Source organism: Rhinopithecus roxellana, chromosome 19 (genome assembly GCF_007565055.1).
Source record: "Rhinopithecus roxellana isolate Shanxi Qingling chromosome 19, ASM756505v1, whole genome shotgun sequence".
NCBI lineage: Eukaryota > Metazoa > Chordata > Mammalia > Primates > Cercopithecidae > Rhinopithecus > Rhinopithecus roxellana.
In genome coordinates, this window is record NC_044567.1 from 44638016 (window position 1) to 44782194 (window position 144179).

A 144179-nucleotide genomic window follows, 5' to 3' on the forward strand; every position below is an offset into this window, starting at 1 on the left:
TTGCAGAGGCTAGAGGTTCCATTTCCAAGTCACTCACACGCATCCAATCCAGCTGGACATCCCGTGGTGGCGGTAAATTGCTCTGTTCAAGTCACCTGTAGAGATTTCCCACTCAGACATGGCCCACTGGGATTGGTCTTCCTGCCTGAGACCACCACACAATTTTTAACTTGTCACTTTACAATCACTAGTCACTGAGTCACTAAAGGAATGCCCAAATGCTTGGTGAGATGTGAAGATACTTGAGTACTGAGGAGAAAAAAGGCAGAGAAGGGTGATGGGTTAATCAGGGCAATAGTGATTAATTAGGAGCCAGAAGACCCGGGTCCTACTTAGTAAATCAGTGGGCACTGCCCGTGTGCCAGTGAGAAGAACGCTCTCAGCAGGGGTCTAGGGGGATAGTAAGGTGGGTGGTTCTGGAGTTAGATAACTGGTCACCTGCTCACCAACTGACTGACTGACTCTGAGCTCTGCCTCTTCACATGGACAGGTTGCCTGATGCACACCGGTGATCAATGAGTGCTGGCTACTATTATTGGAGCATTATTATGCCTACAATAACCCAGTTCCTAGCTCAGGCCCTGTGTCATGTGTATTCCAGAAATTATCTTACTAACTGTCCCAGCACCTCTCAGGATTCAACTTCCATTCCCACCATCATCGCCCATGGCCTCACCATGGCTGCCACGTCCACAGCCACAGGGACGTGGGTCAATTTACATCTTTCAGAGTGTGGGTATAGATGCAGGTAAGTCAGAAGATTTGAGGAGGGAGAAGGGATGATCCAGGCTTGTCTGGTGGCTTCTGTTTTCTCTGTGAATTAGAAAACAAGGTTGTCAGCCCAGAGAGGGCCTGAGAATTTGTGCTGGACGAAGATCAGAGACAAAGAGAATCCCTCTGTCTGGGGTGTCATTTCTGCATAAGGAGCCTCTAAGGCGAGGCCCAGGCCAACAGCTTCATAAATGCCACATTGGAAAAGTCCTCTGAGCAGCCCACCTTTTGGAGCTGGGCTTGCAAAGTGCTTAGAATAGCACCTGGTTCCCTGTGGTTGCTGCTGCCGTGGCTGCTGTAGTGGCTCTCACCCCGACCACTCCTCTTTGCATCCTTCAGCCAGGAGGTGGGGATATTGTGAGGTGTAGTGCACAGGCCATGTCTAGAAGGTCTGCAGCAATGGCAGTGGGGTTCTGCTGGGAGTCACCGACCGAACTCGGCCCCAGCATCAGCCTGGACAACCCGATCGGAGTCTCATCTGCAGGCTGGTGGTGCCAGGAGTGTCCAGAAGTCCTCCATACAACCTGAGGTTCAGCACAGGGATACTGAGACCCAGTGAGAAAAAGTGACTCGTCCTATATACTACAAAGAGCCTGGAAGAATTGAGACGAAAACCCAGATCACCTGACTCCCCTGACTGGGGCTCTTTCTACCGCTCTTCATTGCCTTTTCTTCTATGTGTATATACAAGCCGTCTTGGTGGAGCTCCCCTGACATTTAGCTTCTCCTTTGATTGATATCTTATTTGTGGGCATGCTGGTCTGGGCTCCAGCAGCCTCCATAGAAGTTTGAGCCGTAACATTCCTTGAAGATATAATACAAGTTAAGAACCAGGCTCTGTGTTAAGTGTGGGATATTGCCAATGAATGAGGCCATTCAGCCTCTATCCCAGAGAAGCCCAACGAGCAGTAGGTGAGGCAGACAATGTTAGACAAGGCAAAAAAAAAAAAAAAAAAAAAAAAAAACAAGTGAATTGCAATACCCAGAAATGAGGGCAGCAGCAGAAGCATGGATGAGGCACGGTGAGAGCCCCATGGGGTGAGTGAGGACACTGCCCTTGGAGAATCCGTGAAGTCTTGCCCAGGAGGTGACCCCTGAGTCATCCATGAAGGAGAGACCAACCTTGCTAGATGTGTGACCTTGCTTTGAACACATGACTTAAGTCCACAATGCCTCAGTTTCCCTGGCTATAAAATAGGGAATAAGAACAGCATCCTCCTCCCAGTGTCATCCTAAGGATTAAAAAGCACCTAGGACATGCTAAGCAGGGGCTGGCACGTAGTAAACACTCCACAAGTTCTGATTGTCAGTGCTACTGTTATCACGGAGACTCTTAACGGTCCACGACCAGGGGATGTTTTCAGAGGCCAAGGGAGCCATTGGAAGGGCTAGAGCACGCAGCACTGGGCATATTGAAGAGAAAGGGAGCTCAACAAGCCTGAAATATGAAGCCGGGGTCAGTGGAGGCAAAATCCATTCTCAGTAGGAGCAGAATCCATCTCATAATCTTAGCTGGCCAGAGAGAGAACTGGATCTCTCCTAGAGTGGTGAGCTCCCCGTGACTGAAGGCATGCAAGTAGATGATGAGTCACTTGGTAGAGATGTGGAATGTGAGTGTGAGTACAGGAATGCATTCTTGTGTATGTTTGTGTGTGGGGGGGATTTTCTTCCCCAGAAATTGTGCCTTTTCTTCCCCTGAATCTCAGTGCAATTCAGGACGCTTACATGCGTGAGATTGTATTGTTCTATTTCTAAACCCCTGAGGTCCAGCACCAAGCAGCCAGGTTAAGCTGGGCTTCTGACTTTACTGCAGCCTCACACAATAGCCATGCTCCTGCCAGCTTCACTGGGGAGGGGACTGAAAACCTTTGTGGGTAATGCACAGCTTTAGCCAACTGAGGGGCAGGTATTAATTAAAGTGCAGATTAACTGTAGGTCACGGGTATCAGCACTGGGACTTAGAATTGCTTAATAAGAGAGTTTGTTACACCGTTTTGCCGTGAGAAGGCAATATTGATCAAGAATCCCTGGCCTGGAACTAATTGAATATTCACCCCCAAATTGCAATGGCTGATTACGTAGAAGGTCATCTCTTTTACTGTTACTTGGGAAATTACAGAGGGGTTGGCACACAGTGAAAGAGGAGAGGAGGCTGAAGAGAGAGGGAGAGGAGACAGAGAGAGACAGAGAGAGAGAGAGAGAGAGAGAGAGAGAGAGAGAGAGAGAGAGACGTGATGGGGGAGGGGAGAAAAAGAATGAGAATGAGACAGGAGATTATCATTTTCTTTTTTGGCCTGAGAAATCAGATATGACAAGCTGGATAACACCTTCATCTTGAAACAACTTCTTACCCCTTGGAGAGGAGCTTCCTTGTTGTCCAAGTTAACCAGGAAGTGTCTGCAGTGCTGTAATTTTAATGAAGGAAGCTTTCACTATGTTAATCGTGGGAATACACGAATATGAATTCATGACTCTCTGAGCCATCTCCCGCCCCGTGGTAGTGTGAGGAACTAGGATAACATGCTTGTAATGGTGTTTTGGGACTCCTGCAGCTTCTGGGAAAGGGGAGGATCCTGGAAACGTCTGTAGGAGCGGAGACAGGAGGAAATGGGTCTTGCCGGGGGTCTCAGGGCTCCAGAGTCCTCAGCTGTCTCCAGGTGGCCGAAACAGGACCCTGAGAGTCTAGAAGGGTGGTGTTCCCCATCGGCTGACTTCTGACTGCAAGCCAATGGCCTGGCCGCCTTCCCACCTGCAGCACAGATGCAGCTGGGTGCACGCACCCCAGACTTTGGTGCACTCACATCTTACGTCCCGGCTCATGGTCTGGTCAGAGATTGAGGAAAGCGATGGCGAACACACAAAGCAAGGTGACTCAGGCTGCAGAAAAACTGTTCCATTTGACCCGTGGTGAGGGCTGCAAGCTCCATCCCGTTTGAGAGTGGGCTCCAAAGCTGGGCGTGAAGTCAACATCAACTGGCAGAGAAGGGTGAAGCTGTTCCCAGGAAAAGGTGCACAGTCAGAGGCACAAGAAACAATGTGCTGTGTTCCGAAGACATCAAGGGTCTTGATGGAGTGAAGGTGGGTGTGGCTCAGCATGGGGCTGGGGGCTGGACCGCAAAGAGCCTCCACATTTAGACGTTGCCCTGAGCGCCATGAGAAATCACTCGAGGGTTTGCTGCAGGGAAGTGATAGGGGCAAGCTTGTAGGAAGACTGTGGATTTGGAGGTGGAGGAAGGAGTTGGAAGGAAACTTGAGCCAGGGAGACCATGGAGGAGGTAATTACAATATCCAGGGGCAAGCTGATGAAGATCCGAACCAGGGAAGTCACTTGGGGTGGAGAGAAGAGGGCTGTTGATGGAAGAGGGAGTGGCTCTGATTGGATGGGAGAATAAGAGGATGGGAGAAGCCCAGGATGACGTCAGCGACTTAATAGGTGAATGAATGATGGCACTGATGAGATGGGAACACAGGATCAGATGCAAGTTTGGGGAGAAAGTGGAACATGGAATCTCGGCTGTGCCAAGTCCGAGAACTTAGGAGGTGCCCAGGGCAGCTAGATCTACAGGCCTGGTATTCAGGGGACAGTCACAGGCATAGGGTTCATAGAGACAGATTTAGCAATTGAGGCCAAGTGAGAGGAAGCTATATGATGAGCCAGGGGAGTGTGAGAGTGGGAATGCCAACCCCGAAAAAACAGCACCCCTTCAGGTAAGGAAAAAGTGCCCAGGGACTGAGGAGTCACCATCCACTCTCCAGGCCATATCCCAAGGAGTGAGCTTAATGGAAGGCAACTCACTATTTTAACAAATTCTTGATTCTACAGACTTAACAGGAGAGGGGAGGCCTGGATTTTAATGGTAATTTATCTCAATGTAGGCTTTTAAACCTCCATTTATCATTGTCGCTGACAACACTTGGATTAATCTGTTGCTCCGTGTCTTTCTCACTGCTGTGAATCCCAGAAGGATGAAAGGGAATTGATACACATAAGTAACTAAATTTCAATTAATGCAAGCCTGTGCTAATTTTCCAACACGTAACCCAGAAACATTCTCATTCATTACAATTTTATCGTGGCAGATCCTCGAGGCGAAACACACCCACAGATTTATTTATTTTTTCCGGCGTCGAATTTATCATCCAAGGCATTTTGGGGGTGGGCGGCGGCCAGCTAACTGGACTCCTTGCAGCTCCCCAGCAGTCCACATTTTGCTGAGGGATGGGGAGCAGTTCCCAAAATCTACCTGAAGTTTCTCAAGCAACATTCACCAGTTCTTCAACAGCTGGAAGTCTGGGTCCTGTGTGGTTAACCCATGGAAAGGGAGCAAAGGGCCCTGGAGACAGAGGCAGACTCTGTTATTCTGAAACAGACTCGGTGCCTGCCTATCCCTTAGGCAGGGGCAATTTCCTGCTCCTAGGAGTGGGAAACCTCCCTGGGGGTAGGGGTCTGGGGTCAGCTGTCCTTCTCTACCCATTCTGCTCAACAAGCTAGGCTGCAGGAGGGGATGCAGTTTTCTCTGCCCTAAAGCACCTTGGCAAACATTGCCCCCAAGAGGCTGTGTCTGCAGCTTTTTCTAATCTGTCCCCCAAGTGAGGGTCCTCATTCTAGATGACACAGAGGCACACTGTGTCCACCTGCCCTAAACTGTCCCAGCCAAGAACATTCCTCACCTTGACCCTAGAAGTGTTTCTGGATGCAGGTGGCACTCTCTGGGACCAGGGCCTCTCTGCCACGCCCAGACTCAGCATCCTCCCAAACTCATTAGAATTCCCTGTTCTACCCGGACTTCCCCCAGTCTATGTGACTGGTAGGAGTAGAGCCCTGTTGGAGTTGCCTTGGCCCAAACACAGGGAAGAGTCAGAAACGTAAGTCCCATGGCCCTCAACTTGGCCCCCTTGTGCATACAGAAGCCCCCTTCTTAGCTCAGGCATGGCCCTGGATCTAGGCCTGGGATGCCAGCCCAGACACCGGAATGCCTCCGCCAGGAATCGTGGATACATATGTTCTGCTCTTCCTCTGAGTTCCTCTGTCCCCCACCCGTGCCCCACCGTAGCCAGGAGGCCACTATTCACCCCCTTTTCCTCTTGGGGCTATTTGTCCCTTTGCAGAAGAGCGATCCCTCATGTTTTCCTTCTGAATAATTAAAGGGGCCTGGTGACCGAGGGACAACATGGAGAGTTCAACTCCATTGGGAGAAAGGTTTAATGTTCCTCCCAGTTCCCAAGGCACAGTGTGCCACACGGAGCTACAGGGGCAAACACCAGGGCTGGTCAGGAGGCAAAAGCGGGAGCGAGGGAAGGCATGGGCCACAGCCTTGACTAGGGTTTCCCTGGGAAAAGAAAGGCAGGGCCAGGTAAGTCGCTTCGAGCAGGCTAGTTTGAATAATTCTCGTGGGCTCTGGGCTCAAGGGAGTTCCCAAGTTGCCTGAGACCTCGCCTTTGGATGATTTAGGACAAAGGAAGTATGACCCTGTGTGTGAGGGTAGGCAAGGTGATGGCGGGGGGCTCAGACTCTGGATTCGTTGGTTTGTAGATGAAAGACGTGCTCCCAGCTCTGCCCTTTGCTTTCTCTAAGAGTTGGAGAGTCCTTAGAAGGGAAATATCTTCTTGGGCCTGTAAGATCCTCAAATGCCAGAGCATCGATACAGAAAATAGGAAAATGTAGTTACATCGGCCCTGTGATGAATGGATGCTGTATTAGTCCGTTCTCATGCTGCTAATAAAGACATACCCAAGACTGGGTAATTTATAAAGGAAAGAGGTTTAACGGACTCACAGTTCCACATGGCTGGGGAGGCCTCACAATCATGGTGGAAGGCAAGGAGGAGCACGTCACATCTTACATGGATGGCAGCAGGTGAAGAGAGAGCTTGTGCAGGGGAACTCTCCTTGGCAAAGCCATCAGATCTCATGAGAATTATTCACTAACAAGAGAATAGCACGGGAAAGACCCACCCCCAAGATTCAGTTACCTCCCATTGGGTTCCTCCCACAACATGTGGGAATTGTGGGAGCTACAATTCAAGGTGAGATTTGGGTGGAGACACAGTCAAACCATATCAGATGCCAAATAGACAAATACAGAACCTCCCCCTCCACTTCACTGCACTGGGCTTCTCACTGTTCTTCAGCTCAACAAGCAGGCACCTGCCAGATCCTTTGTAGTCAGTGCCATTTCTTTTTGGCATCTCTTTCTCCAAACAGCCCCGTGGCTCGCTTGCTCCATTCTTTCGGGTCTCAGCTCAAACTTCCTCGCTCAGACAGGCCTTCCCCAGCCAGCTGCCCCATATGATGCTGCCCCCTACACTCTCCTCCTCCCCTTGCCTCGGTTGTTCTCAATCTCTTTACTACTTGGTTTGATTTCTTTTCTTTTTTTGAGATGGACTCTCACTCTGTCACCCAGGCTGGACTGTGGTGGTGCCATCTCGGCTCACTGTGACCTCTGCCTCCCGGGTTCAAGCGAGTCTCCTGCCTTGGCTTCCTGAGTAGCAAGGACTACAGGTGCCCACCACCACACCCGGCTAATCTTTTGTATTTTTAGTAGAGATGGCATTTCACCATGTTAGCCAGGATGGTCTCAATCTCCTGAACTTGCAATCCACCCGCCTCAGCCTCCCAAAGTGCTGGGATTACAGGTGTGAGCCACCGTGCCCGGCTGGCTGATGTATTCATTGTTTATGTCCACTAGAAGTAGGACGGGACAGGGCCAGGTTGGGTTTTCTTACTGCTTTACTCCCAGACCCTTTAAGAGTAACTGGCATGTAGCAGGTGCTCAGAATATATGTGTTGGATGAATTATAACACTGCAGCTCAGCTTCAGGTTTCTTGCCTGCAAAATGGACATAGCAACATTCACATCTCAAGACTATTGGGAGAATAAATGAGGCAACAAGTGGGAAAACTGTCCCCCACTGGTCCTGGGAAGACTAACAGGGCAGATCCCACCCCACTCACTGGCCTCTTCAGAGAACCAAGGCTTTGGTGTCTGGCTCCGTGGAGTGTGGCTCTGCCGCTGTGAGTGCTTGCAGATAGCTCGAGCCGCGCACTGCCAGCCATGACATTTCACAGGTGCTGCCTCTGTTTGCCTTAAACATTTCAGGGTGCAGCAGCAACACACCACGACGCAGGAACGCATTGTCTGCCATCTGAAGCCAAGCGTGAGCCGGGGCTTCTGAACACATCCCAAGGCGGAGAGTGCAGTCATTAGTATAATTATTAGAGGGGGTAAATGAAGCTGAGAACAGCACATTGAGTATACACTTAAACAGAACCTTTAAAAAAAGTGGGTGGAAAAGTTTGCCTGCTCGACTTTCTCCTTTTTTTAGAACTGGGATTTCAGGGTTTGAACTTACATGTTGAAAAATGTACTTCCTACCTTTCCCCCAACTCACCCCGACTCTTAGTCTCCAGATGGCTGATAGTGGCATCCCCATACTAGGGTGAAACCCAGAGTTTCTGAGATTCTCTTGCCATCCGTACCTGGCTGGTGACCAAGGCTGCTAATTTCACACCCTTAGTATTTCCCGGCTTGGTCTTCTGTGCCCATCCACTACCACCATCCCAGGCAAAGCTATCTACATCCTTCTGGATGACAGCATTACCGCCTAACTGCCTCCCCAAGCCCATATCTTCCTGGTTGCCTTTTCCTTAGGCTGGGTTATCCAGAAGCAGGTCCTGTTATGAAGATTCCCGTGAAAGACATGCATTAGGAAATGTTCCCAAGATAAACGAGGAGGTGAGTAGAGAAGTGAGATGGGGAAGGGAAGGGGGCCCAGGAATAGTAGCACACGGCCCACACAGGGGAACTCGGTTTAGCCCAACAGTAGACAGAGTCCATCATGCCTCAGAACTGGCCCCATCAGGGTGAGGGAGCTGGAGTATTTATACTTGATGACCTCAAGTATGGGTTAGGCCATGATTCTCAAAGTGCGTGCCAAGGTTCCCCAGGTGCCGTGGGATATTTTAAGTTTTCAAGGAAAACACAGCAACAGCTGCCAAACACCACTCCTGAGACAGTTCACAGTTTCAACATCAGACTGCCCTGCGTTTCCTTGGCTGACGTTACATCTTTGTGAAGCTGAGTGTTAAGCAGAAGCTGTGATAAAAAGGAAGTCCTGAATGGAAATCAGTGTAGAGCCGGCAATGAGGGTGGTGGCATGCAACATGATTCTGAGAATTGAAAAGTTATGCAGTGCCCAACAGGCACACACATCCCATGAATAAGTAATTGTGGTTATTTATGAGTGAAATCAACACATTCCTTTCTGTTTTAATTTTTAGGTATCATATTTGTAAACAGCTGCTAAGTTGTTAGGCTGTAAATACTAGTTAAGCTGTTTGCACCTTACTATATAATAGTTGGAACTGTTAGGTTTGTTTTTTCTTTTTCTTTTTCTTTTTTTTTTTTTTTTTTTTGAGACGGAGTCTCGGTCTGTCGCCTGGGCTGGAGTGCAGTGGCGTGATCTTGGCTCACTGCAAGCTCCGCCTCCCGGGTTCACGCCATTCTCCTGCCTCAGCCTCCCGAGTAGCTGGGACTACAGGCACCCGCCACCTCGCCCGGCTAGTTTTTTGTATTTTTTAGTAGAGAAGGGGTTTCACCGTGTGAGCCAGGATGGTCTCGATCTCCTGACCTCATGATTCGCCCGTCTCGGCCTCCCAAAGTGCTGGGATTACAGGCTTGAGCCACCGCGCCCGGCCAGGTTTGTTTCTTCTTTTCTTTTTTTTCTTTTTCTTTTCTTTTCTTTTTTTCTTTTTTTTGCCTAGGAATGAGTGCTGTGAGAAATTACTGAGTTTCCAAGGGCTTCATGAAATATGAAAGTTCTGGAACCTCTGGGTTAAGGGCTGCCCCTGGGTGGATGTAAATTTCCAAACCCTCTGGCTCTTGGTGCTACAGGCAAAGGGGTCTCCAGCAGCCTGAGGGCAGCCTCTGGCAGATAATCGCAGGTGTGAACTGCTGGGAGTGAAGGCGCCCCAGGAGTGAGTGCGCAGGGGAAATGGCAAAGGCGAGGGAGTCAGGGTAGATACCGGCATCTGCTATGCCAGTGCTTCTCAAACTGCAAGGTGCACACCACTCACCTGGGGACCTTGTTCAGTGCTGATTTAAGGGCGCTAGGAGGGGCCTGAGAGTCTGCTTTTTTTTTGAGACAGAGTCTCCCTCTGTTGCCAGGCTGGAGTTCAGTGGCATGGCCTGGGCTCACAGCAACCTCTGCCTCCCAGGTTCAAGTGGTTCTCCTGCCTCAGCCTCCTGAGTAGCTGGGATTACAGACACCTGCCACCACACCCAGCAAATTTTTTTTTTTTTTTTTTTTTTTTTTTTTTCTTGTATTTTTAGTAGAGACAGGGTTTCACCGTGTTAGCCAGGCTGGTCTCGAACTCCTGACCTCAAATGATCCACCCACCTCAGCCTCCCAAAGTGCTGGGATTACAGGCGTGAGCCACTGCTCCCGGCCAAGAGTCTGCATTCTTAACATGTTCCCAGGTGAGGCTCCTGCCGCTGGTCTATGGCTCCCACTTGAAGTAGCCAGAGCTATATCCCTTGTTCTGCCTCCTGGGCTCACACATCCACTGGTGTCCCTCACTGGCTCTGCAATCCAAGCCTGATGTGGGCTTTGTGGGGAAGCCCCAGACCCCACTCCAGCTCTGAAACCCATGGAGACTGAGTAATCCAGGTTCAGCCCTGCTTGCAGCCTGAGGAGACTGAGTAACAAGACCCCTGCCCGCAGTCATCCAACCTCCTAATTACCTTATTTTCTTCCAGAAGTCTAAGGGCTCTGGACTGTTTGTGACAAGGATAGGTGAAATTGGGGAGACAAGAGGCACCACACAGATGAACACTGAGTCTAGAACGCCCCAGCAGTACGCTGGCCTCCTGGGACCGGAAGCTGCTGGGCTGGGAAAGGTTCTGGACACAGGCTATAACCTAGCCCCATTTTAGCAGCAGGGAAGTCGAGGCCCAGAGATGAGCTTCAGAGCTGAGACTGGAAGTCAGGGCCTCGGATCCTACACCCAGGACACTGGCTATTCCCTGTGACTGCCAAGTCCAGTTTAGGGTATCTTGAGCTCCAGATGTTGGAAGTAAACTGCCCCCCAGATATTAATAGTGCTATCCCCCACTAATGTTCCAAGAGTTGATGTTCGCTGATAAGATCTTGGGGGTTCACTGCGTGAACTATTGTGGGAAATGCTGTCCCAAAATGCAGAAGCCACCCTGTCTTAGACGTTGGGGCACCCTCATGCCAGAAGCTGGAGATGAATGAACAGTTTCATGGGCCTCGAGTGGGCAGGGAGAAAGCACTGCTGCTGAATCTGGTTCCAATGGAGGAGAGCAGTTTCTCTCCTTGGCTCCTCACCCAGTCTTCAAAGGTTCACAGCTGTCATCTCTGAGAGTAACTACCACCGCAGCAAATGCACCAAGCAAGCGTCGTAGGCCCGATTTTCTCCTGAGGTCTGCTAAGCCTTCCGGGGTTCTTTATCCATGCTACCTATATCTTGAGACTTGAGCTCAGTGTGTCACTCACAGAGGGGACAGAGGAAGGGATGTGGTGTGACTGAAAGTGGGTGTTAGCATTGCAAGGATCTCAGTGTGAACCTGGCTTCACCTCTCCACTAGCTATGTCTACAAATGGTATCTCAGCTTCCATTTCTTGACTCCTGGTGTCAGAATGACGCATCCATACCCTGTGCAATGCGACCTTACAAGATCTCTCAATAGAAGAGGGGAAATATCTTTCCCTATCCCACAGATGTGGGTTTTGGCCAACAAACTGTTCCATATTTGCATGTCTTGGCTTGGAATCTGGCTCTTCTGCCATCTGCCACGAGAGGAATGGAGTGGGTAACCACTGGTCCCAGGAGAATGAGATCCTTGAAACAGCCCAACCCACAGCCTGGAGTCCAGCCCATGAGAGCCACAGCTGTCAGTGGGAAGTAAGTGCTTGTTACCATCTCCTCAGTCTGCAGACAGTGTGTGTTGCATAGCGTTATTGCCACAATAGCTGACTAATGGACTGTGGGACCCTTGGCTAGTTACTTATGTTCATTGCTGTGAGATGCAGTTTCCTCATCTATAAAAAAATAAGCAATAACACTTTACCTTGCAGCCCTAGTGTGATGGTTTAATGGGCTATGACATAAGTAAAGCACATGGCATGGTGCCCACTCCACAGAAGGCTCTCGATGAATGGTGGTTTTAAAGAGAGGGAAGAGTGATTCCGTAAGAGCTTGATTTGACAAAAGGGTGTTGAGTGCCCACAGCGGCTGGCTCAGTGCCAGGCACCATGGGGAATGGATTTAAAATCCTCTTCCTATTACATGATTCATATTGGCCTCAAACAGGTCTTTGGGCAGAAATCCAGGCCAGATTGGGGGTGGGGCAGCACGGGAGTCTGAAACCTCTTCTCCTAAATCTCGAGCCTCACTACTCGTAAATGAACCTACATGTTCTCTTCTTGAGCATGAGTTGACTTTCATGAGTTTCTTGGCAACAAAAGCAACTTTACCCATCTCCCGTCCCTTCACCAAGAGAGCAGTGGTGACACATCAATCAAAACAAACACTGTATCAGTAGCGATACAGGATGCATCTGTTGAAGGGGGTGGTGTTGGAAGTGATCCCCAGGCCTCCTGGATACTCCTCCTCCCTCCAGCTCTGCACCCCTTCTCCAGAGGCCAAGGCTCTGTTCACAAGGTGATGTAGGATGTTGAGCCCTGCTCCTGGTAATTCCAGTGAATCCTATGTGTGGCTCACTTCGTTCAATCATTTCTGCAAAAATGGGCAGGGGAAGGGTGCTCTCAAAATAGCCCAGGCCTCACTGGCTCTCTGCACCCTTGCCATGGTTGCTCTCCTAATGGCTGTGAGCAGAGTGTGTGGGAAGTCAGTTTCTGCTGGACTCCTGGGAGGTCTGGGAGGGCTGCCTGCCAGCCTCTGTGGCACCACAGCTGGGACAGGTGGGAGGGTGCTGAGAGAGTTGGAGCAAGGGTCGGAAGTGACAGATGGGAGGGTGCTGAGAGAGTCAGAGCAGGGCCTGGGCAGTGACTGACTGAGGTGTGGGCATCAAAGGGATGTGCTCGTGGACTACGTGGGGGAAGAGGGGGAACTTGAGTGGGCTTCTGCGTCGCAGAGGATATTGTCTTCCCCCAAAATTGCTTCCTCTGCTCCCTGCTCAGACTGGGAAGCTAACGTATGCTCATTTTAGAAAATTCAAATAATACAAAAATATATAAAGAAATATATGATACAAAAATACAATTTTAGGCAAAAAATTACCCCAAATATCATTACTCAGAAATAACCGCTGTTAACGTTTTGGTGAACACAATTCCAGACTGATGTGTGTGTGTGTGTGTGTGGTACGTTGCTATTTACAACCCCAACAACTCTCTAATGAGGGCAAGTTCTGCTTGGTGCAGAGCCGGTTGGAAGCTGACCCTGAGCCCCTCCACAGGTTTCCATACCTGCAAGAGTGGCCTAGATCCAAATGTGGGGGTGAGGCAGAAAAGGAACTGAATTGCTCTGCTTCATAAAGTGAGAGGAGCTTGGCGCTCCCAGGGCCAATCGAGCGCTAGCGGGAGAGCAATAGAGCTGAAAATAGAAAGAAAAATAAAGGACCAAAGCGCATCCCAGCAGGAGGCTGGGGCCCTGGGCATGCGAGTGGTCAGGGGACATTTGAAAAGCAGGGGCACCTAATGACTGAATTTCAAGGTGCTTGCTTTGTTGCTGTGAAAAGCCTTCAACGGGCTTCCCCAAGCCTTCAAGAATGCTTCCGACACACACAGACCCAGTATGAGTGTTCTGCGGGGAGACATTAAGGAAAGGTCTGGATCTCTATGTGGGCAGTCGTGGTGTGGAAGGAAAATTGGAACACGAGACAGTCACACAATCCTAACCTTGAGCTAATTCAGCAGAATGGGGGTGGGGTGGGGAGGGTAGCCAGGTGCTAGAGAATCCAGATGTGACCCTGTCAAGAAAATTCCTTCAGGAATTCCCAAACATATGGGGATCAGGGGGCTCCCCAATTTGTGGATGGGAGTTACAAGCCAACCTTTTCTAGATCTAAAACTACAGGCTGGCCCTAGACACCTGGGCTATATATTTATGTTTATAGGTTTGATTTAAACGACATTTTATAGCACTTGCTGTTTTACATCTCTTTTTACTCGGTCCTGGGTCTTACGCATCTAGGTTTGTCAGTAAGTATATGTCTCGCTCACTCTTCATGTCTACGTGGTAAATTATTGGAAAGGAATTAGCAGTGTATACAGCCACTCCTCTCTTAGTGGGCATTTAGGTGATTTCCAATGCTTCTGTGATAACATCCTCCCTCTATTCATATCTTTACACATCTGTTGAGGTGGTCACTTTAAAAACCGGTTTCAGTTTAGAATACAAAAAAATAACCATACTAACATTCCGTTGCTGATCTTTCTTCATTCTACCGAGAATCAGTTGTTTGAAGCAATGCCAGCAAGCCCCAACAAGCCCTTCAAGTTGCAGATGGTGGAGGTCATTTCAGCAAAAGTTGCCCGATATGCCAGGCACATTGGTGCCACATCACACCCTCCTCCTAGCCTGGGAGAGTTGAAGGAAGCAGAACTCATCCTTCCCCTGACTTTGAAATCAGGACCGGACCTGTTTGAGTCTTTCTTTCCTACTTTTTTTTTCTTGAACACGGAGTCTCGCTCTGTTGCCCAGGCTGGAGTGCAGTGGCACGATCTCGGCTCACTGCAACCTCCGCCTCCCAGGTTCAAGCGATTCTCCTGCCTCAGCCTCCGGCGTAGCTGGGACTACAGGCACCCACCACCACGCCCGGCTAATTTTTTGTATTTTAGTAGAGATGGGGTTTCACTGTGTTGCCCAGGCTGGTTCTCGAACTCCTGAGTTCAGGCAGTCTGCCCGCCTCGGCCTCTCAAAGTGCTAGGATTACAGGTGTGAGCCACCGCGCCTGGCTGCCTGTTTGAGTCTTTAACACACACTCACTTTACAACCATGACCTGTGACCCCCCTATTGGGAAGAAGACAACGTCTACTGGAGAAAATGGATTCTGTGTCCCTGAGAAACTTCAGAATTCAGGCAGGACAATGCCATTTGGCTTCATTGTCAATGGCAGGCGGTATCAGAGCTGGAGGCTTCCTTAGGGATTATCTGGTCAGTTGACTTCATTGTACAGATGGGGAAAACTGAGGCCATAATCACATACTTGGTATAAATAAATAAATAAATAAATAAATAAATACCAACATTACTATTTGTGTTTTAGATATTTTTGAGTCTCAGATGTAATAACAACCCGGAGAGGTGGGTACCTTCCTATTCCCACTTTCCAGTGGAGGAAATAGAAGAGGGAGAGAGGAGACTTGAACCCAGGCAATCTGGAGCCAGAGTGTGCACACTAAATCCCTGTAGAGCCACTGCCCCCCGAACAAAGACAGGGAGGCGATTCAGGGTCTCAGACTCAAAGTTCTCCGCTCTGCCCCTGTCAGGAGGCAGCTCTTGGGAGAGATGCGGACGTGCAGAGGGGCCCTTGGCCACACCTCTCTCTGTCCAAGTGTCTGTCTGTCACAGCTGTGAGCCTGAGGGGACATTCTAGGTGGACGCCGCAAATGAATAATTCAATAAAAGTGAATAATTTCCATGGCAACCCTGCCAGCACGTGACCTGCTCTGCTGCCTCCCGGGGCTGGGTTCACCCTAATAAAGAAACGCATTTGTCAGACTACACAGAGCGGACTGGGATAAGATTTTCTTTCAAGGAAACTGAAATCAAACTAGGTCGGCTGATGGCACCAGGGCCAAGGCTGTTGCAGGAGCCTTGTTCAAACATCCTGTCGGCAGGCCGGGGATTCGCGGAAGGCCTAGCATACCTGCAGTGTTGGGAAAAGAGCTGCCCTTTCTGGCAGGGGAGAGACAGAAAGCCCAGTCCCCAAGTACCCCTGGATGTGAAGCCCTGCAGTATCCCACAGTGTACACAGGACTCCCAGGCGTGGGGTTACAGAACCCTTGTCACAGCCGTTTGTGGTAAGAAAAGGCCACTGGGGCCCAGAAGGTGCCTCTTGGAACTTAGCCTAAGGTGGCGTCGCTGGTAAGTGAAAAAACTTGGACTCAGGCCCAAGAGAGGTGGTCTTTTTACTGCGTGGCCCCGACGGTCTCAATACATCGGCCCACCGAGGCACATGGTATGGGAGCTGAGCTGCTCAAGTGGGAGGGCTGAGCTACACCTTTCACTTTCAGTAAAGGGCCATTTCTGGCCAGATTAGATTGAGGGACAATCTGGGATTATTTGGGCCTCAGCCTGGGACAGGGGCTGGAACTGTCTGGGGTAAATGCACCTTTGGGGCAGAGTTGAGGGATGAGGCTGATGGGAGCATTGGGCTAAGTCTGGGACAGGACTGAGACTCAAAGGTCAAGGTCAAGGCCAGGGTCAGGTTGGGCCATGTGACTGGTAGGGTCAGGCTCAGCCTGTCTGGAACATCAGAATCTTCTCTATGTAGAACCTGCTGGAAATGCCTGAATCACCTCATTGTAGAGTGAGATACAGGATGAAGACCTGAAGGGCTCGCCAGGGAGACGTGCCACCAGGTGCAAGGGATAGAACAAAGACATGCTGGAGTCCTGGAGGGAGCTTCCGAGAGTCAGGGGAGAGCAGAAATACACTCCATGCCCGGAACTGCAAGACGGAGGTGGTCATAAGCTAAGACGGAGTCGGGAATAAGGGCGGCAGGAGCCGCATGGGAATGAGGACAGAAGTTCATATGAATGTATCCAAATGGCTTCAAGAGACGGGCGTGCAGGGGCAGGTGAGTCATAAAGACCTGGCCTGGAGACCTCTTTAGGCCTGAACTTTACCCTGGTCCCATAGGGTCAGAGGGAAAGAACTTCAGAAGCCATTGCCCTGGGCTTCCCATCTCTGAGGCTAGGAGCACTTACCTCTCTCGAAATGGTACTCACTGAGCTCAGTTCCTTTTGGGGTTTCCCAAACCTTCCCCACTCACTCAAACCCACACCCCGGCACCACCCAGCTCCCTGATGCTGCCCACGATGCCAGTTCTACCAGTTCTGCTCTTTTCCATGAAGCACCCACTCCTCTCCAAGAGTCTTCATTTTATTCCTGGGGCTTCTCTCCTCTTGGCCAGACATGTTGACGTGTGGACGTGCAGGACCCTGATCAGAGAATGAGGCAGACCTTCCCCTGTTCCCCTTGGCTCCTTAGGAACTGTAAGGGAGTGGTGGAGTTTGTCGTTTCCTTTGGGTTTTGCAATGAACAGATCTGGATTTAGGATTTGATTCCACCTCCCAAATGCTGCAGGGCTGTTGCCTGGGGGGACACGGAGGCAGATTACAAACAAAAACAAAACAGGACGTCAACAACTTTTCTTCAAGGTAAAAGAAACTGGGAATGGGGTAAAACTATTTATTTATTTAGAGACAGGGTTTTTGCTCTTGTCCCCCAGGCTGGAGTGCAGTGGTGCGATCTCAACTCACTGCAACCTCCACCTCCAGGGTTCAAGCGAATCTCCTGCCTCAGCTTTCCAAATAGCTGGGATTACAGGCGTGTGCCACCATATCCGGCTACTTTTGTATTTTTTAGGACAGACAAGGTTTCACCATGTTGGCCAGGCTGGTCTTGAACTCCTGACCTCAGGAGGGTGATCAAGGAGGGTGATCCACCCTCCTTGACCTCCCAAAGTGCTGGGAGTACAGGCGTGAACCACCTTGCCTGGCCAGGGTAAAACAACTTAAAGCACACCCAGAAGCGCATTATGTGGCAGGGAAGGGGGATGAGAGAGGTGGCCTTGCTGGTTGTGTTAGATAACTGACCACAGATGGCCCCACAAGATGCCCCCACCTGTGTAAAGGACAGGGAGGCAACAGGAAGCCGGGGGGGGGGGGGAAGGGGGCTGGAGCGAGGCCCCTGGGACCTGGGGTTTGATTAGTAGCATCCCACTTAAATGCACATGAACTATGCATGGTCCCTTAATTCAGACTTGTTTTTGTACCTGTAGACAGAGCACAGGCACCTGTGTTGGACACCTCTTTTGCACCCCTTTCAGGCCCTCTGGGCCTTACTTATCTGTACTTATTCCAGCCTCTGCTCTGATGGGCAGCTCCATGGGGGCCCTGGCCGGTGGTGCAGCCTAGTGGCACCCACTGGTCTCATTTCCTCCTCCAGGTGGGAGACCCCAAGCATCCACTTGGGCACAATCCACAGCTGTGGGAGTATGGATGCCCCAGAGGGTGAACCTTTAATCAACAGGGGGTAGAAACCGTGGAAAGATACCTCCTCCTTTCCCACTGCCTACTGTTCCCCAGAGGCAGTTCTGAGATGAAAACATTTCATACAGCTTCTTGGTGGCCCCAGAGAATCAAGCAACCAGTCTCCTGTAAGAGCAGCCAAGCAGAAAATGCGTCCTTATCTTGGCTCTCCTCTCCCTCCCCTCTTCACTCCATGGTAGGCTGAATAATGGCCCCCAAAGAGAACCAGGTCCTAATTCCTGGTACTGTGATTGTTACCTACTGGCAAGCGGGGGTGGGGGGGCGGGGGTTCAATCACATTTCGCAGATGTGATTGTATTAAGAATCTTGATGGGGAGATTATCCCAGCTAAGCTGGTAGGCTCTAAATGTAATCACAGGTGTCATAAGAGGAAGGCGGGGGAAATGAAATTACAGAAGAAGGCAAAGTGAGGATGGAATAAGATCCAGTGCCATGGACTGTGAAGATGGAGAAAGGGGCCACATGCCAAGAAATGCAAGGAATGTAGCTCCAGAAGTTGGAAACAGCAAGGAAGTGGATTCTCCCGCATAGTCTCCAGAGAGAGCAAGGCCCTGCTGACACCTTGATTTCAACCCAGAGAAACTAATTTGGGACGTGTGACCATGAGTAAACTGTAAAAGAACAAGTGTGTGTCCTTCTAAGCCACGAAGTTTCTAATAATTTGCTACAGCAGCCACAGGAAGCTCATTTAGCTCCCATCCCTCACTTCTGCTCTTTGGGCTCACGCTGTTTGTGAGATGCTCGCACATAAGCTGCTCCTTTGGCTCTGCTTTTTGGGGATCTCGGGGTAAGAAAGCATCTGATTAGGAATCAGGCCCAGCTTTGTGTATACAGATAGCCCAGTTCTCTCAGGCCCCCACCGACACCAATGTGCACCTGCCCTATCCTTCCCCAAAAGGCAATCGTAGCCAACTCCAAGTCTGGTATGGGATGTGAATGGGGTCACCAAGAGCTACAGCAATGAGAGAAGCAACCTCAGAAGATGACTGGGACACAGTCAGAACCTGGCACAACTACACTCCCGTGTGCATCAATGAGTGTGTGTCTCCTGCACTCCTGAGTAGAAGCCTGGTCATGGTGTTGGGGTGGGTTTATGAAGGACTGGTTGCTCTAGGACATGCCTCAGAGGCCTGGAAACTCTGTGCTCAATGCGTCCTGTAATACACATTCGTATTTTTCTACAATGTAAATGACATCTTCTTAGGCGGAGTTTCCTCACGCAGTGCACAACCTGATCAACCATACAGGATGCCCCTGAGGAGCTGCTTGGCCTTGGGCAAATTATCTTACCTTGTTAAGCTTCTATTTCTTCTATAAAATGGGAATAACCAGAGCACTTCCCTCAGAGTGGTATCCTAAGGATTTGATAATTCACATCGCCCTGGAATAAATGCTTGAGGAATAGTAATGGTGGGAGTGTAAAGTAGTTCAACCATTGTGGAAGACAGTATGGCGATTCCTCAAGGATCTAGAACCAGAAATACCACTTGACCCAGCAATCCCGTTACTGGGTAGATACCTGAAGGATTATAAATCATTCTATTATAAAGACACATGCACACGTATGTTTATTGCAGCACTATTCACAATAGCAAAGACTTGGAACTAACCCAAATGCCCATCAATGATAGACTGGATAAAGAAAATGCAGCACATATGGAATACTATGCAGCCATAAAAAAGGATGAGTTCATGTCGTTTGCAGGGACATGGATGAAGCTGGAAACCATCATTCTCAGCAAACTAACACAAGAACAGAAAACCAAACACCACATGTTCCCACTCACAAGTGAGAGTTGAACAATGAGAACACATGGACACAGGGAGGGGAACATCACACACTGGGACCTGCTGGGGGGAGGGGGTCCAGGGGAGGGATAGCATTAGGAGAAATACCTAATGTAGATGATGGGTTGATGGGTGCAGCAAACCACCATGGCACATGTATACCTATGTAACAAATCTGCACGTTCTGCACATGTATCCCAGAACTTAAAGTATAATTTAAAAAAAAAAAAGAAAAGAAAGAAATGATAGTGGTCTGTTGTTGCTGTTCCTATTGTTTTCATAAAGGTGGTATAGGCACCTTCAGGGAACAATGCTTTTCAACATTACTGCCAAGTGCCTGATCTCTTTGGTGAGATATACTCCCTTAATATCAACTGCTGGTGGGACATTATCAGCCTAATGCTTCTTCCTCCTTCTAAGATGAAGATGCAAACTTGGAACTTTACTGAGGTGACCACAACAGGCAACCAATTCTGGGAACAGAAAGGCAGCAGGCAGCCTTTGGAGGGCAAGGTGAGAAGCACCAGGCAAGTGAAAGAGCACCACGAGGCTTACCACCAGCTATCAGCACTGTGTCTTTGTTGGTCCTCTAGAAAGATAGGAGGTGAGAGTCTCAGAGGGGTGGGTGGCTGGTCCACGGTCACACACACGGCTGGCAAGTGGCAGAACCAGGACTCAAACTGAGACCTCCTGACTCCAAGGCCTTAACCCTTTCCTCTGGCCGCTGAGGCAATCGAAGTATAAGAGGAGGAAAAGGAGGAGGATAGTCATCCTACAAGCCGCCTCCTCCATGGAGGAGCTGTCACTTCCCCCTTTGGACGACAGCCACAGATGAATAAAATGAAGTGACAATCTATGAGCGCGGTCTCTCTTTTTCCAATTCAGCTACGTCTGCCAACAGCAAATATCATCATTTCAGGCCGTGGGAGAGCTGCAGCTTTCGGGAACCTTTGCCACATCAATGTAAATCTCACAATTTCCTTCTGACTGGCAAAGACATTCCTTTAAATTACATTACACACACCCCAACTCCCTCCCCTCGTCCTGGTCATGTATGTTTTACTTGACGGCAGCCATCAGACACATCCTGATTTGATTCGGGGCCTTTGCAGCCATTAAGAAAAGATGTTTTGCTTTTGCATCCCTTTGTGGGTCAGCTCCCCAGGCTGGGGGAATAACAGTGAGAATTGTAACAGCTGACATTGACACATGCTGACTCTCTCGCCAGCACTCTGCTCATCTTTTTGCATCTAATTTTTTTTATTATTATACTTTAAGTTCTAGGGTACATGTGCACAGCGTGCAGGTTTGTTATGTATGTATACATGTGCCATGTTGGTGTGCTGCCCCCTTTAACTCGTCATTACATTAGGTATATCTCCTAATGCTATCCCTCCCCAGACCCAGTGTGTGATGTTCCCCACCCTGTGTCCAAGTGATCTCATTGTTCAATTCCCACCTATAAGTGAGAACATGCGGTGTTTGGTTTTCTGTTCTTGCAAGAATGATGGTTTCCAGCTGCATCCATGTCCCTACAAAGGACACGAACTCATCCTTTTTTATGGCTGCATAGTATTCCATGGTGTATATGTGCCACATTTTATTAATCCAGTCTGTCACTGATGGACATTTGGGTTGATTCCAAGTCTTTGCTATTGTGAATAGTGTGCATCTAATATTTTATTTAAAACCTATAATCACTAGATGAAGTTGATATTATTACTAGTCCCACATAATAGGTTTTTTATTTATTTTTTATTGTACTTTAAGTTCTGGGATACATATGCTGAATGTGCAGGTTTGTTACATAGGTATACTTGTGCCATGGTGGTTTGCTGCGCCCGTCAACCTGTCATCTAGGTTTTAATCCCCACATGCATTAGGTATTTGCCCTAACGCTCTCCCTCCCCTTGCCCCCTGTCCCTGGCCAGGCCCCGGTGTGTGATGTTCCCCTCCCTGTGTCCATGTGTTCTCATTGTTCAACTCCCATTTATGAGTGAGAACATGCAGCGTTTGGTTTTCCATTCCTGTGTGACTTTGCTGAGGATGATGGTTTCCAGCTTCATCCATGTCCCTGCAAACGACATGAACTCATCCTTTTTTATGGCTGCATAGTATTCCATATGTGCCACATTTTCTTTATCCAGTCTATCATTGATGGGCATTTGGGTTAGTTCCAAGTCTTTGCTATTGTGAATAGTGCTGCAATAAACATACATGTGCATGTGTCTTTATAGTAGAATGATTTATAATCCTTTGGGCATATACCTAGTAATGAGATTGCTGGGTCAAATAGTATTCCTAGTTCTAGATCCTTGAGGAATCGCCATACTGTCTTCCACAATGGTTGAACTAATTTACACTCCCACCAACAGTGTAAAAGTGTTCCTATTTCTCCACATCCTTGCCAGCATCTGTTGTTTCCAGACTTTTTAATGATCACTGTTCTAACGGGCATGAGATGGTATCTCATTGTGGTTTTGATTTGCATTTCTCTAATGACCAGTGATGATGAGCTTTTTTTCATATGTTTGTTGGCTGCATAAATGTTTTCTTTTGAGAAGTGTCTGTTCATATCCTTTGCCCACTTTTTGATGAGTTTGTTTTTTTCTTGTAAATTGGTTTAAGTTCCTTGTAGATTCTGGATGGTAGACCTTTGTCAGACAGATAGATTGCAAAAATTTTCTCCAGAGGCTCAGAAATGTCAAATAATAGACCCAGAACTCTACCAGCTGTGTCCTCAACACCAATGTCCCTGCCCTCCATGCACTGTCTCCTCTCCTTGGGGACTGGGGGTCACTCAGCCCTTTGTGAACAGTCATTTGCCTGACAGTTCCACAGCTTCTGGCATGAAAACTGGATCTGCTTCCAAGACCCAGCTGCAAGCCAGGATGCTCAGTAAAGAGACTCCCATCCTAAAGGCCTGGCCTTCGGAGGCCAAGGGCAGTGGTTCTTAAAGGAAGGCAATTTTGCCCCCTACAGGACATTGGCAATGTCTAGAGACTGATTGCCAAGACTCAGGAGGAGGGATTGCCACTGACATCAAATGACTAGGGGCCAGGATTGCTAAAATCTTCAGAGCCCAGGACAGCCCCAGAAACCAAGAATTATCAGTTCCAACAAATCAATAGTGTCGACACTGGGAAGCCCTGGACTAAGGGGAACGAATGGGTCATAGCATATGATTAGGAGAATCGTGGCAATGAAATATTCTGCAGACATATGGTTATACAAAATGTTTTTCTAGTGCTCACTGTGTTCAAAGTCGTGTTCTCATCACTTTCCACACCTTCAATTCATCCACTCCTTTCGATTCCGAAACAACTTTCCGGGGAAAGGACTCTTTCTGGCAGCCCCATTTCATAGAGGAAGAAACTGAGACTTGAAAGATGAAGCAGTTGGCCCCAAAACACACAGCTCACGAGTGGCAGGGCTGGGATTAGGACCCAGGCAGCCTAGCTCCAGTATGTAGCTCTCAGCTCTTCCCTACGCTGTCTTGAAGAGTTCAGACTTTGAAGCCACTCAGATCAAGTTCAAGCCCTGGCTCTGATACTTATTTTCATCATGACTTTGAGAAATTGCCCAACTGTTCTGAGATTCAGCTTCCTCAACTATTTATGAAGGATTCCATATTGGTTTTCTATGGCTCCCATACACATCACCACAAACACGGTGGCTTAGGGCAACAGCAATCTACTCTCATGGTTCCGGAAGCCAGAAGTCCAAAATCAAAGTATCTCCAGAACCATACTCCCTCTGGAGGCTCTAGAGAAGGATTCATTCCTGGCCTTTTCCAGCTTCTGATGCTCCAGGTGTTCCTTGGCTTATAGCTGCGTAACTGCAATCTCTACCTATGCCTTCACGTGGACTTCTCCTCTGTGTGCTGGTGTCTTCTCTTCTTCTGTCTTCTATAAGGACACTTGTCATGGGGTTTAGGGCTACTCCACGATGATCTCATATGAAGTTGAGATCCTTAATTTCATTGTATCCACCAAAACCTTTTTTTTTTTTTTTTTGTCAAATAAGATCACGTTCACATGTTCCAGGGGTTAGGATGCAGACTAATCTTTCTAAGGATCACCATTCAACCCACTACAGATACTAATGCCAACACTGCTGAATGAGATCATAAATGTAAAAGAACTGGCCGGGCGCGGTGGCTCACGCTTGTAATCCCAGCACTTTGGGAGGCTGAGGCGGGTGGATCACGAGGACAGGAGATGGAGACCATCCTGACCAACACGGAGACACCTCATCTCTACCCAAAATTCAAAATTAGCTGGGCGTGGTGGCGGGTGCCTGTAATCCCAGCTACTCGGGAGGCTGAGGCAGGAGAATCGCTTGAACCTGAGAGGCGGAGGTTGTGGTGAGCCGAGATCGTGCCATTATACTCCAGCCTGGGCAACAAGAGCGAAACTCTGTCTAAAAAAAAAAGAAAAAACAAAAAACAAAGAAAAAGAAAAAGAAAAAGAAAATAAAGAAAAGCTGGATGAAGCTATGCTATCTTTGCAACTCTTCTGTAAATCTAAAATTACGTCAAAATAAAAAGTTTTAAATATATTCTCTCACTGCCTAATTGACATGGAGTTTCCTTTTGGGATGATGAAAGTGTTTTAAAACTAGATAGAGGTGTTGGTTGCACAATAGTGTAAAAGGTATTAAACGCCAGTGAATTGTACACTTTAAAATGGTTGATTTTATGTTATGTGAATATTTTTTACATTTAAAAAATTACAAGGGGAAAAAAGAACAAAACCAAAAATCTCTCATGGCCACAGTAGAGCAGCCAATAATACCACAGGTGCTTGAAGTCTGCATGAATGTCAGACTTATTGGCAGTTCCAGACTTCCCTCTTTTTCATTACCTACTTTGCTTTGTTTCCCAAATGCTCCCCGCTCCCTCTCTCCATACCCACTTCTAATTCATGGTCCAGAAGCCTTCCCAAACCACCTCCTCCCTGGTTCCTCTCCCTCCCAGCCCATCCCACCTGCTGTGTCTATCAGTTCTTCCCACAGTGTATGAGGAAATGGGAGCAATAACTCCACCCACCATGTCCCAGGCACTATGCTAAGCACTTTACATCTCTCAGTTGATCCTTGTGAACAACCTGTGAATTAAATGCCATTATTACTCCTATTTTATAGGTATAAACAGAGGGTTGGTCAAGAGGAAGGTCAAGCTATTCCAGGTCATCTAGATGAGTAGTAGTAGCAGTGGGATTTGAACACGCATCATCTCACTCCAGAGCCTGGGGGGTGAAATACTGGTAAATTCCATAGAGACAAAAATCCTCCACCTAAAATGATGCAGTTAGGGTCAACCAGTGACAGTTTCTCTCATTCACTACTTCATTCATTTATCAAACATTTCTGGAACGTGTAGTGTGTTCCAGGCACTGCACTAGGCTCTGGGATTCCAGCACGAACATGACCTTGTCCCTGACCTTGTTGAGCTTACAGTCAAGTGGGAGAGGCTGGCAGTAAGTAAACAAAACACATGCGCATATAATGTAAGTTGAAGGCAGAAATCTGGTGCTACAGCGCAGAATGAAGGACGAGTCCTAATTTATGTTGGGAGACCCTGGCTGAGGACGAGAAATGTGAGTTAGCCACATGAAGAAAGGGTGGTGAGTGGACAGGGGGAATCTTAAGAAAGAGGACAGCTTGTGAAAAGGCCCTGAGGTGGGCATGGGCTTGGCTCTTTTGAGGACCTGGGTGAGTGGTATGGCCAGACCTGGAAAGTTCCAGAACAAGAAAGGCAAGATAACATTGACAAGGTAGATGGGAGGATCTTCTGGGAGGCTGAGGGGAGGCATTGAAATACTCTGTCTCTGCAGTGGGTTCTGGTCTGAGGGGAGTTTGGAAACGTGAGGCTGGACAAACTTGGAAAATGCCCAAAGGCAAGGCACTGGATGAGGTTCATCCCCCTGGAAGGTGGTGACTGCTCTGCACCATCACCACATGGAGGGGCTCAGAACAGAGCACAGAAGAAAGATGTTTACAATGGAAGCCTCCATAGAAGAATATAGGGGAGGAACGGAGGAATGGAAGACCAAGAGGCCATCTTGGCATCTTCCCCCATCAGGTGGGATGGGCTGGGAGGGACAGGAACCAGGGAGGAGGTGGTTTAGGAAGGCTTCTGGACCATGAATTAGAAATGGGTATGGAGAGAGGGAGGGAGGAAGCATTTGGGATACAGAGCACAGCACAGGTGGTGCCATCATGGAGATGAGGTCTAGGAGGAGGAGCAGGATTTTGAGAAGAAAGGGGATGTGGGACATCCAGACTCTGGGATCCCAGTGAGACACCTGGTTCTGCAGGTCGCTGGGAACATCAGATTGGAGTTAGGGAAGGAGGCTGGGGATGGCAAGAGGGTAGAGAAGTCAGCAGCCTGAAATGATGGCCAAGCCCATGAAAACAGGTGTATGTAGTAAGAGGGAGTTTAGAGAAGGGAGGGAGAAGCTATGAGAATAGAAATTTGGAAGAAGAGAAGCTGGTGCAGGGAGCAGAGGCAGCCCATAAAGAGAAGTGGGGCGAGGACCAGACATTGGTGACCTAGAATCCAAAAGCAATGAGAGTGATCGGTGCTTTTCAACCATTGCTGCAGTGTGGGGATGAATGATGGCAGAGAAAAGGCAATTCACCCTGTTTATTGGATATTGGAGCAAGATGGAGAAAGCAATTTAAGTGCAGTGGTGGGGATGGAACCGAGATTTTGAGGAATGGAGGAGTAAATTCGATGAGAGGAAGTGGTGGCAGTGAAGGCAGGAGGCATGCGAGTGGTTGAGGAAGGATTCCTTCAGGACAGGGGAAATCTGAGTGTGCTGGGAAGCAGCCAGGGGCAAGGTCCAGAGCAAGTATGCGGATAAACAAGGGAAGAGACTGCAGAGCAGGCAGGAGGGCAGGACGTGTAGGGGGCCAGTGGAGGGTCTGGACACACTGGGAGGCTCACGGAGCAGGGGATACTGAGTGAATGTTTATCCAAGAATCAAGGGCTGTGGGGTCAAGTAGGGCATCTGGTTGGGAGCTGGACATATCAGTGGGAGGAATGACAGGCTTGTTCAGTCAGCAGGTGGGAAGGTTTGAGGACTGTCCTCAGCACTGTTCTGTCAATGAGGTGTGTTTCAGAGGAAGCAGACAGTGGAGATTCTGGAAAGTGCAGAGTCTGAGGTTGTAACTGTCCTAAACCAAGCAAGCCTAGCTTTGGGTATCTCCACTCCTCAGGGAGCCACAGGATCAACCAGAAGCTAGATCCCAGACCCTTACCTTCCTAAAAGGCCAAGGACTAGAAGCCCAGAATAAAAGGAAATGGGGAGGGTTAGGAAAACCCTAATTTAGGATTTGCTAAATTAAGGCCCTGTGCTAAATATTTCATGTAAGTCATCTCATGTAATCCTTATAATATCTTTGCAAGGGAGATGAGAAGAAGGAGTATTAGTGAGATCAAATGGCTGAGCTGGGATTCACACCCAAGGAAGGCAGAACCCAAAGCTCATGCCAGCTCCTTGTGCAAGCTGCCTCCAGATCACAGAGAGCTCCAGCTAGGAGAATATTTTAGCGATGCCTGGTCACCTGGGAGTCTGGGTATCTAAAACGGTGTAAAGTGAAGTAAGGTGAGTTCTCTGAGGCTGGAAAGGGCTGACTTCCTACTCAGATGATCAGAATGATAAAAAAGCTCATCTCACTTTTACTGTTCGGCCTCTGGCTGCCAGAGACCAGTCATCTTGGTGAAAACTGAGGCAGCATAGCTCTTGGTCCTTACATTACCATGCAAACTTCTTGGAACATGCTCAAGCTTGCCATGCTAGCCAGACAGTGGTCCCCTTCTCTCCTGGCTCGGGAGCCTGATAGACCCAGGAAGAAGAGGATGAAGCCCGACTTCCAGGCGAGTCAGCAAAGAGGAGTCAGTCCCCTTCCGATGGATGGCATTAAACAATGAGAGCCTCATCTTCTAATCACATTACCTCACCCCAGGGGGTGTTTCCAGGCCCATTATCACATGGCGTGGTTGGCTGGATCTCCATTTGTCACAGCAAACATCAGGCATATGGTAATGGTCCCGTAAAACATGCCCTGTTGGGTCTTAATGTCTATTTAATGACACCTGCTATGAAGGCTCCCATAACTGAACTCATAATGGGAGATGAGGGGATATTAGATTTTGGAGAAGGAGAGTTCTCTGAACGACAGGCTGCCTCTCCCCAGGAGAGGCTGTGCTAAGTTGGGTGGAGGTGGCTGGTGTGATATTATAGAGTTTAACTGCAGGAGTCACTCCAAGGGATGGGCTAGCCGGAAGTCCTCTATGTTCTAATGGAGATGGGGAGGCTGAGGCCCTGAGGAAGAGGGGACACAAATGGTTCCATGGGGAAACATGGAATACCAACCTTGATTTGCATTTCTTTTACTGGCCGTTCATCTATGCTCAAAACCAATCCCAACCATTTCATTTCCCATTTGGGAGTAGAAAAGAAAAACTGAAGCTTGGTGGTAGTGGAAAATATCAAGTTGGAGGAGTTTATTTCTCTCCTTCTCAAGAGTTGGAACTCTTCTAATCCCGCTTCCGTCAATCCCTCTCTTACTCTTTCTGCATCTCTTGGCCTCAACGAGAGAGGGTAGGGAGAGGCAGAGAGAGTCCTAGAGAAAAAGAAGGTTTTGGAAAGGAGAGAGAGTGATTTCATTTCCCTTCCATATGAAAATCTTATTCTGGGAACGGTGGCAGCCCTCAGAACACTTAGATCTCATTCATTCTCCATACATTGGGCTAAAGGCTGAGCTGCTTACTACGGCAGAAAGTATCTTCCAAAGAGAATTGCAACAACAGCTTCCATCCCACCTGCTCTTCTGTCAGGTGACCCCATCAAGAGGTGGAGTCTATTCCTTCCCACTCCTTAAATCTGTGTTGGCCTTTGATTCATTTGCCATCAATAGGATGTGGTTGGATAGGACACTGCATGGTTCCTGAGGCTGGGTCTGAGAAGACCATGCAGCTTCCATCTGGTTCTCTTTTAACACTCACTCTGGACACTTGCTCTGCCAGCCAACTTAGGAAATCTGACTAGAGAGGCTGCTCAGAGATGCTCCAGTGTACAGCACCTCCTGAGCCCCCTGGTCACAGCTACCACTCACTGCCTGCTGCCATAGGCAGGAGCTATCTGGGACTTTGCAGCCCAGTCGGGCCTTCAGATGACTGCAGCCCCAGCTGATGTGTGACTGCAAACTGCATGGGACAATGCTCAGCTGAGCCCTTTCCGAATTCTTTTTTTATTTTTTATTTTTGTGAGATGGAATTTTGCTCTTGTTGCTCAGGCTGAAGTGCAGTGACACAATCTTAGCTCACTGCAACCTCTGCCTCCCAGGTTCAAGTGCTTCCCCTGCCTCAGCCTCCCAGTAGCTGGGATTACAGGCATGCACCACCAGACCCAGCTAATTTTTTTATTAGCTGATATTATTAGCTAATAAATTTATTAATAAAAGTATTAACTAATTTTTTTAGAGATAGGGTTTCACCATGTTGGTCAGGCTGGTCTCAAACTCCTGACCTCAGGCGATCCACCTGTTTTGGCCTCCCAAAGTACTGGGATTACAGGTGTGAGCCACCGTGCCTGGCTCCTTTCTGAATTCTTGACTTACATAATTGTGAGTGAAATAAAATAATTGTTTTTTAAAGCCTCTAGGTTTGGGGGTAATTTCAGTCATGAATCAGATTTAGCCTTTGCCCTCAGAAAATTCACAATTTAATCAGAGATTGAAAACTCTTTAACCACTGCTCAAACTAGGACACGGTGGGTGCCACAACATGAAAGCATACCCAGGAGTTGGCCAGACAGCCAGGGAAGGAGGATATTCAGTGAGGAGGGCCTGGCGTGTGGAAAGGCAAGGAAGTATCACGGGATGCTAAGTTAGTGCCAACCTGATGCCTGCTTGGGGAGTCCTGTGTGCTGTCTGATGTATAGAGCAGTATGCAAGGCTGTACTCAGAACCACTGGCTCAATGTGGCGTGTCTTCCTAGAACATGAGTTAAGCCCATTAGGACGTTAAAACAGTTTCATATTAAAACCAGCAAGAATATATTACAAAATAAATACAAAACATGACCTCATATTTTGGAATTGAATTAGAAAAGTTCAAATACATTTTCAGGCCTTGCCACAGCTTCCTTGCAGGTACAGTTTCATTGCTTAGGGGCCCTGTGATGGGAGCATTGAAAATATCTGTGTAGGTGAGGGATCTCTCTCAGGAGCCTTTCATCTGGGAGTGTGATATGGTCAGGCCTGTTTTAGGAAGATTTCCCTGGAAATAAGAATGGAAGATGGTATGGGCTAGACTGCAGGTAGAAGGCCTGCTCAGAGCCTGTTGAGCCATCCCAGGTAGAGGTTCCATGGAATGAGAGAACTGTAGAAAGAAAAAGAGGGAACAATGTCAACAATTAGAATTGGCAGCACCCCCACCCAACCTTCCAGGTCTCTGCTTAGATGTCTCTTTCTCCAAAAAGTTTCCATCTGGTGTGGATTAGAACCTCTCTGGCCAGGCGCAGTGGCTCACATCTGTAATCCCAGCACTTTGGGAGGCCGAGGTGGGCAGATCATGAGGTCAAGAGTTAGAGACCAGCCTGGCCAACATAGTGAAACCCCATCTCTACTAAAAACACAAAAATTAGCCTGACATGGTGGTGTGCACCTGTAGTCCCAGCTACTCAGGAAGCTGAGGCAGGAGAATCACTTGAACCTGGGAGGCAGAGGTTGTGGTGTGATCTTGGCTCACCACAACCCTGAGCAACAGAGCGAGACTCTGTCTCAAAACAAACAAACAAACAAAAAAAAAAAACAAAAAAAACCCCTCTCCCATGTGGTCTGGCATTTCCTCGTTTTTTCCCCATTCACCCTGCATGGCCACAAAATCAGCATTACCAATGATATTTATTAAATTATTTCTGTATACCAGGCTTCTTACTTATTTTCAGTTGGGGATATGTTCAACTGCATAGTACAGAACCACCCACGCTCCCCCTGCCGAAGAGTGGCTTAAGCAAGAAGGTGACTGAAGCAAAAACTCTTCCTCCTATGACAAAGAGTCTGGAAGACCGTAGAACAGAGCTTATTCAGGTGCCCAGGGATGTCATTCGGCAGGGATGCCCTAACCAAGAGTTCCATCTACTTCTTTTTTTTTTTTTTTTTTTGAGATAGAGTTTCGCTCTTGTCACCCAGCCTAGAATGCAAAGGCGTGACCTTGGTTCACTGCAACCTCTGCCTCCTGCGTTCAAGCAATCCTCCTGCCTCAGCCTCCCAAGTAGCTGGGATTACAGGCACCCGGCACCACGCCCAGCTAATTTTTTTTTTTTTTTAGTAGAGATGGGATTTCACCATGTTGGCCAGTCTGGTCTCGAACTCCTGACCTCAAGTGATCTGCCCACCTCGGCCTCCCAAAGTGCTGGGATTTCAGGAGTGAGCCACCAAGCCTGGCCAGTTCCATCTACTTCTCATTGGCTAGAACTGAGACATGTGGCCACTCATCGCAGCAGGGGAGTCTAGGAAGGTGAGTGCTTTCCCAGGGTGCATTGCCAGCCCAATGGAATCCACGGATATCGGTAAACAACTAACCGTTCTGGCATGACATATATTAATGTATTTAATTCTCACAACAGCCCTAGGCTATAGCTATTATTATAAATGTAATTTCGTGGATGAGGGACTTGAGAAACAGGGAAGTTAAGTACTTATTTTTTTAAGATTACATAGTAGATGGAGGAGTTAGAGATGGATGGCATATTTATCTTTATTTTTTATGAGACTGTAAGCAACCTGAGGGCAGGACCATGTGTTTTTTGTTTTACTTCTATCCCTGTACCCCTATCCCCTGGCATAGTATGGTTAATTGGCTTGATCGTTGATTGGATGCTTTATTGATATCCTAATAAAAATCTGAACCCATCTTGTAGCTACATCTCATGACAACGGAAGGAGAGGTCAGAAAGAATCTCCATCTGGCATGCCATTCCTCTTGGCCAAAGACAGCTTGGACTTGTTCAGCTCAGACTAAGTTCTGCTGACTGCCAGCCCAGCCATGCTTGGCTGAGCACACCAGGACTTAACAAGGTCTGAATTGTTTCAAGGAGTGTTTTTAACAAGTTGTAAATGTATTTCACCAAGTCCCATTGCTGTGTATAATTGATGCAGCTGATGAAAAGCAATCATGATCCCGTGAATCATGTCTGCCTGTTTACAGCATTTCATTCCTCGTCTTCCAGAAGGATGCGCAAAGCACGCTTGAAAAGAAAACGTATTTGATATTGACATATGGTAAGACTGTCTTGCATCTTGCTTCTTCACTGGCTCATGTGATATGTGCGATAGAAAAAGGCAAGCTTGTAATTACTATAGATTTTATTTTTTAAATACCCACAGATAATTGCTTTTAAGTATAAGCAAGGGCATTTTCAAGAATGATGATTTTACCTCCACTTGGTTTGCTTTAGGATAAGAAATACGGCAGGCACCTTGGGATGTAATTATTTACACACACTTCTTTTGCACTCACTTAAAGAGATGGAATGTGTCTTGTTTCAAATGATAGTTACCCCTTTTCCCCGCCGAGTGCCCTTCCTAAGGCTTAGTACAAATAATCATTTGTTCAATGTTTGAAAAAAGAATAAATGAAGGAATAAACATTCTGGAAGAAATATTGGAAAATCCTGAAAGGGCAGTCTTCCTTGTTTGTAATGATGATTGAGGTTGTCTGACAGTCTCTCTGGAAGATGGGCTTAAAGGAATGGAGTGGAGAACTTGAACTAGGGAGCATCAGTGCTGATGTCAAAGTCAGAATCAGTACTGACATCATGCTAATGCTGCAAAACAAACCAACCCCAAACTCAGTGGCTTAAAATAGTAAGTATTTATTTTCATAATCATGGGTTTGCAGGCTGATGACAGTACGGCTGACCTAGACTGGTCTCAGCTGGGTGGCTCTGCTTTAGGCTACAGGTTGACTGGGCATGGCTCTAGGATGCAAGGTAGCTTCAGGTCCATTTGACATATTTCTTTTGCGGTCCAGTCTGAGGTGGCAGCATCTACCTGGCATATGAAACTTTCATGGTGGGTCATTGAACTGCAGAAAGAAAAAAAAAAAAAAAACCAATTGCACCAGAACATTTCAAGCCTCTGATGACATCACATTCACTAACATCTCATTGAACCAAACAAGTCATATTGTCGGCCCAAACAAGTCGTATTTTCAACTCAAAAGTAAAGAAGTGGGGAAGTGTACTGTATAGATCATGAGGCCATGGAAAGAGCATACAAGTAAAATTCTATTACAAAGCAGTAGACAGTTGGAAAGAAAAATTCAGTCTGTCACTAAGAAGCCGTAGGGGTAAAGAGGAGGAAACAGATAAGTGAGATGATAAGCGGGAGCTGGAGGTGGAGAGAGAAGGGGGAGAATCCATGCTACGTCTAGGTGACTGGGTTGGAGTTTTAATCCCATGAAAGAAAGGGCAAGAACCACCACAGTGGAGTCATCCTAAGGCACCACAAACATCCTGCACTGCAAAAATGTCACAGTAGCACATAATGTACTCTGTAAAGACATAATTTCCTGAGCGCAATTAGGTCTGCTGATGAGAGGAGAGACCACACCAGCTAAGTGGAGGTGTGGGTGGAGGAGGTTGACCAGATCCCTGCACCACCTGCGCAACTCCAGCCATCCCAGGCCAGCTCACTCCTCACCCTCCTGCCCCCGAGCTCTGCTCCCTGGCTCTCACCTGGTCATCAGTGATTTCTTCCAGGCTAAATCCAATGGACCCTTACGGGACCTTCTCTTACTTTGATCGCCTGTAGCCTGTGACACTGTCAATCATGTACTCCCTGAAAGTCTCAATCCTCTTGAATTCTGTCTTGTAATTCTTATTTGCATTTTCCTCCCATCTCCCTGAATTTCTTCTCGGTGTCTTTTCGAGGCTCGTTCAAATTTTCGAGGAGGAAAATGTTGGCGACTGAGCTAGAGAAAGGAAGCGTTCGGCAGTAAATGGTCCAAAAATATTTTGCCTTGGAAGCAACTAGATCCTCATGCTAACAATGCCTACTGTAATATGAAATATGGAGAGTGAGTTCGCCTGGGACAAACTGCCATATTTGAGCAGTGACATCCGCCACCACCCCATCTCACAATAATAAACGGAGATACAGGCTCAAGCCAGTATTGGCCGCATCATCATTTCCACTTCCCTTCTGAGTTGCTGAGGGTAGGCTTTGTGTTCAATCAGCTAAGTCTCCTATCCAGCCAGCCCTGGCACAGGGCCTGGCAAGTAGTAGGTATGCTGTATTGATTGTATCCAGTTATAGCCGATATATATTATGTTGGATTAGTCTCTCTAATATTCTATCATATATAATATTTATATATTATCATATTATTTATATCATTGATATAATATTTTATATATTTTTATGTAATTTCATATTATTTTTAATATATAAAATTTAAAATATAAAATTACATAAAAATATATAAAATAATTTTATATAGTTTATATAAATATATTTGTGTAATATTTAAATATTTTTATTTTATTTACATATTTTTAATTTTGTGTAACTCATATAAAATATATATAATATTTATTAATATATTTTATTATATAATATTTATAATATTGCTATTAATAAATATTATTTATAAAATATAATATAATATTAATACATATTAAGTGTTTATTGCATATGCAGAGGGGAGGGGGCACAACTTTGAGCTGAAAAGTATAAAATGTGCTTCCTTATCTGTAACAACCTTCCACCTACCTTTCCAGTCCATCTCCCCTCACCTTTCCCCTGCCGGCACTTCACTAATATCACTCTCAGGTTATTCTAACCCAACATACCTCTGTGCCTTAGCTCCGCCTTCCTTCATCATTCAAAGTTCAGCTCAAATGCCACTTCTTCCATGAAGCCTTTCCTGACTTCCCAGCAGGAAGCAACCACTTTGCCTCTGAACTCCTTTAGCCCTTTCTCCAAATCTCTTCTGGAGCATGTACTACTACCCGCCTGGCATCACCATGATTTCTGCCTGCTGCTTGTAGACTTCCCCACTTGACGACCAGTTCCTTGCAGCCAGGAGTTTCTTTCAAATTTTGACTTCACCCCAGTCTTGAGCCAGTGATTTGAATAGAGCAGGTCCTCAATAAATCAATAAACAGTTGAATAACAAACAAGTTGAGGTAGGAGTGGCAATCTGGGAAAAACACTTACATGTTCTTAAAAACTCCTATTCTCAGTTTGTAGTTTTACAAAAAAGAAAAGTAAAATCAGTTTTTATTGAATCCATCTCCTCTCTGCAGAATTATTTTGTGGTCTCTTTCATTGGGCCAATTACATTTATGAAGATGAATTACGACAGGCGAGAACCCACTCGCATGGATTACTGTGTGCTAACTACGTAATTAGCGGCCGGTGACTAAGAGGGGAGTTTTTGGATATTTCCGTAAGAGAAAAACACATTATGATCCATAAAAAACAATGAGCAAGATAATTTCATTTTTATTGGTCATTTAAAAACATTCACTGATAATTCTCCCCATGCTTAATAGGCATATGTTTGCTGCCTTCAAAATACACCCATAAACTTGTCGCAAAAAGCACCATTACATAATCGTTCAGCCTTGCTTCCGTTATGAAACCTAAATGGAAGACTTTCAAAGACAAAAAGTGTGGAGAGTGTCAAGGGCGTTGAAACAGGTGGTAGCAGTTATCCTGAATCAGCAGGGCTTTCCTGGGAACCTGGCATGGGCCAGGCCCAGGACTAACTACTGCATTGTTCTGGAGCCAAGAGAGTTTCACACCTGAGAGGGTTTATCCTCTGTTTTGCATTTGAATTAGAAAAGAACAAGTCCCTGTCACCAGCATCCCATCCTTTCCATAATCAAGAGGACAGCTGGAAGTCCTTTCAAGGGACCTGGACCCCAAAGCCAGGCCAAAGGCAGGTGCATAGCAGGTGATAGGAGATCTGAACTACATGAATGAATGATGAAGCCTGGGTGTCAAAAGAATGAATGGTTAGTTGGATGGACGGATGGACTCAGTTGAAATGAATGGAACGTCTCGCATGCTGTCCCTTGAGGTTCTGGCAGAGACTGCAGACCACACTGCCACTAGTTCCCTGCAATTCTGGAAAGAGAACCAGATTCTCGGGCACCCAAGGAGGCAGTGACAGCCTCCAGAGCTGCCTCTCAAGTTCAGAAAGGAAAACTCTTTCATGTGTTTTCAAAACCACTTTATGGAATTAAAATTTCAATCTTCCTAACTGGAAATTAAATCCTCCACACGAAAGGCCTTTTTTTCTTTCTTCATGTTCCTTTTGACCATGCAGTTCTGTTCTCTGGTCCCTGACTCACCCCTGGCCCCAAAGCCCACTTCCCTATTGTGTACAAGGCCAGAAACCCATCAAGGATGTACACGGAGACGGGGGAACTAATGTCAGCTCTCAGATCTCGGAAGGAATAATCCAGCTCACGGGCCTTTAGGACATGCTGCATGCTGATTTCTTTCCAGAAACAAGATCCATCAATTTACTTGTGCTTTGAAGTGCTTGGAAGCCTGACAACTTTTCTGAGCCTGGTATGTGTGTGTATGTGTTTATGTGTGAGACCAAAAGGGTGTGTGTGCATGTGTGATTGAGTATATGTGTGAATGTGTGTACATATGAGTGTATGCGATTGTGTTGTTCATGTCTGAGAAAGTGTGTGTTCACACGTGTATAGGTGTGTGTTTATGCATAAGACCAGAAGCAGGTGTATGCATATTCATGTTTGCACACGTCTATACGTGTATGCATGTGTGAGTATGTGTGTGTGAAAGTGTTTCTATGTGTTGTGTACATGTATGTGTGTGTGCATGACTGTGTGCGTGTGTTCCTGCTGAGTATCTGTGTTATCTCCAGAATTCTCCCTGTGTGGGGCAATTGGAGAGGAGGGAGGACAGGGAAAGCTCCAGGGCTTGCCCTCTCCTTCTGAGCGTCAGGAAGACTGGTGACCGCCAGCAGGCAGGTGGGCCAAGCCCCTGTCTCTATGTTGGCCCTGGCTAAGCCCCAGGCGACGCAGCCTCTGCTTCCTGCACCAGCAACGTCGGTTCTGCCAGTACCTGTGGTTCCTGCAGCTGCAGCCTGGCCTCCACAAGGCCGTGGCCTGCTCGCCATCTGCCCTTTCTCCTGTTTCCTACATTGCACCTGGCTTTCTTCTGCTCTCCAAAACATTTCCAGCCTGTACTGCTCTCTGATACTGGGTAGCAGCCTTAGAACCAATATTTGTCCCAGGAAGATCATGATGGGAGTGTGATGAGCCCAAGCCACTGGTCCCTGTTGGCCTGGGCACAGCTCTAAGGTCCTGTCCTCCTGGATGTGAGTCAAAGCATTGTCCTGGACTAAAAAGGATGAGACATTCTCCTCCCTGTCCCTCAGGAGTAGGTTTGGAAAGACACCCATTGGTGAAATGTGTTCATGAGATTTCCCCAACAAGGGGAGGGCAATGATTGGATGATAGAAGAGAATGCTCACTATCATTGCTTGGGTTCTGGGAAATGCCTTGCTTTCATCAATGGAATGGATGATTTTTCTCTGTTGCCTGACTCTTTTTCCTTATTACTCAATTGTTCATTAATGCAATTGCTTTGTAATTCAACAAACATTTACAGAGCACCTAAAGAAGCCAGAGGGTCAGAGTGGTTACCTGAGGAACAAGGCACCCTGGGCTCAAATCCCAGCCTCACCATTTCCATGTGGCCTCTCTGAACCCCCTTTCCTTTCCTGTTAAATAGGAGTAAATATAGTATCTGCCTCATAAGATTGTCTGAGGATTAAACTAAGTCATGTTTTAAACCCCCCGTAAATATAGAACTATTACCATTGATGTTGTTTGTCATTGCCACTATTCCTTTTTTTTTTTTTTTTTCCAAGATGGAGTCTCCCTCTGTTGCCCAGGCTGGAGTGCAGAAGCGTGATCTCAGCTCACTGCAAACTCCACTGCCCAGATTCAAGCAATTCTCCTGCCTCAGTCTCCAAAGTAGCTGGGATTACAGGTGCGTGCCACCATGCCTGTTTTTTTTTTTTTTTTTTCTTAGTAGAGACAGGATTTCACCATGTTGGCCAGGCTGGTCTCAAACTTCCAACCTCAAGTGATCGATCTGCCTGCCTCAGCCTCCCGAAGTGCTGGGATTACAGGTGTGAGCCACCGCGCCTGGCCTGTCATTATTACTTTGAGTGAAATAATGATTTGGTGCTGTAGAAACAGATGTAAATAACATTGCCACTGCCCCACAGGAGCTCACAGGCTAGTTGCAAAAGCAGACATGAAAAAATGCCAGTGATGGTTAGAAGCCAAATGGTGGAAATGGAACCGTGGGGATTCCAGAGCAGAAGCCCATTCATTCAGCCTGGAAGAACAGAGAAGGCTCCCTGGAGGAGGCAGATCCATTCAAGTTGGACGTGGAATGATATTTAAGATCTGAATAGTCAGAGAAGGGGAAGAAAGACATACGAGGCAGGCGGAAGAGGTACCGTGTGGAGTGGCCGAAGCATCAATGCAAGACTGCATCCATACGAAAGATGGTTATGTGGGCAGGTTGCAGAGGGTTTTGAAGGCCAAGCCAAGTGAGGCCTGTGGGTTTTATTCTCCTGGGCCATGGTGCGTGGTTCCAACATCTCAAACAAGAGAAGGATTGGATCTGATCATTTCCGAGGGTAAAACTTGCCATTATAAAAATGAATATGCCTACCTAAGACTGAGAAATATTGGCTGGAATAAGTGACCAGATTTTCAGTTCTTTGCCTGTGGGAGTTTGCTTCCTGCCAGAGGCAAAGGGGCCAAGAAGGGTGATGTCACAGGGGCCGTGGGATGCCTCATGTCCAGAGCAGGCAGCCAAATCACGCTTATCAGAGACCAAGCGGCCGGGGAGATGAAAAAAGCATTTAGCACCATATACCAAACTTCCTCTGTTCTCTACAGCCTTGCTGGGCTCCCTGAGATCTGGGGAAACTATAGAAGGGAAACTGAGGCACAGAGGGACTAATAATGTAGCAAGTTGGAGCTAGACAGTCCTGAGTCTGAATCCCCTTTCTACCCATTAATTAGTTGTGTGACCTCAGGGACAAATCGCTTAACTTTTCTGAGGCCCCATTTTCTCATCTGCAAAACAGGATGATAACGGTGACTATTGGCCAGGCGCGGTGGCTCACGCCTGTAATCCCAGAACTTTGGGAGGCCAAGGCGGGTGGATCACTTGAGTTCAGGAGTTTGAGATCAGCCTGTCCAACATGGTGAAACCCCGTCTCTACTAAACGTACAAAAAAAAATATAGCTGGGCATGGTGTTGGGGTGTGTGTAATCCCGGCTACTCAGGAGCTGAGGCAGGAGAATCGCCAGAACCTGGAAGGCGGAGGTTGCAGTGAGCCGAGATCGCACCATTGCACTCCAGCCTGGGCAACAAGAGGGAAACTCCATCTCAATAATAATAATGATAATAATAACAATAATAATAACTACTTCACAGAGTGATAGTGAGGTTGCAGTGAGAGAATATGGAGTGTTTCTGTCAAGCTGCTGTGTGTGCATTAAATGCTCACCAGATGGTAGCTGTTGGGAGAGCTCCGGAGACTTTGGAAAGACTCTGCGCACAGGCTTTCCTAACCTCTCATTTCCTCTTCCTCTGTTAGTCCTTCTTGCTGATTGTCCCCTTGACAGGCTGCGACCCACCCCAGGACTAGCCAGAGAAGAGTGGGAATGAAAAGCACAGACACTTGCCTGGGAGTTTTATAGGCAGAGAAAACCAAAGCATAGCATGTATTTTCACCACTTCGAAGAGGGTAGGCTATGCATCATACCTTTCTTTTTTTCTAAGACCTTTGAAATTTTAGCTATAAATGGTAAAACACGTCAATGAATTTCCCCATGAATATTTATTGAAATGGCACTTTTAATACAAAGCCATTTGAAAAGCGAACCTCCAAGGAAAATGCATTTTGTGCAGCCATGGATCTTAAAATATTTACTATGAATATGCTCATCTTAGAAATATTGCACACTGCTTTTTTATTATTTGTTCTGGATGAAATCGCAGGGATTTGGCTTAGATGGTTTTTACAAGCTAAACAGTATTGGCAAGATGATTTTCTGGACTCTATTCAACTTTCTTTCTTTCCAGTTCTTGATGCGTTGGTTTCTGGCAATTTTTTCAAAGATGTCTTGGATTTGCAAACAGTTAGTGAATGGGGGCTAAACACACACACGCTAACAGGTAAGTTATGAAAATAGATAATTCGAGAAATATGGATACTTGAACTAGAACAATCTTAGAGGTTGTCTGATCCGATGCCTTTACTTGTACATGAAGGTGTCCTGAACGTCATTTCTCATCCCTCTGATCAGATTGGCAAATTTGAAAAGAGTAATAAATTCTTAAAATCTTTGAAGATGCAGGAAATAACTGTTTCATACATTGCTGGTGGTGGGGACATGAATTGCTACAGACATTTTGGAGAGCAGACCACCCATATCAGTTAAAATTAAAACTAGACAAACCCTTTGAATCAGGAATTTTACTTCTGGGAATCTGTCCTATAGAACAAAAAGCACGGCTTGGCGCAGTGGCTCATGTCTGTAATCCCAGCACTTTGGGAGGTCGAGGCGGACAGATCACGAGGTCAGGAGTTCGAGACCAGCCTGACTAATATGGTCAAACCCCGTCTCTACTAAAAATACAAAAATTAGCCAGGCGTGGTGGCGGGTGCCTATAATCCCAGCTACTCAGGAGGTTTAGGCAGGAGAATCACTTGAATCCAGGAGGCGGAGGTTGCAGTGAGTGGAGATTACACCACTGCACTCCAGCCTGGGAGACAAAGCGAGACTCCATCTCAAAAAAAAAAAGCACTAGTATGTAAATATCTGTGTGGAGTAATCTTGTCGAAGCATAGTTTGTAGTGGTACCTGTTGCAGCATCTAAAAACAGCCTGGCTATCCATCAAAAGGGAAATGTGTGAATAAGTTGTTCCCAGATTCTGTAGACTAGTGGTCTCTAAGCATTTCTGTTTGCTCATTTGATGATAGTACACACTTCCAAAAGATGGATATTTATTTGCATGTATGAATACCTTAACTGTAGGATAAACAAACAGAAAATAGAAATTTTAAAGAGAAGAGATCAAAATAGAGATAAAAATTTGAATATGTTTTCCTTGTGCCGGTACAGTGTATGCACCTCATTCTGGAGATTCCCAACTGCAGAATATTAGTTTGCCTTCTAAAGGAATGAATGTCATGCATCATTTAGGGGCAAATTAAATAGAAAACACAGAAAAATCATTTTATTTCATTTTTGCAAAAACAAATGTTGGCCCCCAAATTTTTATATCTATATCTATAGACATACAGACACAGACAGAAATATAGATATATACACATACGCTTTTATATATTTATACGCAAATGGTGTGATAATGGTGTGGATGGATAACACCAGGCTGTCACTGGTTACTATATCAGGGGCTGAACAGGAAAGTAGGGAAAGGAGAAGAATTGGGGAAAAATAAGATACAAAAACTATGGGCCGGGCACAGTGGCTCACACCTGTAACCCCAGCACTTTGGGAGGCTGAGGTGGGCGGATCAGTTGAGGTCAGGGTTTGAGACCAGCCTGGCCAACACGGTCTATACTAAAAATATCAAAATTTGGCCAGGCGCAGTGGCTCACACCTGTAATCCCAGCACTTTGGTAGGCCGAGGCGGGCAGATCATCTGTGGTTGGGAGTTTGAGACCAGCCTGGCCAACATGGTGAAACCCCATCTCTACTAAAAATACGAAAATTAGCTGGGCGTGGTAGTGCATGACTATAATCCCAGCTACTTGGGAGACCGAAGCAGGAGAATCACTTGAACCTGGGAGGCGGCGGTTGCAATGAGCCAAGATCAGGCCACGGCACTCCAGCCTGGGTGACAAAGCAAGATTCTATCTCAAAAAAAAAAAATTCAGCTGGGCATGGTGGCACACACCTGTAGTCCCAGCTACTCAGGAGGCTGAGACAGGAGGATGACCTGAGCCCAGGAGGTGGAGGTTGCAGTGAGCCAAGATCATACCACTGCACTCCAGCCTGGGTGGCAAAACAAGACCGTGTCTCAAAAAAAAAAAAAAAAAAAGAGAGACTACAGAGAAATGGAAAAATATTCATGATGTAATGTTAAATAAAAAAGAAAAGGGTCTATCGATTACATTTGTTCATATAGGTAAAAAGTAAATCAGCAGGAAAAGGGAGAAGAAGGCAATACAGACGAATGAAAGAACTGATTTGATTAGGTGCACAATTTTTGTCTTGGGTATTGGTTGCCATTTTAATAGTAACATGAACAGATCCCATTTCAGCCTCTCTCTGGGTTATTTACTTCTCGGATCTCCTTCTCTCAGCACAATGATGCCTTTCCTTGGTCTCTTTGCAGCCATCATCTGCATGCCCAGATCTATGCTCCACGGGCCCCACATTCCTGTGTCTCCATTTTGCACAACTAGCAGAAAGACAGGGGTCTCCCAGGCCCAAGTCCAAGTGACCAAAAGGAGAATCCAATTGCCCAGCTCTGGTCAGGGACCCCAGCAGTCCCGTGAGCTCTGGCCAAGGAGACAAGGTCACGAGGTCAAACCCAGATGTCAGCTCCACTGCCCTGTGTGAGTGACAGTTCTCAGGGAAAATGACAGAGTCTTCCAAAGATGCACGGCCAGTGAGAGGTAGGGTCAGTCGTAGAGCCCGAGTTCCCCAGACCCCAGTAGGGTCCCTTTGGAGTTCCTTCATTCTGCACACCCAAGGACGGGTGACCCTAAGAAGGACTTTCTCAGTGATTTACGGGATTCAGAGAAGCAAGAGGTGTCAAAATGGGACTTGGAAAAATGCCAGTGACTCACAGGGCAGAATGTGGCTTTTTAAAGGAGTGAAAGCAGATGAAGGTGTCTCTGACTTATTTCTAACTGTTGTCCTTCAATGACTGAAAATCTGCATACAACAGCTGGCTTATGGCACCCACTGGCCAATACAGCTCTCAGAGCTGAGAATTTGCTCCCTTCCTGTGTGTAAAACATCCTCTCCTTGGTCCCAGGCCTTGGCCTGACCCTGAGCAGGGTAAAAAGGCTCAGCCCACTGAAAAAGAGAGAGAGAGAGAGAGAGAGAATGAGAGCGAGTGAGGGGTCCTGGCTGGCAGAAGGCTCTGCCACTACCTGGGGAGCTGAGGTTGGGATAAACCCTGCTCAGCACTCAGACAGGCAGGAGCCTGCACCAGGTCCAGGCTACTTCCTTGATCAGAATTTGATGGTGCCAGAAATAGCCCCACTGCCCTTGGTTACTGGGCCATTTGAGGGAAAATTGAATTATAATCCTAACATCCCTGGTACACCTGGAAATTTGTCATAGTAATTAAATGCTAATAAGGCAAGAGAGATTAAATGGATAGTTTCCTTAAAGATTACACTCCACCACCCAAGGTCAGGTAGAAATTATAAGTAATGTAGTGATGTAGTCAGATCACTCCAGCTGAATACATGTCATGATGAGAAAGCAAGGAGTCGTTCAGTTTTCTATATTTGAATATCTCATTAGAGTCTGTGTCATTCAGAGACATATTGGGTGGCAGAAAGGTGACATTTAAGGTCTCTCACAGAAAGCCAAGCCCTTAATTATCTGATGGAGGTTAATGTGACCACGGAACAGGGGAAGTCTGGGTGTAACCGGGGAGAACGGATTGTACTAAGAGCAGGTTTCACGGATGGACCCATAGAGCAGGGCACCCCGGCGGGAGGTCTGGGCGGAGTTTTCCTGCTTTGCTCTTTGCCTACCAGGCTGAATGTGGGGACCAGGAGCACTCTCCTTGGCATAAAGAAGAGATGAGCACAGTCGTAAGGAATGAAAGTGCAGGAAATGAGCTCTCCACCACAACAACGATGAAGGCAGAAGGCCAGCCAGCCTACAGGCCTGGAAAGGCTTTGCTGAGGATGCCGAAGGCTGCAATGTAGTATGTGCAGGGGCAAGGGTCAGTGTGTGCAGCAGCAATGATGGCTGTGACTCTAGTGTGTAGAAGGCGCTCCATGGGAATATAGTAGGCAGTCATGAAAATCGCTCCACAAGTTCCGTGCCTCCCAGGGATTCATGCCCTTGTGTAATCCACCTGCCTGCATGTGGGCTGGACCTAGTGATGTGCTTCTAACAAATACAATATGAAAAAGTGATGTGATGTCACTTCCAAGATTCAGCGACCAAAAAAAAGCCTGTAACTCCTGCCTTGTTTGCACTCTCTCTGGCTCTTCTCACTTGCGCACACTGGTGAAGCCAGCCACTGTGTTGTGAGATGCCCTATGGAGAGGCCCAGGTGGCAGGGAACTGAGGGCAGCCTCTGACCAACAGGCAGCAAGAGGTCCGCAGTCTGACAGCCTGCAAGAAATTGAATCTTGCCATTATGCTATGTGAGCGAGGTTGGAAGTAAGTTCTTCCCAAGGTGAGCCTTCAGCTGAGACTGCAGCCAAGGCCAACTTCTTGGTTACAGCCTCATGAGAGTCACTGAGCCAATGCTCACTAAGTCACTAATGCTCAATAGTCACTAAGCTGTGCCTAGATTCCTGACCTGCAGAAACCCTGAGTTAACAAACGTTTGTTTTAAGTCATCAGTTTAAGCTGTGTCTAAGTTCGGGGGTAGTTCGTTACATGGCAGTGGGTAACTAACACAAGGAGCTTTAGACTTTATGATAATAATGGGGTGGGAGGGCTCAGATTGACCAGTAGGCAGACCCTCCTTGCTGTGTCTCTGTATTCTCACTCTTGTCCTGTACCAGGGAGAGGAAGTTTCTTCCTGCACCTAGCCTGGAAATGGGGTCTTTGTGTCCTACCTTGAGGCCTACGATAGATGGGTGGTTAATATTAACAGAAAAAAAGTTTTGTTAAAGGTTTAATGAGCTTCAGATAATGAGCTACAGAACCAGAAGAGGAAGAGAAGCTGCTGTATGTCACTTACCCCAAGGCAAAAAAGAACAGTGCCCATCTGCAGTGCAGACTCTGAGTTGGAGCAAAGGTGTGGATTGTGCCATTAAACTATCGTTCTGAACATCCATGAACAGAGATTTTGACAGGCATCCTAACAACTTGTTTCCTATTCATCAAGAGTTGGGAACAGGTGGTTGATCAAGAACTGTGGCAGCTCAGAACAATTCTCCAGCAAAATTTGGTGGCTGCCACATTTCTTTGCCTTTTACATCTGCAGCACGGAACGATTATAGCTCGACTCAGTTCCTGAGCTTCTCAATAAACAGCTGGTGGAAAAACCAAATATCCTCAGCAACATATCCTCAGCTTGTAATTGGAAGAGAAAGGTACTATTTTCCAGGAAGATATCATTTTCTTGGAAAACTTGAAAAGCCAGGTGATTTAGAATTTTAATCCATCCGTCCTTCTACTTCATTAACATTTCTTGTGCTTCCTGTATACCAGGTCCTGTGCTAGGGGCTAAGGTTACAAAGATAAATGCAAAATACAATACTATCCCTGCCTCTACTGGCTTAAACATATAACGAAGGCAATATATAAATATAGCTTTTCAGTCGGGCACGGTGGCTCACGCCTGTAATCCTAGCACTTTGGGAGGCCAAGGCAAGTGGATCACCTGAGGTCAGGAGTTCGAGACCAGCCTGGGCAACATGGTGAAACCCCATCTCTACTAAAAATACAAAAATTAGCCAGGCGTGGTGGTAGACGCCTGTAATTCCAGCTACTGAGGAGGCTGAGACAGGAGAATCGCTTGAACCCGGGAGGCAGAGGTTGCAGTGAGCCGAGATTGTGCCTCTGCACTCCATCCTGGACAACAAAGAACAAAACTCCACTCAAAAAAAAAAAAAAAAAAATATATATATATATACACACATATATATACACACACACATATATATACACACATATATGTATACATATACATATATGCGCTTTGAGCTGGTACAAAAATCATTCCATGAGATTATGGATATATACACATATATACACACATATATATGTATAGACAAATACACATATACATATATGTGTGTGTGTATATATGTGTGTGTGTATATATGTGCATGTGTGTGTATATATATATATATAGTTTTTCAAGTGAGTAAAAAATGTTGGATAATTCTTTATGGAATCAAACACAGAAAACAAAGAATGGAAGGAATAAATATAAATTATTTTTAGGGTATTTTATTTTTCCCAGGGCACTGTCCATTTTGCAGAGGAGACCCGACAAAGATTGAGAAGCCAATTCTTGTGAAGTGAAAGTCTGTCATAATATCATTTGTCAAAGTCTGCACTTTGAGCTGGTACAAAAATCATTCCATGAGATGACGGTGTGGATGTGACAAGCAGAACTTTAGAAAGCCCAAGCTAGATGAGGATTGCGCCAATTCTTATTTCAAACTTCTAATTTTTAAAAGATTCAGAGAGGGGAAGACACTTGCCCAAGATCACACAGCACATAAATTGTCCTTCTCGATGAGAACCTTGGCCTTCTCCCTCCCAGCCAGCATTTTTATGATGATTCTTAGGTCACAAGAGAGCATCAAAGATACGGTGTTCATGACCAACAACCTGGTTTTCCTGGTGATGGATTAAGCAACAAGGACCTTGTTGACATGATGGTAGGTTCAGCAAGCACTTCCTTTGTTCCCTGAATCCAGCTATACAATAACATAGCCACGCTCGAAAATGACAAGAGGCACTAGACTGAACCCGAAACTGAGCTGAAAGACAGGAAGTAGATGGGAAGCTTAGAAGGAACCCACAGCCCAGGACGTAGCTGGGAATTCTGCCTCAGAATACTGGTGCTTCCTACTGAGAGTGTGTGGAATTTGGGGAGCAGGAAGTGGCCTAGTGGTGATTAACAGGGTCATTATTAAGGTGTCACAGCCTAAGACAGCAGGCAGGATGGTTGACACCTCCACAATTCTCCTCTATTTTCATGAACACACAATCACTAACATTTTGATAAAAATCCAAACCATGAAAAATATAGCAAAATCAACAACTGAAAAAAACTTAACACCCAAGAAAATAGAGTTGATAGAGCAAACAGGACAGAACATTTACATAAATATATTTAGTATCTTCAGAGAGAGGCAAAAGAGTACCATCGCCATGAAGCATGTCCAGATTGTTATACAAATCAACTAGAAGTCTCATGAATAAAAAACATAAATATAGAAATCCATAGATGTGTTGAAGAGCAGAATGTGCACAGTGACGTGCAAATTATAAATTTTGACTATTAAGTAAAGAATTCTCCCAGGACCCAGTACAATGGGATTGAGAGATAAAAAGTATGGAAAAAGAGCTGGGTGTGAAAACTAGATTTTTGAGTTCCAACACCAGTGCCAGAATGAGAGATTAAAGAAAAGAGACGGCAATATTCAAAGAGATAGTAGCTAATATGTACTAAAATTAAAGAAAGAAATCCAGCGTAATCCCAGCACTTTGGGAGGCTGAGGTGTGTGGATCACAAGGTCAAGAGATCAAGACCATCCTGGCCAACATGGTGAAAACCCCATCTCTACTAAACATACAAAAATTAGCTGGGCATGGTGGCGGGTGCCTGTAGTCCCAGCTACGAGGCTGAGGCAGGAGAATCGCTTGAACCTGGGGGGTGGAAGTTGCAGTGAGCTGAGATCACTCCACTGCACTCCAGCTTGGCAACAGAGAGAAACTCCAAAAAAAAAAAAAAAAAAAAAAAAAAAAAAAAAAAAAAAGAGGGAAGGAAGGAAGGAGAGAGAGAGAGAGAAGGAGAAGGAAACAACGAACAAAAGAAAGAAAGAAATTGAAAGATGCACTATGTGCCGAGCAGAATAAATTTTTAAAAATAATACAGATCTGGCCAATATAAATTGGGAATGTTCCTTTACCTTCACAAGTAGATGATTCTACTAACGTCAAGGCAGTGGGTTGAGGACATTAGCTCTGAATTCATTATTATGACTTGGATATCACCGATCCTCTTGGATGATGCTTCAAAATATCCACTCTGTGCAATACGATCCAATGGCCAGTTCTTCCCTATGGACCATAAAGCATGCTCTGATTGCTGGACTTTTTCCTTATTTGTGTTGTGTTGTACAAATGATCCCCACCTCCTGGTGTTCATGCCTTTGTGCAATCCCCTTCCCTTGGATGTGACCAGGGCCTGTGACTCGCTTCTAACCAGTAGAACGCGGCAAAAATGAAGGGATGTCACTCCTGTGGTTACATTATGAATGTTAGACTGTCTCACTCTCTGACTGGCCTTGAAGAAGCAAACAGCCATGTGGCGAACTGCCTATGGAGACCCCCACATGTCTAGGAATGGTGGATGGCCTCTAGGAGCTGAGGACCTCTGTCCTACAACCACATGCGACTTAATTCTGTCAACGATCTAAGTGAGTTTGGATTCTTCCTGGTCAAATCTCCAGATGAAAACGCAGTCTGGCTGACATCTTGATTGCAGCCTGATGAGATCCTGAAGCAGAGAACTCAGTTAAGCCATTCACAGCCTCCGGACCCACGGAAACTGTGGAATGATAAATGCGTGTTGTTCCGCTTGTGGTCATTTGTTGCTCAGCAATAGAAAACAAATACAGGTGATTCTGGTGAGGGATGACTTCAACCTTTGGCAAGTCCCATGGTACAACTGGATGATTGAAGGCTTAGAAAGTATGTGTATTAGCATCACTATTCTGCTTCCCTGGGCTTCCTCCTAGACACATACTAAATGTGTACCCTGCCTTCCAAAGTGAGGGTAGATTACTCTGTCATCTTGATACCACAGATCTGACTGTGGGAGGAAGAATTATCTAAGTGAGTTGATGCCAAGGCCCAAGTGACCAGGCTCTTGCCACTTGTAATGCTCAGGATGGCTGGTGTTGGATTTAGAGAGGCAGCTGTCTGCAACTGGAGCTCTTACAAATACACACATATTGCTGAGCTCAGACCCACCAAAGATGCTTGCCTATTAATTAATGTCTTGGAATAACAGGGCCTTTCTTTGTCTGGGATTTGGTGACTTGGGGTGAAAACTCTGGGCTCCTATCTTATGGCATTATGGTCCATCTCACTGAGTTCCCTTCTTTGGAAAGGCATTTTTCTTCTGAGCAGGTTGTCAAGTAGTGGGGATGCTTGATAAATGGCTCTTAAAAGTGAACTCAGTTGCCCACCACAATGTATTCTGGCAAAGAATGAGCAGTGAAATTAATGGACTTGCTTCCAAATGAGCTGTCTGTGCACACTTGTCTCATTTCCAGCAACTTCTTGAAGAATTATAGGTATGCAGTGTGGGGCCAATCAGGTGGTTTAGTGGAAAGAATCCACCTTCTGGTCCCAACTCCACCACTCACTCCTGCAGCATGACCTCGTATGAGACCCTTTCCCATTCCAAATCTCATTTTACTCTTCTATAAACTAAAGTAGTTAAATTTTGGCTAACTCAGTCTCAGACACCACATTTTCTCTTCCCTCCACATGGAAATAATAATGTTTGCCTCACTGAGGCACATGTGGGATGATGTTTGTGGAACTTAGTGACCCAAAAGCATTTTGTTCACTGTTATTGATCATCATTATTCACACCTTCAAACCATGGATCTGTCACTGCTGATGCCTGGACCTGAAAAAAAAATTCTTAAGTACTAAAGACACCTTGGAAAGTTAATGCATTCAGCTCATGGTTATCCTTATAACATCAACTGGGATTCTTTTTATTTTTGACAACAAGATTCCTCATTTTATATTGCCTGTCATTTAAGCTGGATCTGTTCATATTTCCCAGGGCAGGGGCCTGGATGTCTGCAATATGTCTGCACATTTGGGCCCCTCCTGAGAACTTCCAGAAGTTCAAAATCTATCTTTAGTCACAAAAGGGAGCACTGTGGACAAATATACTCACATAAGTTTCCTGGGATCCTGGCCTTTTTCTACATATTGTATAGATTTTCATCCTGGCATACTGTATAATAGACATTCCAAAGAGAGTATGAAGTCACATATAACTCCCTCTCTTCCTCCGATTTCTGGCACACAGAGGGCTAAAGAGGGAAAGACAGAGGGGGGATCTCGTAGTGGCATCATTTACTTCTCCTCCAACAGCAGCAATTCAGCTCTGCCCCAAGCTTGCATGTCCCACTTTGCAAAATCAAAGCTATATGGTTAACTACACCTACCCTCCCTAGAAGGGAGTTTACTGTCTATAAGCTGTTACTCAAGCATGTCCCCTGAAGGGGCTAAAGGGGTCTAATCCCCAATCCAAGTAGTTTATCAAATAATTCCTTCCAATACCACATCATATACTCCATACTGTAACTTCCAAGAAGTTACAATAACTACAAAAGGGCCATACACTGACAATCATTACAAATTGGAATCCCAATCCTCTCATTTTTCAAGCAGAGATAATAAGTAATAATCACACCAAAGGGTTAAGCATTAAATGAGACAACTGACGGTCTGGACTGGGCACCTCAGAAATTATTGCCTATGGCTATATGGGTAACCTCACCATGTACCAACTTAAAAATGCTACTTGTATTGGCTAAACACAGCTTTCTATTGAGAATTTTGCACTCAGCTCAATTCCTGTGAAAAGCAACCTCCCAATCCTACAAGCTCAGGGTGGACTGAGTTTCAGGCTTTATCTACATCAGCCACAGAGATAGAGAATGTCAGAGTCCCAGGGCTTTTCAATCCAACTCATTTGCACCACATTCTGAGTTATAAGTAACAGAAATTAAACTCAATACAACTTAAACAATAAACAGAATTTATTAGCTCATATAACAAAAAAAGTCCAGAGGTAAGGCCAACCTCAAGCAAGGCTTAATCCTGTACTTAAACAATTTCACCAAGGACTTGATTTCTTTCTGCCTCTCGACTCTCCCTTCTGTGGTGTCAGCTTCATGTGGCTCATGGTCATGATCCCAAGGCCCAAGGTGGTCATCATAAAGACCCAGGAATACTACTACCTTTTTCACATTCAACAGGGGAATTAAAACAGCTTCTACCCAGCATTCCCAAAAGTCTTGAAATTCCCTCTGGCTTCATTGCCTTAACTCACAAGATCATACCTAACCCAGTCACCATAGCTGGAAAGATGGAAGGTGTCATTGGCTTAGTCCAGGACATGTATTCCACCCCTGGAGAGGCTCTGGCAGATCATAGGAATCCCCAAACAGAAATGGGGGGTTGCTGGGAAAGGAAATGGGGGAACAAATGTGGATGCAACCAGCAAGACCTACCACTTCCCCCATTTTATGAATGGGAAATTGAGACTGGAGATGGGAAAAGTCTTGTCCAAGATGGTAGACAAGAGCTGGGACGACAACCTGGCCATTCAGTCTGACGACTCTACATTATTTCCACTCCACTTTACCCCCACCTTGTTCAGACCAACTCACTCAATATTGAGTGGTGATAAATAGGAGGTCAGATGAATCAATTTCTCCCTATAGTGAAATGAACCCCTTTAGAGTCATCACATTTCAGATACCTCCAGTGGGTTTCCAAACAAGTCAGCAGAAAACAAACCTGTGTCTCAAGAATTCTTGCAGTGATAAGATCAGCCTCGGCTCTTCTCCTCTCCTCTTGGGGACCCCTAAGAGCCAAGTGGCTATTGCTACTTTTAAGGGGAAAATGCATTCTGATATGCAAACATTATCACATATTCATGCACTCAAAATCTAATTTTAGCTGCAAGAGACCTCATTATAAGATGTTCACACAATTAAGCAGCTTTCTTCCCAGGGTTTGGAAGCCTGTCTATTCTTCTCTCTCATTTACACATCATTGGGATTACCAGAATGTGTTTTAGTTTTTTAAATTATATATTTTGTTTTTCCAAATTGATCCACAACAGGAGATGAAATCCATAAAAATTACATGTTTTAACACAGGTTTGTGTAACTCTGCAGCCTTGCTATTAAAGTTGGCATCTGTAAACGGTCAGGGTTTCTCTGTTGTATTCTAACTGGTTCCTGATGCATTTGCCACACTTCTGCCCTACATACAAATCAGCTTTTATTCCTTGGCTGGTTGGGAGAGTGTCCTCTTTACTGAGAAGCTAAGAGCTGTAGATGAGACCTAACTTGGACAGAAACAAATGGACTTTCCCGCAAGCACAGACAGATAGATCCCTGTTGCTGTTTCTGATGAGATCTCCTACGTAGGCAGACCTGGGATGAAGGCTGTGAGGACCACTGCCAGCTGATGGGGCCTCTGCTCTCCTTTGCTCATCCAACTTCTGGGAGCACCTGCCAAGGGCCAGGTGCCTTGCCATATGGAGTGACTCAACGTAAACTGGATGAACCCTGACCCTATCATTCTACTTGCCTGCACTCTTCACTAAGGTACACAGTCGTCTACAAGGCCACAGGAGCAGGTGACACTCTACCTGGAGGGAGATGACATCTCTGGGCACCTGGCAGCAGTCAATGTACCAATCCAACTACCAGGAAAAGCCTGGTGCTGCTGCTGTCCCCAGACCCCGGCTCCAGTCCCAGTCACTCCTCTCTCCACACTTTACCCTTCCCAGCCTCCATGGCTTCCCCGCTGCCACGCCTGCCATCGCTTTTGAGGATCCAGGTTTGCTCTGGGATGCAGGTCTGCCCTGGCTACCCCTCCCAAGGCAGTGTGGAAACTCCCAAGGGGTCTCAATTGCCCCATCAGGGGCCTTCGCGGATTAGATCCTGAGCCAATGAACATTTTCAAAGACCTTGGTGTTTCTAGCTTTGAACTGAACTGAGTTGATGGTATGGGAGGGTCAAGAACAGCTTCGCATCAGTGTGGGTTTGGGGGAATCCCAGGAAGGATTTAGAGGCCACCAGGGGCACAGATGCCCAAACCCACCCACCAGCCAAACGGAAGGTTGGAGGAAGCTTCCATGTGGGGAAGGGCATCTCTCCTGGGCCCTCCACCCCCTACCTGTGCTCATGGCGGGTGGCTCTAGGTTCCCCATCATCAGGCTAGGGAGCAGAAGGTCAGGACATCTCAATGTCCAGCTCTCCCAAATCCCTCACCCTGCCTTCTCCTCCCAATGCAGCTTCGCTCAGGCTGAGGGGAGGTCTCCCTGACAGCTGACCCAGAGCAGGACCATGGGGCCCAGCCAGGGTTATCCTAGGCCTAGAGAAGCCACTGAGGGGCTTCCTGAGTTCAGGCCCACCCACCTTCCCCATCTTCACAGGGGCCAGTGTGCAGCCGGATTGCCACAATCCTCCCTGCATCTCAGCCACCTTGAGCGTTGCTCCCGGGTTGCACCCCTACCCTCCACACTTGAACCTCCTGGCCTCCACAGCCTCACTTGTGAGCCCAAGATGTGTAGCATACGTTGACCCCCATCCCAGGCTGGCAGGGCCTGACCTAGGGGTCAGACTGAGTACTAACTGGTTCTCATGACCCCAGTGTGGGTCCCCAGAGAAAACAGGGCCCCTATGGCTGGGGCACCAGTCCCAGTGATCTCCGAGACACAGCCCTTACAATCTCCCCCGTGCCAACTCCCAAGACCCATCTGCTGGTGTACAGGTCCCCAGGGGTCCTGGGCTCCCCTGGAACTTCAGCTCCTGCCCTCTTCCCCATGCCCCTACGCTTACACCTTGCTTCTGGGGCATGACTTGAATCTCCAGCTTCCCTGGGGATAGTTGGAGGAAGAAGCCAGGCAAGGAGGCCCCACGCCCTGGAGCATGGGGTAGCGGGGGTTGAAGGGGGTGGAGGGCAGGGCACAGACTTAATGTGGCTGGTCTTGAGGTCAGTGTCTGGATTGGCTTGGGCGGGGTGTTGGGCGGTCCTCAACTCTGCCCATGGTGCGGCCAGCCCAGCCACAGAGAAAACAGAGGCAAGGCTGCAGAGTTTGTGGTGCCTGTAGTCACACCACACATACATTTATGGGATGTCAGGCACATGGCCAGGGCCGCACAGCCCAGCAGCAGCAGTCTTTGCGCCCACCTCCATCCCAGGGGTCCTCGCGGCTCAGAGCGTAAATGCCCGCCCGGCCCAGCATCCCAGAGTCAAACACCCTGACGAGGAAGTCTACGCCGGGGCTAGACACAGGAAGCCCAGGACCTCCTAGATCCCAGGGAGTGCATGTGTATCTGTGTGAGGGAGACAGCCAGCCAGCTTCCAGGAGCACATGGCCTGGCACCTGTGTGTGACATCTGTGCGTGGCTGCGTTTGTATCTGAGGGCGCCTGGCACACCCCGCGTGGGTGGCTTCGCTAAGATGGGGCTGTGAGCCTGGAGTGGTGTCTGAGTGTGTCTGAGGAGGTGTGTGTGGGTGGCCAGGTATGTGTCCTTTTGTGTTTGCCTTGTGATGTGTGTCTGTTGTGTCCAGGTCTCCTTGTGCGGGAGGCAGCACCAGGGTGGGCCTGGTTCGTCCACCTCACCCACGGTTCGTCCCAGTGAGGCCACAGGCCTGAGCATCAGAGTGGGGTACGCAGCCCCGTGGTGAGATTGCGTCACTCAGCGGGGGCGGCGGCGTGGGCCGGGCCTATCATCTGGGCACATACTCCCTGGGAAGCCCGGTCCAGTTGTGGTCACGCAAAGCCTTGTCCACCGTCCGGATGTAGCCATTGATCAAGTCTTTCATTTCCGGGGTGAAGGGCTCAGGGTCGTGGGAGCGCCGGCCACGCCGCCGGAAGCTGCCCTCCTTGTTGTTCTCCACGCAGAGCAGCCGCTCCTCGCTCACAGACACGTTGAGGAAGGCCACCATCTCCCGCAGCGTGGGCACCAGGCTGCGCCGCAGCTCCTCGTAGTGCACCACCAGCAGCCGCTTCCCGTACTTGAGCCAGTCCAGGACGTGCGAGGACCACCATGAGGCATAGCTGTTGACGAAGTCCGGCCACTCTAGAGTGAGGACAGGAGAGACGCAGAGTCAGGGGCTGGCCCTGCCAGGGCTGCCAGTCCCGTGGAGGCTGCTCGGGAGAGGGAACTGGGCAGGGTTTTCCACTGTCCGCTGCCTAGAGTCAACCTGGCATTCCCCATGGAGGGGGACCCTTTGGTGGCCGAGCAGTGTGTCTGTGGTGGGCGGGGGCAGCTCTGGGCATCCTGGTGGGATGAGGACACTGTGCAGGCTCCATTTCCCATCCTAGGTCCTCCTGAAAGCTAAGTCAGCGTGGTGCCTGATGGGCACGTATGTCTTGTGGTTTGATTGCCAGTTTGAACCTGTGAAACTGCCAGGCAGTAGGACATACAGTGAAGCCACAGGCAGGGGTGGCCTTGGACTTTTGCAGGTAATCTACTTTATGAGCTTTCTTTTCCAGAAAATTAAGAAATTAATTTTTGGGGAGGGCTGTGCAGGGTCCAAATATCAGAAATAATCTCAATAAAAAGTTTCCATAATTGGGCTATTAACATACCTCAAATGCTGTGTGAAGCATTTGCTTTCTCTAATCTTCACAGTGACCCTAGGAGACAGGGCCTATCCTTATTTTAAGATGAGAAAACAGGCTCAGAAGACAAGGTAAGCAGCTTTCCCAGAGCTATACAGCTCATAAGAGGCAGAGGAGGCATCAGAGATCAGCCTGCCAGACTGTCAGGGGCTGTCTAGGTAGAGGATGATGGGGGAAGGGGAAGACTAGAGGCCAGCAGAGGCCACCCACTGGTTGATCCAGTAACAAGCAGAAAGGAGTGCAAGCCTGCCTGGCCACGGGCCCCTGTGACTACCCCTCTCATCCCACCCTGCCTGGAGACTGCTTTGTTTCTGAACGACTTCATTTCTCATCACTTACCACCCAGACTCTATTCGTCACCACCCAAAGGCTCAGCTGTGCGTGTCTTGAGGGCAGAGACCCTGACCCCATTAGCCAGGGCTCCTGGTACCCTGCCCCATGCCTGGCACCCAGGAGGACTTCAGCAAGTGTGAGTCAGAGGACTGATTCCATGAATAAAGCTGCAGTGGGGAACAGGCCAATCTGACCCAGAATCAGACACTCTGGATGTTGAGGCACAAAAGGCTTGTATGCCCCCCAAATTCATGGAGTCCTAACTCACCATATCATGGTATTAGGGATGGGGGCTTTGGGAGGCGATTAGAGTCAGATGTAGTCATGAGGGTGGGGCCCTTGTGATGGAATTAGTGCCTTTATCAGAAGAGACACCAGAGAGCTTTTGGGGACATGTGAGGACACAGTGAGCAGCCATCTCCAAGCCTGGAAACAGGCCTTTCCTGGGAATGGAATTAGCCAGCACTTGGATCTTGGACTTCCCAGCCTCTAAGACTATGAGAAATAAATGTCTGTTGCTTAAGCACCACCCCCTTACCCCATCCCCCAGTTTTGTGGTGTTTTGTTATGGCAGCCAGAGCTAAGACATTGGGTGTGAGTCCTAGCTCTGCTGCCCACCGCCAAGACCAAGTCCCACAGCCATGTTCTCTGGACTCATCTGGAATGTAGAGCTGATGTGATTCCCCAACCAGACACTGTGAAGAGTCAGTGAGAGACAGCTTAGGAGGGAATTAACATGCTGAGCTCTGACCAGAGACCAGGCAGGCACATCATCTCACTGCTCCCTGAATGCCCCACGAGGTGCAGGTCTCATTCTATAAAGGAGGAACCTGGTGCTGAACACAGAGGAAGGTGCAAAGCAGGGCCATGTGCAGCCCATGTGCTCTTCTCCCAGCCCTGCCTGAACTCCACTGTTCCTTGAATGCCCCACGAGGCACAGGTCTTTATAAAGGAGAAACCTGGTGCCAAAGACAGACAAGGGTGCAAAGCAGGTCCACGTGCAGCCCACGTGCTCTTCTCGCAGCCCTGCATGAGCTCCTGAGCAGAAGCAGAGATGCAAAGGGGTGCATATCACCCTACTATGCACTCATGGAGACAGAAGATTCTTGGTAATCAAGCTGGCATCTAAGTAAAATGCCTCGACATATGGACCTCAGCAGGCATGGGGGGCAAGGGGAGGAGGTGAGCTCAAGCCCAGGCAGAGCAGCACTAAGTCCCTAGCAGGATGGGGTTTGAGTGCCTACCTGTGTATACTGATCCTGCATCCTGATGGGCATCCTGCCTGTACTGACAAATCTCCCACCCCCACCGCAAGGTCCCTGATTACCTTTGCTCTTCCAGTTGCGGTCAGCTGCATACCCCAGGTGCCCGGCACATTTCCTGTTGAATTCCGCCACCAGGGACCTGTATGGGTTCCGGATCAGCAGGATGGCTGAATCAAACATCTCAATCTCCCTCCTGCCACTCTCATGGGTTTTGACACAGATGGTGCGTCGGCTCCGCCAGTGGTCCTTTTCGCCCTTGAACCCTGCAGGGAAAAATGAGAGGGTCTCTGTGGAGGATGGTGCCCATGGGGCCCCCTACCACAGCAGCAGACAGGTTGGGGAAAGCCAGCATCGGGGCATAAGAGAGGCCCCGTGGAAGGCACAGAGGGCACTGAGAGGACCTATGGATGGTGACAGGAACAGCTTCCACAGGAGTGACCCTTTCCAAGGGGAAGTGACAACAGGAGTTGTCTAACAGTGGGGAAAGATGGCATCTGCAACAGAAATGAGATGAGGTATCCCCTGAAGACCTCCAGGAGTCAGGGGGCAGAGGACCTGTCATTGCAGATGCACGCATATATTTTGGGCATCTTCATAGAGATAATTTTACGCAAGCATCACAAACAACCTTTGATTTAACCATAGCTGCAAACATAGCTGAATGAACAGACTGAGGCGCAGAGTGAGCAGAGGACTTGCCCAAGATCACACAGCACCATGAAAACAGCACCAGGGCTCTCTCCACATGCCACTGTGTGCCCCTGTGAGGCCCCCAGCTTCCTCTCACCTCCCCACAGTCAGGGCAGGATCCTGACTTACAGGTTCAATGGCTGTGAGCAGGTGTAGATCCACCCTCTGACCTGATGCTGTGGTCCTATGACAGGGCCCAGCCTTGCCCCAGAGCAGGTCTGGTCAAAGCCTCATCCACAGTGCTTAAGCCTGGCCCTGAGGACCCAGGGCCCAGTTTCTATGAATGGAGACTTGTTCCCATTGATCAGCCTATCTGGGACCCTCTCTTTCCTTGGTCCCTTACTATAGTACTGGGCACTCAGAACCTGAATGACTACTGGCAGAGAAGGCCAGACTCCACCCATTCATCCAGAGTCACACATTTATCAATGAAGGTTATTGTGTGTTTGCTGTGTTAGACTTTATTTTGGGGACAGAGGATTAAGACTCAGACCTTGTCTTTAAGCTTATGTTCTAGTAGAGGAAATAGCCTAAGTGCAGGCTATAGGGGCTTATGGAAACAAAGAGCAGGGGTTCCAAATAGTGGGATGTCCTAGAAGGCTTCCTGGGAAGAGGTCTCCTGAAACTAGTCTCCTGGCCACATCCCACATAGCCCACGCACCCAGCTCTGAGACCTGTTCCATAAGTGCTCATGTGCTTATCGTGGGCTCTTGGAAACAAAATGAGTCCTACCACCTGCCCGTCTGCAGGAATGGCTGGAACGCATTTGTATCTGCAGTGAGCACTGAGGGATGCTTTGATGCCTGGAAAATGCAAGTCTCTTTTGAATCTGGAAGTCCGGGTTTACCCATTGAAACTCAACAAGCTTCAAACTCATCTCCGCCATAGGCCAAACACCAAAAGGCCTCGCTTTGATTCATTCTGTCAAACAGCTGGAAAATGCTATGAAAGGAAAATGCTATGAAAAGAATGAATAAACTTGAGATCTAGTCTTTAACAACCCTGAGACCCAGGGTGCCTTCCCTACTGCGTCGGCCTCTTCCAACAACAGCTATTCTGCCTTGCAGCTCAGACCACATTCGACCTACCACAATAGATTTGGCGGTTCGGCATCGGTGATGCTCTGTGAATTGTGCGTGTGTGTGTGTGTGTGTGTGTGTGTTATCACTCTGTCAGTGCTCTGAGGCCACTGGCTACATCTAATGGTGCTGTAAGGCTCAAAGATGTGTGTGAGGTATCTCTAAAGCATTTCTGAGGCAGTGTCAGCCCAACCTCTACAGCTGGCAATACCAGTCATTGGGCCGCTTACCATATGTAGACCAAAACAGCCAGCTGCTTGAATAAGGTAAGGGCCTTGGAGACGAACAAGGTGGGTAACTGCAGCTTGGGCACAGTGGGTGAGTCCCAGGGGACTAAGCCAGAGTGGACGGGGCCATGTGCTCATGTGACCACTTCCTCCCTCACCCGGAATGCGCCTGTAACACTCAAGGCTCCCGGGGACGATGAGGCTGGGTTATATGGACAACGATAGCTTTTTCTCAGAACCAAGATGGTTATGAGTGATTCCAGAACCCAATGCCAAGCTCAGGAAGTTTCTGTTTCTCTAGGATGTTACTGACAACATCAACTTTCCTAAACCAAACTCTGGTTAAGAAATCCAGAGAAAATGGGCCGGGCATGGTGGCTCGCACCTATAATCCCAGCACTTTACGAGGGCAAGGGAGGCAGATCACTTGAGGTCAGGAATTTGAGACTAGCCTGGCCAACATGGTGAAACCCCCGTCTCTACTAAAATACAAAAATTAGCTGGGCGCGGTGGTGGGGGCCTGCAGTTCTAGCTACTCAGGAGGCTGAGACAGGAGAACCACTTGAACCCGAGAGGTGGAGGTTGCAGTGAGTTGAGATCGTGCCACTGCACTCTATCCTGGGCGACAGAGTAAGAATGAGACTCTATCTAAAAAGAAAAAAAAAAAAAAAAAGGAAGAAAGCAAGCAAGAAAGAAATCCGGAGAAAATGTTGCAATGCTTGACAACAGAGAAATACATTTTAATAGATTTTGCCAAATTTTATGCCAATGGACTTGTCTGAGGTTTTTCATCCTTAAACAAAACACAGACTTCCATCATTTAACTTAATTTCTCTTATTTCTACAAGGGAAAGATTATAAATCAAAACTCTTAAAAGATTTTTGGAATTTTTTATTACATTTTGATGAACTATTTCTTGCCTCAAAAAAGGAATGAGCAGATTAAATCAGTTTCACCCCTAATTATTGAGGGTTCTAAAAATTAAGGAAAATTCAAGAAATGTTTATAGAGAGAATATTCAAGCTGCTAGTCTTTCCCTTTGAATCCAGAATAGGCACGATCTCATGAAGTTCCACTCTAAATGGGGTCCTAGAACTGCCTTCATCAGGATCACCTGGGAGCTTGTTAGAACTAAAAATTCCTAGGCCCCACCTCAGACCACCTGAATCAGACTGTCAAGGGTGTGGGCCAGGAACTTAAGTTTTAAAAAGCCCTCCAGGTGATTCTTTTTTTTTTACTTAAAAATATTTTTATTAAAAAAGAATGAGTTCATGTCCTTTGCAAGGACATGGATGAAGCTGGAAGCCATCATTCTCAGCAAACTAACACAGGAACAGAAAACCAAACACCACATGTTCTCACTCACAAGTGGGAGTTGAACAATGAGAACACATGGACACAGGGAGGGGAACATCACACACCCGGGTCTGTTGGGGGTAAGGGACAAGGGGAGGGAGAGCATTAGGACAAATACCTAATGCATGCGGGGCTTAAAACCTAGATGACGGGTTGATAGGTGCAGCAAACCACCATGGCTCATGTATACCTATGTAACAAACCTGCACGTTCTGCACGTGTATCCCAGAACTTAAAGTAAAATAAAATAAAAATAAATATTTTTATTATTATTTTAAACACACATGATAAATGTACGCCTTCTTTATGGGGTGCAATGTGATATTTCAATGCATGTATAAAATGTTTAATAATCAAATCAAAGTAATTAGGACATCCATCACCTCAAACATTTATCATTTCTTTGAGCTGGAAACATTCAAAATCCTCTCTTCTGGCTACCTGAAAACACACAATCAATGATTGTCAACTGTAGTCACCCTACAGTGCTATAAAACACTAGAACTTATTCCTCATATCTAGCTGTAATTTTGTTTCCATTAACCAGCCTCTCCCTATCCTGCCCTCCCTCCTACCCTTCCCAGCCTCTAGTGACCACTATTCTACTCTCCATGTCAGTGAGATCAACTTTTTAAGCTTTGACATATGCATGAGAGCATGTGGTATTTATCTTTCTGTGCCTGGCTTATTTCACTTAACATAATGTCCCTTAGGCTCATTCATGTTGCCGTGAATTATAGCACTTAATTCTTTTTTTATGGCTAACTAGCCATTGTGTATATGTACCACATTTCAAAAATTCACCTATTGATGGATACTAAGGTTGATTCCATACCATGGCTATTGTGTATGGTGCTGCAATAAGCATGAGAGTACAGATATCTCTTCAACATACTGATTTCCTTTCCCTTGAATACATACCCAGCAGTGGGATTGCTGGATCATATATACGGCAATTCTAATTTTTTTTTTGAGGAGCCTCCATACTGTTTTCCGTAACAGCTGTACTAGTTTACATTCCCATCAACTGTGTATAAGAGTTCTCTTTTCTCCACATCCTCGCCAGCACTTGTTATTTTCTGTCTTTTTGATAGCAGCCATTCTAACTGGGGTGAGATGGTATCTCATTGTGGTTTCGATGTGCATTTCCCTGGTAATTAGTGACACTGAGCATTTTTTCATATACTGTTGACCATTTGTGTGTCTTCTTTTGATAAACGTCATATCATCTGTCAATTTTTAAATCAGATTCTTTTGGTTTTTTTGTTATTGAGTTCCTTATATATTCTGGTTATTAATCCCTTGTTGGATGAATAGTTTGCCAGTATTTTCTCCCATCCTGCAGGCTGTCTCTTCACTCTGTTGATTGTTTCCTTTGTTGTGCAGAAGTTTTTCCATTTGACATAATCCCATGTGTCTAATTTTGCTTTTGTTGTCTGTACTTTTGAGGTCCTATCTCAAAAGCAAAAACATCTTTGCCCAGACCAATGTCCTGAAATATTCCCTGTTTTCTTCTAGTAGTTTAATAGATTTGGGTCTTATATTTAAGTAAGTCTTCATTTTGAGTTGATTTTTGCATAAGGAGAGAGATAGGGGTATAGCTTCAGTCTTCTGCATATGGTTATCCAGTCTTCCCAACACCATTTGTATAGCCTCAGTCTTCTGCATATGGTTATCCAGTCTTCCCAACACCATTTGTATAGCCTCAGTCTTCTGCATATGGTTATCCAGTCTTCCCAACACCATTTGTATAGCCTCAGTCTTCTGCATATGGTTATCCAGTCTTCCCAACACCATTTGTATAGCCTCAGTCTTCTGCATATGGTTATCCAGTCTTCCCAACACCATTTGTATAGCCTCAGTCTTCTGCATATGGTTATCCAGTCTTCCCAACACCATTTGTATAGCCTCAGTCTTCTGCATATGGTTATCCAGTCTTCCCAACACCATTTGTATAGCCTCAGTCTTCTGCATATGGTTATCCAGTCTTCCCAACACCATTTGTATAGCCTCAGTCTTCTGCATATGGTTATCCAGTCTTCTCAACACCATTTATTGAAGAGACTGTCCTTTTCCAAATGTATGTTCTTGGCTTCTTTGTCAAAAATGAGTTGGCTGTAAATGCATGGATTTATTTCTGGGTTCTCTATTTTGTTCCATGGGTCTATGCATCTGTTTTTATAGCAGTACCATGCTGTTTTTTGTCACTAAAGCTTTGTAACATATTTTCAAGTCAGCAGTGTGATGCCTCCAGCTTTGTTCTTTTTGCTCAGAATTGCCTTGGCTATTCAGGGTCTTTTGTGGTTCCATACAAATTTTAGAATTGTTTCTTTCTGTTTCTGTGAAGAATGCCATTGGTATTTTGATAGGGATTGTATTGGATCTGTTGATTGCTTTTGCTAGTATGGTCATTTTCCCAATATTAATTCTTCCAATCCATAAATATAGGATGTCTTTCCATTTTTTGTGTGTCCTCTTCAATTTCTTAAGTGTTGTATAGTTTTCTTTGCAGAGGTCTTTCATCTCTTTTATTACATTTATTCATAGGTATTTTTTCATAGCTATTTAAATGGCACTGCTTTCTTGATTTCTTTTTCAGTAGTTCACGATTGGTATATGGAAATGCTACTGATTTTTGCATGTTGATTTTGTATCCTGTAACTTTACTGAATTCATTTATCGGTTCTAAGGGTTTCTTGGTGAAACCGTTAGGCATTTCTATATGTAAGATCAGGCCATCTGCAAACAGGGGACAAGTTGACTTCTTCCTTCCCAATTTGGATGCGCTTTGTTTCTTTTTCTTGCCTAATTGCTGCATAAGACTTCCATTACTAGGCTGAATAGACATCGTGAAAAGGCATCGTGGGCATCCTTGTCTTGTTTCAGTTCTTAGAGAAAAGGTTTTCACCCCTTTTTTCATTTGGTATGATACTAGCTGTGGGTTTTTCACATATTGGCCTTCATTGTGTTGAGGCACATTCCTTCTGTATCTAATTTGTTGATTGTTTTTGCCATAAAGGGACGTTGAATTTTATCATTTATTTCTGCTCTGATCTTCATCATTTCTTTCCCCGCAGTACTTTTGGGTTTGGTTTGTTCTCGCTTTTCTAGTTCCTTGAGGTATGTCATTAGGTTGCTTATTTAAAATTTTTCTACTATTTTGACGTAGGCATTTATTACTATAAACTTCCGTCTTAGTACTTCTTTTGCTGTATCCCGTAGGTTTTGGTATAAAATTAAAAACACAGTTGAGAGCTTTGGTAACAGACTAGATCATTCATTTCATTCATTAAAAATTCATTTTCATTATTCAGCTAACAGATTCGTTTGGTTGTTTTTATGATATCTATTTCTATTGAATTTCTCATTCGGATCATAAAACGTTTTCCTAATATCATTGAATTGTCTATTTGTATTCTCTTGCATCATGCTGAGTTTCCTTAAAATCATTATTTTAAATTACTTTTCAGGTATTTCATACATTTCATTTTCTTTTAGGTCTGTTACTGGAGAATTATGTCATGTTCTGTCCTTGCTCTTTTTATTTTTTATTTTTTTTTGAGACGGAGTGTCGCTCTGTTGCCCAGGCTGGAGTGCAGTGGCGTGCTCTTGGCTCACTGCAACCTCTCCTCTCAGGTTCAAGCAATTCTCCTGCCTCAGCCTCCTGAGTAGCTGGGACTATAGGCGCCCGCCACCATGCCCGGCTAATTTTTGTATTTTTAGTAGAAATGGGTTTCATCATATTGGTCAGGCTGGTCTCAAACTCCTAACCTCAGGTGATCCACCCACCTCAGCCTCCCAAAGTGCTGGGATTACAGGCGTGAGCCACTGTGCCTGGCCTCCTTGCTCTTTTCACGTTTCTTGTGTGACTGCATTGATATCTGCACATCTGGTGGAACAGTCACCTCTTCCAATTTTATGGAGGAGCTTTCATAGGAAAAGACTTTTTCTAGTAGATGTATCCCTATAGCGTGGGTTGGGCAGCATGCTTAGGTTTTGGTTCTGGGTGGGGGAGTAGTGTAGACTCAGTGTCATTTCTTTGTCTGTAATCAATATCAGTGGTGTCTGCAACTGCCTCAGTGGCCTAGATTGTAAGTGTTTGTGGATACAATGGTGTAACTTTGCTGTGGATGGGGACCATCAGGCAGGCTGGTCTTCAGTCCCTGAAGGATGAGTATGGCGCACAGTGGCTCCACCTACAGGTGGTTCTTATGTACACTCAAGTCTGAGATGCACTGCTCTAGTGCCCTGAGAAGCTTGGGTGGCAAGGTGACAGTTTGGTCACTGGGAGCTGCCTTCCATTGTCCCCTGTAGCTTTGACTTACCTTTGTTGTAGAGGGTTCCATCAAAGTAGTAGCTCCCTGTATAGAAGCCAGTGGCGTGCTCAATGAGGTGCCGTGCCCATGTGTTCCCAGCTCCTGGGAAGCTTGACAAAGCCACAAACACTTTGGATTTGTTAGGCAGGAACCTCCTGTCTGTACAACGAGTGTCTGAAAGTCCAAAAGTCATCACGGGGTTACTCACTTCCATTATGACTCACCAATTCACCACTAAACTCCCTTAGAGGGACTGAAGAACGAAGACTCCCGTTTTACAGATGAGGGAACCAAGACCCAAAGCAGGGAAGAGATCTTCCAACTATACCTTAGCTGCACAGGTCTGTGGCTAGTCAGAGGACGCCCCGTGATGAGGCCTTCCAAGACGGCAGTGCAGGAGTGGGATGGGAATCAGATACCCTATGGACCCTCGACTCGCATTCTGTCTCTATGACCACAGCCAAACTCTTGCTCCTAAGTTAGCACAGATAATTCCAGATTCTACCAGGGGAAGTGGGAGGGGATTGAGGCTATACTGAGCAAAGTGACACACCCAGGTACTATCAACAGTAAACCAGAGCTGGACTAATGACAGGCAAGTCATTCGTTGTGTCTCATCCCCAGGTGTGCTATAAGGAGTACATGAAATCACCAAGGGAAATCCCTAAAACCTCCAGGGCCATGCTGGGTCACAGTAGGCACTTGATAAAGGTGGTAACATCCCTCTTCACCTGCTCTTCTTTTCATCAGTTCCTAAGGTCAACAGGGGCAGACCTGATGCTCACACCAAGGAGGGTTCCCAGGTCCTGGAGGAACCAGTGGCCCCTGCAGCTCCTGGGATCCCATTCTTCCCACACCTCCCAATCCTACCATCTTTCTGTTGCTCTCTCTCTGGGACCTGCCCCTCTCTGCTCATCCTCTTACCATTGTCATCCCCAGAGAGACTTAGATAAAAGGTCCGGTGTTTTTTAAAGTGAGTCCAGGATTCAGCCTCTGTGGAGGGTGGAAACCTGACCCTCCCTGTTATCTCCACCACCCATCAAGATGCCAAGACCTTTACACAGACACCTGCCATACCTCATAACTGTATGCTTGGCCATGACTGGCATCTCCCAACCCTGGAAGCTCTCCCCATCCCCCAGACCAAATGCCACTACCAGTCAGGGATGCAGAACCCACCTTGCACAGGCGTCTGGTAGACCTCACAGTATTCTGCCAGCCTCTGTGCCTCGGGGTCCTGGCCACATAGTGAGCTGTCCATGGCGTCACGCAGGTTGAACTGGGGGGTAGGGTAAGCACAGTAGCATTCCCAGCCCCTGAGAATGGCCAAGGGGAACTCCTGCCAGGGAAAGATAAGAAGAGAAGCACATTGAGTGAATTTGAGGGTCATGCTTTCCAGGGCTCAGGAATGGGATGAACACGGATGATGTACGGCCAGCTGTGTAGAATCCACAGGGATGACCACCATCCTTCCACCACTACGCTCTGTGCCCAGTTCCGGAGAGAGAAAGCTCAACAAGACGTGAGCTTCAAGTAGCTCAAGTAACCCTTGTTCTTCTAAGCACAGCCCTGCTTGGTTGGTTCCTTGACGAGTCAACAGCATGAGCAGCAATATGACTGAGGGGTGAGTGATGTGAAGAAAGCAGGGGACAGAGGCTGGAACCATGCTTTTGAGATTCCAAGGCATTTGTCAGGAGTGCCAGGGACAGAAAGGGCACTCTGGGCAGGGGCATCCATAGGAGTGGATGTCTGCATGGCACAGAGCGGGGCAGATCAGCTGGCACAGGGCTGCCCAGGGCTCCACGTGTCACACCACTAATGAACAGACGCCGAGCCCTGAGAGAGGACTGAGATTCCCTCCGGCCCTCCTTGGCCAGCCACCTCCCTGGAAAGAGACCAAAACCACCTCTCATGCCAGATGCCCTACTGCAGGGTGGAGAGATTCTCATATAGTCATCTTTCCAAAGACGGAAGGAGGGGAGAAGAACAGACTTTGTTCCCGCCCAAGATGCTCACCCCAAGGAGGGTTCTTAAAAAATGGAGGGGGGTAGGAGAGAGGAGTCGTCTCACTCTGTGGGCCAGCCCAGCTCCCAGCAGTCTCTTAAGTGGGTCCTTGTTCCCTTCGGGGAGGCCGCACCACATCTTGAAGAGAGCTGGTAGCTGGCATCCTGAAGGTGTGAAAGTGAATTCCAGCTCACTTGTAGGCACCCTTGAGCAAGGTGCCTAACCTCTTTGAATTTCACCACTGAAAAAAGTAATAAAATCTGCCTTGTAGGTTTATGGTGAGGACTAAATGAGACGGGTCCAAAGTGCCTAGCACTGGGCCATGCTATGCTATACTTCCAGGGAGGAAGAGGTCATTCTTGACCTCCTTAACCCTCTGGGCATCAGCTGTGTCTTGCTCAAAAATGTATCCACCCACCACTCCCACATGTATAGGAAAGTCCTCACTCTGCCCCAGGCACTAGCCCCCTTTCATCTCTTCCCTCTCTGCATCCTACAGTCAGAGATGCTAGGACTTTGGGAGCGTAGAGAGATGAGAGAGTAATTTGTGAGTGTGTGTGCCAGGGAGGGAGGCAGTGGGTGGAGAAAACTTCTCACTGCTAAGGGAAATGCTGCAGAAACCTTTTTATTTTTTGCCCACAGCAAAAATCTCATAAATAAATAAGAAAAAGAAAATCAATAGCATTTTTTGAGCATGGCTAGGTAAAGCTGAGGATTTTGGCACTCATAAAAGACAACAGACTGAGTCCCATGCAAGCGAAGATGACGCAGGGCCTGGGGCATTGGTGGGAGGACGGGTATCTTTGGAGGGAGTGGGGGAAATGCTGCTGGAGGTTGCCCCCCGCCATCAGGCTGCTCTTGTAAGTGCAGGCCGCATGCTCTCCTAGGTGCCAAGCAGCCCCCAGGAAAGCCTCTCCCTGCTTGTCTCATCCTTCTTCAAGCCGAGGAGGCACCTGCGCTGTGAGTAAGTATACGATGGACTATCGAACTTCAGTGGTACCTCCAACGAGACCCACCCTCACGGCCGCCACACCACTCTTCTATGGAAAGCGAGAGCTGGGCCCTGACCCTCAATCTCCACACTGCTGGCTTTTCTAGAAGCAAGTTTCCCCGGTGATGGGAATTCATGAAAGGCAACTTCAAGAATTGCCACCTCCGGTCTCGACAGCTTCATCCACCCTCTATCACAAAACCCTCATCCTGCCTCATTCCACACCAACACCTTCATCACAGTGGCAGCAGAAACAAGCAGCGCGGGTGTCCACAGCACACAGCGGGCCGTCCGTGTCTCAGGCACCTCTGTCCACACTGGCTGCTATGGGCTGAACTGTGTCCCCCAAATTCATATGTTGAAGTCCTAACCCCAGGGTCTTGGAATGGGACCTTATTTGGATGTAGGATCCTTTTTTTTTTTCTTTTTGAGACAGAGTCTCACTCTGTCACTCAGGCTGGAGTGCTGTGGCATGATCTCAGCTCACGGCAACTTCTGCCTCCCCAGCTCAAGAGATTGATTCTCCTGCCTCAGCTTCCCGAGTAGCTAGGACTACAGGCACGCTCCACCACGCCTGGCTAATTTTTGTATTTTTAGTAGAGATGGGGTTTCACCATGTTGGCGAGTCTGGTCTTGAACTCCTGACCTCAGGTGATCCGCCTGCCTCGGCCTCCCAAAGTGCTGGGATTACAGAGATAATTAAGTTCAAATGAGGCCATCAGGGTAGGCTGTCATCCAATATGACAAAGGTCCTTACGAGAAGAGGAGGTTACGACACGGCCAACACACAGACCCAGGGACGAGCACACAAGAACACAGTAAGAAGGCTGCCATCTGCAAGCCAAGGAGAAAGGTCTCGGAAGAAACCAACCCCGCTGAGACCTTGATCTCAGACTTTCAGCTTCCAGACTGAGAAAATAAACGTCTGTTGTGTACACTGCCCGGTCTGTGGTACTCTGTCACGGCAGCCAAGCTGACCAATGCAGTAGCTTCCCTGCTGTTCCCTGACTTCTCCACTCATGATCCCACCTCAGGGCCTTTGCACTTGCTGGTCCCCCTGCCAGGAATGCCCTTCGCCCAGATACCCTCATAGCTCTCCCCTGCACTTTCTTCAAGTCGCTTTCTCCATGGGGCCTTCCCTGGCCACCCCCTTTTCAAGTTGCAAACTCCTCCCACCATCACCAACACATCCTATTCCCTCACCATGCTTTCCAGTTTTGTGGAATAACCTATCTGATGACATGCTGATCCCAGGTGCACCACTCAACCAAGACAGGCAGCACATCCGTGACACCAGAGGCCCCTCTCCCCATTCACTGTCATCCTGCCCTCCCCAGAACAATCGCTTTTCAGATTGCTATCGCCACGGATTCATTTTATCTATGCTAAAATGTCATATAAATAGAATCACCCAGCACATGTTTTCATGTGCATGGCTACTTTCATTCAGAAAAATATTTGTCAAATCCATCCATGTTGTTATCTGTGTCTGTGGATCATTCCTTTTTCATTGCTGCGTAGTATTCCATCCAAGGATGCACTGGTTTGTTGATTCATCCACTTGTGGACTGACATCTGGGCTGTTCCCAGTTTTTAGCTATTGTGAATAATGCTCCTCCGAACATTCTTGTGCAAGCCTTTCAGTCCATAAATGTTTGCATTTCTCATGAGTAAACACCTATGATTCCTACTTCCTCTTCCTCCACGACATGGATCACCATACAACATACTATATAATTTACTTATTTACCTGGTTGGTTGTTTGCCTCTTTCCACAAGAACATAAGCAGGGTTGTTGCGTTTTTTGCGTGCTTTGTTATATTCTCAGAATCTGGAAAAGTGCTTTGCACGTGGCAGATGCTCAATAAATGTTTGATGGATGAAGAAATGAATGAATGAATGAATGAAGAAAGAAATGAATGTCCCTTCCAAATCCCAACCACACCAGAAGCTGCTGGAAACTAACTTGGGTCTGATTTTTCTGCTGGTCATTGGGTTAACTGCACCACAGGCATGAGGGAGAAGAAAGCCCGCTGTCTCTAAGCAAATCTTCCCCACATCAGCAAGCCCAGAGGGGGCTCTGCTGTCCTGGGATTCCTGTTCCAAGGAAAAAATATTTCACCAGCATATGGTAAATCTACTCAAGGCACGTTGGCTCCGTCTCCCTCCCCAGCAGTAACAGCACCGCTGACGTTGATGCCTCACAATCCTATATCCCAGGGCTGGAGAATGGGCTGCCCCCAGCAGTGACCCAAACCTTTTTACTTCCTTGAGTGGATTAAACTGTCAAGTTTCCGGGTGTTTGCAGAGCGACGGGAGAGCTGCAGACAGTAATGTGGTTTTATTTACAACATCACCGCTTCAGCAACATCACTGGATTCTGAAAACACAGAACAATTTTCAGCCCCTTGGGGATTTCTAGGACATGATTTCCATAAAAATTAAATATTGATGAATCTTATCTCTCTGCCAACTTCCCTGCTCCCCCCACCCTACCCTATGCTTCAGTGAGAGAGAGAAAGGGCGCTTCAGTGAGAGAAAGAAGAGGAAAAAAGGATCCAAGAATGCAAGGCAGAAAAAGAAAGTGAGAAGATAGATTTGGGCTTGTTTCAGACAGGTGAGGGGTGAAAGACAGACCTGGCTCAGCCTGTGTCTGAGGGCAGAAAGGAAACGCATCCTCATCCTGATCCTGCATCTACAGCCTGAACCTGGCTCGGTCTGAACGCAGGGCTAGTGCTGGGCTGGGCTGAGGTACGGGTGGGCACTCAGCCTGCAGCAAGGTCATGACTTAGCAAGGGCAGGGCTTGGGGCTGGCCGGGATCCACATGCAGGAGGCTTGGTTGGTCAAGGAGTGAACATTCCTCCAGGTAAGAGGTAAGGAGCAAGGCCCCAGGTGGGACCCCTGTAGAGCAAACCAGCCCCTCCGGCATCATCTCCTCCATCGTCATTCCTCCTCTAGCACTTTTCTCAGGATTGCCAGGATTACACAGAATGACAGATTTCAGGGATCACAGAAGGGGAAACGGAAGCTGGGAGGTAGGCAGTGAAGAGCCCAGGATGCCCAGTGTGCCAGGTGAGTGGGAAAAGGAGCCAGCCTTCTGGACTCCGAGTCCAGGGCCTTGCCACATCAACACAGCTCAACTCCTGAGAGGCAAACACATGGATGCACTGGGTTTCCAGTGAAATCTGCAAACCAGTGTGGAGGTTAGCTCTGCCAGTCTCTTGCCTCCAGAGCAGTTCCCTTCACTCCAGAGGCAGATCTGAATAGTCAAGGTACAAAAAGGAAAGAAGACACCCACAAAGATGACTTCAAGGATTGGGGACAAAGGGGTTAGACTTCCGCTCTCAGGCATATGTCAGGTTGGCTGAAAACGTGTCCAGTGATGCTGTAACTGAGAATGGGGCCTTGTGATTTGGAGAGGCCGATGCTGGGAGTGGAACCAACCCAAAGCTCGTCACCAGGAACTGCGGGCTTTGAATCCCACCCGTGGACTGCCAACGAGCAACTGGGCATTGGCGTTATCATCTGTAAAAGGGGCAGTTTAATGACTAAGGGCTCTCACAGAGTTTGGATGTGTGTCCCCTCCAAATCTCATATTGAAATGTGACCCCTAATGTTGGCGGTAGGGCCTGGTGCGAAGCATTAGATCATAGGGGCAGATACCTTATGAATGGCTCAGCTCCATCCCTTTGGTAATGAATGAGGGAGTTCTTGCTCTCAGTTCACGGACAGCTGGTTGTTTATAGGAGCGTGGCACCTCCTCCCCATCTCTTTCTCCATCTCTCACCATGAGATATGCTGGCTCCCCCTTCACCTTCTACCATGATTGGAAGCTTCCTGAGGTCTCACCGGAAGCAGATGCTGGGGCCATACTCCTACAACTTGCGGAACCACGAGCCAAATAAACCTCTTTTCTTTATAAATTACTCAGCCTCAGGTATTCCCTTACAGCAATGCAAATGGGCTAACAGAGGCTCTGGCGTCTCTAGGTGTGAGTTTCAATTTAGCTGAATTGAGTCTTGGTTCCTCCATCCGTATGGGGGATCTGGGGATTGAAATACTCTCGAAGTGCCTTTCAGAGAGTAGATACTCAGTAAACATGGATGGGCTGAGTCCAGGGGAGGCAAATGCATGGGGGCAGAGGCAAGGGCTTCCCCACACCCACACAGCATCCACTTTTCTCCATGTGAAGAGTAGACTCACCAGTCCCCTTCTCCGGCGCTGTAGCACACACTCTAAACAGAGGCTGCAATATCCACTCTATGCATATGACAGCAGGCCAAGCATGATTGTTTGCGGCAAATGTCAGAGTGTCTCCAGAGGACCCTGTGGGATGTCTCCAGGGGTGGGATGTCTCCAGGGGCGGATGGCTCTCTGAAGACCTGAGCCCCAGACAGCAGACCTACTTAACCCACCAACCCACCCCAGGCAACACCCTCCCTGTCAAAGCCAAACAAACATCCTTCAGACAGAAGAGTCTGTGAAACATGGTGTGACTCAGAACCCCCAACCACTGGGATTCTGAGGTGCCTGGCTTTCCACTGACCTGGGAAAGGACTGGCTCTTCATCCCAGGAAGTTTCTCAAACATCCCCCACACACTGAAAGAACTAGGGGATGCTGAATAATCACGACGATCATAAGCATTGTCTGGAACATTTGCTACTCCAGACACACCCCAAAACATAAATCACAAAACTGGTCGTGTCACCAAGTTACTGAATCCTCATCACAGTCTGGTGAGGCACTTTCATCTCCACCCATCCCATTTAGCAGACGAGAAGACTAAGGCTCTGTGTTATGTGATCTGGCCAGGATCCCAAAATGAGAAAGTGGCAGTGTAGGGATATGAACCCAGGTTACCATGATTCTAAAGCCCTTTTACCAGTTCAGAAGGATGAGGCTAGAACACACACTTCCAAAAATGTATGAAAAGCCTTAAAAAGGGCTCATAGAAAATGCATCTATCTTTTGCCCCAGCAATTCCTTATCTGCCAGTATAGCCCCCAATGAAACACTTATGAATGTGCTCAAAGGTTTATCTTCAAGGATGTTTGTGGCAGCATTGTTTATAATAGCAAAAAGGAAAAAGAAAAAAAAGAAAGGAAATGGCCTAAATTTCCCTCAGGGGAGGACAGATGCCAATAAGCCCTAAGGCATAGCACAGTGAAAGAAAATGCTCACAACATATTAAATGAGAAAAAAAAAAAAAAACAAATGTGAGAAGGAATGAGTCAATGTTTATAAAACAAATTATGTAGAGAACAAAAGATCACAAAGATGTTCAATGTTATTAGCTGTTACAGGTGCATTCTATTTTTATTTCTGCACTTGGAAAATTTTCAAATTCTCTAAAATAGATATGTGTTAATCCCCCCCAAAAAACAAACAATACATGTTTTTGGAAATACACACAGAGTACAGTATCAATAGGTTTACCACAGACTCTTTATAAGCAATTCAAAGCATATCCAATAGCTCTTAGAATGACTACAGCATTCTGTCAAAGAGAAAATTCTTATTCTCAAGGCTCACAAAACCCACTCTTACACATCCAACCCTTGGCAAAAACATGAACTTGGGTGCTCCATGGAGACCATAAGGCTATTAGCTTGGATAGACTGCATCTACCGGGATCCAAGTGGATTTTGCAAGAATAGCTGCCCAGCTGAGAACAAACAGATTCCATATTAATGCATGCTTTTCCATTTGAAAGGTGGCTGGGTGAGCACCACCATTAAATGACCAAACAAACAAAAAAACTTAGAAGAAATGTCAATGGGAAAACATCCAGGTGATTAATGCATAAAGAATTTAGACACCCAAAAGAGGCTAAAAGGGGAAAACGAAAGGGCACCACCTCTCTTCCTCCTCTCCCTGTGATTCCTTTATCAGTAGAATCACTAACAGCTACTGGGAGAACAAACCTCACATCACAAGGTATAATGGCTGGTGCAGTGTCTCACATTAGTAACCTATTTGCAGATGGTGTTAGATTTCGCTCATCGGCCTCCTTCTGGAGCACCCCCACAAATGGCCTATGCCCTTGAGCACAAATATCAGGCGACAAAACTAATTACCCCAGATCTGAATTGATAGCAATGCAAATATTGAAGCTGCCCCCTGCTCACTCTCGCCTTGTGTTGCAACAAAGGAGCCAACAGGATCCTGAAGAGGACTGAGAATGAGCAGGTCTCTTTCCATCTCTAGTACGATCACAGGAAATTAGACAAGATCATTTGACTGGGCTTTAAAAACACATTACATTGGTCAAGTCCCTCTTGCTGGCAGAGAGTCAGATCATTAAGATGCGGATATCGCCTGGAATGTTCTTTTTCTGTCAAACTACACTCTTGGAGCTCCCCAAATCCATTTTCGCTAACTAGCAAAAAACACTAGACATTATATCTGGGGCCACAAATAAGCCTCAGATGGTGCTCAAAAGTGGGGGCACTACAAGGAACCCTCCCCCTCTTTTCCTGTTTCCAAGCCCCACCTCTCACATCTGCTGCTCCCGGCCCCAGGGCACAGCCAGCTCTAATTAAGCCCCTAGCTTCCTACCCTCAGGCTCAGCTCTGCCCCATTTAACATTCTACTGTGAGCATTTTCCATCATCAAAGTCTTTGAAAACATTTTCAATGGTTGTATTATAGTCCACTGTATGGCCGTGGCATAATTTAACCATTCCCACATCATAGGACATTTGAGCTTGTTTTTCGGCCAAATTAGGAAGAGACAGAGCTGCCACTGGGACTGCCCGGCAGCCTCCACACCACTGGCCTTTCCAAAGAGGACGTGCTTGGCACTTCAGAGGAGGCAAATACAGCCAGACATCCCCAAATTCACCTCTCCTGCCACCCTTAACATTCAGGAGGGAAGAGAGGATACCATTCCCTGCAAAGAAGTCCCTGGCCTCTGCAGGTCTGGGTCAGATCAACTTCTAACCAATTTCACATCCATCAGACCGCAATGTTGGAGGCAGAATTTGCTTCTCCATCCTCAGCAATGGTTGGAAGAGACCATTGCTCCCCAGGATTCAGCCCCACAGGGATACGGGCCATGCCTGGGCATGGCTGCCTGGCATCTTCAGGTGCCTCTCCAGGGCTGTGGTTCTCCATCGGGGGTGATTTTGCCCTCCAGAGGACATACGGCAACGTCTGGGGACTGTGTGTCACAATGGAGGGAAGATGTGCTATTGGCATCTAGTGGGTAGAGGCTAGGGATGCTGCTAGATATCCTACAACGCACAGACAGATCCCAACACAAGTATTATCCAACCCCAAATGCCAACAGATCCAAGGCTGTGAACCCCGGCTCTAGAGTGAAGTCGGAATTCCAGCAAAACCCCCGCCAGGCATCTGCAGAGCTCAGAGCCGAGGGGCTAACCGTTCAGAAGGTTTGAGTTCAAGTTACACCCACATCCAAGGGCGAGACAAGGGAGAATGGATGGACAGTCTTGGAGCCAAAGGCTCACTCCGTTGGACAGACAGTGGCTTTAAAGGCATGACATCCAGGGCACTGTTCTTGCCCTACCTGAAATCCCTAACTCCAGAACCAGGTCACAGGTCGACCTCTGCGGCAGCTTTGCCAAGGCATCTCTGAGGGTGCCCCTGAGAAATGCTGTCTCCCAGAAGGATCCGAGGAGAACTTTCCTCCTGCATTGGACAGGTCAGCTGCCTCACCCCACCCCCAACCCTATCCATGCCTCATCCTCCTCCCTGGAGGTTCCCACTTCTTCCTTCAGGCCCCCACATCCTCTCTTGTGGATTCCAACCCTTAGTGGTGTCTTGTGGTGTCTCTTAGACCTACCCCTCCTTTATTAGCTCTCATCCTCTCCCTGCTCCAGAACATCCTACCTGCAGCTATAAAGTGCCACACAAGCCATACCAGCCCCTCCCTGCCACACCAACAGTAGCTCCCTCTCACCCACTGAAAAAGGTCTAAACCTTGAGTCAGGCATCCCAGTGAGACGGCTCTGATGACTGCAGGAACACCAGGGTTCTTGTCTCATGCCGGTTTAGATAACCAGGTGGGGTGATTTTAAGGAGTGAAAAGTTTAATAGGTAAGAAAGAAGGAAGAAGAAAACAGCTCCCCCATACAGAGACAGAGGGAGGGGGGGCTCGAACGAAGAGAGAACCCCCGTGCGCAGCGGAAAAGTGGCTGCTTATATTGGGATGCTGGAGGAGGCGGTGTCTGATTTCCATAAGGCCCAGGGGATTGGTTTGACCAGGTGTGTCATTTACGTAGCCCTGGAAAAATCTGGCCCTCCCACCTTAGTCCTTTACTATGCAAATGCAGGCCTCCATGATGTTTGAAACACATGGTGTTATCTGGAGGTGGCTATGACACTTGGTACACCTGGTTACAAGGAAAGAATCACCATACTGAGTGAACCCAGTTTCTTTTCTTTTTTTTTTTTTTGAGACAGAGTCTTGCTCTGTCACCCAGGCTGGAGCACAGTGGTGCCATCTTGGCTCACTGCAACCTCTGCCTCCCGGGGCAAGTGATTCTCCTCCCTCAGCCTCTTGAGTACCTAGGCCTACAGGCAGGCGCCATCACGCCCAGCTAATTTTTTTTTTGTTTTTCTCTTGAGACAGCGTCTCGCTCTGTCACCCAGACTGGAGTGCAGTGGCGCAATCTTGGCTCACTGCAAGCCCCACCTCCTGGGTTCAAGCCATTCTCCTGCCTCAGCCTCCTGAGTAGCTGGGACTACAGGTGCCCGCCACCACGTCTGGCTAATTTTTATATTTTCAGTAGAGATGGGGGTTTCACCATGTTGGCCAGGATGGTCTCGATCTCTTCACCTCATGATTCGCCCACCTCGGCCTCCCAAAGTGCAGGGATTACAGGCGTGAGCCACTGCACCCGGCCCTTTAAGCCGCCTTTTCTGTTAGAAAAGAGATTGTTTGGGAGTTGTTTCTTATTACAGGAAAATTTCCACCCAGAACCTTACAATCTGCCTAAAATAACTTCTTAATAACTCTTATAACACAAGGCCCTCTGCAATTTGTGCCCCCTGACCTTTCACAGCACCCCAAGTAACCCTGCACGCTGGGCCCCCTGGGCTGCTTTCCCTGCCACCTGGTTCCTACTCAGCAGTTGCCTCTTCTTGGAACATACTCCTCAATCCCCTCAGCCACCTGCCGACACCGCCCCGCGCATCCTCCAGCTCCAATCGTTCCCAAAAGTTGCAACCATCTTCCTTTCTCAGCCTCCTTCCAAGCCTTCTTCATCCTCTTCAGGCACTGCCCTTACTCTGCCTCCAGTGAGAGTCACCCTCCCCTGGCTGTGCCCAACGTCTCAGCCCTTGCGTTTTGCCAAGTCCCACTGAATATGTGTGGCCGATACCCACGTTAAACTTTAAAGCTGGAAATGATGACGCTGTTCCTCACAGCTGCAAATGTTGCAGCCCTAAACAATGGAACTCAGGAAACGCCACCCTCCCAGCCCCATCCCACCACACAGAGGCGGCCGGATAAGGATCAGGTGTCAGCACCCACTCCAATGTGATGAGCGCGGAGGACAGAGGCTGTTTCTGAGAAACCTGGATGCTCTTTTCATGTAGTTCTGGCCCAAACAACTCACGACTGCTCCGACCAGAGCAGAGAAGGGAACTTGTCCTTGAAATGCATGGTGAGGGGAGATGGACAAGGTGCTAAGATGTAATGGTACAAGACATCAAGAGCCTGCGTGTATCTTCTGGCACGTGCTCCAGTGTGAAACTGCAGCGATCTGGATTTATGCCAGTAAATACGAAGAAAGGCTGAAAATACAAGTTGAAGAGTTTTAAGTCTTTACATTCTTGTCTGTAATCACAAATATGAACTCTCTGGACTAGCCGAGCACAGTGGCTCGTGCTTGTAATCCCAGCACTTTGGGAGGCCAAGGAGGGCAGATTACTTGAGCCCAGGAGTTCAAGACCAGTCTGGGCAACTTGGTGAGACCCCCGTCTCTGCAAAAAATACACAAAAAAATTAGCTGGGCACGGTAGTGTGTGCCTGTCGTCGCAGCTACTCAGGAGGCCAAGGTGGGAGGATCACTTGAGCCCAGGAGGCAGAGGCTACAGTGAGCTATGATCACACCATGGCACTCCAACCTGGGCATCAGAGCAGAAAAAAAAAAAAGAACTCTCTGAGCCCTAACAAAGTACCCAAAGGGAAGAGCCCCAGAAAACTGAGGCATCTGCCTGAAATGCTGCTTTGAACCCCTCAACACACACAAAAGACGGGCTACGACGGTGGCTTGCCCCCCCCCCACACACATCACTGATCGGGGTATAAAGTGAATACAATCCTTGCCAAGGACAACTTGGCAAAGTTTACCAAAATGATTAAGACACTCAGTCTTTGACCCAGCATCTCCAAGGAATATTTTTCTTACAGAGTCACTCATACAAAGTGATCTATGTACATACACCGGCAGTCCCTGCCGCATTGTTTGTGAAGGCTGGAAGTAGGCGGGGAACAGTTCACAGCAGGGAACTGGTTAAATACATGACAGGACATCCGTGTAATGGTAAAAAAGCATGAGAAAGCACTCTGTGTCGCGTTGCGGGACAATCTCCGAGACAGGCTGTCCAGTGAAGGGTTCAGTGTAGAAGGGCGGGTGCAGATCCTTCCCAGCTGCGGGGTTGGTTACAGAATGGGCAAGGATACGGTTGCTTGAATATTCAGTCTCTGTGGAAGTAGACACGAGAAGCCAGGACAATCCAGGCAAGGAAACGCACGGAGTGAGAGGAAGGCTTCCCTGCTATGCCCTTTGGCGTCTTCATTGTGCTCCAAGTAAGCACGTTCCTATTTAAAAATGGTCCGAAACACTAATGGCTCATGGCCACAATGGCCACCCCTTTTCCTCCTCTTCCTCCTCATCTTCTCTGTCTCTTCCCCCTTCCATAACGCTGAGTGGCAGCAGTGTGTAAAAGCACGGGCTGTGTGTGGCGTCAGGAGCAGGGCCTGCAAAGCCGGCCGCTCTGTGCCTGTGTGTGAAGGCTCTCAGCTCTGCACACCTGCCCAGCCTCTCGCAGCAAGCAGGGGTCTTGCTGCGAGAGTATCTCCCATTGGGAGCTACTGGGAGGATCAAAGCAGATAACCCCCTGCAGGAAGGCTCCTAGTGCCATGCCCAGCACACAGCAGGAGTCTCCAAACTGGTTGCTCAAGGGAGGCCTGCTTTCAGCCTGGTCTGGCCCACAGAGTTCCTTTGATTCCAACGAGAGGGCCTCTGAAGGGAACTGCTCTGAGCTACAGGTGCGAGGGAAGCCCTGGGAGGGTGGCTTATTCTCCTGAGAGCACCAGCAGGGCCGGCAGCTGAGTGGGCATCCTTGCTGCCTCTACCCATCGCTCTGCTCCCATGAGGAGGAGACAGGATGAGGAGGTCCCCAGGCCAGATGTCTGCAAATCAACAAACTGCCTTCTTGGCTCATTTCATTGTGTCGTGGGTGTCCTGATGCCCAAGACATCCTTGGCTGTGGTTTTAGAAATGCAGGTGATGCAGGAGAGTCACTTCAAAGGATGCACTTGGACAAGAAGAAAGCACATGGGAAAGGCTTTGTTCTCCAGCTCCCTTCAAGGGAGGTGTCCCCAGAGCACAGTGGAACACGGGAAGCAGGGAGAGTGGGAGTAGGGGGTGCAGCAGAAGAAGGCTGTGCTGCTCCTGCAGGTCTGATCATAATCTGCTCCCATTGAAGTCCACCCCTGCACCTTTCAACCCCAAGCAGACTATGGAGCTATCTGAGTTCAAATCCTGACCCTACCACTTACTGGCTGTGTGGCCTCAGGCACGCAGCTCAAACTCTCTGCCTGTTTTCTCACCTGGAAGATGCAGATAATCACAGCACCTACGCTGTAGGGTTGTTAGGAGGATTACACGAGTTAACCCATAAAGCGCTTGGAACAGTACCTGGCACGGATGAGTGATTAACGAATGGCAGCTTCTGTTGATTGTCATCATCATCCTGGCCAAGGCCATCCTCTCGCCTTAGCCCTGTTCTATTACATTGCCAAGTACCAAAGCCACATTGAGGGTACTGCAACCCCAGCATATGTGAAACAGCCCCAGCACCAAGCCTACCGCCACCGAAGGCCATTTCTACAGCCACAGCATCCGCCCCAATCTGGAGTCTGCTGGTGTTCTTCGGACAGAGTCTGCCGGGTCTCCCCAGCCTTGCCTCACACACTCCTGGCCCTGCTTTTTGCAAGCCCCCTCTGGCCTCGACCAACTTTCCCCACCCCAGAGCTGGCATGCAAGGCAGGGTCGGTGGCCTTTGGTGCCTAGCCCTGCCCCTCCATGGGGTCGTGCTCTACTCCTCAGCTCAGGCTGAACCAACGATGCAAGTGTGGCTCCAGCCCCTGTCATCAGATTCACAGTCCAACACTGTCAGCACCAATAACAGAAAATCCATCAGCTATCTCCAAGTCCCTGAGCCAGCATCTTCTGGCTTCCAAACCAAGTCAATTTAACATCTGACACTTGTGCCAAGAGTTGGCATCCAGAAAGGCACTCTCCTTTCGGCTCCTTCCGTCAGCCTTGCTGACAATTCCCCACCCAGCCTCACATGGCGGACAGAGGCGAAGGGCTCCCCGCCGGTTCCCTCTGTGGCACCTGGTGTATGCCTGCCTCCCACCCATGCCCCCATCCTCTGCTCCCATCTGGACTGCCAGAGTGGACACCCGCAGCCAAGCACAGGCGTCCCCGTCTCTTCGGACCACCACACACACTTAAAGGAAAGGGTTGTGAAATGATCATTTGGTCTTACTTTCTGGGAACAAAAGCCCGAGCAAGTCTCCACGGTCACATTGGCCTGTATCAGGGAGCTGGGGAAGGCGTGCGTGATGTTCTCTGGCAGTCGGAAGCACCCGCGGTAGGTGGCGGTCCGCCCTGGGGGGAAAGAGAGGGGTTTCTGGTAAGAGATGGTGTCCAAGTTGTTGGTGCCTGTCACCAGGGAAAATGCTGGCTTTAGGGCCCGAGACAGGTATAAATAAACTGAGGAGACGCAGATTTCTAATCAGGGAGGGAAAACGGCCCTGGGTGGGACATAGTCATGCTGAGCTCCTAAGAGAAACCAGGCAGTCAGGACCTTGAGTCCAGGGTCACCTACAAGGGACCACGTGGCTGAAACTGCAGCGCTCAGCTCTTGCTTCTGCCAGTTCTCCATAAGTCATTCCTCCCTCCCTCCTTCCCTCTCTCCCTTCTTCTTCCCTCCCTCCCTTCCTTCCCTCTCTTGCTTCTGCCAGTTCTCCATAATGCCCTTCCTCCCTTCCTCCCTTCCTCCCTTCCTTCCCTCCCTCCCTCCCTCCCTTCCTTCCTTCCTTCCTTCCTTTCCTTCCTTCAACAAATTTGGATGGTGCATTTACTAGGTGCCAGATTCCTTCCATGGTAGGTGACCTGACAGGCTGATCCCGTGAAAAATCCAATGTCTTCCCAGAAGATGCATTAAAAGAAAAGCAGACATAGAAATCTGAAACCCGGCTATGTTTGCTCTTGCCGTGCCATTGGAGTCATCCCACTGCTTTGCCTCTGTGCAAGGTTTGCCTCTCTCTGATCTTGAACTCCCACTCAATTTCTAGGAACACTCCTCAAGCCCATGTTACAAAGAAGCCTCCTGCCAAGCCTCCTGCTGCTCTGTAGAACCTCCAGGTGGAAAAGTGCAGTGCCCTAGCTGGCTTCCTCGGAGCTGAACAAACTTTCTGGAATGTTCTTGCATCAACTGCTCATATTTCTTCCAGACTCGTCAGGGTTTCTCTAGATGGCATCCTGATTCTTACCCCATGCTCCTCGCCACACGGGGTCTCCCAGGGCTGAGCATCTCCCCCGGCTCTCTAGCTGCCACACCACGTGGTGCAAGCAGAAACCCTCTCACCAGCCAGAATCTGCCAAGTAGGACCAAACCCTGGATCTGGAAGCCCATCTCAATTGACCACAGCACCTGTGGTCCACGTGTCAGGGCACAACCTATTAGGGCACAGACACCAGCCTAGTGTGAGGAAAACACCAGGGCTTAGGGTCGTAAGTGCTGAGGTTCAAGTTCTTGCACTGCCAGTGACTAGCTCTGCAACTCTGCCATGTCTCGGGCTCAGACTCTCAATTTCCTCACCTACATACAGCGTAGCTCCTAGGGCTGTCACGAGGAACAATGTATACCCACGCATATCCCCTGATGGGGCCGCGTCTCCCCACCAGCATGTTTCTGCCCTGGGTTTTGGTGTCAAGGTCGAGGGTGGTGGCAGGTGCTGGGCTCACAAAAGTCTTTCCTGTTCTTTGGCATGATTGGAGCCTCAAAGAACAAACATTGCAATGGACTGGGCACTGGTCCTCAACCAGCTCCACAGGGGTAGAACAGACAATGGGGACAGTCAGCAAGGCAGGCATGATCCAGAGATGGGGGAGGGATCAAGATTCCAGCAAGCCCCGGGCCACAGGGAGGGACAAAAGGGGGCTACGAGGCCTCCAGAACACAGCTCTTGAGGGGAGGCTACATTCTGGGTGACCCCTGTGTTCCCCACACCCAGCCCCGATCCTGACACACAGCAGGCACCCACTATGTGCTGAGCGAATGAATGAACTGAATGAGATAAAGCAGGAAGGCACTGCGTATACTGCAACAGGTGAGTGATCCGTGAGCCGCTAAAGAAGGAAGCCTTGGCTGCCTCTGATGCAACTCTCAGGACACAGGTTGTCACCTGGTACAGTCCGGTCTCCCTCACTCCCCAGGTGGGAGCCTGAGGGCCACTTGGGGCAGAATGATGCCTCCAAGGCGAAGACGTTGATGACTTGCTCAGAACCCACTCTGATTCCAATCTGGGGAGCACATTCATGAGTCTTACTCTTTGTGAATGTTCCTTGCTGGCAGAAGCTGCAGCTCATAATGGTGGTCACGTGGTCACCTCTTGATCCTGTCAGTTCCTCCCCTCAAGAAGGGGGCAGGAAGGAAAGGGTACCTCACAGGACGCTCCACAGCCTGCCCAAAGGGGCAGCTAGGACACCATCTTCAACACTAACCATGACAGCAAGTCCAGCCAACTCCAGATCTAGGGCTGGCTTGAATGATTGGACCATCTGTCTCTTAATCCATGGGTGACCTAAAGCAAAACAACTGCCTCTCAGAACCAATGACTGGGCAGGCAGGTGGGGCTGGGAGGGCCAGCAGGAGTCTACATATAGAATTGGTCTTACTTGGGGGCAGGAATGTTGTTTGAAACCAAAGAAATAAAAGCTCCCAGAAGCCAGCGTGGAGCAGTTTGGTCTTCAGGAAGCCTATTTGGATGTCCAAGTGGCAGGACAGGACTCTGCCCATATGCCATGGAGAATCCCTGGGTGAGGTCAGGGCCTGGCAGAGTAGGTGTCGATGAGAAACTGTCGAGTTAATGGTGTCGCTGGTGAACCCATAAGCTAAACAGTGTGTTGTCAGTTTCTCCGTCCCTGTCCCCATTGCCCCATCTGGACCCCTGAGCTCCCAGACACATCCTGTTTGAATGCAAGAGGCACCTAAGGTCAGCTGGGGTCAAACACGGAGCGGCTCTCCCTGGCACTGTGACCACACAGATAGTTGACAGCCAGGCTGGCTTTTAGGTTCAGCCACAGTTATCAGGGCTCGGCTTCTGTGCTGCTTGGAAAACCCATTCCCTGCTAGGACAGCCCTCCCAGAACCCCTGTGAAGCCTTAGCTTTTGATCCAACACCTCTTTTGTGTGTGTGTGTGTGTGTGTGTGTGTGTGTGTGTGATAGAGTCTCACTCTGTCACCCAGGCTGGAGTACAATGGCGTGATCTTGGCTCACTGCAACCTCCGTCTCCCAGGTTCAATTGATTCTCCCACCTCAGCCTCCTGAGTAGCTGGGATTACAGGTGCCTGCCACCACGTCCAGCTAATTTTTGTATTTTTAGTAGAGAAGGGGTTTCACCATGTTGGTCAGGCTGGTCTCGAACTCCTGACCTCGTGATCTGCCCGCCTTGGCCTCCCAAAGTGCTGGGATTACAGGCATGAGCCACCACGCCCAGCTGATCCCATACCTCTTTACCTGGGCTCTGCCCCATTCTTGAACTAATCTGTCAGCTGTCCTGGAGCCCTGTTACTAGGGCATGACCAGAGGCGGTCGTGTCTATGAGTCAGCAAGCCTGGACCCAGGGCTGTGCCTCTGCCTCCATCACCGCTGCCCTACCCTTGCCAGTGGCGGGGGTGGTCTCCCAGACTCTGACTCCTGCCCAACCCGCCTCTCCCAATCATGAAAAGAACTGGTCCCCAGCATGTGCAATGGTGCACAGCCCTACTATTTTACCAAGGAGCCTTCTGTGATTAGAGGAAGTGGATTTGTGCTCATCATCTTGCAGTGAGGACAAATCTGAGTTTCCAACTCCTCCTTTGAGTTGGGCCCCTTCAGAGCCATCTCTATTTGCTAGCCCTTGGCACTGAAATTCCTTGGAGTCCGATCTTGCTGCCTGATGTGTCAGCTTGGTTGACTGTGTCCTTGTGAGTTCCACCACTTTGAACACAGCACTCAGTGAGAATTCGCCTCTGGGCACCGCTACGCTTGGGCTGGTGGCACAGCTCTCAAGGGGACACCGCATTTGGCTCTGCCAGAACCTCCAGGTGGCCCAGAGCCAACTTTTATGTTGAAACTTTCAGGCAGATCATATAAATTCGAACCCCCAAATGCATACAAATGCAAGCCTGTGCGGTGGTTACAAATTCTCAGGAAGACGTTTATCTTCACCTGAACTCAGGTCAAGACAGACAAGCTTTGTTCTAACTCTCTGAATGGGTGGGAGATGTTTTTTTTTTATCTAAACTTTTGCTGATCTACATTTCAGTGAAATTGAATCCCACTGTATACAGAAGTTTCAATCCAATTCCTTGCCCTGAGAAGCCCAAGGCCTCCTTCCCTATCCTGCTTAGACATTAAGATCTAAACTGAGTGGCCACCCAGCCTGGCGGCTTCCCTCCGCTGAGCCCCAGGGCCACACAGCGTGTCTCTAACTCTCTCCACTGTGGCTCTTTGTTCTTTCTGCATTGCTGGATCCAAAGGATTGTCTTACTTTCCTGCTAGTTCAGCTATGCATTTACAATAATGTTTGCTAAATGTTACACAGCATTTCTAGGTGCTTTATAGTTAGGGAATTTTCTGATTGTCTGGCTCACACCATTGTTAGAAATCTAGGTCTCCCGGCTGGGTGCGTGGCTCACGCCTGCAATCCCAGCCCTTTGGGAGGCTAAGACAGGCAGATCACCTGAGGTCAGTGATTCAAGACCAGCCTGGCCAACATGGTGAAATCCCGTCTCTACTAAAAATACAAAAAGCAGTAGCCAGGTGTGGTGGCGGGTGCCTGTAATCCCAGCTCCTCGGGAGGCTGAAGCAGGAGAATTGCTTGAACCTGAGAGGTGGAGGTTGCAGTGAGCCGAAATCATGGCACTGCACTCTAGCCTGACCTGGGTGACAGAGTGAGACTCTATCTCAAAAATAAAAAATAAAATATAAAAATTTTTAAAAAAGAAAGAAATCTAGGTCTCCCTCTGCAATTTGCAAAATAGACTATAGCTCGGAGAGGGGCAGTAAGCTGCCGGAGGCCACACAGCATGTCTGAGGCATACTCAGGCCTCCTAATCAGTCTATCTCTCCTGCAGGGGACAAGCAAAGGTATGCTTCAGTGAGGAACTCAAGCAATTAAGCCTTTGATGGACCCTAGCCCCATCCCTGCCCTGCCAGGAGCCTGACCAGTGATGGCAATAGGGAAGGGAGGGCAGAGGTTGGCACAGGTTCCATCCCAGGTAGTTTGGAATGAGAGGTTGTGGGAGACGGGCAGCCAGAGTGAGTGGGATGGACAGAGCTCAGGGAGAGGCTGGCACACTCACGCTTCCTGGAGCCCGGCTGCAGCTCGTCTACACGGTACACGGAGAGCCGGTCCACAGCGCCACACACAGAGCCCTTCTCACCTTTGCACTCATGGCTACACTCTTCCAGCCCGACACTCGTCGCTGGCAGCCGGTTCCCGCAGTAACACTCCGCCCCGGCCTCCAGGCCGGCGTAGACATAGGACCTGAAGGGAGACAGGGCCTGGGTGAGTCTGGACCTTGGCCCAGAGCTAGGGCTGGGGTCTAAACTGTAGGCTGTTTCAGCTTGATCTAGACTAGAAAGTATGTTTAAGTAAGGACCTTGTGTTTTCTTTCTTCTGCCTCAGATTCTCCATCCGTCTAAGAGGGATAACTCATTGCTACTTGGCAGACTGTGGAGAGGATTTACGTGGTCATGCAATGGCAACTGGGTCTGGAGTTGGGATATGGGCTGGACTTGAAGCTGAGTTTCGGCCTGGGTGAACAGGCAGACAGGGGCTACAGCCTGTCAGCCTATGGCTGGCCTTAGGAATCAGTCTCCAGCCAGACTCAAGGGTCACCTGGCTAAGTTCAGGGAACAGTCTTTGCTTTGTGATAAACTAATGGAACCAGCCCCATTGCTCCCTCTCGCCAGCCCTGAGTTCCGCCCTGCAGGGTGCCATGGTTACAGGTTATAATGGGTCTAAATCTGTGATGTGCCTGTAAACTGGTTCTCAGTATGTGACAGGGAGAGCTCTGGTTTGTACTGTTTGCCAATTTCTGTGGTGTAAACACTCCCACTGTAGAATATTTTAAGCTACCAATGGTTTTATAATGGGCTCACCACAACTCTAAAAATTTAACAGTTTACCCTGGTGAGTGGCCATGAGCTGGTCTGAATTGCCTGCCACATGTCACGTCTTGTTACACACAGCCCTCGTCTCCACAGCCATTTCTCTACTTACTTTTACCTAGTTGTCACACCGTAGGTAAAGAAAGGTTGGAAATGGAACCCACAATGAATCACACAGGACTCCAACTACAGAAAGCAGTCAACACTTTCAAATCAGTGGATCTAGATGTGAAAAGCCCAGTCTGAAAATCCAAACACAAGCTTCAAGTCCCCATTTGACCACGTCCTAGCGGTGAGACCCCGAATGTCACTTACCATCTCCGAGTCTCAGTTTCCTGATCTATTAGGAGACTAAAAAGAGAATGTATCATCCTGTTTCCACTTTATCTAGACTATGACATATGTTTATGTAAGGACCTTGTTTTTTCTTTCCCCAGCCTCAGTTTCTCCATCTGTAAAATGGGGATAACCCATTGCTACCTAGCCGACTGTGGAAAGAATTTATGTGACATATATGTGACATAACAAAGGCGAAAAATACCTGAGGGATAAATAAGTGAAGAGTGAAGTCTGATTCTGTTTAACCCACCTCTCTCAGATGTGTGACACACACACACAGTCAATTGTGAGGGCCTTGACATTAGGGACCATTGTCCTGGCATATGACAAGTGTCTGACAACTACTGGGTGAGCTGGAAGTATCAGAAAAAGTAAACCTTGTTATACACACAAGATGAAAATACTTTTCCTACCAGAGCTGGAAAGATCCTCTCAGAGAAATCTCAGTTAAAGCCCTTTATCTTATTGTAAAACATATAAGTAAACGGAGTCCCAGGGAAGGAAAAGAACTCACCAAAGTCACACGCGGAGTCCCTGCTATGGCTGGACTGGAAGTCGCATCTCCCTGCACTCAGCACCAGCACCCAAGCTCCCAGCACCCAGGTCATCACCCAACTCCCAGCACCAGGCCATCACCCAGCTCCCAGCACCCAGGCCATCACCCAGCTCCCAGCACCCAACTCCCAGCACCAGGCCATCACCCAGCTCTCAGCACCCAGGCCATCACCCAGCATCCAGCACCCAGCTCCCAGCACCCAGGCCATCTGCCAACAAACTTTCTTTCTTCTGGACAACTGGGATCTGATCAGTGCGTTCTAATTATGCTATGACAGCCAACTGGTAGCTGATATGCCTCCTCATTCTGGAACTGTCCCTGGACCTTCCTCCCACTGGAATCAACCGTCCAGGACCCCAGCACTCACCGCTCAGCACACGCATCCTGGCAGTGGGAGACAGTCATCTTTCTCAAGTCATAAAACACAGCTCCTTTCAGAGTCCTCTCGTGGCCATGATCACTGAAGCATCCAACGTAGGTGCCTGCAGAAAGGGAAGCATGGCTGAGACCAGAGGCCCAGGAATCACGGGCCCACCCTTAGGAAAAGCCAGGGGAACTTCTCCCTTCCTGGCCAGGGCCACTTCTCAGAGAAACCCGGGGGATGAGTGCTGCGGGCAACCTCCCCCTCAGTGCTGAGTCAAGTGAGCATATGACACCTCCCTCTTGTTTGTTTCCTGCCCATTTTCTCTTAGTTAATGGCCCACTGTCCACCCAGACAGCTCTGCCAGGAGCCTGGCGTCAGCCTGACCACTGCTTTCTTCCACTGCCCCCAACTCATAAGTTGGGAAGGCTGGATTACCTCTCATGGGCTCCAACCCTCCTCTCCAGCCCTGCCCTCCCTGGGCTCAGAGCGGCCTCTCTACCTCGGCAAGTGTCCTGAGAGACAGGGTCCTTGCCTCCTTGTGGGCCAAAGAGAAGAAATCACGTAGGGCAAGTTTGATTTTAGCAAATTCAAGGAAGAGCTTTCAAATGGGGAAAGCTATCTCAAGATAAAGTCTGTCATCCCAAGAGGGAGTAAGGCCCCATCTCTGGAGTGTGTCCGCAGAGTCTGTTAAGAGTAGGAGAAAACAGCCTGTAATCCCAGCACTTTGGGAGGCCGAGATGGGCGGATCACGAGGTCAGGAGATCGAGACCATCCTGGCTAACACGGTGAAACCCCGTCTCTACTAAAAATACAAAAAAAAAAAAAAAACTAGCCGGGCGAGGTGGCGGGCGCCTGTAGTCCCAGCTACTGGGGAGGCTGAGGCAGGAGAATGGCGTGAACCCGGGAGGCGGAGCTTGCAGTGAGCCAAGATCAGGCCGCTGCACTCCAGCCTGGGCGACAGAGCAAGACTCCACCTCAAAAAAAAAAAAAAAAAAAAAAAGGAGAAAGCGTCCTGTGTGGGAAACAGCAGGGCCAAGTGACCGTAGAGGCCTCTCCAGGCTGGTCACCTGCACACATCCCTGGAAGGGGAGGCCGGGGACACCCATGCGGCAGTGGCAGTGAGAAGCCAGCCATTGCCTGCACCAGCGAGAGTCTCTCACAGCCCTGCCCTGCCACCCCGAGGGAGGGAGACATCTCCCAGAGATGCGCAGAGAAGCTCGGAGATGGCAGTCCCAATGCAAACGCGGGTAGGCACGTAAATGTCACGCGCACCAGTGTTTTGAAGGAGCGGCACGGGAAGCTGCAAACATGCCGTCACACAGCCCCCAAGCTGTGAACGCACACCCACAATAGCTGCGCCGAGATCTGGATCGGGCACCTGTGATAAAGGCACCGCACGTCTCCCCAGGAAGGGCTGCGTTCGGCTCGTTCATGTCATCTGGGGCCCGCGCCACTGCCTCCAGAGAAATTAGGCTGTTTCTGGGAAGTAACACACCCAAGGCCTCCCAGCAGCCTGCCAGTGGCTCCCAAGCGGCTTTTCAGTGAGGAGAAAAGTCCTGATGGTCCACAGGCCTGGGTGCTCCATGAGGGCAAGGGAGACTGTCTTTGTTCCTGCCAAGAGCCTGGTCCGGGGCAGCGGCTGGGGGAGCCAGGGCACCACTGAGTGGCCTGGGGAGGAAGCCTGCCAACCATCCGCTTCTGGCCCCTAATCCAGGAGTGACTTGTATTTAGCAGAGAGCCTAAATACAAAGGCGGGGGCCGGGCGCGGTGGCTCACACCTGTAATCCCAGCACTTTGGGAGGCCGGGGCGGGTGGATCACTTGAGATCAGGAGTTCCAGACCAGCATGGTCAACATGGTGAAACCCTGTCTCTATTAAAAATAAAATAATAATAATAATAAAAAAAAGTATCTGGGTGTGGTGGCACACAGCTGTAATCCCAGCTACTCCAGAGGCTGAGGCAGGAGAATCACTTGAACCTGGGAGGTGGAGGTTGCAGTGAGCCAGGATCGTGCCACTGCACTCCAGCCTGCGTGACAGAGTGAGACTCTGTCTGACAGTAAACGCCACATTTAATTCCACCTCTGCCCTCGCTAAATAACTTCAACCTTCTGTGCCACGTTTTCCTCACCTGTCGAACAGGTATGTGCCCACCCACACTGCCTCCCCTTGCTCAGGCTCATGTCTCCTGCCCCCAGGTTTGGGCCTGTCACTGCTTATCCCTCCTACCTACCCTTTGCTTCCTGCCTGTCCTCAGGCCTTACATTTCCGACCCTGACCATGCCAGCGCACAGTGGCCTCCCCTTTCTCTGGGTTTTTATATGCTGTGCTTGAAAAACTCCTCCACCATCTATACCTTGCCATTAGCTGTTGGAGTCAAAAATCTTTTACACCTGGCCAGGTGCAGTGGCTTGTGCCTGTAATCCCAGCACTTTGGGAGGCTAAAGTGGGTGGATCACCTGAGGTCAGCAGTTTGAGACCAGCATGGTCAACATGGTGAAACCCTATTTCTACTAAAAACACAAAAATTAGCCAGGTGTGGTAGCACACGCCTATAGTCCCAGCTACTCGGGAGGCTGGGGCAAGAGAATTGCTGGAACCTGAGAGGCAGAGGTTGCGGTGAGCCGAGATGGTGCCACTGAACTCCAGCCTGGCGACAAAGCAAGACTCCATCTCCAAATATATATCTTTTACACCTGTGCGTCCCATCTCTGCAGCATGATTGAAGGCTCCTAGAAGGCAGGAATCACACCTTTACTAGAGCTGGTGACTCCCCGGTGACTCACCAGGGATCAGTGCAACGTCAACGTCCACACCTGACTGTGAACGGTGGGTCCCAGCTCCTAAAAACCATGCTGACATGCCTGGAGGGTGCAAAGTTAGGAGCCGAGAGCCTAAATACAAAGGCTGGGGTCAGGCGTGGTGGCTTACACCTGTAATCTCAGCACTTGGGGGGACTGAAGCAGGCGGATCACTTGAGGTCAGGAGTTTGAGACCATCCTGGCTAACATGGTGAGACCCCGTCTCTACTAAAAATACAAAACATATATATATACAAAAAATTAGCTGGGAGTGGTGGTGCACGCCTGTAATCCCAGCTACTTAGGAGGCTGAGGCAGGAAAATCACTTGAACCTGGGAGGTGGAGGTTGCAGTGAGCCAGGATCATGCCACCGTACTCCAGCCTGGGTGACAGAGCAAGACTCTGTCTGAATATATATATATATATATATATATGAATGAACAATTATAGTACTGTTTATTATTCATGGGGACTAGCAGTAATGCACGAAGTACATAAATACATATATATATACACACATATATATACACACACACATATATATACACACATATATATATGAAGGCGGGGACGGTCTTACTGAGTGCACCAAGGTGCAATATCCTGGGCCCTAGGTTAAGGCAAATCAAAGGAGAACAAGCAAGATGGCAGGAGACAGGACTCCCCACCACACGAAGACCCAAGGGACCCGGAAGACCCTCAGACCAGAGAATCCCAGGGCTGAGGAGGGAACAACAGCCACCTTCTCCAATGTTTGCCTGGTTCCCTGCCAGGCTCTGAGCCTCTTGAGGTCACCTACATCTGGGGACACCCATCAGCACATGTGGCCATGCCCACAGGCACATGCTACTGCCCCCCGCTGCCCAGACATCCAGCCCCACGTGCATCTCTCTCCTTCTGTAAGTCTCAGGTCCACCGCCACCGGCATGGACCACTGCACGGAGCTTTCACCCACGTCAGTGAGAATGAATCCTTCTCCTCCGCCTGCCTACTTAGCAAAAGAAAACTAATATTTGAGAAATTTGTGATGGGTTGCTCAGCAAAGGAGTTCCGTTTCAGCTTTCAATTAAACAGCCAAAGCATAAGCTCAGGATTATTAAACATTTATCACTGTAGATGGGAAATTAACCACAAGGTTTTCAAGGTGCTTGGGCTCAAGACCTTCCCAGGCTGAGACTGCATGTTGCTGTACGTGCTTCTCAGGCTGCATAAGCTTCTGGGGAAGTGGATGGAAACAGCCTTTGGGAATAGGCTCCACCACTATCTGGCTGTGCCACCTGGCATGTGCGGCTGCCTCTCTCTGAGCCTCAACTTCTCCATCTATAAAATGGGAATATGGTTCCAATTCCAGGAGGTAGTTGTGCAAATTCCATAAGGTAACACATGTGAAATGTCTAATACAAGGCTTGGCATGCAGTCATTACTCAGCAGCGATTGTTTTTACCGTTAGTATATTGTTATTAATAATGAAAACATTCAAATTACTTTTCTTCCCTGAAACTCAAATTCTTCATCGTTAAAACAGTGATAGCACTACTTACATCATAAGGCTGTTTGAAGATTAAATTAAATGAGATAACAGATGTATGTCTATACAATACAATGCTTGGCACATAACAGATGTTCAAATAAGTAACAGCCATTATTATTCTGATCCTACACTCTAACCTGGGATGTGTGATGGATGGATCAGTAAATATTGGCTGAATAATTAACACGTTAATAAAAAAGAGAAAAAAACATTGTTTCAAGCAGTCAGGCTCTGGTTCTTCTGGAAACAAGGAGTGGCTCACCTGTGACCAGCCGGCCATTTGATGGAGGGCGAGCCCGGGCCTGGCTGGCCCCGTCTCAGCGTGCAGCAAGGGGCCTGAGACATAGACGGCCCCTCTGTTTGTGAGGAGGAGGCGAGCTCTTTTATCTGGACGCAGAATGAACAGCTTTTCTAACTCTCCGACAGAGGCGAGAATGTTCAGGAAAGAAAGAACTTCCGAGGGATACACTGGGACCCATTCTGAGGCGGATTTATTACTTTCGGCTGAAATGGAGGCATTGCCTTATTGTCTGTGACTCTGCATCTGTTCATTTGCACATCAAAATGGACACTCCGTGAGGCTATTAACGATGGCTTTGAAGATATTGGAATGTCTTTGGAAATTACTATCAATAAAAAACAAACTGGCTATGGAGAAGTTACTATTTTTCCCCTAGTAAACTTACTGACATTTTATTCCATTATGGATGTTGTCCAAGGTATAATGAAATGCTCAGTGATTGATGGTGCCTCCTGCAGCTTCCGCGCCTTGCAGGATCCCCTTTCAGGAGGATGGCGGGCTGCCCGGGCCACAAAGAGACACCCGCTTTGTTTGCAGCCCCAGCAGCTGTCCCAAGGGCTGGGCCGCGGGCTCTCTCCACCAGTGAGGCCCGACTGGCTGTGCTTGGCCCATGGAGCCCCACGACAGGAAGGGGCCCAGAGGGCTTGCAGGTCAGCACTCTGCCTTCCCCCATTCTCTGATGACCATGACGGCACAGCCTTCCCAGACCTGGTTCTTATACTGTTCAAAGGAGAGCAAATTCTTCCTTCAATCCTGGCACACATTCACAATACTTGACAACCTATGGAGGGCACTGACCATTCGGAATTGCCACCGTCTGGTACTGGAATCACATTAACCCTCTCTTTGCTGGATAAGGGGGAGGTCTGGGGGCCACTGGGGAGGTAGCCAGAGTGTAGAGGCACCCCAGCGGCCCAGGTCAGGAACCATTTACCAACCAACCTGGAAGTATTGCAATTATTTTAACAACTGATAAGACCATACTGGTATATAAATGTGGATCTCAGTCCTGCTTATATCTAGCCACAATCTCTCTAGCTTTTACTGGATCCCTTCCATCACCTCTATAAGTCATTAGGGGTGACTTAAAGTAAAGGGGTGCCACTGGTTCCCTGAGACATACACGTTCTGCACTCAGGGCTGAGCCCTCCCCTCTCCTCGTCAGTTATATTTTTATTTTTATTATTATTATATATATTTTTTGAGACAGGGTCTTGCTCTGTCACCCAGGCTGGAGTGCAATGCCACAGTCTCGGCTCACTGCAACTTCTGCCTCCTGGGTTCAAGTGATTCTCCTGCCTCAGCCTCCCAAGTAGCTGGAATTATAGGCACGTGCCACCACACCTGGCTAATTTTTATATTTTTAGTAAAGTCTGCATGATTCAGCGTGAAGAGCTCCAACCCGGAGCCAGACTATCCTCATGCTGCAATCCAGCCGTGTGACGATGGTGGACCCCGCCATGTCCCTTCCACGTCTCCCAGGCCTGCCACTTCCAGCGGGTCCTATGAGTGCTCTGGCACTAAGCCTCCAGCCGAATTAAGTCCCGTTGCCCATTTGTAACCTGTTTGATAACACGCCCTTCACTGGCTGCCTTCTCTTCCCTCTCCCACTTCCCACGCCCCCACGCGTGTTCCCGGGGATCACATCCCAAATATACTGGATGCATGTGAATCCTGGTTTCAGGGTTTGCTTCTAGGGAACCCAAACTGAGAGACAGGTTTCACCATGTTGGCCAGGCTGGTCTCGAACTCCTGGTCTCAGGTGATCCACCGCCTCGGCCGGGCGTGGTGGCTCACGCCTGTAATCCTAGCACTTTGGGAGGCTGCTGGTCAGTTATAAAGGTCACTTCTGACTGAGTCCACAGGCCCTTTGCATGTGCCTCTAGCATACCTTGGCCGTGCTTTATAGAAATTATTTGGGTGCATATCTGACTCTATCGCCAGACTGAGCTCCTCCGGGACACAGTGAAGTGCACACATGAAGACTCATGCAGTGGCTCTTCAGTAAGTGTGGAATGAAAGCAATGAAGAGAGGAATTGAGCCCACTATGCCCAAGGTCACAGGCCCAACAAGTGGCAATACACAGGTCTATTTTCAAAACGTGTGCATTTTACATGGCTTCCTCTCAAGCAATGCACATGACTCCTGCCGGTCACGTACACCTTAGTCTAAATAAGTTACACTGATAAAACCTGCACAGAGATGCAGTCTCTTGGTGCATTGCAGAAAGTTTGCAGAAATCATGCCTGTGTCAAATGAGCTGAAGCATCAGCCCCTCATTTCTCCTTCTGACACACGAGCCTTGCTGAGAAATCCTACAGCAAGTGCTATGGCCTGAATGATTTCTGAAGGAACTTTCTTCCGCGGCGGCACGAACCCACAGCCCTCCGGTCTTTATTTGACTGGGCTACCAGTCAGTCTCCTAAAGTAAGGACAGCTCGGGCTCTGTTCTCTTCCACAGAACCTTCTCATCACGATCAAAATAAGGCCAAACTCCTAGGCCTGGCACGCGTGGCCCTCCCTAATCCAGGCCCCAGTGCCATTCCTGCCTCATCTCCTTTTATATTGTGCCAGGTGGTAGACTATGCTCCGACCTTAATTATGACAGTCCAGAGAGCAGTTCCTCTTGTGACTTCAGGTACAGGGTCCAACAAGGTGGTGATGGGGATGCTGAGAAGCTGACTGAGCTCAGCCACCCTCCAGACAACTTCCACACTTACTGGGAGCTCCCCAAGCACCAGGCACATTTGCTGCGCCCTGCAGAGAAAGTCTGCATGATTCAGCGTGAAGAGCTCCAACCCGGAGCCAGACTATCCTCATGCTGGAATCCAGCAGTGTGACGATGGTGGACCCCGCCATGTCCCTTCCACGTCTCCCAGGCCTGCCACTTCCAGCGGGTCCTATGAGTGCTCTGGCACTAAGCCTCCAGCCGAATTAAGTCCCGTTGCCCATTTGTAACCTGTTTGATAACACGCCCTTCACTGACTGCCTTCTCTTCCCTCTCCCACTTCCCACGCCCCCACGCGTGTTCCCGGGGCTCACATCCCAAATATACTGGATGCATGTGAATCCTGGTTTCAGGGTTTGCTTCTAGGGAACCCAAACTAAGAGCATAACCTTGGCAGTTGACTTAACTTCTCCATGCCTTGGTTTCTTTACCTGTAAAATTGTGATATAACACCTGTAAATAGCAGACTTACAGTTGTACAGGAAATCCCATATGCATTAGCTGCTTCTATTGAGTCATGATAGCTGCCAGTTAGAGCCCCAAATCATACACCAGGGCCTCTGTCCTGGGAGTTCTCAGCTTACGAGTGCACCAGACTCACCTGGAGAGAGCGTTACATACAAAGCCTGCTGGCCCCTACCCCAGAGTTCCTGACTGGGTAACTCTGGGAGAATCTGAGAATCTGCACTTGTGACAAGATCCCAGGGGGAGCTGATGCTGCTGGTCAGGGACCCCACTTTGTGACCCACTCCTCTGTGTTATCACACGTGCTCCTCACAATAGCCCAGGAGTGGCATCTTTAGCTCCATTTCAGACAAACCTGGTGACACATCTATTTTTTTTTTTTTTTTTTTTTTTTTTTTTTGAGACAGAGTCTCCTTCCCAGGCTGGAGTGCACTGGCCCGATCTCCGCTCATGGCAACCCCCACTTCCCAGATTCCAGCGATTCTGGTACCTCCGCCTCCTGAGCAGCTGGGATGACAGGCATGTGCCAGGACACCTGGCTAATTTTCATATTTTTTAGCAGATACGGGATTTCACCATGTTAACCAGGCTAATCCCAAACTTCTGACCTCAAGTGATCTGCCCGCCTCGGTCTCCCAAAGTGCTGGGATTACAGGCGTGAGCCACTGTGCCCAACCTATTCTCGTATTTTCAATGAAACTTGTCCTACTAGATTCTCTGAGATAAAAAAATAAAATAAAATAAAATAAAATAAAATAAAATAAAATAAAATAAAAAAATAAAATAAAATTGTTGGCCAGGATTCCAGCCAACGCCTGTCTGAATCCAAAGCCGGAGTGCTAAGTGACCTGCTCACAACATCTCAGCCTTGAGTCCTGTGGAATTCCAGCTGGTGAGTAAGCAAAACCCTAAAGGACTTCACGTCACAGGCCCCTCCCTGTCCTGCCCAGCAGAAGGAAAGAACCATCTAGCGGTGAAGGCTATGAGCCTGCAGACAGAAAGAAGACCCCAAACCTGTGACCCTGAACAGGGGTCCTGGGAACGGCTCTCCTAAATGCAGCTGAGCGCCTACCTCGGCTGTGGACGGCGGGCCTGGGAGCCTCGGGGCCCAGGGCGGGCGGTCCCTGGGAGTCACTCATGAAGTGGTGGAACCAGCGACGACGCAGCTGACGCAGCTCCGAGTTGCGGCTCCGGAGCCAGCGGGGGCCGGGACGGGGCCGGGTCAGGGGGCTCTGTAGCATGTCCACGCCCAGCAGCAGCTCTGGGCTGACTCGAGGGTCATGCAGTGCTCTGCTGTCCAGCAAGCCCACACCCAGTGCCACGGCGGCCACTGGCAAGGTCTGCAGGGGGCCAGGTGCCCGGGGGCCCTGTGGGAGGGCCACTCGGGCCCGCTGCAGCAGTAGCAGGCTGCCGGTCATCAGGTAGGCAGCCGTGAGGAAGAATAGCAGGAACTGTGTTCGGCGGAGAAACTTCTGGAGTCGGAAGAAAGGTTTGGCCATGCCCCTGGGCAGCAGGGCTCCTGGCTGGAGCCCCGGGATGGCTCCTAGCGCCCAGGCGGGAGGGAGGCCAGGGCCTCCGGAGACGTCATCCTTGCATCCTGGCTCCTGGCACCTGCCTGTGCTGGCCTGGGGTCACTCACTGTTCCTTTCCCGTTTCCAGTAGGTGTCCGGATGGCACCATTACTTATCTCCAGTGGCCACAGGGTCCTGCAGCTGCAGCTTCTGCCCAGGCGTCAAGGACATCTCCATTCTAGGGCTCTACCGACCCTCATCTCCTGGTGCAGAAATCTGGAAGGTGGAGAAAGAACACTGGGATGTAATAGGAGGGTCCACTACACGGCAATCCCAGGCTAGGACACCCTTCACCCTGTGCTTGCTTTATCCAAGGGACCAGCTGTGTTGCGGGAGCACTGGACAAAGCCAGGTTTAAATCTCAGCTCTGTTACTGGCCAGCTGTGTCACACTGGGTAGGTTGCTTAACCTTGCTGGGCCTCAGCTTCCCCATCTGCAAAATGGGGATAACAGCTCTGCCCTTGAGGGGTAATGAGGATGATAGAAATAATAAGGAGGAGGAGGAACAGCAGCAGGGGCTCTTTCCTCAGCCCTTCCTGTGTGTCAAGCACTCAGCTAAACACTTCGCATATTATCACACTTAACCCTGAAACCAATCCAACAAGGTAGAGATATCACATCCCTGTTTCACAGATGAGGAAACTGTGGCACAAGAAGGCATATTAGCTAGTTTTCCCCAAGCCACAAAGCTGGTAAACAGGCGAGCCAAGGTTTGGAAGAGTCTGTGTGCAGAGCCTGGACTCTCAATGACTACACGGCCCGGCCTGCAATGAGACACTACCACATATAAATGCACCTAGCCCAGGCAGGACTATGCTGCAGGTGCTTGATACATGCATGCAATCAGCTGACTCCCAGCGGTGCACTGGAGCTGTGGGCCCGGGTTGGAAGGAGCTTCTGCACAGGCTGGTCATTGGCTTTTACATAGGATGGGGCCCAGGGGAGGGAGGGGATTGTGTAGCCTTCCCAGGCCTCCTGGACTCCAGAGGCCAGAATCAAAGGCCCAGGGTAGCGCCTGAGCTGTGCACCTGCAAACAGAGGCCGAGCAGCCAGAGCAGGGAAGGCGGAAGGCTCTCTCATCTGCCTTCCATGGGTCTCTCCACTCCCCAGGACTCAGCTGTCACTCTGGGTTTCGGTTCCCATTGGCGGCCCCTCTGAAGTGTGCTGTTGGGGTTGGCAGAGGGTTTTGCAGCTGCAACGACCTGGGCTGCTGTGTGAGCGAAGCCCTTAGCACAAGGACAGGCTTATCCCAGAAAAAAAGGCCCCTAGAAGCGTGACTAAGCCACTGCCCGTAACTAACTTGGCCCGGGCCCCCTGCCAGGCCTGTGCAGCCACTCAATGGCTGCTCTGTGCGCCAGGGATAGACAATGGGTGTGAGAGGAAGGACAATGTTTGAGCTGGCATTCCAGGCCCCCAGAAAGCTTGGAGGCTTGGGACAAAGATCCCACATAGGCATGAGCCTCTCTGATTAAACGGTGAGGGCTGCCAGGTTCTGAGGCCCTCGGGGAGGGCAGAGATGTGGAAATACGGGTCAGCTGGTCCTTTAGGCTGGGGCAGAGGTAGCAGACTCAGTAATCAGCAAGTGAAGGTGGAATTAAATTCTGGGTTTGGAAATTGCGGACGGTTCTCCAGAGCTTCTATTTTCTAGGCTGACGTATCTGCCAGGCCCACCCCAGACAGCCTCATCAGATTTGTAAAACCACAGAGAAAATCCCAAGAAATCCTGACTGATCTCTCTGCCTCCAGCTTTGGACCCTCTGATCCATCTTCCACAAGGCTGCCAGGGTGATCCTCCTAACACGCAAATCTGATCATGGTGCACCCCTGCTTAAAACCCCGTTCAATAGCTCCCCGTGGCTACTGGATAAACTCTAAGCTCCTCGCCCTGACATACAAGGGCCCCTTCGTGATCCAGCCCATCCAGCCTCATCTCTTGTCTGGTCTCACTCTTTGGCTTCCCCATCTCAAATGCACACATGCGCACACACACTCCACATTCCAGCAGAACCACCAGGAACCACAGCACATCTGCCTCAGTGCCTTTGCACAAGCTACCCTTTATTTATGCCTTTTCCTTCCTCTTCACTTATCAAACCCCTGTGTATCCTCCAAGGCTCAGACCAGATATTGTTGCTCAGAGAAAGCTTCCCTGAAGATTCCTCAGTCTTTCCGCAGCCCCTGCTGACCCTCAGCTCAGCACTTGCTATCCTGAGGCTGATCAGAATTGTCCATCTACTTGTCAGTTACCCTCCAAAGTCTGTCATCTACCTAGGGCTAGAGGCCATGCCTCTGTCATTTTCCTAACCCCGGCCCCAGCACGAGGCCTGGGAATGTGGATGCTCAGTGATCTTCGTTTATGAATACATCTTAAAAACGAACGAGACCACAGATAAATTGATACGTAAATCCTGACATCAGAACCTGCTCCTATGGGGTCAGGGCAGTGAAATCTCAAATTCCACTTACCCAGAGCCATGGATGAAGCCTGAAACGTGGGAGAGATGGAGCAGTGCATAGGCACAGGCCCCCAGGCAGTCCAGGAACACAGCTTGATGGAGCTGAGGGCTTTCAGAAGCATGGAGTTAACACGAGTGCCTGGGCTGAGCTTTATGTCATCCTTTCTATGATGGAATTCTATGAGGAGGGGTCTCCAGGTCTGTTCACAAAGGGGCTCCGGTTACAAACTAGGGATCACATCCATCCTGTGCGACTGAAGGGGAGAGGGTAGCACTCCTGCCGTGAGAAGGTTTCTGATGAGATGGAGCAGGAAGGCAGGCAGGAGCTCAACAGTTCGGAATTTTGAAGGCAGGGTATACTGGTGAATTCTGTATAGATTTTCTAGATAGGATTTGGATATACAATACAAGTAGGGCTGGGGTGGGGAGTGGTCAGAGCGGATGAATCAGGATTCAATCCATCTCACCCAGGATCCCACGGTCCTCCAAAGTATTTTCTGGTGCTCCCCCTTCCCAAAAGAGGCTTCCCTGGTCTGGGGAGGTAGGTGCTGGTGTGGACACCACAGACAGCCATGTGCAGGCCAGATTTCCATGGCCCAGGTCTTCTATGAAGCAGGCTGCATTCCCAACTTTTAAAAATCACAAAGCAGATTCCTAGCCTGGAAAACTCACTGCGGGTAGGCTGGTAGGGGGAAACAAAAGGCTGGGCGCGGTGGCTCACGCCTGTAATCCCAGCACCTTGGGAGGCCAAGGCGGGCGGATCACAAGGTCAAGAGATGGAGACCATCCTGGCCAACATGGTGAAACCCTGTCTCTATTAAAAATATAAAAACTAGCTGGACGTGGTGGCATGTACCTGTAGTCCCAGTTACTCGGGAGGCTGAGGTAGGAGAAACGCTTGAACCCGGGAAGCGGAGGTTGCAGTGAGCCAAGATCATGCCATTGCACTCCAGCCTGTTGACAGAGCAAGATTCTATCTCAAAAAAATAAATAAATAAATAAAAATAAGCATCAGGAACTTGTCACCCTGCCCTGGACTTCCACCACACTTTATAGCCAACATCACAACATGACACTCTCTCTCCTCAAGGCTGGCAGCCCCGCTCCAGGGCACAGATCACACCTGGTTTATCTCCATGTTCCCAGATCCCAGCACACAGCTAGCAGGGCAGTGATGGTAAATGTTTATTGAGTGACTGAACCCACAAGAGGCCTGGGGGTGGGCTAGGAAACTTGGAGCATCTGCACAAGGGCTCACAGCCAAGCCATGAGGTAAGTCAGAGAGTAGAACCAGCCAACACCTGGGGTTGGGGACAGAATCCTAGCCATTGCTCGTCTGCATAGGGCCTGGGAGGCCATCAGCTATATCCACTACACCCGAAAGCCAGAAGGCTGTCCATGACAGTAAACCTACCTCGAGCAAAGCATTGCACAGGGCAGGGCCTCAGGCTCATCGTCTGTTAAATGGGGGTAAATGTGCTTTATGGGATCAAATTAGGGAGTGGGTATGAATCCTCTGTGGCTCTGTTCCCTACAGACTGTGGCATGGCTTGGTTATGAATGCAAAAGAGGCAAGCAAGGAAAAGCCGGAGGATGGGCCTGTAGTAGCTGTGCCACTGGTGAAGTCAGACTCGAGAGGCCTCTCCCCAGCTCTGAGCCCCCACAGTCCCTGGAGTGCACCCAGGATCCCACTCTTGCTCGCAGCTGATCCCCATGCTGAGACTGCTGTTAGCAATTGCTTTGTCAATGCCACCATTTATGAAGCATTTGCAGTGTGAATAGGTTGAACTGGGCTGTACCTGCACCATCTCATTTCCTCCAGGCAACCCACCAAGCAAATGCCCTGTATACCCCATTTGAGGACTGAGGTCTCTGAAGCTGAGCCAGGTGATGTACGCTGCCCAAAGCCAGACAGATCAGGGCCAGCACCAGAGCAGGCCACCTGCTCCCAGAGCCTCCATTATGCCCACTAAGCTTCCTATTTCTCTCCCCTTCCCAGCTCCGGCTTCACACGAGGCAAGATGTATTCTTGAGAGGAGTTTAGTGCGCCTCCGTCAGCACCTTTTTGAGGTCATGCCGGGCCAAAGCTCCTAGAGATGATGCCCCACATGGGGTCTTCCCAGCCAAGCCTTCCGGACAGTGCCTTGTTGGTGAGTGTTCACGCCCCAGCCCACTGGGACTGGCAGGCAGCCTGGGGCCCTTCCCCTGTGAAAGTCTGGAGAACTTTTCCCCAAGGTGTGCTTCCCGTGGGCACCTCCCGTCTTGGAACCCTGTAGAGTGCATCAGGGGAAGGCTGGGGCCGGGAGGCTGGGGGGTTCTATCCCTGCCTGGGGCTTGGCCTTATTGGGGGTAGACAAGGCACACCAGGGCTGGACAAAGGTGCACACTCACTGCCCTGCCCTGGGGTCACCCTAGAGAAGAGCAGGGCCTGCAGAGGGAGATCCTGAGTTCCCTGTCAAGCATGAGAGGAGAGTAACAGAACAAAGGGGCTTCTGGAAGTCTCAGGAAGGGAGCAGGAGTCCAGAGCACCTGGGGACTCAGACAACCTGAGCTGTTGTCTATTACTTTGTTGCCCTCTGGGACCGAGGGAGTGGCAGTTGCCCAGCCTGGCTCAGGCTGGTCAGGTGGCCACCTCTCAGCCAGGCTAGGGGTCCAGAGACCCAGGGGTGGCAGCAGGGAGAGGAGAGGAGGCAGTCCCTGGGGGTAGCAGCTGCAGGATAGAACGCAGAGCTGGCCCAGGTGCAGCTAGTGGCCACTGGGGTTCAGTCAGGTGACTCCACCTCCCTGCGACCCCCGGTCAGAGAGAATAGGCCGTGGCAGCTGAAGGGAAAATGACACCAGACATCCCCAGAAGGATCTCAGCTACTGTGGCAGCTGCCGTAAGGGCTGCAAATCTCTTGGGACTCAGAGCTGCCTGCTTTTTGCAGGGCAGGAGCCCCAATGACAAGAATAGGGCCCCGAATATATTCCTCTCCGAATATGAAGGTGATGGGCATCTGGGTCCTAGAAGCTTGGAGTCTCAGCCTCAATGACTGGCAGCCAGGGGGTCTTGGCTTTAGGACCTGCGCAGAGTACATGCAGGAGCCTCCAGCTGGGCTCACAGCTCCTGGATTCCCCTCCTGTGACTTTCCCCTTGCCCCTGCCCCTGCCCCTCTCAGGCATAGTGCCTGGCTTCTGGACCCCATCCCCTCTCCAAAAGGCTGTCCCTTTTCATCTAAGAAAGTGATCTTTCTAATATGAGGAGCTAATGATGCTACAGCCTGTAATGGCTTCCCAGGGATACCCAAGCAAGCCCTGTATCCCACCAGAGCATCACCTGGTTAGCGAGAGATGCCTCAAGCACCCTCACGCATGCCCTTCCACCAGCCAGGGATGCTTGTGCCCCATCTTATGGCTCTGAAATGCTCCAGGCCATCAAGTTTCAGCGCCCATGCCACCTCTTCCATGAAGCCTCCCTGATCTCTGGAGCAGAACCACTCCTCAGTGCTAGGCACTAAGCAACAAGGCTGGATGCTGCTACAAAGTGTGCCTGGGTGGTGTGTGGTCTTGAGTCAGGGTTCCCTGCTAATGTCCCTACCTCTCCTTCCAGCCTGAGGGCCTCTCAAAGGCACAATCAGTGCCTCTGCCCACCTCTGGGTGGGGCACAGGGAATGCCCCTGAAAATAAGTACCTGCTGGACTGGACGTCCTTCAGTGCTGAGGGCCATGCTGCCATTACTCACAGGCCTCACGACTCTGTGTCTTAGAGACTGAGAAAAAGAGCAAGAGACCCACTAAACGACAATCTGCTGTGTCCTTTGGGGGAACAAGGTCTGGGAAATGCAAATGGAGTGGGAGCCTTGTCTTTGATGAGACAAATCTCTTGAGAGTTTGAACTTCAGAGCTTGAAAAAAGATTCAACATTTTAATAGGTTGCTAAAAGGGTATAAAACATAACAGGTCAAAACTCCATTCCATGCAAAAGAGGAAAACCCCTTCAGTTAACCCACTGCTGGGGTTCATATAAATAAAAACTTTAACCCACCATATGAGAGTTCAAGGTACTTTCACCAACTGTCAACTGGATGAATAGTCAGATGGAAAAATGAATGGGTGATCTCCCCACATATCTGTGAGGCCAAAATCATTACCATCCTCATCATACAGACGCAGAATCTGAGACAGAGAAGGCCAATTAACTTGAACAAATACAAACAGCTATTGCTAAATCGCTCTGATTCCAAGTGCATATCATCATCAACCATATCACATGATCTTCATGTGTGCAATACCAAGGACAGAGATCCTTCCAAACACCATGCTAGGGGCTGGGTCCACACAGAAAGACAGAGCACCAGCGCGGGAGCCGGCATTTTTCCTTTCCTGGCACCTGATTTGCAGCCTTTCTCACTTTTGAAACAGCCAGTCTCAACCTTTTCCAGCCTATCTCTGGGCTATCCCTTTTATTTTTATTTAGTTTTATTCATTTTTCAAGATCGAGTCTTGCTCTGTCACCCAGGCTAGAATGTAGTGGCATGATCTTGGTTCACTGCAACCTCCACCTCCCGTTTCAAGCGACTCTTCTGCCTCAGCCTCCCTAGTAGCTAGTATTACAGGCACACGCCACCATTTTTGTATTTTTAGTAGAGATGGGGTTTTGCCATGTTGACCAGGCTAGTCTCGAACTCCTGACCTCAGGTGATCTGCCCACCTCAGCCTCCCAAAACATCAGGATTACAGGTGTGAGCCACCACGCCTGGCCTGAGCTATCTCTTTTATAGAACCTTATTTTGTTCACTTGTTCATGTGTTTCTTCCACCTGGTGCTGAAAGCTTAAGGGTCATCTCAAGTCCATCTCAGAACCTGGAAGGCAAACAGGTGTTCAAACTCCACTGAGTGAGTTGGATACAGGTGGACAAATGAGTGGAGTGCCCAACCAGAGTCAGACCTGCCAATGTGACGGGGGACTCGGGCTCTGGGAGAGAGCCCAACACACCCTGCTGCACATCCCTGTCCTCAGAATACTCATGACCCCCTCATGTCAAGGGAGCCACCCTCCGGGAGGGAGCTCACATCTCCAGGGGCTTTCAGCACCAAAGGAAGGGAAGCGAAGTGGAGGGGAGGGGGGTCTTAATAGCTACCAGCAGGTGTGCTGTATTTTATAGCTGATGAAATTAATCCAGCCCATTCTTCCATCCACTTCTCACATCCACACCAGGAGGCAGGACATATGCAGAGTTCCTCCCTCATCACATTCTCCAAGTGGCACACTTCCGATAATTTTTCAGGCATATGTCAACACACTTAGCAAAGCCATGATGAGGAGAGATTAAAGGAAGAATGTGAAGCCCAGGAGGCCCAGGGAGAAGGTAGTGAGTGCAAGGCCACGTTCACTCCCTCATTCCCTAGATGAGCAGTCCTGGATGTTAGGGCCATCTCTGGCCCTGCTAGTGTATATGATTATCACCTGCATTTTAAGGCCTAAGACCCTGAAAGTCTAAACATTGAGCTGCCCCAAAGTCCTTGGCCTTGACCTCATTGTACCTCCAGAGAAAGAGTCGGGGAGCTGGTCTCACCAAGGCTGATGGGAGTCTGAGCCGGATGGCAGTACAAGCTTGGGGCTTCTGTGATGAGAAACAGCACTTCCCAAGAGGCCCTGCTCAGAGGGGTTCCATCAGGGCCTGGAGGCTCTGGATTCAGAGGCTCTGAGTTGTCTGCTCAGGCCGATGCCATAAGGAACCAGCTCTGTGACTCACTCCCCAGTGCTCTGGCTGAACTTATCAGGTTGGAGACTCAAGCTTCAGCAGCAGACCCACTGGTGGGCCTGAATATCCACTTCTGCTCGGTTAGGAAGACAGGAGGAAGAGACAGGAGTCTGGCCTTCTGTCTTATCCCAGCTTCTCTTCACTTCCAACCAGACATGCTAAAGGCCGCAGGACAGTACCCCATAGAGCACAATGCCCACTAAAGAGAGGGATCCCCTCACCCCAGAATAAGGCATTTTTACAGAGGAGCTGTGGAAATGGCCCTGCTGAGGGCTGGCGGATGCAGCCACAGGTGAGGGCCTTCTGGCAGGGAAGATGAGGCAGTCAGGCTCAGCCACCAACCCAACCACCGCCAAGCCCCCGTGCCTGGGAGAGCGCCTGCTCTTCCTCCTAGAAATCCTGGGCTCTGGCAGCCGGTTGAGGCCTCTTCCTGGAGGATCTCCTGAGGGCCAATCTAAGTGTGTGGGGGTGGGGAGCATGCTTGAGAGAGACAAACCTCATTCTCCCATAGCCCAAGGAAACCTCCCCTAGCTCTCTCCCCAGCACCTGCAGCCACCGGGAGGGGGTGACTGCAAATAGCACAGGGCAAGCCAGCTTTATACCTCCTCTAACTTTCACTCCCCACCACCCTTTCTGTGCCTGACAACCTAGGCAAATCAGAGGAAAAAAGAAAGGCCCCCACTCTTGATCCCAAAGTGGGATAACCCAAGTGCCTCCGTAAACCTAAGCACGCTGTTCTAGCAACAAGAGGGATGCGGGTATCTCATGTTAGAAAAGTATAGGGGAGTCCTGCATCTGTCCATCTTGGGAACTGCAGGGGCAGGGCCAGTATGGGGAGCAGCTGGATCCCAGTGCAGGGCTATGGGGCTAGAACTCCTATATCAGCCTTCCCACCGCTCAGCGGAAGGAAGCGCGGTCCTCTTCCCCACCCGCATTCCGGATCAGCAGAGCAGGCATCATCCCAGGAGCACAAATGCTCAGGAAAACAACCAGCGAGGTTACCGGAGGCAGAGGACCCAGCCAGGTACGCTCCAGAGTAGCCAAGAAAAACGCAGTTTAGCAACCTCCAGTCGTGAGTCTCCGTCCCAACCTACGAAGACACAAAGCTCTACACTGGGTAATTTTCCGGACAAAATACATACGTTTTGCTTTTGCCTCTGTTCAAGTTCACCAAGAGACGGAGCAAACCCTCCGCTGACCGGAAGCCTCTCTTGGTAGCGGAACGAGAGGGAGTTGCTTCTGGGTAAACGTCGCCGCCTAGGACGGAGGCTGTGCGTACCCCACACCCTGCCCTCGCCCCCTCCCCGGGCCCCGCCGCAGCGCCCTCCCAGGAAACGGACGGGCTCTCAGGACTCCGGAGGGCGACGCGGCTCGTGCGGCGCCTCGCGCACCCCCGCCCCATCCCGGCCGCGCCGAGCGCCCCCCGCGCCCCGCACGCACCTGCTCACTCTCCCCTGCCCCGGCCGAGCCACCCCGGGCCCCCGGGAAGGCGTCCCCCGCAAGCCCGCCCGGCAACCGGAGCAGGTGCATCCCCGCCGCGCTCCCAGCGGCGTCTGCACAAACTTGTTTGCCCGCGGCGGGGGGAACACCCTGCTCCCAGCCCGCGCGGGGGTCCGGATGGAGCGCCGGGAGACAGGACTCACCCCGCGATCGCGGCCGGCTGGGGCGCCCGCACCGGCGCCCACGGCCCACCTCCCCCGGGCGCCGAGCCCGCAGCCCCCGCAGTGCCCGGAGCCCAGGAGCTCCCGCGCCCGCACGCCCCCGGCCGCCCGCGGCGAGCGGACCCACGCGCCCGAGCACAGGGCGCCGCCGCCTGGCTCCCTTGGGCTGCTGGCGTCCGGGCTGAGCGGCGGGGCGGGCTGGAGGGCGCGGAGCCGGGGCGGGCAGCGGGCGAGCGGCGGGCGGGCGGGCGAGCGGGCGCCGGGCTCTGCACATGCTCACTCGCGCGGCCCGGGGACAGCGGCTGGCCGCCGCCGGGTCCTAGAGGCGCCGGTGCGCACCGCCCGCCGCCCGGGGGAGGGGTCGCGGCTTCGCCGGAGGGGGCCCACGCCCTGCCCGGGCCCGCGAGACACGCGCGCGGGGCGAACCACACGCGCCACTACCGAGCAGAGACGCCGCCACCCACTCTAATACACACACACACACCAGTCACCCAGAGCCACAGCCTTTCATCGGAGCCCCACGGGCTCTAACACACGCACCATGACGCTCACACCCAGACACAGACCCACAAACACACGGGGCACTGCCGCGCAGAGGAGCATGCCACCACTCTCACTCCGATGCAGACTCACAGCGACAGCCGCACACTCCCTGACACACACATCCCGAACCACTGTTTCCCAGACAGAGACACCGACACCCACACTCAGACACACACTCTCGGGGCTCTGCCCCACTCACCCAGAAGCAGGCTGGGCCACCGTGACAGGCGCGCACACATACACACACAGCCACACAGTTTGTAGCACTCTAATACACACACGCACACACACACACACACACCGGATCACCGTCCCATGCAGAGCTAGAGACAGACAGTCACAGCTTCACACACATTCACACTCAGAAACAAGCACCTGCTGGAACACACACACTCTCACACAATCTACACAGAACAGAACCGCAGCCCCACCAACACCCTGACACCAGCTCCCGTGTCTACACACTCGGGTCGGCCACCGGTTTATCATCCTGCTCCACACCGCACACAGTGACAGACCCACGCCTTGACATAGTCACCCACAGAAGCAATGCCACACACTGGTGCCTACTAACAGACACACTCTCGGATAGAGGGGCACACTGGGCAATTGACCCACAGGTTCTTTCTCTCTCTCTCTCTCACACACACGCACACACACACGCCGAGGTGGAAAGATACTGAACAGTCACACAAGTCTATACACAATCCCCCTCTTTAAATAAAGGCTGGATCCAAACCTAAAGATTTTTCCCAATGAGGAGCCCCACCCTGTTCCCCCAAATCCCCCAAGTCACAGCATCTACCCTGCTCTGCCAGGTGCACCGGTGGACCCTGTCCTCACCTGGGGCTGGCTGCTAAGATGCTCCCAGAAGCTGAGGACAGCAGAGGCAGCAGGAGCAGGTGGCGGTGCTTCTTACCGGGTCTTCCTAAAAGGGAGTTTCATGCCTGGGACTCCCGCTAGGGGCAGAGCTGCTTGGCCTGGTTCCGAGGAGCTGGCTTGCAACAGGTGCAGGTGGCAGGGAAAGCGTTGCCTGGGGACCAGTCACAGTCCCTCCTTATGCGGGTCAGTCAGGTGGCACCCAGAGTAGGAAGAGACTCACTGCAGTTTGCATAGCCATGTCTGGCCAAGTGCAGAATTAGGGCAGAGTCTGCACCATCGGCCTGAAGGCTGAGTACTCTGAAGATCTTGGGGCACCTGGGTTTAATATCCTTAAACCCAGGAAGAGGATACAGTAAGTGAGAGACGAATTCTGTGCTGCCTCAACGTCCCAGCCTTGTAGAAAAGCCCCCTTCACATATATATCCTTTACAGAATGTGAATGTGCGTGTTGTTATTATTACAACAGCAACCCACTGTGCAGTCTCGCAATGCTGTTTGGTTTGCAAAGCCCTCTCCATGACCAGCTACATAATTTGAAGGGCCTAAAATAAAGAATTTCAAGAGATAAAAGGAGGATATGAAACCAGTACAGGTCCCTTCTGAGCACAGAATTCAGAGCCTTTCACAGGTCTCGTACCTATGAAGCCAGCCCTGGCCCTCTCGTACCCATTGTCCCACTTAAAACTCATGATAAGTCTACAGATGCCTTCATGTGCCCATTTGACAGAGGAGGCCCTAAGGTGGGTGATCACAAAAGGCTCACAGCCAGTTGAACCCAGGAGAACTCAAGCCCGGCTCCTCTGGAAAGCCAGACACTTCCCGGCAGCTACTATTCAGGAGAAGTGGCCGTCTGCAGCAGCAGACTCTTGATACAGAATAATCAAGCAGAAGAATTGATGTGGCTGCCACCAGGGAAGGAGGTGACTCGAGAAAGGAAAAGGCTGCTGGGTATCCATGCCATCTGTGCCGATGTCAGGATGCACCTGCCCTGCAAAGCCCCCCCCCCCCGCCCCCACCAGGGGAGCACCAAACAGCCCCTGTGTGGGTAGATGCTAGAGGCAACTACTGACTCTAGGGAGGGAGGTTGAGGAAGGAAGTGCATGAAAGAACTCAGGAAGTAGTTGAGAAGGACTTGGGAGTCAACATGGCCAGGAGTATTTCAGTGTCAGGACAAAGCCCTTCTTTCTAGTGATGATGACCAGTAAGAAGTGATAGGGAAGACTGATAACAGAGTCACTCCTAATCACAGTCCAACGCCTTGCCCCTCAGCTCTTCTCTCCACATAGTTGGGACTGTTTCACAGTCACTTGTATACCATCCCTGTCCCAAAAGCAATGGGTCCCACAAAGCTGCCGTCATATGTCCATTTACTACTGAGAAATGTATCCCCCCACCCCCCAGGAGTCTGGGACTAAGAATCAGACAGGTCTGATTTCACAACAATCCCATCTCTCTGTGTTTGGCTCTTGAGTCGTCTGCTCCTCTCTTTGCAGACCTCAACTATTGGATCCTAGGTATTTACATCACCTCCTAACTTCATGTCATCTGATGGCTTATTCCTCCTTCCTTCCAGCCAGCCACCTTTTCATTTATTTACTAAGCGAGGCACCCATTGTGTGTTAGATTTTGTGTTGAATACTGGAGAGTCTTTGATAAAAAGAACCAGTCCCCTGCAGGAGTTTCCAGTGTGGAGAACTGGACGAGAAAACAGACCAGAGTGAAAACGTACCACAAAGAGAGAGCTCTGCTATATCAGTCAGGATGCCTGCAGCCTCAAGTAACAAATAGCAAAGTAAAAGTGGTGTCAATCAAAGGGTTTATGTTATCAGACAGCAAGACACCTGGAGGTAGGCAGTTCCAAGGTCGGGTGATTCAGCAGCTCAATGATGTCAGGATCAGGGGTGGCCTCTCCGTGCTCCTGGACCGCCCCCTCCTGACTGCAAAATGACAACTGAAGCACTGTTTGTGACTTCCCCAAATGACAATTCCCTAAGTCAAGAAAGAAAGGAACATTTCTTCCCATGAACTTCTTTTTTCACTGGGTAAGGAAACTTTTGCCAGGTCCTCCTTCTGGCATGGCCCATTGGCCAGAAATGAATCCTATGATTACCCCTCAGCCAATACCTGGCCAAGAGGAATGGGTTTGGCTAATTATAATTCATCTTCTGGGGATAGGCCAGTCTTCTCAGAGCACATCCCCACTTGATCAAAATTGTTTCTATGTTAGTAGATGGCTGCTGGGATGGCAACTAGCTGTGATAGATAGAAGATAAATAGATAGATAGATAGATAGATAGATAGATAGATAGATAGATAGATAGATCAATCGATAGATATAGATGATAGATAGTGCATTGGAACCTAAATGACTCGCAACATCAGTGTGGAGGAATTCAGGGAAGACTTCATGGAGGCCGTGACATGTAAGCTGACTTTCAGAAGAGAAGTGGGCATCACCTGGGTCACCAGGTGCAGGGGCCATTCCAGACAAGGGTGGGGGGGCATCCTTTGCAAAGGCAGGGAAGTGTGAAACACACAGGATGTCACAGAAACTGCCAGTGACTTTGCACTAGCTGGTGCAAGGTCAGAGGTGGTTGGAGAGGAGGCTGAACCGTGACTGGCCACTGAACCCCCATTCAGGTCATTGGCACCAGTGGACAAGGCAGGGCTGTGGACCACCCCTGAGCTACCACCCTGATGAGCTCCCTTCATGGTAGTCATCTAATCATCATCAGCCGTGGAAATAGTCATTCAACCGGTGATGAGTCATCATCCATCCCACACTTCTATGTCATGTTGACAAAGGCAGCCTGACCAGTCATAGCCACGGGGGTGACAAGCCCAGGTGGGGGTGAGGGCCAGGGGTGGGGCTCATATCTCTCTCGCCTTGACCAAGTCACAATCTCTCTGGACCTCAACACTGTCATCTGCAAATCAGAGAAAATGCCTCCGTTATGGGAGTGCCTGTAAGGACCAAATAAAATATCTGTTGAGTGTGTAAGCAAAACAACATTTGCCATGGAATATGCACATAACACATTTTAGTAAATATTACAAGAAGGGGTTTTTCCCAAAGCTTTGCTAAACTCCAGAAATGCCACATGTGCAATGTTCTCCTGAGCCACCAAGCTTATGATACCTTCTCTTCCTCCAAATGCCACCTCCCCAGAGCCTGCCCTGTCATTCTGGCTAAAGCATCCACCTCACTGTCCAGTTTCCAGTCTTCATGAAACTCACTGTCCTATCATCTCTCTGTGTATTTGTCGGTTTATGGTGTGTCTTCTCCTCCCCAACCCTCACAGCCCACACTGTTAGAATTTAAACTCCAATATGGCCCGGGAACTTACTATCACATTCAGAACTGTATCCTTGGTGCCAAGTTTAATTCTTGGCACATAAGCATACTCACTAAATATTTATTAAATAAATGATTGTGTTTTTAAAAACATGATGTGCCTAGCATGACACATTTTTAATAAACCCAAGAAGGCTTCCCACGGTGGTCATGTTTCTTCCCAAGAATTCAAGAGGCTGCTTCCCCTTGCTCTGGTCACAGACTGATCCCTGTACCACAGACTGAGTCCTGTATCCAGTCCATTGGATTCCATTGGCCACCAGGGAGACCCAGAGGGTGAGTGCGGATGGCTCACTGCACTGCGTGCCCCTTCCAGGGACTGTGGTGGGATGAGGAAGCAGGTGCTCCATCGACATCTAGAGGCACCTGTGTCTCAGTAATCTCCTCCTTTACCCATGCAGCTCTTGGCTGCTGCTCCACCAGGATGCTGGCCCGCAAGGTGACACAGGCTTGACTGTCCCACCTGTGAAGGTTGTCTTTTGCTCCTCTGGACATCGCATCATTCAGAGATGGAGAGAAACTTTGGCAACATCTCCAAAGGGAAGACGCAGTTTCTTCTTTCTTTGCTTTGCTTTTCCCCCCATAGTGCTGTGAAGTGATGCCCGCTCCGTGCAAGCAGACCTGAGGCAGGGTTCAGCGCTTTGCTGGGCTGTGTATTTACTTGGTTTCTCCTGTGAGTGCTGCAGTGACTTAAATATGCCTCTGTAAAGATGCCAGTGACACAGATGGTAATTGTACCCCCTGCTGAGCTATGCATGCAGACACGGGGGTGTCGGGGGTGGGAGGACGGCAGGGAGAAGTGGAATAGGGAATCTGTACCTGACTGGGAAGGGAGGAGCCTCCTGGAGCACTGGTCTGGTCTAGAAGCAACTAGACTTTCTAGGCATGGGCCATAGGTACCCAGAAAGCTTCAGTAATTCAGAGGTGGCAAAGAGAGCACAGTGAGGAAACCTGAGTTCCTTTTCTGGCTAGAGGTGAATAGGCTGTGTGGTCTCACGCAAACCTTACCTCTCTGAGTCCTGTTTTGCCCTTCTGTGAAATGGGCAGGTTGTCTAGTTGCTATTGAAGAGCCTTTGTTTAAGGAAGGCAGGGGAATAAGAAGAGAGTGATTTGGGGCCAGTTGTGCTTTTTTAGTTTGGGTAAATGACATCATTTTCCCAGATGTAGTTTTTTAATCTGCAAAATGGGGAAAGTATTTTATTTCTAGTGCAGAGTTTCTGGCATAGGGTTTATAGTCAAGAAATGATAGCTATGATGATTCTTCCAGCTCTAACCAGTTCTGGTATGGGGTGTGATATAGCAGGTGCTGGAATAAGGGTTGTCAGATCTGGGTTTATAACATCCTGATCCCACATCACCTCCTCTACTGGCACAGGGACAGCAGCTGGGAAAGTCTGAGGGACAGAAAGCATTGAGGGACCACGGATTGCAGAAGTCGGTGGAGTTAGAGGCAGAGCCTGTGGGATCAGCCATCCACCGGCAGGTGCAAGGGTGCTGGGGCAGCAAGAAAGCCCTGGGGCAAGAGGATGACAGAAGTGGTCCCTGCTTTGCTCCTCTTGCCACCTTGGGTGCACCAGCCAGTAGACACTGGTGCTTAGTGACGAAAGTGCCTTGTCTTTATCCCATTTTTATGAATTTTCCTGTAAGTCACTCATCAAAAGTCTTGAACTTGCAAGTCATATTCTACATTAAGCTACTGGACACCTCAAGCTGATAGCATTGATAAGAGAGGAGGTGGGTCCACTTTAATAAACTTTTCGTTTTGGAATAAGTTTATATTTACAGACATGTTGCAAAGAGAACAGAGACTGCTCACGTACCCCTCACTGGTTTTCCCCATTGTTAACCTCTTTTATTACAACTGTACTTTTTTTTGTTGGAAACAGAGTCTTGCTCTGTTACCCAGGCTGGAGTGCAGTGGTGTGATCTCGGCTCACTGCAACCTCCGCCTCTCAAGTTCAAGCGATTCTCGTGCCTCAGCCTCCCAAATAGCTGGGACTACAGGCTTGCACCACCACGCTCAGCTAAGTTTTGTCTTTTTAGTAGAGACGAGGTTTCGCCATGTTGGCCAGGCAGGTCTTGAACTCCTGGCCTCAAGTGATCTGCCCACCTCGGCCTCCCAAACTGCTGGGATTGCAAGCATGATTTACCGTGTCCAGCCTACTATAGGACTTTTGTCAAAACAAAGACATGGGTTGACATTGGTACATAGCTATTAACTAAACTCCAGACTAAGTTCCACTGGTTTTTTCATTGATGGCCTCATTTTGCTCTAGGATCCAGTCCAGGGTACCACACTGCATTGCGATGTCATGTCTCCCTATTCTCTTCTGGTCCTTGATGGTTTCTCATTCCTGCCTTGCTTTTCGTGACTAGGCATACTAACCACGTAGAGTGTCCAGTGGGCTCATTTCAAACAACCGGACATCACAAACTAAAGGAGATTTTGAAGTCGGTGGCATCATGTGACTACTGCTACCGCCTCTTGGGATATGGGGCCTACTGGCCAACCTCCAGTGACAGAGAGCTGGTTGGTGTCCTGAGGAAAGGCAGGGAGGAGGAGAGGCTGCTGCGGAAGAAACTCTAACAGAAGTGGGGCTGGCAGATGGCTGGTGGCTGAAATGAAATTCTGGAGAAAACATGATGTCAAGTTCCGAATGCGCGGATAACGGATTCCAGGAGGCACACCTGGTCTGGGTGAGGGGCCTCTCCCTCATTCCCTGTGTCCCTCTTCATCCCAGCAGCACAGGAAAGGGTCACTGGAGAGGCAGAGTGGTTTCTCCCCAGCCTCTACTTCCACCTCTGCTCCTTGATCCCATCTGGGCAGATTTATCCACTTAAACAGCCAGTCGCCCCTGCCTTACTTCAACTCAAGAGAGAACAACACACTGATGTCAATGGGTGCAATAAATGCTTTGTAAGCATCCTTTCCAGGGCCAATTCATTCTTTGGAAATATTTTTAAGAAAGTGAAAACACTTTTAGTTCTTTCTAATCCCTTTCCTCGCCCTCTCCTTTTTAAGGCTTTCTGTTGGAGCATATAAAACTAGCTGCACTGCTGGCTCTTTTCTGTGTCATCTTGTGACCAGGAGGTGACAAGCCAACCCTCTAAGGGGAAAAAGCACAAATAAAACAGCATCCCAGGTCCTTGGTGACACGCCTGAGCTTCTCCACCAACGGAGGACCCTTTATCTCTGAACATATGGCAGAAAAATAAAGTATATTTGTACTGGTGAAAAAAAACCTGCTCACTTAGGTGGTTTTTTTGTCTGTCTGTTTGTTTGGGTTTTTTGTTTGTTTGTTTTTTGTTGTTTTGTTTTATTTTTGGGGTTTCTTTTTGTTTCGTTTTGTTTTTTTTTTTTTTTTTTTTTGAGACAGAGTCTCGCTCTGTCACCCAAGCTGGAATGCAGCACCACGATCTCAACTCATTGCAAGCTCTGCCTCCCGGGTTCATGCCATTCTCCTGCCTCAGCCTCCTGAGTAACTGGGACTACTACAGGAGGCTGAGGCAGGCGCCCGCCACTAAGCCTGGCTAATTTTTTTGTATTTTTAGTAGAGACGGGATTTCTCCATATTAGCCAGGATGGTCTCAAACTCCTGACCTCGTGATCCGCCCGCCTCAGCCTCCCAAAGTGCTGGGATTACAGGCGTGAGCCACCGCGCCCAGCCTCACTTAGCTGTTTTTATGAGCCCAAACTATGAGCCCACCATAGCCAGCATGGGATCAGTGAATTCCTAATGGATGTCTACTGACCAAGTGAGTGGAACGCTTGGAAGCTCATACTCACACTGTTTGAGTCTTTTCAAACACACTTTCTCCATCAGTCACCTCCTCTGTCCAGCCACTTCCACCTCAATCTCTCCCTCCTCTCCCCCTACTCCTCCTTGAAGCCCCTCCATGTGGAAACCTTCCCCCTTCACCTGTCCAGGTCATCTGCCCCCAGCTGAGGACAGTAGGATTGCTGGGCCTTATGCTAAGCATTTCACATGCCGTTTTATGTAATCTTCCTCACACCTTCTTCAATGTGTCCTGTTTTAGCTTCATTTTGCAGATGAGAAAACTGAGGCTCAGGGGGTTAAGTGACTTCAGTCAAGATCATACAGCTAGAAAGGGAAAGCTGGTTGAAGTTCACGTCTACTTGGTTTTGAAGGACCCCATCCCCATGGGCTCTAACGAGTCACCCACATCCACCCACCTGTCCATTCCCCACCACCCCACCCATGGAGCACACCGGGACAGCTGCAGCTCCTCTCAGGGAAACCTTGGCCTCTTTCCTCTGTACAGTCATCTCGCGGCCAGCACACACGTGCTTGTTCTCCATCTCTCAGATGATGAAGGAAATTCCACGGAAAGGGCACTGCTGAGTCATTACTCACACAGGGCATGGCCAATGTCAATCCCGTGAGCCCAAGGGATCAAGGAGGGAGGAGGAGCTGCTATTCTCTTCGAGGTCCTTGAGCTCGATCAAGGGATCCTCTAGGGAGAAGAAGAGGGAGAGAAAAGAATTCCCAGACTCAGCCCTGCATCCACCCAAGTGCCAGATCCCCTAGGTCTGTGGGCTCGCTGTCAAGAGAAAACCATTCTATCACAAGATATAAATAGGAAGGGAGGGCAAAGTAACCTGAATAAATAAAGAACTTCTATCACAAGATATAAATAGAAAGGGAGGGCAAAGTAACCTGAATAAATAAAGAACTTCTATCACAAGTTATAAATAGAAAGGGAGGGCAAAATAACCTGAATAAAGAGCTCCTTTGGGTTTTTGTCTATTTCTTTCTGTTTCCACCCATGTGTTCTCCCCAGAGGGAACTGAGGGATAAAGTGTCGAGAAGAAACAGAATGCCTATAATCCCAGAACTTTGGGAGGCTGAGACGAGTGGATCACCTGAGGTCAGGAGTTCAAGACCAGGATGGCCAACATGGTGAAACCCCATCTCTACTAAAAATACAAAAAGTTAGCTGGGCTTGGTGGTGCATGCCTGTAATCCCAGCTACTCAGAAGGCTGAGGCAGGAGAATCACTTGAACCCAGGAGGTGGAGTTTGCAGTGAGCCGAGATCACACCACTGCACTCCAACCTGAGCAAGAAGAGCAAAACTCTGTCACACACACACACACACACACACACACACACACCAGAAATGCAGAAGATCAAGACTCTCCACAGACCAGGCTGACTCTGGTACTTGTGATTCACATGATCATGTGTTCCTCAAGTCTTCTTACCCCTCAGAGCCTCAGTTTCCTCCTCAGAAAAATGCAGATCATGAAGTTAGAGAAGAGAAGACCTGTTGGGTATTTGCCTTGTGACTCACACCTTCCAGGCATGATTTTACTTATTTCTTTTCCTTCAGAGATTTTGTCCTAATTTGTAGTTATATTCTCATGTGGGTACTTAATGGGTTAATGTCTGCTTCTAACACTGGACATATCCACAGGCAGGGGCCATGCCAGGGTTGATGAATGCTGCTTCCCCAGAACCTAGAGAGCATCTGCACAGGGCAGGGCTCAGGAAGGATATGTTTGATGAATGGTACCCAATAGCTGGCTTCTCCGTCCATCCCCTCCATCTCTACCCAGGGCTGTGTTGAGGTAGGACTATGTTTCCACGTCTGGGAGGTGTGAGATTTGGACACCGGCTGGGGTGAGGAGGAGGTGGTCAAGGGCTGGGAGCCGGTGGAGGACCTGGAGACACAGTGGGTGTCCGTAGCATTCAGAAAGGCTCTGCCCATCCTGCTTTCATCAGTGTGGGCCGCTCAGAAGAACAAGGAATGCATTTTCAAAGAATTGGAGCAGCGTCAGAGGAGAACACTTCAAAGAAGTGGATGGAGTGGATGGAGCAGATGAGTATTCAAGGATGACGACGGGATGGTGTGGTTTGCCTGGGTCTAGAACAGCAGACATATGTGGAATGCTAGGGGAAGGGGAGAAGTTCCTGGGGTGTGAGCACGGGTTGAGGCAGGAGGCTGGAAGTGCGCAAGGAAACCCCAATGCACTTGGCCTTCTCCTGGAGCTTGGTGCTGAGACCGCTGGGCATTCTTCACCAGTGGGTGGAAGCCCTGATATAGAGGAGGGAGGGAGGGTGCATCCTGACCATCGCCTGGGCCTGCCGTTGTCATGGCAACCGGTAGTGGGGAGCGTGGAGCAGGGTCTTTTGGTTTATATATGAGTTTGACCCTCAGAATCCCAGTCTGAGCTTAGGACAAAGAGCTGGGGCCACCTGCTCCCCTTCAGGATCCCCAGGTGCAGAGGCAGTTTCAGCACCTGCCCGCCTTCCTCTCCCTGCTCCCAACTAGCGCAGTCCTGGATGGTGGACCCGGCGTCAGCACCCCTCCTGGTTCCTCACACCTGAGGGCTGACAGGGCTCGGGTGCACATCAGGCTCTCTGAGAGCCTCCACCCAGTTCCCACCAAGCTGGGAGGAGCAGTGAAATGGGAAGTGACAGCAAGCACTAGGAGTCACTAAGTCTCTGTCACCTCGATTTGCAGGCGGATGGAGCTGGCTCTGCACGAATGCGGCACTTCAGAGACACCCTTTACCCTGCAGGATCCACCTCGCCCTCCGCCCCTCCCTCATCCCAGATCAGGCTCAGCTGTCTCCTGTGTCGACCCTGGACCCCCTCTCCAGGGTCCAGCTGCAGCCCCAGACCCGCTCCAGGGCTCATCCTCGGTGTCCATTCAGAGCCATCCTCGATCTTTCATAAGGTTAGACCTCACTCCTCCACACCCAAACCACAAGCACCTCTTTACTCATCTTCAGGATCTTGCCCTCAGCATAAACAACTCTCTTCCTCGCTTGCTTAAAATTACCCTTGAAAGGGTTGCTACAAAACATCCAGCAATCATGGGGTCAGGCTCTCAGGGATAATTAACTACTCCATCTGTGTTCAATTTATTGTCTCCTTTTATTTTTACTGACAGACTGACAGGGTTTCAAGCTACCATGACTTTCTCCAAACAGTACTGCTTTTTGAAATAATCTAGGCAATGCCCTCTTTGTTATGTGACAAATTTTGGAAGGAATCTTTCCTGAGGGAAAAATCATTTCATCCTATACGCAGGGATTTATAATATCTAAGATGCAGGTTTGGGCAAGTCATCGTCTTGTTATGATCCTTCAAGGCCCTACAAGATAAGACACAGACTCCATAACCAGTCTACACCTGACCCAGCCAGACTCGCCATCCACGTTTTTCCAGCCTTGCCCAGGACTTTACCCTTAGTCCCTGGATTAAATTTTCTCTCTCTCTCTCTTTTTTTTTTTTTTTTTTGAGATGGAGCCTTGTTCCATCATCCAGGCTGGAGTGCATCTCGGCTCACTGTAACCTCCACCTTCTGGATTGGATGATTCCCCTGCCTCACCCTCCCAACAGGCACCCGCCACCATGCTCAGCTAATTTTTGGTATTTTTAGTAGATAAGGGGTTTCATCATGTTGGCCAGGCTGGTCTCGAACTCCTGACCTCTGGTAATCTGCCCATGTCAGCCTCCCAAAGTGCTGGGATTACAGGCGTGAGCCACCATGCCCAGCCTCCTGGATTAAATTCTCTGACTCCTCCAGACTGAATAAAGTGTCCCCCAATCCAATCACAGACACACATATGCAAGCACACACACATACACATGCATGAGGGTAAATACACATATGCACACATGGGGATATAAAAGATTCACACACAACACACATATACGCACATGGGCATATAAAAGATACACACATAAACAACACACACATATGTGCTGCAGCACATCCACACAGACACACAAGCACAGGCATGTATCCAGAGGCATTCCCAGGTACACATGTATGTACACGTCTATGTACCTGCACACACATACACACACACACACACACAAATGCTCTCTTGTGGGTTTGTTTACATTATGACACTGAGAGTTTGTACTTACTGCAGTGTCTTTGGGTCCTGGTGCTGGTCTGACCCGCCTCAACTCAACTCCTGGGCCTCAGGAAGCTGACCGTTCCAGTGCCTGGTGAGGGATCATTTAACACCTCCGTCAGCCAGGAAGTGGGGCCCGGAAACTGGTTCTGCCACTGCCTTTTGCTGCAGGACTGTGGACAGTCCCTGCCCCATTCTGAGGTCCATTCTCCCACGAGGACAATGGATATGGACTGGCCAGCCATGGGTCCTGCCATCTATCAGCCTGTGTGGCTCAGGAGGAAGCAGGCCAGTCACTGTTCCTCTGGTGGGCAGCAGCTGGGAGATCGCTCTGTAACTCCCCAGTGTGGCTGGCACAGTCTCCCAGCCCAGCTTATTTACGACGCTTTTAGCTCTGAGCGGACCCATTTCCGAACTCGTCTCCAAGAGATCAATTATCTTAAAGGGCTGATTTGTATCACTGTGGTTGGACAATGCCTAACCAGAAAGCACTCCTGCCTTTCAACAATTTCAAGCCAGGGAGAGCTATGGATTTTTTCCTTCACCCTAATTGAGCACTTCAAAAAGAGGGGTTGAAAACCTTCAATAGGTTTCATTTTTTAGGGAAAGCAATTTTGACTTATTAGGCACTGTTGGCATCAGAAACATGCTCGCTAATGACTTCTATTTAAATGTTTTCCTCCCGCTGAGAGGTTTAAAAAAAAAATACAGTGTTAATGGATTCAGCATCCCATCTATGAGTATTTTCTCACTGCAACCTCTGAACTTTCTTGGCCAGATCCTCTCAAATGGTCAAGAGAACCCAAACAGATTGTGTTAAGAAAACCCCTGGCTGGGCGCGGTGGCTCACGCTTATAATCCCAGCACTTTGGGAGGCCGAGGCGGGCAGATCACCTGAGGTCAGGAGTTGGAGACCAGCCTGACCAATATGGGAAACCCCATCTCTACTAAAAATACAAAAATTGGCCAGGCATGGTGGCTCGTGCCTGTAATCCCAGCTACTCGGGAGGCTGAGACAGGTGAATCTCTTGAACCCGGGAGGCGGAGGTTGCAGTGAGCCAAGATCTTGCCATTGCACTGCAGCCTGGGTGACAGAGCAAGACTCTGTCTCAAAAAAAAAAAAAAAAGAAGAAGAAGAAGAAAGAAAGAGAAAGAAAAAAGGAAAGGAAAGGAAAGAAAAGGAAAGAAAAGAAAAAAGAAAAGAAAGGAAAGGAAAGGAAAGAAAAGCCCTTTTGGAATTACTTGCAGGAACAATGACTGCCACCCATCCAGCCCCTCTTTTTAGTGCTTCCAGTGGTCTGTTATGTGGAAACACAATCTTAGATGGCATCGCTGGTTTCTCAAAATCTTTTACTGGCTCCTCATCCCCTGCAGGTCTGAATCCACACCCTCTGGCTTTGCAAAAATAGGCCCACCCTGCCCTCATCTGGGACCACAATCCCCACCACGAGGAGACTGTGCTGGCTGCACTGGGGAATTATCGAGTGGTCTCCCCCTGCCCCTGCCGGAGTCACAGGGTTTCCCTCTTGAGCCGCTGGCAGGAAGCAACGGTGGGCGCTTACCCAAACTCCTGGCTGTCTTCTGGGGTGCACAGGCTCCCAGGGCCCAGGATCTAGAAAGGTCCACACCTGGTTTAATGTCCTGCTCTTGCTGTCTTGAAACACTCTCATTTTGCACTGGGCCCTACAAATCATGTAGCAGATCCTGCCCAGGCTCACTGTTCTCTCCTCCTCTTCTCTACCGTTTTCTGTCCACGCCGTCTCCTCTACACGAAGTGCATTCCTGCCTGCTCCTTGCCCTTGTGGTAAACCATGCGGAGGGGTACAGAGGGCAGGGAGGCAGTCAAGCCCAGTGGCAGAACAAAGCCAGGGGCGAGGGCAAATCTCAGCTCCACCACTGCCAAGATGCGATGATCTTAGGCAAGCAACTTTGCCTCTCCGAGCCTTAGTCTTCCCATCTGAAAAATGGGATCATCATCATCCCTATTTCCTAGGCTGCTACAAAAACGAAGTTACAGATAATCAGAGAGCATCTGTAAGAGTGTCCGTTCCAGGGTGAGAGGTAAATGATGTTGGTCGCTGATATTAGTCCTTCCTGACTGGAATTGAATGTCCATTTTTTGGGAAGCCTTTCTTCGCCCGCCTGACTCCATCATCTGGAGTTAAAGGTCCTCAGTTCGTGCTCCTGCAGCTTCCTCTCCTGTCCATGTTACAATTGTTTCAGTATATCACAACTGCCTGTCTCTACAAACACTTTTGTTTATAAGCGTCAGGCACTTGTTCAAGCTAGCTTGCTGGGCATCCATAAGGTTTGGAACAGAAACTTGGAAAATCTCTGGAAATGCAGCAATTACGCACTTTCCCCCTTTTACTTCTGCTTTTCTCTGAGCATTGGCCTCTTTCTTTCTCTCTCTCTCTCTTTCTCTCTCTCTTTCTCTCTCTCTCTCTCTCTCTTTCTCCATCTGTCTGTCTCTCTCTGCAGACCAGCATCCTCTTCGATTTAGCCACAAACTTAAAAAGTGTCACCCCGGCTGGGCGCAGGGGCTCACACCTGCAGTCCTAGCACTTTGGGAGGCCGAGGAGGGCGGATCACGAGGTCAGGAAATTAAGACCAGCCTGACCAACATGGTGAAACCCTGTCTCTACTAAAAAATACAAAAATTAGCCATGTGCCTGTAGTCCCAGCTACTCAGGAGGTTGAGGCAGGAGAATTGCTTGAACCTGGGAGGCAGACGCTGCAGTGAGCTGAGATTGCACCACTGCACTCCAGCCTGGGAGACAGAGTGAGACTCGGTTTAAAAATAAAAATAAAAAGTGCCACCCCGCAGGCTTCTAACTGTACCTTATGGTTCTAGCCACTGGAAAGTTGGGTCGTTCCTGATTCAGTTGCAAAGTTCTGCAGACTGAGGCTTGATTGGCCCCTCCAGGCTCAGGTGCTCATCGATGACCCCGAGCTATGAGGTGACCTCACCCTCCAGCCTAATTCAATCCTTCTGCACCCATCTACCGCACACATCTATCTTTCCCTAAAGGGCCATAAAAGACCGCTAAAGCACCACGTATTTCTCATCTTTACCACCTCCAAGACCCAGCCCAGTGCTTGGAACATATGCTGTTGTTGACTTAAGGAATGAATGAGCGATGAGAGAGGGGTTTGCATGTCCCACTAGGACACTGTGCAATCTCACAGCTATTCTGGTTCCCGCAGGAATCCAGGAAAGGGGCCTATCCCAGGGCCAAAAGCCTCCGAGGCAACAACTCACCCAGGAAAAGACCACCCCTAAGGCCATACACTCAGGTAGGGCTATGCCTGGCCCCTCAGCTGCATGCAGAGCAAGTCCTGCTCACCTCTCCTGCTTGCACCCGAAGCAAATCAGGGCTCGGTCTTCCTGAGTATGCAGTGTGCAGCCTCAGAATTTAAGTTGATTTCTGCAGGAGGGAACCTGCTCACTCGACAGAATTGACACCCTCAGAAATTATTAAAGGAGCAGAAATTAAATTCACTGGGGTCAGAGGTCAGAAAATGCTGGAAACAAGGCAATCCCAGCAGAACCTTAGTTAATTGCCGCGGCTGAACATGCTACAAGGGCAGAAACACTGCTGAATTATTTACTTGGGCCCTAATGTCAAAGTAAATAACAGAGGACCTGTTTCACAGCCAGTGGCCCCGTGAGCTCAGGGCATAGTGGCAGGCAGGGAATTCCCAGCACCTAAGGTGTTTCTAGAACCAGCACCTATTGACCCTAACTGGCCCCTGCCTAGCTCCTTCCCAGAGCAGAACAGGGCCAGGTGAAGATGCAAACGAAAGACAAGAGTGTGCCTGCTCAGGATTCCTCAAAGGAAACCCAATATGCTGACTGTTGGATTTACAGCTTTTGCAAAGGGCTCTGTGCACTGGAAGACTTCTAGGAAGCCAGTTTGATACTCTTCTTCCTGAGTTCCCATCTCAAAGAACGGAGTTGAAGGGAGTGTCTTCTCCCCTTTCCTGGTTTGCATGCAGAAAGCTTTTCCTTTTCTTTTTCTTGTTTTTAGACAGAGTCTTGCTCTGTCGCCCGGGCTGGAGTGCAGTGGCGCGATCTCGGCTCACTGCCACCTCCGCCTCCCGGGTCCAAGCGATTCACAAAAGCTTTTTTCAAAGCTCCCCCCGCCCCCCACCCCGGTCTTTGTTCCTTCATCCTCTCAGAAGTGATCCACCACAGGGAGCGGGGACTCTACTGCTCCATCCCTGCAGGGGGACCACCTGCCCTGGTCCAGGTAGCAGAGCACAGTCAGGTCCCTGATGCCATAGTGAAAGATTTGTGCACCTCTATCTTTATTTTTTGTTTGTTTGTTCAACTCTTTCACACCTTGAGTGAGGAATAAGGTGCTATTTATTGGGGAGGTGTTCAGAGACCTCAATTTTTTTCTGCATGGATCAAAAGCTATAGTCACCCACAAAGTCAACGTATCACTTGGCCTAAGGCACAACCTGCCTGTCCCTACAAGAACTGTTAAAAGACAACCACACAGCTATACAGAACCTATCTGGACGAATCCAGGTGTCTGGAAACTACCGAGGTTAAAGTGTGATGCCCAGAGTCATAGCCACAAGCTCTTGCTGCCCCTGAAACTGCTCCATATACAAATGTGACTTCCTGAATTCTAGACCTATTTTTTTCTTCCCCAGTGCACAAAATATTAAGGATTTGTGAAGAAATCCCTACCAAGTGGTACCCTGCTACTTCTAGGTTTTGAACAAGTTGTGAAATAGAATAAAAAGTAAAGATAAAGGCCAAAATAACAAGTTTGTTACTTCTAGAAGCCAGGTGGAAAATGTGGCTTTGGGTCTATTCGACAAGTGGCTTCCTAGTCCTAAACCCCCGAACCGGCAGGTGTATCCACCTGGTCCCAGGCAGCGCCAACCTGCAGCATGGAGGGTTCTGCCCAAGTGAGTCTTGTGTCTTAGAAGAGCAGAGAACTTTTGCGCTCTGAAGTCAGAGGGCAAAAGTTCTTGACCCAAAGAAGAAGGACAAAGCCCAGCGCAGTTATTCTTCCCAAGTTTACCTGTCAGAAGAGTCAGCATGTGAAAAGCTGGAGAAACGTCGTGTGTGCTCGGGGGCAAATCTCTTCTCCTGGGAACCAGGAGTGGGGAAAAAGGAGTTTCCTTCTAACAATTGGTAACCCTGTTTGTTCTGTCACCCAAACCAGAAACGAAGGCATCATTCTCTCCTCCTACCTGTCTCCCTCACACATGACTATTTAGTCACTATATCCTGTTGATTCCAAATTTCCTTTTTTTTTTTTTTTTTAATTCTCACTCTGTAGCCCAGGCTAGAGAGCGGTGGCACAACCTTGGCTCACTGCAACTTCTGCCTCCCGGGTTCAAGCAGTTCTCTGCCTCAGCCTCCCGAGTCGCTGGGATTACAGGCGCCCGCCACCATGTCTGGCTAATTTTTTCTGTTTTTAGCAGAGACGGGGTTTCACCATCTTGGCCAGGCTGGTCGTGAACTCCTGACTTCGTGATCCACCTGCCTCAGCCTCCCAAAGTGCTAGGATTACAGGCATGAGTCACCGCCCCCGGCCCCAAATTTACTTTCTAAATAAACTTCAAATCTGTTCACTTCTCTCCAACACCACTGACAATGCCCTGGTCCGAGCTGTCTCTCTCCCAGACAACAGCAGTAATTTCCTTGTCTCCTTGTTTCTGTTCTTCCCCCTCCCCTAGTCCATTCTTCCCTCCTCAGAGTAGTCCTTCTAGAATAAAATTCTGGTCATATCAGTGATCTTCTTAGAACTCTCCAGATCCTTACAGCACTGCTTTCATCTTTAATCTCATCTCTCCCCCATTCCTCCTCATTCTGTGCTTCAGTTATATTGACCATCTCCCCATGCTGCCAGTGAATTCTACCTACCCCAGGGCCTTTATACATGCAGCTTGCTGGTTTGTTCTCCTGCTCCTTCCTGACTTTTTTACCTGGATAAATTTTAATAATTGCTTAAGTCACAGGATGGAGCTAGAGCTATACAACATTCATGGACAGGGTCAGTCTTAATACCATGAAGGTGCTCAGATCCAATAAAATTCCAATCAAAATTCCAGAGTGCTAAATTTTTAACAGCAGCTTCTAAAATGAGTCTACATTTGCATGTAGGAGTAAAGCCTGTAGAAAGTATGTATGTAGGAGTAAAGCCAGGACATTTCTGACAAAGAAGATCCAGGAGAAATGACTTATGCTAACGAATAACAGGACTTATTTTGATGCCAGAGTAATTCAGTCAGTTAAGGAAATGGTGCAAAAATAGAAAAATAGACTAATAGAGTCCAGAAAAAGATTCATACACAAATAGACAATAGACTTACATATCAAGACGATGGAAAAGGGAAGGATTTTTTTTGTTTTGTTTTCTATTTTGTTATTTTGTTTTTAAATAAATAGCGCTATTTTAATTAGGTATTCATCTAGGAAGAAGTACAGTTTGATGCCTACACTTCATGTCATATGCAATAAGGCTAGAAGAAGATATAATACATACAAGGATTAGTGTCAATAACATGTAAAGAACTACAACTGGGCCAGACACAGTGGCTCACATCTGTAATCCCAGCACTTTGGGAAGCCGAGGCAGGTGGATCACATGAGTTCAGGAGTTTGAGACCAGCCTGGACAACATGGCAAAACCCATCTCTAAAATTAAAAAAAAAAAAAAAAAAAAAAAAAAAAAAAAAAAAAGCTACAACTCAAGGTAACCAAATAATTGATAATTAATTAATAATAAAATTGGATCACACATGGACCAAAAATGAAAGTGTATTATAAAAATGTATTCATCTGCTCAGGCTGCCATAACAGAATACAAAAAACTGGGTGGTTTAAACAACAGAAATTTATTTTTTCACAGTTCTGGAGGCTGAAAGTCCAAGATCAAGGTGTCAGGAGGGTTGGTTTCTGGTGAGGGCACTTTTCCTGGCTTAGGGATGGCTGTCTTCTTGCTGTGTCTTCACGTGGCCTTTCCTCTGTGGGCCTGAGCTCCTGGTGTCTCTTTGTCTCCTTCTAAAGACACCAGTCCTATTTGGATTAGGGCTTCATCATTATGACTTCGTGTAACCTTAATTATATCCTTGACAGTCCTGTCTCCAGTTACAGTCAAACTGGGGGATAGAGGTTCAACATATGAACTAGGGGGAAATACCATTTGGTCCACAACATGAACTAAGGATTGTGCTTAATCCAGTTCTGTGCACCTAAAATGTAGGTATTACTAAGACCATCTATACCCAAAATATTTGAAAATAGGGACTAAGCAGACACTCGCATGCACATGTTCATAGTAACATTATTCATAAAAGCCAAAGGGGGAAACAACCGAAGGGCCTATCAACAGAGGAATGAACAAAATGGGTTCACTGTGTGGGTTCACACCCATTCAGAGACATTTCCTTGAGCCATAAAAATATTAACCAGCTCTGATACCTGCCACAACATGGATGAACCTTGAAAATATTATGCTAGGCGAAACATGCAGACACAAAGGATACATTTCGTATTTTTCTGTTCATGAGAAATATCCAGAATAGGCAAATTTATAGAAACAGAAAGTAGATTAGAGGCCACCAGGGGCTGGGAGAGGAGGGAATGAGGAATAATTGCTTAATGGGCCGTTTGTTTGGGGGGATGAAAAAATTTTGGAAACAGATAGTGGTGATGGTTATATAATGTTGTGAATGTAATTAATGCCACTGATTACATGTAACCAATATGTACCTAAAATGGCAAATAAATATAAATATATTCATAAATATATACGAAATGTCATATATACAAAATATATACTATATAAAAATATATACTATATATACACACAAAATATATGTACTGGGTGTGTATGTGTATATATACACAAATATATATACTATATACAAATACATACATATACTATATATAAATATACGTATGCGACCAGGCGCGGTGGCTCATGCCTGTCATCCCAGTACTTTGGGAGGCCGAGGCGAGCAGATCACCTGGGGTCAGAAGTTTGAGACCAGCCTGACCAACATGGTGAAACCCTGTCCCAGGTGGTGGTGTGCACCTGAAATCCCAGCTACTTGGGAGGCTAAGACAGGAGAATTGCTTGAACCTAGGAGGTGGAGACTGTGGTGAGCCGAGATTGTGCCACTGCACAACAGCTTGGTGACAAAGTGAGACTCCATCTCAAAAACAAACAAATAAATCCATAAATAAATACACTATGTATATATGTGTGTGTGTGTGTGTGTGTGTGTGTGTCACACTAATAAAATAAAGAGACCAAGGCAAATCCCTTTCCTAGTCTCCCACGGCACCTACATGTCTTCATAATATTTATGCCAGTGGTTCCTTGTTTGTCTGTCCAACTTCAAGTCTGCTCAACAAATTAATACATAATCGTTAAGTGGTTGAATGAACAAAAAGCAGGAACTACATTAGCCTTATTTTCTGCTACATCTACAACTTCTTGCAGGGTAACATACACAATTAAATATTTCTGGAATCTATGAATTTGCAGAACAATGCCCGAATTCACCAACAAAGGGCAGGGGAGTTGTGTCAATTATTGAGGTCATCACTGTATTCTCTGGTCCTAGCAAAGCGCCTGTGACCTAGCAGGAACTTGGCGATGTATTTATTAAGTGAACGAACATGTGAATGAATTAGTGAATGAGTGAATCGGCGTCTAGGGTACAGAAGGAGGGAGGTGAAAGTCCTGCTGCCCAGGTACGGTCAGAGTAACCTGAGAGTTTGGTCCACAGGCTAAGAGCAAGTACAGAGGCAACGAGCATTAGACAGAAGATTTCTGTCAAAGTTGAAGGAACGGGAAAAGGTGTGACACTCTGTGTTCAAATGTGTCTTTAAACATCTGCCAGGCTGTCATGGGGAGGAGGAGGCAGATATATTCTGAGGTCCCCAAGGAACCAGTGTTGGAAGTTTCAGTAAGGCAGATCTGGGCACAACGTAGAAACGAAGATCTGTACGCTTTGTGCACCAACCACATGTGAAGCATTTTGCAAGTTGTTTTTTTGTTTGTTTGTTTGCTTGTTTGTTTGTTTTTGAGATGGAGTCTTGCTCTGTCGCCCAGGCTGGAGTGCAGTGGCGTGATCTCTGCTCACTGCAAGCTCCGCCTCCCAGGTTCATGCCATTCTCCTGCCTCAGCCTCCCGAGTAGCTGGGACTACGGGCGCCCACCACCACACCTGGCTAATGTGTTGTATTTTTAGTAGAGACGGGGTTTCACCGTGTTAGCCAGGAGGGTCTCGATCTCCTGACCTTGTGATCCACCTGCCTCGGCCTCCCAAAGTGCTGGGATTACAGGCGTGAGCCACCGTGCCCGGCTGGCATTCTGCAAGTTTTTTTTAACATACATTCAGTTACACATCACACCTCCCTGAACCAGGCACGACTTCCCCACACTTTATGAATGAAAGATGATGTGGCTTGCTCAGAGTCACCATTAGAACAGGACAAGCCAGGACACAAACCCAGGGCCAGCTGACTTCATGGCCTGTAGTTCAGAGCTGAGCAAAAAAAGTCATAGGCTTCCTTGTAAGATCGTGAGTTCCTCATCACTGAGCTGGTCAATCACTTAACTGAGAGAAAACACAAGATGTAACTGAAAGGACAGACTGAACTGGAGTCTCGCTAGTTTCCTGACTATGGGTTCACCCACTCTTTTATTGGGCCCACCCCAGCATCATAATGGCTTTTAAAACTTTGGTCTAGTGAACTTACTTTAAGCAAGATCTATCTGTCCTCTAAGACCGTACCTGACTTCAAGGGCAGGCATTGCAAATAGATTTTATGTTTCAATTTGATTCCATTGTTAGTGGCTGTCTGAAGTGCTGCCTTAAAAATAACTCTCAAGCTCTATTTAGCCTTCATGGGAACGTGTGCTTTGATTGATTAGTGAAGTCTGTCATGGGTGCAGGATGGTAGCTAGCAGACATTTGCTCCGTGTTTGCCATCCTTGCTCCAGGACTTGCATTTCAACTCTGGAGAGCCTCATTGGATAGTAGTGGTAAAGCCACATTCATCTGAGAAAATACCAAAGTACATTGTCTTAGAGCCAGAAAGGGGATTAATTTTCAACATGGAGATTTGCAGCTGCCCAGATTCCAATTCCTGAACATTACTCAACTCCCTTCTTTGTGGGCTTATTCTTTAATTAGGAAGCAGTGCAAACACTTTAAAGCTGAGTTGTTTCCCGGCCATCCCAGCCCAGTGCCTGTCCCTGCCAGCTCCCCAGTCGCCCCAACCCACAGTCTCCTCAGAGCACCAGACTGGGTTTTGATCGAGCAAATTGAAATGTATGTTTCCCACTGTGAAGTAAATAGCCATCCCCCAACCACATCTTTATCCCTGAAGCCAATTAGTGGCATGGCTACCTTCCCAAGCAGAACAGGAGAGCCTCTCTGTTCATCTCTTCTTTGGATGTTTTGGGGATGCCATAGGCCTGCATCATAGCCTGTCTAGGCCTCCAGAAAATCTAGGAACCTTCCCTGGGCAAGTGACTTCAGGAGATTTCTTGGACAGCCCTGCCTTTCCAGTTTGCAGACACCTTCCCACAGGTGCCTCGGTGGTTAAGAGTGTGGGGTTTAGGCTGGGCGCAGTGGTTTACACCTGTAATCCCAGCATTTTGGGAGGCCAAGGAGGATGGATCACTTGAGGTCAGGAGTTGGAGACTAGCCTGGCCAACATGGTGAAACCCCATCTCTACTAAAAATACAAAAATTAGCTGGGCGTGGTGGCGCGCACCTGTAATCCCAGCTCCTTAGGAGGCTGAGGCAGGTAAATCACTTGAACCCAGGAGGCAGAGGTTGCAGTGAACCAAGATGAGGCCACTGCACTTCAGCCTGGTGACAGAGCAAGACTCCATCTCAAAAAAAGTATAAAAAGGAGTGTGGGGTTTGGAGTCTGATCAACTTGGGTTCAAATCTTGATTCTGCCATATACTTGTCATGTTACTTTGGGGAAGTCATTTAGCCTGTCTGAGCTTTACTTTCCTCATTTCTAAAAGGGGAAGAAGAATATTCTAAACCTCATGATGCTTTATTCATTCTACTGTCACTCATGCATATCCAGTATGCACATCTGCTCCATGCCACTGTCACAGTTTGCATTCAAGCCTTATCTGATATACTTCTCTGTCTAAGGTTTGTGCCTTATTAGGCATAACTTAACATTTTTTTAAGTCAGAGACACGGCTGTTTGAATTTGTCAGTGTCTTCTCTGCCTATGTAGGGACATTAAGTCATCTTGAAGCAAATTTTTTTCTTTCCTGGGAAGAATCTCTGAAAGGAGGCCCCTTAGTAATGGAATAAGGTGCACCAAGGAGCTCTCACTCTCCCAGAAGAAAGGAACCAAGGGACCTTTCCTGAGATTTGATCATGGTTGCGCCTCCCAACATTCTAGAGCTGGTGACTTGGAGAAAATTTGGCAAAGCAGGGGCCTGTTAGGGAAAAAAAATAAAAGCTTCAAGAGCCAAGCTTCTTTCTCGCATCTGAGGTCCAGCAATGCGGTCTGAGATGGGCCTGACTCAGGTCTAGGGGAAGCCCTGGGAGAATGTACCTTGAGCTGTGCTCAGCCTCCAAGTCTGGGCTGTGGTTTTTGTCTGGCCCGTGGTTTTTGTCTGGCCCAGAGGTGGCTCTGGCTGGAGGCTCCTCTTCCCAGAGGATGTGCTCTGGGGAAAATACTGGAGCCAGAGGGTGTAAACTAAGGACATTATCCTCAGGAACTGAAGAATGCCAGCAGCCTGCCGAGCTTGCAGATCTGATATAGCATGCTCCTGATACAGTAGCCATTAGCCAGCCACGTGTGGCTACTTAAGACCAAAATCAAATTAATTAAAATGAACTACACTTGAAATTTGAGTTCTTCAGTCCCAACCAGCCACCTTTCAGGGGCTCAATTGCCACATGTGGTTGTGGTTACCTTAGATGGTGCGGAATGATAGGACGTTTCAATCACTGCAGTAAATTCCACCGGACAGTGCTAATCCAGAAAAGAGTTTCTCAACATTGGCACTGCTGACATTTTGGGCCTGATACATTTTTGTTCTGGGAGGCTGTCCCGTGAACGTAGAATGTTAAGCAGCATCTCTGGCCTTTACCCACTAGATGCCAGTAGCACCTCACCCCCAGTTGTGACAACCAAAACATCTCCAGGCATGGCCAAATGTCCTTTGGAGAAGAGGGGAAATTGCCCCCAGTTGAGAACCACTGGGTTAGACCCTATAGACCATCATGAGCATTGCTCAGGAGTGGACTTAAATGCAACTGGGCTGGGCTAGTTTTCTTCAAGACCCTGGGATAGTAGCAATAGACTGCACAGTCCAGCCAGCCCTATCAGAATGAGCCAAGCAAGCGTCTAGGGTTCTTGGACACTGGGAAGGATGGAACAGGAGAAGGAGGGTTGGCAAGGAGGCTCTAAGGAGCACTCGGCTCAGACAGGTTACATCTGCATCCCTGCCATGCCTCCTCCAAGGCCTGCCTTCCAGCCTCCTGTTTCCTCCCTCACGATTAGCCCTACACACTGGCTACTAGAGTAATTGTTGTAACAGTAATATCCCCCTGACTGTTATTTCTCTTATTAAGTATACCCAATGTTTTCCATTGCTCGTAAGATAAAATCCAGACACCTTAGCCTAGCACTCAGGCCTCTCACAGCCCAGTTCCTCCGAACTTTTTCAAGTTTATCAGCACCTTCCTTTAGTTAGCTGCAGGCCACACCATTCCCTGCCCAAACTACACACTTCCATGCTTCTGTGAGTTTGCATATGCTGTTTCCTATACCTGGAATCCCCTCTTCCTGTTCTTCCCATTAAAATCTCATTCATCTTTTCTATTCTAGGGGGGCCTAAGACCACCCACATGCTCACTGGGTCACTAGAAGAAATCATGGGTCTCAGCATAATTGACTTCATGGCTATAGTTTATTGCAGTAAAAGAAAACACAGTAAGATCTATACAGGGAAAAGACATCAGACGGACTCCGGAGAAATCCAAGCACAGGTTTTCTCTCCCTCCCCTGACACACTGAGGAAGGGACATGCTGAGCACGCTCTTTTCTCCAGCAGCAAAAATTACAGCAACATGTATGTAAAGTTTCTGCCTAGGAAAGCCTGTTTGAGACTCAGATTTTAGGGTGGGATTTTGGTTTAGTTTTGTTTTTAATTGGGAGTTGATCACGTAGGCACTCTTTGCCTAGCAACTACCAACATTTCAGACTCCCATCAGGAAAATACATAAAACGCATTGTGCAAAGAGTCCAGGCAAAGCAAAACAACTTTATCCGTGAAAGAATGTTTCAAAAGCCAAGTTCTATGACTCCAGCCAAGGGCCTACCTTGCAAGCAAGCTCTTCTAAAGATAGAGGCTTCAAGCTTGCTGTATTACTGTATTAGTTCTTTTCTGCACTTTTCCTAAACCAAAGGCTACTACACTCTTTGTAACCGTTTCCTTGCCTCCAAGGTAAAGCTGATTCGTGGCCTCTAGTCCTGTAGCTTCCCATGACTCCCTGTATCACGAGAAACCATGAGGGCCTTGGAACTGCCTGTGTATTTCCCACTGCAGACTGTAAGCACCTTGAAGGCAGGGACTGGCATTATGTGTTGGTGTTCCCAGGGCCACCACCCCAGAGGCAGATCTGGTGGTGCCTCAAACAGGAGAGTCAAAAGTAGCCTGAGCTCACATCCTCACTCTGCCACCAATTGAGATCATATTTTTCCAGGTGGCTCATTGGCAGAGAATACTTGGAATGCAGTACCGAGATCCAAGCTGGGCATTTGGCGAGGCATCTTGAAGTGCCCAGGTGAACCAAGTGAGGGGGAGAGCTATCACTGGCTGGCAAATAATGCTTAACCTCACCTTAGGAGAAGGACACTAGTAAGATGTCACTGGGAAAAGATGAGGCAGAAGAACGGCTACCTCAAAGTTCTGTCCTCTTAGTTAAACACAGGAGTCCAAGACGGGCAGATCACGAGGTCAGGAGATTGAGACCATCCTGGCCACTATTGTGAAACCCTGTCTCTATTAAAAATACAAAAGTTAGCCAGGGGTGGTGGTGGGTGCCTGTACTCCCAGCTACTTGGGAGGCTGAGACAGGAGAATCGCTTGAACCTGGGAGGCAGAGGTTGCAGTGAGCCAAGATGGCACCATTGCACTCCAGCCTGGGCAACAGAGTGAGACTTCATCTTAAAAAAAGGAAAAGAAAGAAAACAGAAAAACAGGATTCCTACCCCATCCCCTGGACTTTGGTGTCCAGGTGACCTGCATTGAAATTCCAGCTTCAGCATTTCCTGTGTCATCTGGTGAGAGTCTTAGCTCCTCTGAGCCTCGGTTGACTCATCTGTAACGTGGGAATAGGTACTCCTTCATGAGGCTATGGTCAAAGTCATCTGAGCTAAGACACATACAGCATTTAGCTTAGCACATGCCCAGCACCCAGTCAGTGGAGCTGGTTGTGACTGCCATCCTCATAGTCACAGAATGATTATTGTCGGAGTGTGGGGCTCAGTTTGCCCTGCTCCCTTGACCAATGAGCAGAGGAAAGGCTTCCCGAGTGTCGGGTTCTGCCTGGCTGCACCCATCCTTTGGGCAGCAGTTCCAGCTGCTGCAGAGGGGTTTGGCTGGGGCCCCAGAGCTCCCTCACATCCCTCAGGCCAGTGTGGTCAGTTGGACTTACCCTGGGAAAACATTTACCATCTCTTGCCTAATAAAAAACAACCCCACAGACTTGTGCGTAACCATGGCAACTGCTTTCTGAGCGGGATTATTGTCACTTTATCAGAAAGTTCTCTTTTCCTTCAGCTTTTAGATGCTCCAAAGTTCACTGAATTTTTAAGTGTGGTTTTATTTATCTTGCAGCTAAATCTTTTTGCACTAGAAGCTGTTCCCCAATCAGCAGTGAAAGCCTCCAAGAAAGAGTCTAGAAATCTCCCCCAAAGCAAAGACAACTTCTAATCCCCCAAGTAGCCCACCACCACTGCCTACTTTTGCCCCTAGTTAATATCATCTGGGAAGCCCATGTCTTCTTGCTCTGGATGACCAGTTTCGTCTCCTGGGTCTTCTCTAAGCTGCTCCACCCACAGAGCCCAGGGGAAGCAGAAACTGTGGGCTCCTCAGAGCAGGGACCCACCAGATTCAGCTCTGCAGCTGAGCTTCCTGGGCACCAAGCACAGATAAATGGTGACTCGTTGGTTGAAGCCTATCCCAGCTTTCCAGACTGAGGGTGAGATTTTTTAACCTCCTTGGGCTCCAGTTTCCGCTCTGTAAAAGGGCTAATGATGTAAGTTAACAGTCTAACACATTGTTATGTATCTAATAAGGGCTCTATCACTGAATAAATGAATGGTTTAGCTAATTAATTCCTTGCTGTGCCTCTTGCAAGTTTCAAATGAAAAAATGACTACAGAAGTTCATTAGAAGCTGCAAAATGCTCCTAAGTGCGTGTGAGTGTTGTTTAGGGTCGTTGTGGCTAATAAAGAGAATGCCAGGCCGGGCGCGGTGGCTCAAGCCTGTAATCCCAGCGCTTTGGGAGGCCGAGACGGGCGGATCACGAGGTCAGAAGATCGAGACCATCCTTGCTAACATGGTGAAACCCCGTCTCTACTAAAAAATACAAAAAACTAGCCGGGTGAGGTGGCGGATGCCTGTAGTCCCAGCTACTCGGGAGGCTGAGGCAGGAGAATGGCGTAAACCCGGGAGGCGGAGCTTGCAGTGAGCTGAGATCCGGCCACTGCACTCCAGCCCGGGCGACAGAGCGAGACTCCGTCTCAAAAAAAAAAAAAAAAGCGAATGCCACCAGCAACTGGCCCGCCCTGCCAGCAGAAGTGCCTCCTGCTAACCCTGCTCCGCTGCGCTCAGCTTCTCCATGCCTGCCTTGATCGTCTGCGCTCCTCACAGAGGAGAGCCCGTGAGCCCAGCCTCGATAGGTAACACTCCGCGCTCTTCCACCCTATCGTTCTTCCTGGTGTCCTTCCACCCTCTGGCTTTCTCGGGGTTCAGACTGAAAGCCACCACCTACAGGGAAGGGTGAAGGAGAGAACGTAAATGGCAAAGCCAAACTGAGAACAGCGGGGATACGGTTTGGATATTTGTCCCCTCTAAATCTCATGCTGCAATGGGATCCCCAGTGTTGGAGGTGAGGCCTGATGGGAGCCATCTGGGTTATGGGGACAGATCCCTTGTGAATGGCTTGGTGCCCTTCCCATGCTGATGACTCACTGAGAGACCTGATGGTTAAAAAGAGTCTGGGAGGCCGGGTGCAGTGGCTCACGCCTATAATCCCAGCACTTTGGGAGGTCAAGGCAGGTGGATCACCAGAGGCCAGGAGTTCAAGACCAGCCTGGCCAACATGGTGAAACCCCATCTCTACTAAAAAGACAAAAAGTAGCTGGGCGTGGTGGCGGGCACCTGTAATCCTGGTTACTTGGAAGTCTGAAGCAGGAGAATCGCTTGAACCTGGGAGGTGGAGGTTGCAGTGAGCTGAGATTGTGCCATTGCACTCCAGCCTGGGCAACAGAGTGAGACTCCATCTCAAAAGAAAAAAAAAAAGAGTCTGAGACCTCCCCACCCCGTCTCCTGCTCCTTCCCTGGCCATGTGACACACCTCCTCTGCTCCACCTTCCACGATGATCTTAAGCTTCCTGAGGCCTCACCAGAAGCAGATGCCAGCACTATGCCTCTTGCTCAGACTGTAACCATGAGCCAAAAATAAGCCTTTTTTTTTTTTTTTTTTTTTTTTCAAATTACCCAGCCTAAAGTGTTCCTTTATAGCAACGAAAAACGAACAGGTGGTTTATCTGACTTCATCTTGTTGTTGTCCAGGGAGAAATAAAACCCTGGGGGTTTCTCCATGAATTAACCAGTCCCCGGAAAAAAATGGCCACGCCAGCCCTTCAACCCTTGAGGTTTAGAGCCTGCATAGAGGACATTCTTTTCCCAACTGCCTTAAGGTGAACGAGTCCTTGGAAAGGAGAGGAGAGCAACAAGGAGTCCGAGCCCAGACGGGAGGCTCCAGCCTGTTCCCGACACAGAAGCTGGTGGCAGCGCCACGGGAGAGTGGCCGCACGCAGCTCCACAGGCTGCTCACAACGGGGCCAGACGGTGCTGGACGGTTTCCAGCAAACACAGAGACAGAGGCATTCGACCTGGAGGTGGTGTCAAGGGGACAGCGTGTGTTGCCTTGCTCCAAGGAGCTACTTAGAGGGTTAACCATTCTCGGAGAAGGAAGGAGCCAGCTCTTGCCCTCACACCAGTGTCTCTCACACTTGCTCCACTAAGATGATCACCATTTTACAGCGAGGGAAACTGAGGCTCGGAGTAGTTGAATAAATTGCTTAAGGGCCATGGCTAATAACTGGTCTGGTGACTGCCGGAATGCCATCCCAGGGGTGCTGTGCTCCCACCTCTGGCTCTCTCCTGCTCCAGGAAGTCCCTGCCAAGGTGGGAGCCCAGCCTTAGAAGAGCCTTGGAGGAAGGGCTGCTGAGGTGAAGGTCAGAGCACGCTGGGAAACAGGAAGGTGCTGAAGGGGTTTGGGGAAGGCAGGGGAGTGGGCAAGGTCACGGGGGATCAATGTCCAGCAAGAAGAGAGCCAGAACGAGAAAGCTGGGGGCCACCCCCTTGGAAAAGATGCCTTCTCTCTACTGACTTAACAAGGATGAGTTATTTAAGCACACACCATCAATGCCCAGGCTGAGCCCGAAGTCGGCCTCCAATGAACCCTGGCTTCATCCGTGAATGACACTATCTTGGGAAGCGCACCGGCTAGAGCAGCTCCAGTGAGGTCGCCTTTTACCCTATTATCCTGCTGGTGTTAGTGTCTAAAATTAGCTGGTCGATACTGTAAATACTGCTGAAAGGTCAGGTCTCCTGGAGCCCGCAGTGGGGGAAGTCTCAGGACTGAGTGACTTTGACCAAGTGAGAAAACACAGCTGTTTAAAATTTCAAAGCTGGCTCAGAAAGAACTCGAGGCTGGGTTGTCTAAAATTTCTCCCTTCCTCAACCACCTGTGACCAATGTCACCAAGTCCTGCTTATTCAACCCCAAGAACAGCCCTGATGTCATCTGCCTGCCCCTATCTCAGTCCTGGTCACAGCATTTTCTGTGAGCTGGACAATTTGCTCAGCTTCCCTTCTCACTGGCCTGCCTAGCCCTCCATCCAACCCTCCAAACTGGCCCCTCACAAATCTTCATAAAGAACCCTTATTATTGGCCAGGGGCGGTGGGCTCACACCTGTAATCCCAGCACTTCAGGAGGCTGAGGTAGGCGGATCACTTGAGGTCAGGAGTTCCAGACCAGCCTGGCCAACATGATGAAACCCCATCTCTACTAAAAATAAAAAAAATTAGCCTGGCATGGTGGTGGGCACCTGTAATCCCAGCTGCTCAGGAGGCTGAGGCATGAGAATTGCTTGAACCCGGGAGGTGGAGGTTGCAGTGAGCCGAGATTCTACCACTGCACTCCAGCCTGGGCAATAGAGCAAGACTCAGTCTCATAAAAAAAAAAAGGACACATTATTATTATTATTAAGTTATGTGAGCATTTAATGAGGGATTAATACATGCCAAGCCCAGCACCAAGTACTTTATACACTTCTCAAAATAATCCTAGGACGAAGCTACTATTATCATCCATGCTATCATCTGAATGTGTCCCCCAAAATCTACGTGTTGGAAACGTAATCCCCAATGCAATGGTGTTAGGAGGCGGAGTATTTAGGGAGGCATTGAGGTCATGAGGGCCCCACCTTCATGGATGGATTAATACTGCTATAAAAAGGGCCTGCAGGAGTGAGCCCATTCCCTCCTGCTCCTCCACCTTCCACCATGTGAGGGCGCCGTTAGAAGGCCCACACCAGAAGCTAGGGCCTTGATCTTGGACTTCCCAGCCTCCGGAACTGTGGGAGAATGTATTAATATTTCTGTTCTTCATAACTTACCCACTCTCAAGTATTTCCGTTATAGCATTGTCCCCACGCTCCAAGGAGCTACTTAGAGGGTTAACCCTTCTCAGAGAAGGAAGGAGCGTGTTACGGCAGCACAAAACAGACTAAGACAATCGCCAGTTTACAGCTAGGGAAACTGAGGCTCGGAGTCATTGACCAAATGGCTTAAGGACCATGGCTTATTAATCAGTAGCAGACCTGGGGTTCCAACATAGCTCTATTTGATTTTGTGGTCCTTATTCTTAACCCCTACACCATACGGAACAGCCCTAGTGCCAGATGTAAATTAGGCACGGCTCCCTCAAACAGCTCAGTGTTTCAAGAGACAAATAGGCCCGGAGAGAACTTATAAAGCAATAAGGCGGAGGCTGTTCAAACGGAATAAGGGGCTGTCAGAGATGATACATTTACCTGACTGGGGTGGCTGGAGGGGGGACTTACCACCTCACTGAGGACTTTGCTGGAGGAGGCATGGGATGAGAAGGACATTTTGCGCAAAGGGAACAGCATATTGGGGGTAAAACTGAGAGTTATGACCTGGTAGCAGAAGAAGTAACAGCAACGAAGTAGGGGCAAGCAGTATGACTAACAAGCGTCTTGCACATCATGTGTCCCCATTACACTTTGCCTCCAAGCCAGCTCCTTGCCGCAGATATTCTTATCTCACTGCATAGCAGTTCCATTTTCCAGACGCTCAGACCAAACAGCTTGGCATCAACCTTCACTCCTCTTTGTCTTTCATCTCATATCTGGGTCATCAGCAAATTTATTCACCTCTACTTTCAAACTCTATCCAGGATCTGATCGCTGCTCACCACCCCCTCTGCTCCCCCACACCTGGTCCACACTGAGCCACTGTGACTTTGCCCCTGGATGATCACAGTCACCTCTGAACTTGTTTCTTTTTACTTCTGCAGTCTTTTTTTCACAGTGACCAGAATGACTTTTTTTTTTTTTGAGACGGGGTCTTGCTGTGTTGCCCAGGCTGGAGTGTAGTGGTATGACCTCGGTTCACTGGAACCTCTGCCTCCCGGGTTCAATCCTGCCTCACCCTCCTGAGTAGCTAAGACTGCAGGCACCCACCACCATGCCTGGCTAATTTCTGTATTTAGAGTAGACATGGGGTTTCACCATGTTGGCCAGGCTGGTCTCAAACTCCTGACCTCAAGTGATCCACCCGCCTCGGCCTCCCACAGTGCTGGGATTACAGGCATGAGCCACCATGCCCAGCCTAGAGTGACTCTTTTTTAAAGTAAGTCAGATCGTTTCACTCTTCTGCAGAAAACCCTCCCATCGGAGTAAGTCAGAGCAAAAGGCAGATCCTGACAGTGACCTGCAGTGGCTGGTGGAATCTGCCCCACCTTGAGCCCCTGAGCTGTCTTTCTTGTCCCTTTGCCCTCCCCGCTCTGGCCACACTGGCCCACCAGCTGTTCCTGGACATTCTAGCATGTGCCCTTTTAAGTCCCTGCTTCTATGGTTCCCCTTGCCTGGTACCCACGCAAATCACCTTCTTACTTCCTTCAGGTGGGTGTTCACTCGGTCACCTTTTCACCCAAGCCTTTTCTGCCCATGCTCTTTAAAGTCTGAACCTTCGGGCCAGGTGCAGTGGCTCATGCATGAGGCAAAACCCCGCCTCTATGAAAACAAAATGCAAAAATTAGCAGGGCATGGTGGCGGGCATCCTGTCATCCCAGCTGCTTTGGAGATTGAGGCTGGAGAATCGCTTGAACTCAGGAGGCAGAGCTTGCAGTGAGCTGAGATCGTGCCACTGTGCTCCAGCCTGGGGCATAGAGCAAGACTCTGCCTCCAAAAAAAAAAAAAAAAACAAAAGCACACAAACAAATGAAAAAGACAAAGGAAGCTTTGCTCACTCACTCCCCCACTCACCTCTGGCTGTGCAGCCTAATTCCTAACAGGCCACAGACCACCACCAGTCTGTGGCCTCGGGGTTGGGGAACCCTGAGTTACACCATGCAACACCCATCTACCCACGTTTCCCGAACAGACTCTCTCCTTTCACACCCCCGAACCTTGATCAGGCCGTCCTTTTCCCCAGTCACTCCGCGTGGGCCTGGCCTGTCCTAACGTCCAGCTCTATCTACTCTTACCTTCCCCAGGAAGCCATCCTTCAAAGTTCTCCCTCAAATACCCTGGCTCTCTGCTCAATCGGCTTGGTACCAGAGCCAGTTATTGGTTTATTAGCTTATTTCTGTTTCCTGGTTAGATTGTGAGCTCCGTACATAGGGCGTAGAGGGGGTCCTCACCGGGGGTGGGGCTCTGCAGCCGCCTGCCGGAAGCATGGCAGCACCTGATCAATGTTGGAGTAACTGGATTACAGTAGAGGAATTGAGGGGAGCAGCCAATTCGCCCTCAACTCCCCTTCCTGTCAGATAGCTAACTGCTCCTCTAGGATAGGAATTAGTTGAATCAAGGGAGATTTTCCTAGCAAAAAGAAGCCAATTTAGGGTTTTCAAAATAATTGCAATTCTGTGTTATAGCCCATTTGGGGGAGGTGACAGGATGCAGATAAACAAATTCACAGCAAGCCGCAGAGGCGTCACCATTTCTCTTAATAAAGGATGCACTTCACCACTTAATATCACTTACAAGGTGCCCTCCCACCAGCTGAGATTCCTTCAAATGCCTAGACACCCCCACCCACCACAGTGGGGCTCAGAGCAGGAGCCACAGGTCTCCTGGCTCTGCGTCGAGTCCTAGCTGCCTGCACGATCTCCAGGTCAGCGTTTGCTCAGGAGCTACCGGCCACCCAGCCAGTGTCTGCTGCCTCCCTCACCTTCACAGCCCATCCTCTGCAGGCTTCAGTGTGTCTCCAGCTGGAGGGCCATATGGGCCACCTTGCTGGTTTCCCTGCTTCCCGAGAACCCTCCTCCAGTCCCTCCTCCGTGCTAACTGGCATGGGGAAATCTTTCTGGAGTAAACATCTGAACATGCCCTTCTCTCCTTTGTCACTTGTAAAATTTTTTCTCTTCCTTCAAAACCCAGCTTGAATGTTACCCCATCTGTAAGGACTTTCTTTGTCTCTCCAAAGTTAAGGCTACTCTTTTTACACCTGTGTTTCTCTTTGTGACACTTGTTACTTCGTGCAGGCTTGTTTTGACATGTCTAACCTCCCTGCCATGAGCCCTTAAACAACTGGGCAGAGATGTTGGAGGAATTCTCCATGTTCCTGGAACCACAAAGATGGGAGGATGAAGGGGAGCCTGTCTCTTCTGCCTCTTGACTGTGACCACAGTTCCCCGTGAAGGTATGTCTGCCACTCACAGGGTCTGCTGCAACTCTCTGGCTTGGAGGTACCACTAGTGCTAAGCAGGTTGGCAGGGCCAGCCAAGCAAACTGAATTCAGAGCAAGATCCTGTCCCAGTGAGAGGCCTGGAGAGCAAATCGGGGGAATGGAAGCACCCAGGGAGGGCCGTGAGGAGGCAGAGGCTGCTTGGATATGCAGCGGCCCAGAGCTTAACCTCAGAGCTTACGGAAGCTCCTGGTGGAGGATCAGAGCCTGGGGAGGCAGCTGCTCCTCACCCACCAGGCTGTGAGCTCCTCCAGGGCAGGGATAATCGGCTTGCTCTGTGTCCCCAGTGTCTCCTAACACAGAGCTGAGCATGAAGAGTGTTTGTTGGACAGAACTAAAGGATGCTGGCTGGCTTGCTGCTAGAGTTGGGGCAGAGAGAAGAGAACCTACAGAGTGGAGATGGTGGGGCCTGGAGCCGCAAGGCAGGAGAAGGCAGGGGCTGACACACACACCACAAGCCCCCCGAGCCCAGCCTTCTGCACCACCTGCCATCTCTCCAGCCATTAACGATCCCAACACTGCTCTACTGAGATGGAGCTGCCTTTGCCAGAGCCCTGAGATCCATGCATCTCCTCACAGTGTGTTAGAAACCCTTTGTGAGAAGGTGATGTGGTGCCCCGTATGCCTACAGGAGGCACAAAACAGAGACTGTGGTGTCTTGTCTGGAGCCTGATTTCTCCCAGCTCTAGCTGGAGGTTGCCAGCCTGGTCTGCAGACTCTCAGCAGTGGATTTTCAGAGCATGTGGCTGAAAAATAGCCACAGCAAATTCTGCACAGGGACTGTCTCTGGATGATGGGCTTTTAGCAGAGTTCACTGTCTTCCTTACTTTTCAATGTCTTCCTAACAGTGGCAATATGCTTATGATATTTTAGTAACCAGAAAATGCAAGTAACAAATGTCATCTTTTCATGTAAAGAGATTGAGAGTACGGCCGAGGTGGCACAGGGGCATTCCAGAAAGCTCGCGTGAGGTGGGAGTGGGCGAAGCACCCATATTCTTGGAGTAGAGGGTGGTTACATTGGCTTGGGGGCCAGGATCCACTCAGGTGCAGTGGGAGATGCAGATGTAACCGAAGGATGGCCCCATCTGCGAAAGGCCCTGAAGGCCAGGTGAGAAGCAAGGACTTGATCTTGAAGGAGAGGTAGGAGTCACCGGGGCCATGAGCTGAGGAGCTCCTGAGTCAGTGCTGTGCTTCGATGGACTGCTCTGGCTGCAATGGCCAATTGGAAGATGGCTGTCACAGCCTGGGGAAGATTGGAGGGGGACACTGAGCCACAGTTGCAGGGGGCTGGAGAAGGAGACAGACATGAGAGACAGTGCAGAATTCTGCCAGGTAAATGTTCTGAAGCGGAGATGGGAGTTCCATTTGAAGAGATGGGATGTTTGAGAGGCAGAAGTGGAGGGCTATGAGCAGGGGTGTGATGCGTTCTGATCTGCCCTGGTGGGGACATCATCCCTCCTGTCATAGGCTTGGTGCAAGTCTCCATATTTCTCTCCTGAATCATGAGAGCAACTTCCTGACTACACTGCCATGCTCACCTGTGGCTCCCTCCCATCCGACCTCTGAGAACAACTGATGGGAACTTGGGAGAGCAGGGCTCTTCAAACTTGGAGGTGCATCCGAATCATGCAGATCCTCTTAAAATGCAGGTCCAGGGTAAGGATGTGAAATGGTTTTGTTGTGTCCCCATCCAACTTGAATTCTATCTCCCAGAATTCCCTTGTGTTGTGGGAGGGACCAAGGGGGTGGTCATTGAATCATGGGGGCGGGTCTTTCCCATGCTATTCTCGTGATAGTTAATAAGTCTTACGAGACCTGATGGGTTTATCAGGGTTTCTGCTTTTGCTTCTTCCTCATTTTTTCTCTTGCTGCCACCATGTAAGAAGTGCCTTTCACCTCCCACCATGATTCTGAGGCCTCCCCAGCCATGTGGAACTATAAGTCCAATTAAATCTCTTTTTCTTCCCAGTCTCAGGTATGTCTTTATCAGCAGTGTGAAGACAGACTAATACAGTAAATTGGTACCAGTAGAGTGGGACATTGCTGAAAAGATACCTGAAAATGTGGAAGCAACTTTGAAACTGGGTAACAGGCAGAGGATGGAACAGTTTGGAGGGCTCAGAAGAAGACAGGAAAATGTCCAGGCTGAGGTCATCTCAGATGGAGATGAGGAACTTGTTGGGAACCAGAGTGAAGGTGACTCTTGTTATGTTTTAGCAGAGACTGGTGGCATTTTGCCACTGCCCTAGAGATTTGTGGAACTTTGAACTTGAGAAAGATGATTTGGGGTATCTGATGGAAGAAATTTCTAAGCAGCAAAGCATTCAAGAGTTGACTTGGGTACTGTTAAAGGCATTCCGTTTTATAAGGGAAACAAAGCATGAAAATTTGGAAAATTTGCAGCCCAATTATGCTAGAGAAAAGAAAAACTCATTTTCTGGGAAGAAATTCAATCTGGCTGCAGAAATTTGCATAAGCAGCAAGGAGTGTAGTGTTAATCCCCAAGATCATGGGGAAAATGTCTCCAAGCCATCTCAGAGACCTTCATGGCAGCCCCTCCC

At 48.9% G+C, this 144179-nt stretch overlaps 1 protein-coding gene across 1 annotated transcript; it reads right to left on the reverse strand.

The window, feature by feature from the left end:
* Positions 1–50614: 50614 nt before the first annotated feature.
* WSCD1 (WSC domain containing 1) lies at positions 50615–106886 on the reverse strand. The gene is made up of 9 exons (XM_010377877.2): positions 106659–106886; positions 96318–97032; positions 87421–87535; positions 85348–85532; positions 80260–80381; positions 65692–65851; positions 64522–64686; positions 56906–57106; positions 50615–54700 (listed from the first exon to the last, which is right to left on the reverse strand). The coding sequence occupies exons 2-9, from the start codon at positions 96742–96744 to the stop codon at positions 54348–54350; spliced, it is 1728 nt and encodes a 575-aa protein (XP_010376179.2). The 5' UTR covers positions 96745–97032; positions 106659–106886; the 3' UTR covers positions 50615–54347.
* Between the last annotated feature and the right edge of the window lie 37293 nt (positions 106887–144179).

Bases quoted from the DNA above. Each gene is read 5' to 3' on its own strand.
- WSCD1 (XM_010377877.2), bottom strand. From the start codon at position 96,744: ATGGCCAAACCTTTCTTCCGACTCCAGAAGTTTCTCCGCCGAACACAG. The intron at 64,687-65,691 runs GTGGGTTCTGCA...TTGGACTTTCAG, and splicing joins CTACCAGACGCCTGTGCAAG to ACACTCGTTGTACAGACAGG. The intron at 54,701-56,905 runs GTAATCAGGGAC...TCCTCACTCTAG, and splicing joins CCGCAACTGGAAGAGCAAAG to AGTGGCCGGACTTCGTCAAC.